The sequence below is a fragment of the Lemur catta genome, chromosome X (assembly GCF_020740605.2).
Source record: "Lemur catta isolate mLemCat1 chromosome X, mLemCat1.pri, whole genome shotgun sequence".
Taxonomy (NCBI): domain Eukaryota; kingdom Metazoa; phylum Chordata; class Mammalia; order Primates; family Lemuridae; genus Lemur; species Lemur catta.
In genome coordinates, this window is record NC_059155.1 from 51,073,655 (window position 1) to 51,217,833 (window position 144,179).

At 38.5% G+C, this 144,179-nt stretch overlaps 1 protein-coding gene and 1 non-coding gene across 4 annotated transcripts; one reads left to right on the forward strand and one right to left on the reverse strand.

Moving 5' to 3' along the window:
- Window positions 1-24,404: 24,404 nt before the first annotated feature.
- HEPH (hephaestin) lies at window positions 24,405-96,984 on the reverse strand. Of its 3 annotated transcripts, XM_045538109.1 has the most exons (21): window positions 96,769-96,984; window positions 90,170-90,371; window positions 89,207-89,451; window positions 87,974-88,186; window positions 87,069-87,251; window positions 85,658-85,912; window positions 83,366-83,534; window positions 82,016-82,152; window positions 79,973-80,104; window positions 77,022-77,233; window positions 75,936-76,086; window positions 73,371-73,583; window positions 65,502-65,715; window positions 63,758-63,897; window positions 62,787-62,918; window positions 35,650-35,756; window positions 34,337-34,562; window positions 31,749-31,888; window positions 30,684-30,846; window positions 27,710-27,754; window positions 24,405-25,314 (listed from the first exon to the last, which is right to left on the reverse strand). In XM_045538109.1, the coding sequence occupies exons 2-21, from the start codon at window positions 90,343-90,345 to the stop codon at window positions 25,085-25,087; spliced, it is 3,483 nt and encodes a 1,160-aa protein (XP_045394065.1). In that variant the 5' UTR covers window positions 90,346-90,371; window positions 96,769-96,984; the 3' UTR covers window positions 24,405-25,084. The 3 variants fall into 3 exon arrangements, with proteins under 3 accessions (XP_045394065.1, XP_045394067.1, XP_045394066.1); XM_045538111.1 differs by lacking the exon at window positions 77,022-77,233 and having other exon boundaries at window positions 80,085-80,104; XM_045538110.1 differs by lacking the exon at window positions 73,371-73,583.
- A 4,577-nt stretch (window positions 96,985-101,561) lies between these two features.
- LOC123628964 lies at window positions 101,562-101,663 on the forward strand. The gene has a single exon (XR_006731840.1). It is a non-coding gene; the product is annotated as a U6 spliceosomal RNA (small nuclear RNA).
- Window positions 101,664-144,179: the final 42,516 nt, after the last annotated feature.

Genomic DNA, 144,179 nt, shown 5'->3' on the forward strand with positions numbered 1-144,179 from the left:
ACACATATAACTAGCACTTTAAGGACAAAAATCAAATCCTTCTCCCGTTTTAGCTTATTCACACTGCCGCCCTCCCAACACACACACAGACACACACATACACATTTTGGAGGAAGCCTGGTGCTATGATTCCTCAACTCATGTCTTAGGTTTCTGTGGTTGTGACAGCTCTGGACCCAGCAAATTTGCTAGAGTCTTCATCCCCACAAATAGGTCTCCACTGTTCTTTTGTGGGGATTTAAATCAGTGTCTTTTTGATCTTTAAAATAGTCTTTCCTAAGGTTTCTTTCATTTTTATTTACCTTGTACTCTTGCCTCTTTTTTTTCCTTCCTGGTTCCTGGTCTTCTAAAGCTCAAAAGTCAGTGACTATATTCCCAGGACCAAATCAGAGCTCAGAGCTTTGATCTTTGGGATGACAGTGAAGTTCCTGAGGTCTGGGAGGCAGAAGAGCACTGAGGACCTGAAGTTCTCACTGAGGCCTGGCCCTAGGGCAGCTCAGGGACCATTTGGTGCTTTCTTGGTTTAGAGAAAACCAATTAATCTCTCGAGCCCTCACTGCCAGTTTCACATGCTTCTCAGCATGAAATGGAACTGCTTTCTCCATTGCTTTCTGGTGGAACAGGGAAAATGAGACTCTTGGAGCTCAGGTGTGAGCATCATGAGTTGTTTTTAAGTCTCCCCTTATGTTCATAATGGGCCACTTGGGCTGATACCCACTCCCTCATAGTAGGTCAGGTTTGGAAGAGAAAACTGCTCAGGTGAGTAGAGCAACTGGTGCCTTTGTTTGAAAGCAGCTTATATAGTCCAGAATGTCGGGTGTGACTTAATTTGTAAAAACAAGACTGGAGACAGGGCACCGTTATCCTGGGTTAAGAATGCTGGAACCCACTACATGTATGGGTGCTGTACTTTACATTTTGCACTTTGCTTTCACAGGCCATTATTTCATTGGATTTTTACAGAGACTCTGATGTGGGCAAGGCAGGGATTATCATCCCCAGTTTGCAGATGAGGAAACTGAGGCCCAGTGACAGAAAGTGATTGGCCTTAAATTACTCAGTGATGCAGGGATGAATAGCAAGGCAAGGATGCCTTCAGGATCTCTTTAATATCTTGAAATCTTCATTTATGGAAGACAGTGTTTTAGGGTAGGAGTATTTTGGTTTTCCTGACATATCTTTTCAGAAAACAACTCTTTTTGGAATGAAAAGGGGTAGATAGATAGACAAAAAAAGGCCTTATGCCTGCATGTGAATGAAGTAATGTCCTTACCCACCATACAGATTGCATCCTCTCCTTTTCCCTCCTGTTCCTTCCTCTCCCTACTGCCAGCTTGGTCCTTTCTATGCCAGGTATTACAGCAGTGAGAAACAAAGAGACTTTCCATTAAGCACTATCTCACAAGAAGTCAGAAAGTGAAAAGGGTTACAAGGCTAGACAGGACTCTTTCTTCCTGTCCATCTTATCTTTTTTCACTCCTCAAGTGTGAAAGAGGGGATAAAGGCTGGAGCCAGTAGGACTGTCCATCCTACTTGTCCCACCTCCCTTTCTCCTTTGTGCAGTTTAAGAGTTTCTGATCTTAGTTTGGGTGACTTGAGGGTTTACCTTTATTTAAATGTGGAGGGGGCAATTCTCTTGTCTTTAAAAGATTATAAATTATTTGAGTGAAACTGTCAATAATAACACTTTGGTGCTTTACAGTTTAAAAAGGCTCATTCATACATTATACCTATTATAAAAATAAGGAAACTCAGGCCCATACAATAGTGACTTACCCAAAGCAGTTCATATTTGAGAAAGACAGCCTGTCCCACACAACCACTCTGCCCAACTGTGGATCCCATGACTGAGAGTAGAGGCCAGGGAAGGGCAGGTAGAGCAGAAATACTCTTGGCTATGGCAGAGGGAAAGGCAGGGGTAATAAAGGACCCTCTTGAGTTATTTCTCTTCACTAGACACTGCCTAAATGATCTTTAAAAGATCAATAATGAACATAGGGAAGAGATTAAGAGATTGGTTAAGACAGCCCATTCCCACCACTAGGAAAAGCAGCTGCCCTATAGTCTATTGAGTACTACCGAGGCAGCAGTGTAGTCTTCCATGAAAAATTAACACATGATTTCGTCTGAGTCTTAGTCCAACTGGGACAAGATGAAGAGTTTTTGAGGATTTTTATTTATTTTTTTTTAGCTTTTCTCTCCAACTCTTACTCCCTACAGCCTATAAGGTTTCTTCTGCCTTCTTCCAGGTTCTACTAGGCTCACTGCACTCCCTGGATCAGCTGGAGGGTCCTGTGCATGTTTGAAGAGCAATGGTCCTAAGTTGCAGCATAGGGCAGAGCAAGCAATTTCCCTTGGGATTTCCATGCATGTTTGAAGAGCAATGGTCCTAAGTTGCAGCATAGGGCAGAGCAAGCAATTTCCCTTGGGATTTCCTAGGCCTTATCCTGTATTTGAGGTGATACAACTCTCCACCCCAACAGGGAAAAGGGCTAAAGTTTGCCCTCTTGGAACCTTACGGAATATTTCTGAGCCAAGGTAACCTTTCCTCCAGGGCCTGGGATTCCCAAACTACCTCCCAACAGTCCCCCAAAGACATCCCCCAATCCATGTAGGGGTGGCTGAGAGTAGAAAAGAAAGATGTCTTGCTACGTCTTTCTATTGACATGTCAGTTGAATCCCAGCTCTCCCACCATCCCTTTCCCTTTGATTCTTTCTAAAGAGTCTTTTTGCATTTAGCCCACACCTATACATCTCATGGCCAGAGAAAAACAAGCTCCTTACAAGCTGTATTCTTCTTTATTATCTCAGGATCTTTCTGAAGCATGTATAGCTAGTTCCTGTCCCACAAGTACTTGGTGGTTAATTATGTACATTAGGCAGAATTCACTTCATCACCAGGTCCTAGGCCTGACAATAGAGTGAGCTCTACAGCAAGATTGCTGCTACTAGTATTTTATTAAATGCATCTTTGGGGGTAGTCACATCTGCAAACACTGATTAAGAGCCCCTAGGGCAACCCATTGATCAAGGTGCTAAAAGCACCTGGGAAAAAGCAAAAAGGTCCCTTTGTACTGGACTGGGGATTAGAAGCAATTGAATTAAAAGACTACCAAGCAGCCTGGCCTCACACAGGTATTACCAAATATGTGTGAGCCAAGGTTTTAGGTTTTAGCCTTTAGGCTCTCTGTTCTTTTTTTTTCCCCCTGGGACAGTTTATTCTTATCTCATTTATCTTATTAATCATGTCTGCACCATCTGGTAGGGGAAGAACTAGTACCCAAACAAAGGATGATTCAGCCTGAACACACTCCAGATGTCCAAAGGTCTCCATGTGCCTGGCAGTGGTTCAAGCCCAAGTCTAAAACTGCTGCTCTGTGGGAAAGATAGTGATTGCAACACAATAATAATAACAATAATATGATAAAATGACCCAGTCACACCTCTTCACTGTGCCTGCTCATGGCATGAACATTGTGTCACCATCCCAAGCCATACCCAGAATCACGTTGGTTCCAACTTTCTCAAGTTTAACAATTGGAGTTGGCAATTGGAAGAGGCCAATGAAGTTTTGTTTTGCTTTGCTTTTTAAAGTACTTTGGGTAGAGGTGAAGTGAAGGATGCTTTCCTTTTTTATAATTACTGTTTGTCCATGGCAAATGTCATATTCAAGTGTTTGCACCAGGACAGTTTTTTCAAAGATTTCCTTTTCATTGCTTTTAAAGCGAGGGCATCTTTGTTTGAGCACTGTACCTTTATGTATATTTTCTACTTGGAGGATATTGGTCAGTGGAAGCACAAAGTACACTTGATAGAAACATTTTCAATATACTCCTCAGCCTAGAAAATACTTGAGTTGTCCATATTTGAACTAGCAAACAAAGTTGTTGTTTATAAGGGAGGGGAAGTGTTTGCTGGGAATGAGTTGAGTTTTTTGGTTCACTATCTTCCTCTCCATGCACCTGGACTTGGATTTTAACAGGGAGGAGTCTGGGAGAGCAACTTTCTCCTCCAGGGTTCTCAGATCGAGGCTAGATAAGGGGATCAAATCTATAACACCCCCTCCCCAACACACAGCCCTGCCACACTGAGATAATAATCCCTCCTGTCCCCCTCCTGCTTTCCCTCTCTGCTTCACTACTTAGGTCTTTAGTGTTTTACATTGAATGTCGGTACATTTTAATTATCTGTTTTTCCTCATAAATGGGTTATTTATAGGTATTTTGTTAAATCTTGAGCCATATGCATGTGTGGATACTACAAGGGCTGTGTTTGGTTTATGATGCTCTGCAAACATTTCATATTAGCCAATAAACAGGAATATATACAAATACTTTGTTTATTTCTCTGCTTTCAGAGAACTAGGGTTCCTCATTTGGCTGGTGTATCTTTACTCAGTGAGTACAGCAAGGAAATGTGTTTCTGATCATTGTATGTAGCACCAGGGATGATCACAGTCACTGACTTGACACCCAGGAGATCTGGGTTATAGTCTAAGCTCTCTTTCTATTTTTTAAATTGTTTATTTCTACATACTTTATTTCAAATTACTAAGGGGGTACAAATGTTTTAGGTTACATGCATCACTTTTGTAATACTTGAGTCCCAGCTATATATTTAGATTCTCATCTAGGCTGCAGATCTACTAGAAACTGTTGTGTTCTGAACTAATACTTCTAGACAGGGTCCCATGGCCCCAGGAAGACTGTGCATATGTCTTCTGAGGTCTGAAAAATCTGTAGAAGTTTGTAAATGTTTGTGAGTGCTTTCATTTTCATCATAATTTAAAAAAATACAAGCATATTCAAGCTAGACCATCTGGATGATTACCTACTAAGAGCACTCACTGCCTTGCCAATTCAGGGTCTTTATTCATGTTTTACAATCTCATTGGATTGGATTAAAGGCACCACCTAAAGAGAAACCATTGCGAATGCTGTGCTTTACTATAATTTTATTTAATAGCTGGGGATATCAAGTTTCTTTCCATTTGTTTTACAGCTTTTTTTTTTTAATTTCAGCATTTTATGGGGGTACAAAAGTTTACGTTACGTATATTGCCTTGTCCCCCCTCCCCCCCAAATCAGAGCTTCAAGTGTGTCCATCCCCTAGACGATGCACATCACACTCGTTATGTATACACCCATACACCCTCCACCCAACATCTGCCCGACACCCAATTAATGTTATTCCTAAATGTGCTCTTAGGTGATGATCAGTGAAACCGATTTGATGGTGAGTACATGTGGTGCTTATTTTTCCATTCTTGGGATACTTCGCTTAGTAGAATGGGTTCCAACTCTTTTCAGGAAAATACAAGAGGTGCTATATCACCATTGTTTCTTATAGCTGAGTAGTACTCCATGGTATACATATACCACATTTTATTAATCCACTCATGTATTGATGGGCACTTGGGTTGTTTCCATATCTTTGCAACTGTGAATTGTGCTGCTATGAACATTCGAGTGCAGATGTCTTTTTTATTTTTATTTTTATTATTTTTTTATTTCAGTATATTACGGTGGTACAAATGTTTAGGTTACATATATTCCCCTTGCCCCACCCAAGTCAGAGCTTCAAGCGTGTCCATCCCCAGATGGTGCTCACCCCACTGATTAGGTGTGTATATACTCATCCCCCTTCCCCCTCTCATCTGCCCAACACCCAATGAATGTTACTACTATATGTTGACTTAACACTTAAGTGTTGATCCATTAATACCAATTTGATGGTGAGTACATGTGGTGCTTATTTTTCCATTCTTGGCATACCTCACTTAGTAGAATGGGCTCCAGCTGTATCCAGGGTAAGATAAGAGGTGCTAGATCACCATAGTTTTTTGTGGCTGAGCAGAACTCCATGGTATACATATGCCACAATTTATTAATCCACTCATGGACTGATGGGCACTTGAGTTGTTTCCACATCTTTGCAATTGTGAATTGTGCTGCTATAAACATTCGAGTGCAGCTATCTTTTTTATAGAATGTCTTTTTGTCCTTTGGGTAGATGCCCAGTAATGGAATTGCTAGGTCAAATGGCAGTACTAGTATCTCTTTGAGGTATGTCCACAGAAGTTGTACTAGTTTGCAGTCCCACCAGCAGTGTATGAGTACTCCTATCACTCCACATCCATGCCAGCATTTATTGTTTTGGGACTTTTGATAAAGGTTATTCTCTCTAAAGTTAAGTGATAATCTCATTGTGGTTTTGATTTGCATTTCCCTGATGATTAGAGATGTTGAGCATTTTTTCATATGTTTGTTGGCCATTATTCTGTCTTCTTTTGAAAAGTTTCTGTTCATGTCCTTTGCCCACTTTTTGATAGGGTTGTTTGATTTTTTTCTTGCTGATTTTCCTGAGTTCTACATAGATTCTAGTTATTAGCCCTTTATCAGATGTGTAGCATGCAAATATTTTTCTCCCATTCTGTAGGTTGTCTGTTTGCTCTCGTGATAGTTTCCTTGGCTATGCAGAAGTTTTTTTAATTTGATCAGGTCCCATTTATTTATTTTTGTTGTTGCTGTGATTGCCTTTGGGGTCTTCTTGATAAATTCTTTGCTAGACCATTATCTATAAGAGTTTTTCAAACATTTTCTTCTAGAATTCTTATAGTTTTATGCCTTAGGTTTAAGTCTGTTATCCACCGTGAGTTGATTTTTGTGAGAGGTGAAAGGTGCAGACAGATCCTGTTTCAGTCTTCCACATGTGGCTACCCAGTTTTCCCAGCACCACTTATTGAATAAGGATCCTTTTCCCCAGTGTACTTTTTTCTCTGCTTTGTCAAAGATTAGATGGCTATATGAGGATGGTTTTATATCTGGGTTCTCAGTTCTGTTCCATTGGTCTATGTCTCTGTTCTTGTGCCAGTACCATGCTGTCTTAGTTACTATAGCCTTGTAGTATAGCTTGAAGTCTGATAAATTGATGTCTCCCAATTTGTTCTTTTGCTTAAGATTGCTTTTGCTATACAGGGTCTTCTCTACTTCCATATGGATCATAGAATTATTTTTTCTAGATCTGTGAAAAATGATGTTGGTATTTTAATAGGGATTGCATTGAATCTGTAGATCACTTTGGGTAGTATAGACATTTTAACAATGTTTATTCTACTGACCCATGAGCATGGTATAGTTTTCCACCTGTTTACATCCTCTGCTATTTCTTTCCTCAGTGTTTCATAGCTCTCCCTGTAGAGGTCTTTCACCTCCTTAGTTAAATGTATTCCTAGGTATTTTATTTTCTTTGTTGCTATTGTGAAGGATACTGAGTCTTTGGTTTGATTCTCAGTTTGACTGTTGTTGTATAGGAATGCTACTGATTTCTGTACATTGATTTTGTAACCTGAGACTTTGCTGAATTTGTTTATCAATTCCAGTAATCTCGTGGCAGAATCTTTGGGGTTTTCTAAATATAAGATCATATCATCAGGAAAGATAACACCACTTATTGGCAAAGATGTGAAGAAATGAGAAGCCTCATACATTGCTGGTAGGATTGTACCATGGTACAGCTACTTTTGAAAATAATCTGGCAGTTTCTCTAAAAGTGAAAGCTAAAGTTACCATATGATCCAATAATTCCACTCTTAGCTATATACCCAAGATAATTAAAAACATATGTGTATGTATATATATAATACCTCTATACAAATATTCATAGAAACATTATTTATAGTATTCAAAAAATGGAAATGTCCATCAGCTGGTGAATGGATAAACAAGTGTGGCATATACATATAATGGAATACTATTCAGCAATGAAAAAGATTGAACTTCTAACACGTTGTACACCATAGGTAAATATAAAAGTGTGCTAGGTGAAAGAAGTCAGATACAAGAGATCACATATTGTTTGATTCCATTTACATAAAATATGTGTAAAAAGCAAGCTAATAGAGATAGAAGGTAGATTAGTGTTTGCCTGGGCATGAGAAAAGGGATTAAATGTTAATCAGCATGAGGGATCTTATTTAGAGGATTAAAATGTTCTAAAATTGAGTTATGGTGACAGCTGCAGCACTCAATGAAGTTAATAAAAATAATTAATTTGTACACTTGCAATGGATGTATTTTGTAATATGTAATATATACCTCAGTAAAGTTGTTTTTAAAAATATTCAATTATCACTGATCTCTGAGTAGACTGTCTCTGGCTTACCAATTAATTACTTTCTAAACACCTGCGTTACCAAGGATGATTCCATAAACAATCTCTCTCTCTCTCTCTCTCTCTCTCTCTCTCTCTCTCTCTCTCTCTCTCTCTCTCTCTCTCTCTCTCTCACACACACACACACACACACACACACACACACACACACCACTCAGTTACTCAGTTCAGGACAAAATAAAGAAACAGGTCCAGAGTCCCATCAAATTCCTTTCTTTTTGAGCTCTGTACATTCTACATAGCCTAGAGGGAAGAGGGAGAAAAAGCATGTAGGAGGAACTTAGAGGGGAAGACTTAGGAGGTATTACTCAGATGAAAGAAAAAAGGGCAGAGGAAACCACTATAGCCTTAGGGAAGGGAATAGGAAAAGAGATATTGGAAATTACCATTACAAGCTACAAAATGGCTTACTGAGGGAGCTACCACACAATGGAGGAGGAATGACTAGTAATCTTACCAGGAGGTAAGAGGCCAGGGCTTGTGGTGTATCTGTCCTGCCTCTGTTTCAGAAAAGGCCTTCTTTTAAGCCCTACTGGGCCTTGAATTTTCACCTGATAAAATTATGAATGCTGGTACAGTGGAGGAGATTGATTGAATCCTCTAATTTACTGATAATAATGAAGACACAGGAAGGGTTAGTACATGGGCCACCCTTGTGTGTTTTGGAGTTGACATCAGTACATACCTGTGTCAGTCGCAGTGCAGTGAACTCCCACTCTGTACCCAAGAAGGACACAAAGAAACCAGATCTCTGTGAACAGGTAGGTCAAAGCAGCCAACAAATCATCAAGCTGTCAAATAGGGGATTCTTAGGTGATTGTCAATAACCTTTTTCTTAGGGACTAGGAACACTTACATATTTCTGGGCTGGTATGACACTACTTTATGTTCCTATTGTAATTGGCAAGTTTTCGTGTACCCACCAGTTAGCCTTTTAAGGCCTCAGAAATTGCACATAAGTGCCAGGGGTTCAGATGCTGCATTCCTGAACAAAATGGATCCCCACTGAGGGCAGCTGCCCAGTCACATGGCTATCACCCACAAAGCCTTTTTTTCCTTGTGGTTTCTACTGACAGCAAATTATTTTCCTTAACAGCTTTTTTCAAGAAATAGTGCAGTGAAAGAGAAGGGGAATAAAAATTAATATTTAGTGATTATCTCTCATATGCTTTCCCACTTCTATATTTGGTCTTATTCAGTTCTCACACTGTTCCTAGGTCATAGGTGCTCTTTATAATCTTCATTTTACAGAAGAAACTGAGGTTCACACAGGTTTAGTGATTTTCTTACAGTTATACAGCAATAAGTTATGTGCTGAAATTCCAGCCCAATTCTGTCTGACTCTGAGGCCCAAGCACTTTCCACTATGCACGGCTGCCTCTCTAAGGCCTCAAAAAAAGGAATGTTTATTCTACTGAGTCCTTCATAGTGCCCAGCTTGGAAGGCTACATCAGAGAGTCTCTGTAGTAGTTTCCAAGCATCACATACTAGTGTAAAAATATCATCAGCTGATGATATACTAATTCTCACATGGTATTAGTGACCATATTGATTATGCTGTCTCCTTGGCTTCAATGATATGATTGAACGAGAATATAAGTGTTCTTACTTATAAGTGGGACCTAAGCCATGGGTATGCATGGTCATACAGAATAGTAGAATGGAAATTTGAAACTTAGAAAAGGGGAGGTTGTGGGGAGGTGAGGGGTAAAAAATTATTGGCTACAATGTATATTATTTGGGTGAGAGGTACACTACAAGCCCATACTTCACCACTATAAAATTCATCCATGTGACAAAACCCATTTGTGCCCCTAAATCTATTAAAATAAATTTTAAAAAGAGAAGGAGCATGTTGGAGACCTGAGTTATTTTGCCTCTATCATTCTCTAGCTGAAGCAAGACTCTTGTCTTTGCTGGGCCTCAGTTTTCCCTTGGTGCACAATGGAGATTAGGCTTTATGATCTCTAGGAGCCTTTCCAAGACTGTGCAATGAATGAAGCCTACTTTTGCTGTAGACCCACTCTTGGTGGAAGAGGAAATCACAAAGAAGAGGAGGACAGAGAAGACAACCAGAAATGGTGACTAGAAAACAAGCATGTGAATAGTAAGGGCTATAATCTTTTTTAATATATAGACTTTATTGATAATTTTTATTCCCTTTTAGAATCATCTCTTTTTAATCCTGACATTTTAATAAAATTTGATTCAATTTGCCTTTAGGAATTATTTTCAGATTCTGAAGCTGCATCTAAGAAGGTGAGCTTCCCATAAGTAGGGGCCAAGAAAAAAACAGATTGTGGTGGACTTTTCTGATCATGTATACTGTCTATAAAACCAGATCTCAAGGTTAGTAGTAAATTAGTAACAATATTAAACAATATTAAATTATTGAGGAGAACTCTGGTATCACCAGAGATTAAATATGCAGATACAAGACACTCATTGAACACTAGGAAGATTCATAGCAAATAGGACATATCTGAGACACATTGTCATCAACCTGGCCAAAGTCAAAATGAGGAAGAAAATTCTACAAGCTCCAAGATGAAAGCAACAAGTAAATTACAAAGGAAAAACCATCAGGATAATAGCAGACTTCTCAGCAGAGACTTTACAAGCCATAAGGCATTGGGGTCCCATTTTTAATCTTCTTAAACAAAACAACTGCCAGCCAAGAATTTTGTATCCTTCAAAAGTAATTTTCCTAAATGATGGAGAAATAAAGGCTTTTCAAGACAATCAAACACAAAGGGAATTTATTACTCCTAGACCTGTCCTACAAGAAATGCTCAAAAGTGCATTATGTATGCAACAGCACAATAGATACCCACCAGTGTAAAAACACTCAAAAGTGACAGTTCACAGCTCTTATAAAACAATAGCACAAGATGGTAAACAAAACAATAAAGTGTCATCCAAAATAATGAACAAAACAGTATCCCACATATCAATACTAACACTCAACCTGAAAGGTCTGAATGTCCCACTCAAAAGACATAGACTGGTTGAATGGATGAAATAGCACAACCCAACCATCTGCTGTCTTCAGGAAACACATCTAAACCACAAAGGCTCACACAGACTCAAAGTTAATGGATGAAAAAAATATTCCACACAAATGGAAACCAAAAGCAAGCAGGTGCAGCCATTCTGATATCAGCTAAAATAGACTTTAAATTGATAATGGTAAAAAAATACAAAGATGGTCCTTTTATAATGGTAAAGGGAGCAATTCAACAAGAAGTCATGATAATACTAAATATATATGCACCTAACACAGTAGTTCTCAGTTTCATAAAGCAAATTCTTCTAGACGTAAGCAATGAAATAAACAGTAGCATTGTAATTTCTGGGAATCTCAACATCCCACTGACAGAACTAGACATCAAAGCAGAGAATTAATAAAGAAACACCAGACCTAAACAAGGACTCTAGAATAAATGGATCAAACAGACATTTATAGAACATTCTACCCCAAAAACTACTGAATATACATTTTTTCTCATCAACATATGGGACATTTTCTAAGATTGCTTATATCTTTGGCCACAACACAAGTCTTAGCAAATTAAAAAAATCAAAATCATAACATATATATTCTCAGACCACAGTAGAATAAAGCTAGAAATTAATTCCAAGAGAAACATTAAAAACTACAGAAAGTCATGGAAATTAAACAACCTGCTGCTGAATGATCCCTGGGTCAATGATGAAATTAAGATGAAAATCAAAAGACTCCTTGAACTGAATGACAAAGAGAACACAAGGTTTCAAAATCTATGGGATACAGCAAAAGCAGTCATAAGGAGAAAATTCAAAGCTTTAAATATATACATCAAAAAGACAGAAAGATCACAAATTAACAACCTAATGTCTCATCTGAAGGAACTAGAAAAAGAAGAACAAACCAAACCCAAAGCCAGCAGAAGAAAAAAATAAGAAAGAACTAAACAAAGTGGAAACAAAGAAAAAGCAATACCAAAGATCAATGAAACAAAAAGTTGATTCTCTGCAAACATAAACAAAATCAATAGACCATTAGCCAGATTAACCAGAAATAGAAAAGACTCAAATAACCACAATCAGAAATGAAAAAGGAGTCATTACAACTGAAACCACATAAATACAAAATATCATTCATGAATACTACTAAAACCTCTACACAAACAAACTAGAGAACCTAGAGGAAATGGACAAATTGCTAGAAACATACAACCTCCCAAGCCTGAAACAGGAAGAAATAGAAATCCTGAACAGATCAACAATGAGCACGAAGATTGAAGCAGTAAGAAAAAAATCTCCTAACAAAGAAAAGCCCTGCACAGCCAAATTCTACAAGACCTACAAAGAAGAACTGGTACCTATCCTACAGAAATTATTCCATAACATCTAGAAGTAGGGAATCTTCCTTAACTCATTCTATGAAGCCAGTATCTCCCTGATACCAAAGCTAGAAATGGACACACAAAAAAGAAAACTACAGACCAATATCCCTTATGGGCATACATGCGAAAATCCTCAACAATATACTAGCAAATCAAATAGCACATCAAAAAGATAATCCACCATGATGAAGTGAGTTTCATCCCAGGGATGCAAGGATGGTTTAACATACACAAATGAATAAATGTGATTCACTGCATAAACAAAAACAAAGACCCTATGATCATATCACTAGATGAAGAAAAAACATTCAATAAAGTCTAGCACACTTCCATAATAAAAAACCCTTAACAAACTAGGCACAGAAAGAACATACTTCAAAATAATAAAAGCCACATATGACAAATCCACAGACAACATCATACTGGATGGGGAAAATTTGAAAGCATTTCCCCCAAGAACTGGAACAAGACAAGGGTCCCACTGTCACCACTTATATTCAACATAGTATTGGAAGTCCTAGCCAGAGCAATTGGGCAAGAGAAAGAAATGAGGGGCATCCAAGTCAGGAAAGAGGAGGTCAAATACAGGAATCAATAGCATTCACAAAGAAAATAAAATACCTAGGAATATGCTTAACCAAGGAGGTGAAATATCTCTACAAGGAGAGGCACAAAACACTGATGAAAGAAATCACAGATGACACAAAAAAATGGAAAAAAAACAACCCTTGCTAATGGATTGGTAGAATCAACATTGTTAAAATGCCCATACTTCCCAAAGTGATTTACAGATTCAATGCAATCCCCATCAAAATACCATGTCATATTTCACACATCTAGTGAAAAAAAAAATCCTAAGCTTCATCTGGAACCAAAAAAGAGCCCTATTTCAGCAAAAAGAACAAATCTGGAAGAATCACATTACCTGGCTTCAAATTATTCCACAAGTCTGTAGTAACCAAAAAAAAAAAACATGGTACTGGTATAAAAGTAGAGACATAGACCAATGGAACAGAATAGAGAACCCAGAAATAAAACTATTTACCTACAACAAACTGATCTTCACGAAAGCAGACAACAATATACATTGGGGAAACGAATAAATAGTGCCGGAAAAATTGTATAGCCACATGCAGAAGAATCAAATAGGACCACTATCTCTCACCATATACAAAAATTAATTCAAGATAGATAAAAGACTTAAATTTAATGCATGAAATCTTAAAATTCTAGAAGAAAATAGGAAAAACTCTTGTAGATGTTGGCCTAGGAAAAGACTTTCTGACTAAGACCCAAAAGACAAATACAGCAACAACAAAAATAAATAAATGAGACTTAATTAAATTAAAAAGCTTCTGAACAATGAAGGAAACAGTAAACAGATTGAACAGACAACCTACAGAATGGAAGAAAATATTTGCAAACTATACATCTAACAAAGGTATAATATCCAGAATCTACAAAGAATTCATGCAAATCAGCAAAAAAGAAAAGAAAAACAAACAATTCCATCAAAAAGTAGGCAAAAGACATGAAAAGAATTTTTTCAAAAGAAGATAGACAAATGGCCAACAAACACATAAAAAAATGCTCAGCATCACCAATCATCAGAGAAATGCAAATTAAGAATACAATGAGATACCACTTATCCCTATCATAATGACCATCATTAAAAAGTCAAAAAACAATGGTATGGATGCAGGGAGAAAGGTACATTAATACACTGTTGGTGGGACTGCAAATTAGTACAACTTCTATGAAAAACAGTATTGATACTCCTCAATAAAATAAATGTAGACCAACCATTTGACCCAGGAATCCCACTACTGGGTATCTACCCAATGAAATGTCACTTTATCAAAGAGACACCTGCACTTGAATGTTTATTGCAGCACAATTCACAATTGCAAAGATGTGGAATCAACCTTAGTGCCCATCAATTCATGAGTGGATAAAGAAAATGTGCTTTATATTACACACACACACACACACACACACACACACACACACACACACACACATATACACACCATGGAGTACTATTCAGCCACAAAAAAGAATGAAATAATGTCATTCGCACATGACCCTAAGTGAAATACCTCAGGAATGGAAAACCAAACACCATAGGTTCTGACTAAGTGGGAGCTAATCAATGGGTAAATTTGGGCACAAAGCAATGTAAAGCACAATAGAAAGCAAAAAAGAAGTAGGGTTAGAGTGGAGGTCTGGGATAAAAATTTAACTACTGATTACAATGAACACTATTCTGGTGACAGGCACACCAAAAGCTCCGACTTAAGCATTATACAAGGTATCCATATAACAAAAACACTTGTATCCCCTTAATTAATATTTTGGAATGAAAAAAACACCATCATAATGTTCAGCAATATTGTATTGAACAATATAATATTGTATTTAATAACAATAACAATATTATATTGAACAGCATATATGGAGAAAGTTTAGAACACCTGAGTTTGTTTAGAGACTCTTTTTCCATGAAGCCTCGGTCGCCAGTCACTAATTAATCTCTTATTTATTCTACCTCCCCAGCATCTTGTATTGGATGTGTTTCTAATTCACATTAATTGAACCTTCCTAGCTCTAGTCAAAAAATCCTGTATCAGTGATTCTTAACCTTGGCTTTATACTAGAATTTTCTGGGGCATTTTGAAAATACTGAACCCTAGACCTGACCCCTAGAGATTCTGATTTAACTGTCTGGAGTGCAGCCTGGACATAGGAGAGTTTAAAAAAATCTCCCCAGGTGAATCTAATGAGTAGCCAGGGCGAAGAACCTCTTCCCTACAGGAAACTTTTCCTTCTTACTAATGGCCTTTTTTTTTTATCATGGCCACAGGTAATCTATTTGCTCTTGTAAAAGTCCCTTAAACATCCTCCAACTGTTTGTTTCCTGCCTCCCCATCTGCAGGCAGAAGCCAAGAGATGAGCCTCCATAGGTTTTCCTTCTCTTAACCCTTGGCTTCTGAGAGTGAAATCTGCATTCTTCTTAATCTGTATTAAATGGTTTGTTACAAATTATTCCAATTATAGGATCAGGTATAAACTTAATCTCAAATGCAGATGACTTCTAATATATGCCAGCTTCCTGGGCAGAGTCCACAGGCTATCAAATCAAGCTATATCCAAACTTACCTCATAAAAACCAATTATAGGCTTTAGGTTCCAGACCAAATTGGAGTAGATGCACTTCTCTATTCCCCCTGCTAAGTGCAGCTAACATTCCTGAGTATTATATATAAAACAAATATGAGAAGGCCCTAAAAGATAGAGATAAGGTAGACTATTCAGGGGGCATGGAACCTGATGAACAACACGTGAGTTCCCTGGGTTTTCTTTTTGCCTCATGCATCTCAGATTGGGTGGGAGAAAAGCCAACAACACAGCAATGCTAACAAGTATAGACCAAAAATCCCCAAAGAAAAGCCTGCATTCCCCAGCCAAAAAGAAAGGAAAAGGGCAATCTAGCAAGACAGAAACCTTTTTTTAGACAGCAACTGCCCTACTCTCAGACAAACACTATGGAAAAACCATGGCTCCATCCCCATCCTTGTCAGTAAAAGCAGCATGGAAAGCCAAGGCTTCCACCCTTGCCCTGCTTTAATGAGGTGTCCCTTCCCCTTCTGTCATGGTGGTATCAGAGATAGACCAAATGAGTACTGGGGACCTTTATTACTACCCTGTGATAACAAGTATACCTCTATGGTAACAGTGGAGAGCTCTTGGGAGTCTGGGATTCCATTTCTACCCAGTGGTGACAGGGCACTCCTCCCACTCCCCACCCCCCAGTGTCAGTGGAGGCTGAATGAGCCCCAGAATATTCATTACCCTCCAGAAGTAACAAGGCATCTTCCCACACAAAGATGTCAGTGGAGACCACATGGGCAGCAGAAATAATGTGCTTCTTTTCCTTCTAGCCATGGTGGCATTATTAGAAGCCTAGTGAAGAGCTGAAACTCTCACTTTTGCCCAACAGTTAGAAGGCACTCCTCACCTCTGGGCTGTCAAGGAAGGTTGAATAGGAGATTGGATTTCAATCCCCCACCTGGCAGTAATGATAGGGTGACTCCCCTCCCACCCCTTAGTCCACTGCAGAGTCCCAAAAGGAAAGGTCAGATCCCCCTTCCCTGTGGATGCCTCCAGGTGATAGCTAAATTTTCTCTCTTGGCAGTGGCAGGTAGGGAAAATGAAGGTGAGAATGAAGGACTAGGCAGAACAAGGACTGCACATCAGTCATCTCTGACCCTCTCTCTGGGAGGCTGTCCAACCATAATGACTGGGCTCTGGAGTCCCGCAGATCTCCTGGGACTCACTGGACCCCTATGGCTCCTGCAGTCTGAGTTCGAGTTGGGAAATGTCTATATGAAGATAAGCAAGATGTATCCTGAGGAGTTGAGGCCCCCCCAGGGAGGACAAAGGAGCCTGGTGGGCAGAGACACAATATAGCACCTGCTGACTGGCTTGGGTCTGTGAGGCAGGAGGCACCGCAACGGAGCTGGGAGCCTGGTGCCCTGTCCTCAAGAGGCTCTTCACTCACTGGCTGCAGCAGTCTCTGGGCTGGTGTCAGCAGGTCTCTCTGGCAGCTCGAGAGCCCACCAGCAGCCCTAGATGCAAAGGAGTGAAATTTTTACTGCTCCACCTACCCTTCTTGCTGGTCTCCAAGCCTCTTGGGGCTTAATCCCTGCTGATGCCTTTTTCCTGCCAGTTCTGCTCTGCAATCTCTTCCCATGGAGTCTCCTGTAGCTTAGGCACCCTTCCTTCCAACCCTCATTCAATCTATGTTTATCTGTCTGTTTTTTTCTCTTTCATCCACAATTTCTCCTTGCAGAGACACTCTGGTTGGTGATGTTTCTTGTCCTCCATCTTTTCTGGGGCACCCATAATTTTCATTAGAGTTTATTCTTGACGTTGTATAGTCTACATGTTTTGACAAATGTATAATCACGTACATCCATGATATATTATCATACAGAATAGTTTTAATGAGATAACAATTCTCTGTGCTATGCCTATTAATCTTTCCATTCTCACCAACCCCTTGCAACCTCTGATCTTTTCATTAACTCCACAGTTTTGCCTTTTGCAGAATGTCATATAGTTGGAATCATATAGTGTATGGCTTTTTCAGATGGGCTTCTTTCACTTAGTAATAGCATTTAAGGTTCTTCCATGGTTTTTCATGGCTTGATAGCTGGTCTCTTTTTAGTACTGAGAAATATCACTCTTCCTGGATATACCCACAGTTCATTTCCCCATTCACCCACTGAAAGACTTTTTGGTTGTCTCCAGGCTTGGGAATTTATGAATAATGCTGCTATAAACATCGGTATGCAAGTTTTTGTGTGGAAATAAATTTTCAACTGATCTGGATAAATACCAAAAAGCACGATTGCTAGATCATATGGTAAGTGTATGTTTCATTTTCTTAAGAAACTTCCAAACTGTTTTACAAAGTGGCTGAGCTGGGTTGGTACCAACTTGTCCTAAAGCGTATCTGGGCCCTGAGCCCTTAGAGTTTGCAGTCTCCTGGAGTGGCTATGATCATTGTCCAAGTCCATGTTTTGGTTATGCCATGGGGGTGGTGTTGAAAGATGTGTCATGTGTGGGTGGGAGTGGGATGCCACCAATACTGATGATCTATTGGCACACACAGACACAACTTACCAATTAAATACTGAAGTACATCCAGTATGGGTGGTAAACAGGCACTGTCTTGAGCTTATCCAAGTGTCCTCCTGAGGCTTCCCCACAATCAGGAGTCAATTGGTTAATACCTGGCCTGGCAGTGATCCTCCAAGACCCTGCACAGCCTCTAGCCAGCACCTTGTTAAGTATTTTTGACATCATTCAACATGTAACATCGTATTCAATGTTGTATTGCCTTTGCTCCTTTGTCAAAGATGTTCATATTTATGTGGGTCTATTTATGGCCTCTATATTGTGCTTCATTGATCTATTTGTCTAGTCTTTCACCAATATCACACTGCCTTGATTACTGTAGCTTTATAGGAAGTCTTGAAGCCAGGTAGTATCAGTTCTCCAGCTATATTCTTTTCCTTTAATATTGTTTTGGCTATTCTGTATCTTTTGCTTCTCCATATAAACTTTAAAGTCAGTTTGTTGATATCCACAACCTAACTCAATGTAATTTTGATTGGAATTGCATTAAATCTATATATAAACTTGGAAGAACAGACATCTTGACAATATTGAGTATTCCCATCTATCTCTTTATTTATTTAGTAGTTCTTTGATTTCTTTCATCAGAGTTTTGTAGTTTTCCTCATATATATCTTGTACATATTTTGATTGATTTAAACCTGAGTATTTCATTTTGTGGGGTGCTAATGTTAACAGTAATGTGCTTTTAATTTTATATTTCACTTGTGCATTGCCAGTTTATAGGGATGTGGCTACTTTTTTCTATATTAATCTTACATCCTGCAACCCTGATATAATTGCTCATTAGTTCTAGGTTTTTTTTTTTTTTTTGGTCTATTCTTTCAGATTTTCCACATAGACAATCATTTCATCTGTGAACAAAGAGTTTTATTTCTTCCTCCACAATCTGTATAACCTTTATTTCATTTTTGTCTTATTGCATTAGCTAGGACTTACAGTATGATGTTAAAAAGGAGTGGCGAGAGGATACATCTTGCCTTGTTCCTGACCTTAGTGGGAGGGTATCTATTTTCTCAGCATTGTGATGTTAGCTATAGGTTTTTATAGATTTTCTTTATCAGGTTAAGGATGTTTCTCTCTATTCCTAAATTGCTGGGAGTCGGTTTTTTTTATCATGAGTGAGTATTGTAATTTTTCAAATGCTGTTTCTGCATTTATTTATATGATCATGTGATTTTCTTCTTAGCCCATTGATGTGATGAATTACATTAATTGGTTTTCAAATGTTGAATGAGCTTTGCATACCTGGAATAAATTCCACTTGGTCAGGGTGTATAATACTTTTTGTATGTTGTTAGATTGATTTGGCAGTATTTTGTTGAGGATTTTGCATCTATGTTCATGAGAGATAGTGAATGGTGGGTAGTTGTACTGGTTTTGGTACTAGGGTAATGCTGGCCACATAGAATAAGTTAAGAAGTATTCCCTCTTCTGAAAGAGATGGAGAATTTGTATAATTTCTTCCTTAAATGTTTGACAGAATTCACCAGAAAATTCATCTGGGCCTAGTGCTTTCTCTTATAGAATGCCATTAATTATTGATTCAATTTCTTTGATATAGGCCTATTCAAATTGTCTATTTTTCCTTGTGTGAATTTTAGATGTGTCTTTCAAAGAATTGGTACATTTCATCTAGGTTATCAAATTTATGGGCATAGAATTGTTTACAATATTCATTAACTATCATTTCAATGCCTTTAGAAACTGCAGTGATATCCCTTCTTTAATTTTTAATATTAGTAATTTGCATCTTCTCTTTTAGACTGGCTATTGATCTTTTTGAAAAACTTATTTTTGGTTTTGTTGATTTTCTCTATTTCATTGATGTATGCTTTAATTTTTATATTTATTTTCTTTTGCTTACTGTTGATTTAGCTGGCTCTTCTTTTTCTAGTTTGTTAAAGTGGAAGCTTAGTTTATTAATTTTAAACCTTTCTTCTTTTTTTTTAAAGCCAGTCAAATTTGGTGGTGGAGTATATATCAACTATAGTGACCCTAATGTCAGTAAGTTCTGATAACTCACTACTATCATACCAACCCTTTTCTTCTTTTATAAAAGATGCTTTCAATGCTATAAATTTTTTCTGAACACTGCTTTTGCTGCATCTCACCAAACAATACATTTAGATTCAGCACTTATTAGAAGTAATACATTGTAATGGAAACAGCACTCATCAGTGCCAGAAGACCTCAATTTAAGTCCCACCTTGGCTTTGTGTCCCAAGAGGCTTTGTGTCTCTTTGAGTCTCAGTTTCCTCATCCATAAGAATGAAATTTATTAGTAGTTACATAACAGTTCAAAGCAGTGGATTGTAAATGATAAGTGAATACTAACCATTTTAAAACAGTTTAGATCACTGTGAATGGAATAGTCATGAGGATTTCTGGAGGGAACAAGGCTTGATCTTTTCAAATAAAAGCATTTTAGTTCTAAAAATATTCTCTTTAGCACTGCTGTGGCTGCATCTCACAAGTTTTAGTATGCTGTATTTTACTTTTCAATTAGTTCCATGTATTTTTAAATTTTCCTTGAGACTTCTTTGACCCATGGATTTAGAAATGTATTTTTTTAATTTATGATTGTTAAAGATTATCCTTCTCTCTTTCTTGTTACTGATATCTAGTTTGGCTCCATTATGGTTGGAGAACACACACTCTATGATTTCAATTCTTTTAAATTTGCTGATGTTTGTTTTATGGTCCAGGATATGATCTATCTTGATAAATGTTCTATGGTTGTTTGAAAACATGTGTATTCTGCTGTTATTGGTGGAGTGTTTTATATATGTAAGTTAGGTCCCATTGATTGACTATATTGTGCAGATCTTATATATACTCTTTCCCCCTTATTTTTTCTTTTTCTGTTTCTTTTCTTTTTTTCTGATATTCCAGGACTTTTTCCTTTATCATCATTTCTGTTTGAAGGATTTTCTTTTAGCCATTCTTTAAGGGTAGATCTGAGAGTAAAAAAAAATTATCTTAGATTTCCTGAGTCTGAGAATATCTGTATGTCTTCTTCATTCTTGGTGGATAGTTTCACTGGATATAGAATTTGTGATTCACAATCCTTTACTTTCGGCACTTAAAAAATGTCATGTCACTTCCTTCTTCCAGGGCTTTATATAGATACCCACTGTCATTCTGTCATTCAAATTGATGTTCCCATGTAGGTAACATGTTGGGGGGGGTTGGTTGTTTTCAATTTTTTTTTCTGTCTTTACTTTTCAGAATTCAAATATGCTGTGTCTGAGTATAGATTTATTTAGGTTCATCTTATTTGGGGATTACTCAGCTTCTTGAATCTGTAGGCTTATACATTTTCCAAGTTTGGGAAGTTTTCAACCATTATTTCTTCAAATATTCTCAGTTGCACCCTCTTTCTCCTCTTCTGAGCCTCTTAGACTCTGTTCATTCAGCCTATGTTCCCTGTTGTTTGGATTCAGTAAATTCTACTGATGTGGCCTCAAGTTCACTAATTCCATCTTCTCTTACCTCTACTGTTGACCTCACCGAGTGAAATTTTTAGTTCAGTTATATTTTCCATTTCCATACTTTTTTATACTTTCCTTTTTTCTTTTTTTTTTAAACTTCTATGACTTTGTTGAGATTTTTATTTTCTCATTTGTTTCAAGAACATTTATAATTGTTTGTGGAAGCATTTTTATGATGGCTGCTGATTTGAAATATTTTTCAGGGAATTCCAACATTTGATTTATCCTGGCATTTGTGTCTGTTGATTGCCTTTTCTCACTCAAGTTGTAATTTTCCTTATTCTTGGTATGATGGAACTCTGGGGCATATTTAATTAATCTATTTTAGCAGGTAGTCACCCTGTTTAGGTTTGGCACACAGATCCTGGCATAATTTTGTGCTCCAATGATGACATAATTTTCAGAGACTTTGATGTGCTGTTTTGTTTTGTTTCTCTGGCGTCACCAAGGCTCCTTTTGATCCATGCCATAGCCAGTTGGTGACTCTGGATAGGGAAAGGTATTCTCCAGCTTGAAGGAACAAAGAGTGCTTCCTGGGTTAGACAGCTTGCTGTGCTGAAGTTCCTCTTGGCAGGTGCTATCTGGCATCTTGTTGGGAGTGGGGGCGGGGAGGCTAACTAGCAGAAATGAAGAGCAGTTGCACTGGCCACTTAGTATCATCAAGGCTCCTTCTCAATCTTCCTTTCCAGCACTGTCAGACCCACATGGAGTTGTCACTAGGACTCCCCTGTCATCTTGGGATGCCTTTTGCTAAGCTGGGTGATGCTGGGCATGAGTCACCTTCTGTTTCTGGGTGGAGGGTCGTAAGATGCCAAGTTGCTGTGTTGCTCTTCCAGTCCTGTGTCCCTAGCCAATCTGCCTTACTCTTTCTACCTTTTAGAGTACTTCTATTGTTTCTTTCATGATTTCTGGGGAGAGACAGGGAGACACAAGTCTATGACATTTTGTCCAAACTAAAAGACTAATTTATATTCTCAAAACATCACTTTTCTATGTGAAGAATAAATTTTAGGGGCCAGAGAGAATGTGAGGAAAGTAAGCAGGAGGCTACTACAGTAGTCCAGATAACAAATGCTTGTGTTTTAAACTGAAGTGATAGCAATGGAGATGGAAACAAATGAATGGATTAAAGATATTTGGAGGTAAAACAAACAAGACTCACTCACGTGTTGGCACTAGGAATTTCTGGCTTAAACAATTGAATAGATGGCTGTGCCACTTAACTGTCAAAATATCTCCTTATATTCCCACATGAAGCAAACCTACCACAAAAATACATCCTTTTCTTAAATATGCAGGTATTGAACTTTCATTCCTTGATCTGGAGGCAGGATTTCACACTAAGAAGAAATTCATCCCATCCTATCTACCACTCCTAGTCTGTCAGATTCATAACTGGAACTAAGCTAAGGACCTTCTGGTTGCATATAAATTATAACCATTAATTGATTGGAGTCATTAAAGTCATTAAATTGGTTTTCATGAGCCTCCATATTAACTGTAGGCCTAAAGGGCTCTGCTGATATTAAATGCATTGATTCTGCAATGGCTTAAATACTAACCTTTGGATAAACTAGAAATCTAAACACCTCCTCTACCCTCACTGTGTTTCTGAGATTTCTAGTAAAACTCTCCAGAAAGCCACTGACCATGGTAAAACAGATGAATGATAGGCTCTGGCTTGTATTTCCTCCTCCAATGTTCAACATTATATGGTAACTAAATACTACCTCTGTGGGTTTCTACATTTTATCAGAAAGGGTTGCTAACTAGGCAGACAGGGTGCTGGGCAGACAGAAAAGTTGGAATCAATACAGATGAGAAAAATGGAAATTAGTGGATTTTTCCATGACATAGGAGAATGAAACAGGTGTTTGGAGTCAAATAGATGAATACTTAAATCCCTGGTCAACTTCTAGCTGAGTGGTCTTGGATAAAATTACTTAATGTCTATGAGCCTTTGTTTACTCAAATGTAAACTGGGATATCACTCTAATAGAAATGAGTTAAGTCAAATGCAGTCAGGAATTAGAATGCTTTGTAAAGTGTAAAACACTATGTACTTCAGTTATCATCTTTACCTTCCTTGTTTCTCCACTTGTCAAGTGGTACAGTATTGTGGAGACTGCAGTGGGGGTGGATCTTCTTACCCCGTACCCAATCTATCACTTGTTTACACTTTCTGACCGAGGTTTCACAGAGGCTCAGACTTGCAGGTCACAAAGGAATACTGCTATATGTACCCAAGAGAATAGCTCTGTCTTATAAAGAGGTTTCCAAAGTTGCAAGTAGACTTTTCATATCCCCACTACCAAAAAAGGACCACAAGCTATATGCCCACCTCTCCTTGCCCAGTAGACAGGTTTGAGTCTTTTCTCAGATTTCTATTTCCCTTTGGCAACTTTTCTTAGCAATCAGAAAATTTTTGTCACCTATGGGATAGCTCCTTTTCTAGTATGGTACCCATCTCTCCGACTTTGAGGCTTCCTCTGGGACAGTTTCCTCATCTCCAAACCACAAACTTGCAGGCTCCAAAAAGGAGAGACAGATCCAAACTATACTTTCCCACTGTCCAGCCTCAAGTGCTTTCTGTTTTAATCACAGTAACACCTCCCAGAAGCCACAGGTACCAACAAAGTCACGAAATTCGGTCTTTTTGTGTTCTAACAAGTACTTTAATAGACAGATTTTGCTGCCTAAAACATGGAAAGGCCACTCAATATTCCCTTTAGTGCCACTGTGTAGTAACTTGGAGGACTGGCTCTCTGAGGAGCTTCTGGCCCCAGAGGTTGTAGGTGCCCATCCACCACTTCCCCAAAGTAGTTCACTGCCAAGGAGAGTCAATATTCAATTTGAATTCCCAATTCCAACCCTACCCCCAATTTCCCATCATGATTATGTTCTTAGTCCTTTGTTTAGCTCACTTGGCTTCAGTTCAAAGTGAACTTGCCTGGAAAGCAGTGGAAACCTAATCAATGAAGTTTTTTTCTTAGTATTTACTTTGTGAGAAGGATCAGTTCCTAGGAATTTTCAGACCTTCCAAGTGTAAGATGGTGATATAATCTAGCCATTGAAATTTGAAATGTAGGATACTAGGGTACTCACTTAGCCCCAGGTGCCCAAGTGGAATAAAGAAACTGAAGAAAAAGTAAAACCATATAATTTCCATGTAAATAAATAAATGAAGAAATACCCAGATGAGTTTGATTTCTTTCTCTGCCTCTCCACTACTCATACCCTTTTGACAGTGGGGTTAGATGCTAGTCCATGGCCTGCTGGGAGTACATTTCAGATGTGCTTCCTGAGGATATCCTCAGGTTCCAGCTGTTACTGCTTGAGAGACAGAAGCTTGAAGCTGTCATCCAGGATGGACCTCCTATTGCGTCGTAGCTTCCTTTGCCGATGCTGGTACCAAGCTACACCACCAAGAGCCACAGCAATGAGCAGGAGGATGACACCCGTGGCAAGCAAAACAGAAGTCAGCATCTCAACATTCTTTATGGGGATCTGCATGCCCAGCATCCTCACATTGCCTTCTCTAATATCTCTGGGGATCACTGTTGAAATGGAAAAAAAGGAAAATGGGCATCCTGGGATAGGGAACCTTCTAAAGGGTTGCCTTTTTCAGTCATCTCCCAGAGAAAAAATCCCATTCAAATAAGACAGCACACCTGTCCCTATCTTTCAAACAACCCTCTAATGAAGACAGATTCAGAGGTTACAGAGAATCAGAGAAACATGATGCTACAGCTGCAAAGGTCCTTGAGAATCAATGTGGTTCCAGTCCACCCATGGAAAGAGCTATGACTCAGAGTGGGAAGGCCCTTGATATATTTCTTCAAATATCTAAAGGCCTAGATGTAGAAAAAAAGGAAGAATCGGACTTGGTCTGTATGGTTTCAGAGGGTAGAATTGAAAACAATAAGGAAAACTCCAGAAAGAAGTTTGACTCAGTCATCCAGCTTATCAATGTTAATTTTAACCACTATATCATGACAACAATCTGACACTGTGCTGTACAGTCTCTCATATCTTTGGGTCATATTAACACTGATGTCACATAGATCTTTCCAGGTGAAATATCTGGTTGTGTTAGTTTCTGGCACATAAACTTTTGATGGTTCCCAACTAATCTACAGAGTAAAGCTCACACTCTGAAGTGAGACATTCCAATACTCATAATCAGGGTCTAGGCTACCTTTCTAGTCTTATCTATTATTCTTCAGCCATATCAACTTATTCTTTGTTCTCTAAAACAGGTGATCCTCTTTCAAGCTTCTAAGCCTTTGCTCATGTTACTCCTTTTGCCTGAACACACTCTTCCTTCTCCTTATCTTTTAGCCTCAGCATAAATGTTACATGTCTCTGCTAAGTTTTCTTCAGCTTAGTTGGGCAATTTAACGGTCCTTTCCTCTATGTTTCCAAAGTGCTGTACTTTGTACTCTCACAATTTACTTACTGTGTGACCTTGGGCCAAGTGACCTAATCTCTTACTCCCCATCTAATCTCAGTTTCCTATTTTATAAAATGGGGATAATAATCATACCTAGCACAGAGGCTTATTGTCAGATTTAAGTGAGTTAATACTTATAAAATATTCAGCATAGCACCTAGAAGACAGCAAGCACATAATGTTAGCTGTTACTATTGTTTGCCCATTTTGTGCAACACATAGCATCCAGCTTTGCAATTATTGTTTTGGTGTCTCATTTCATTTTTAGACACTAGAAAGTAGCAACTATGTCTTACTTGTTTTGGTAACTGTGATACTTGACAACTGATGAATGTATAACCAGATGAATGAATGTTCTAACAGAACTAAGAAAAGGTGGAATGTAATGAGTTCAAACAGAAGCTGGAAAACATCCTGGTTCTGAGTTTACATTCTACCGCTTATTCCTTTTGTGACCTTGGACAAATCACTTTCCATCTCTCAGTTTCTTGTGTAGAAAATTATTGAGTTTTGTTAGACCAACAGTTTTGAGGGTATTTTCCCCACTGTGGAAACTTTTTAACAAATGAGAGCTTATGAGGAATGTATGCATGTACACAAAATATATGTGTACCTATAGAAATATACACACAAAGCATGTATGTGTGAATATATGTGTGTGTATATGTATACATGTATATGTATACATACACACACACACACACACACACACACACACACACATATATATAAAATAATTGAGCTGCTTGGGTTGCAGGAAACATGGCCTGAAGCTTCATCCATTCAACTTCACCTTACCTCTCCCCATCCCCTCAAGGACATACCTTGGACCCCTGCTTAACAGTTCATTAGTTACTTACATCATTAGGACTTCTCCAAACATAGCTGAAAAACCTCCAGACTAAACTGATGATCTCTAATATCCCATTTAGCTCTCATAAATTTCTGAATCTTTCCTAGTCCAGTTATAAATGTGATGGAGAATAAAAACACTATTTGGAACTAGGCTGGATAAGATAATAATCACTATTTTCTTGAAAGGAAAAAATGGCTGGTTCAACTGTGTGATATCCCATAGATGAAAGAGAAAGAGGCAAGAATAAAAATAGCTATTGAAGACCGTCTGGTATTTGTTCTAGTCTCACACTGTCCCTGTGGGAAATCCATGTCTGTGCTACAACCCTTTGATGCCCAACCCAGCAGGACCTAGGGTATTCCTTTCCCTTATACATTAGGTGAGAGGCTAAGACAGCAGCCTCCACCTGAGGATGAGACTGTTTTCCCCAACTCAGGAGGTTGGGGTTGGGAGCCAGAGAGAATAAACCTGCTAAGGAAAGCTGAACCTTGATTCCCTGGCTTCTAAAGTCTTACAGAAATCTCAGATTCTTTCTGCTAGTATGGTGATGCTCACATTTCAGTCATGTGAGTCCCATCTGCTAGAGGTACCCTCCCCCCACACACCACATCTAACTACCCAGTCTGTGCATCATTCTACCTACCTTTTTCAACCTCTTTGGTGATGGTGGTAATAGTGCTTAAGTATTCTAGGAGGAAAAAAGACAAGAGGTTAGTTAGCCCTTTTATTCTTCCTGCCAATCTGTGGGTTCCCTGTGGGAGGTCAGCATTGGTTGGAGAAATTTCTCTGTGATATAGTAAACAAAATGAAGGTGGAATCAACTACTTTATGATCAAAGTCAGTATTGGTATGTTCATTTGATTTTTAGCAGTGACATAATGTATGGGCAAGAGCACAGGCTTAGGAGTCCAACATTTAAGTCACCCTTCTGCAATTATTTATATATTTCTTGGCACTTCTTCTCCATCCTCCCTTCAGGAAGCCTCTGCTCCTTGTTGAATGTACTCCTTGTCAAATGTACCTAGCTATGCATTCAACCTCTTTTCAGAAACACTTCTTTTTCTCCTTCTTTCAATGAAACTGATCTCTTCCGAGGACTGTGCTTAATTTCACCCTCTTACAACTGCTTTGAGAGAATTGTTCCTCCTTTTTTTGTAAAGAGCTATTTTGAGGCTTTATATTATTTGGCTAGAAAAATCACAACCACTTTTTGTTACTGTTACCGAGCAGATCCCTTCATTCATGGAAGTCTTTGAACCTGGCACAGTCTTCCTCTTCCTCAATTCCCACCATGGGTGTTGATTCATCTAATACTCAAGCCTCACAGTTTCTGGACCTCTTAACTCCAATGACTTTCATGTCTACTCCAATTTTATCAACTATTCCCATGGTCACATTGGACTTATTATCCAGAATCGTTCCATCTCAGAAATCTAAAATCTAACAACCTTCTATCCTTTCAGTGCCTTAATACTCTTTATTTCAAAGTCCTGTTATTCCCCCCTTCATGATACCTCTAGATTTTGAACTTTTTCACTTTTTCCCAACTTACTAGCTTCATCCTATCTTTTCTGCCATTCCTGGCCAGGTTAGGCTCCAGAGTCTATCACTTCAACTACTAACTTACCAAGAGTGCCGCAATCATCTACTGAAACCCTAGTAACTTTACTATCCCTGTATTTTGTCTGGTATGCTGAATGCTGATGGAGAAAAATCACACAATTTGAAAGATTAATACTCTTTGTGTCCAACTTCAACTAAGTCCTCAATGCTGCCTGGTAATAATTAACTTTTTCCCACCCCCCCCCAGAGTGGCTATTTCAAACTTTTGCCTACTTTCCTTAAGCCTATCACCTTCCTGTAACTCTCAGCACATGACTCTGTCTGCCCTATCACAGAGGAAACAGTGACCATAAGGCTAAAATTCTTTGTCTGTCAAGCTCTTGCCTGCAAACCTACACATTGATCCTAATTTTTTCAGTCTTCTCTCTTCTTATGATAGAAGGATGACTTTCCTCCAGTCTTTCACTAATCTTTCATCTTAGCTCTGACTCTTACCCCCTGCTGCCTCATCAGGAACCTTGTTCTAACAATTAGCCATTTCCTCCCTATCAATCTACAACTCTTCTTTATTGTTGGACTGTTAGCAAATATGGGGTTAAAGCAATATGAAATTAGACCACAATGAGGTATAAATAAACAAAAAGGCAAATTTGTAAGATTTGTGGGCTGCCTCATTGTCATAGAGAGATATGAGCTATCCTTGCTCATGGAAATACCCTATGAGATGGTCTTATATATTGGATGGCCTATAATTGGGATGATCCCTCATACAATATGAAGACAACCTGTTGTCTTGGATCTATAACACCCTGATGACACATCAATTGATTATTTGACTTTTATTCTAAAGACTGACAGAACACAACAAAGAATTCTGTACAACTATCTGGGTGCTAGGAAATAGTACTTGAATAGTAGAAACCACATTCTAGCAGTATGTGTTGCCAGAGAAGAAATCTGTTTAATGATATAGGAAATCATAATGTACAATCATTTGTCTCCTTCCTTAAAGGTAAACAGCAGAGTTGTATTCGCTCCCTTGGTTTTCTGAATCTGTTTGAATGGTCAAAGACATTTTCCCACTCTTTCTTCCTATTGATGGAGTGCCAATGGCTGACAACCCCAGAATATCCACTTCAATAACACCCATTAAATGGTAGCAGTATGACATAGGAAATGCACAGGAGGAAGAAAAAAACAAGCTTTATTCCTGAGGGCTCCAGGAGACTCTGTAGAGCTTCTTGTAAGGGAGATAATTCTGGGGGCTGGATTCAGTTGAAGAGGCTTAAGAAGTGAGACATTTAATGCTTTAATGACTCAAGGACAAAAAAGCCAACACAGCCTACACTTCTACATTCTTAGTGAAGGACAAAGAGTTATTGGTAAAGAAACAGCACCAGCTATTCCCTCTTCATATAAAAAATGTAATGAAAAAAATTTGTACACCCTTGGTAGCAACTCTGAAGGCCAATATGTCTTTCTAGCCTTAGATGGAGTTATTCTCAGGACAGAAAGAACTGTCTTTCACGATCCTCACAAAACAAATCAATTAAGGGGTGATTGTTAGAAGTATCTTTTTGTCTTTAGAAAGAGACTCATTAGCAATATTCCTTGAAATAGTGCTTCTAATGTACTCTAAATAATACATTTATATATATATATGTGTGTGTATATATATATAAATTAGTGCAGGTTTGCTTCCTTTGAAATTTATATTATATATATTTACATATATATTTATGTATATATATATAAAATTTCAAAGGAAGCAAATCTGCACTAAGCATTGATGCATAGAGCCCAATCAGTTTCAGGCTGGGTCAACAAAGTGAACTCAACAAGTATCAGAGTAATTAGGAAGGGACAGTTGTCAGGGGGGCAGTGGAAACTGAGAAATATTGGTTGGGGGAATACTTATAGGGGGACCGTGCTCTGTCTTAAGACCTGGTTCTTCTGGGATCAGAAGAGATACAAGAGGTTTCTTGTTATTACCTTGTTCCTATAGGCTAGATAAAGTGTTAGAAGATGATCCATCTTGGGGAGTTAGGCTTTACCTGTTTGGGACAAAACAGTAAAGAGCGTCTCCATGCCAGCATGAACATGGTCAGTCACATGACAGTGCATCAGCCATGTCCCAGGGTTGCTGGCCACCATCTCCACAACCTCAAAGGTCCCTGGGAACAGATCCACCACATCTGCTCGGTAGCTCTCTCCATTCTGCAAGAGAAATTAGGAGTGGAAGAGAAGAAGTGAATGGTATAGAGCTTGTAGGAACTAAAAGTTTGTGATGTCTACATCAAGGATATAGGACTCCAAGATTCCTAGACCAAAGAGCGGCTTTAAAATTCCACTTTATCCATCTCCCCTATGAACCAACCCACACAAACTAAATCAACAGGAGACTAAGACTGATTCTCTCCTCCTTTTTCTTAAAGTGTCCCAAAGTAAAAGACATTTCAAATTCTGTAGATGGCTCAAAACTAGTATCTCCATACTTTCCTGCAGGCTATAATCTGGGGAATTTGGCTTAAGCCTTGACCCCTAGGAATGAGCCACATATTTCCTTTAGAAATGCATTCAAATTACGTTCTCTTCCTTTATCAGCACTTCTAGATATCTATGTCTATTTCAATGCCTCCATATCTGCCCCCTTTTCCTAGGACTAAATCTCAAGCTATCTCTCTATAGATGGATAGATAGATAAGATAGATAGATAGATATTTCTATGTATACTCAATTCCTGAATTGAATTTCTTCTTATAATGGATTAAAGACTTTCAGAGATTCTGAGAAGCCACTCTGAAATTCCTTGCTCTTAGGATTAATCATCATTGAGTCTCAAGTTGTTGACCTGATTATATTGGTTCCTTCAATCTTCTTACCCCACAAATGAGCCAATTCTTCTCTTCCATATTAGGAGGAAAAACTAAGCCCTAGAGAGAATTGACTGATCCTAGGATATAAAACCAGACCAGAATTCCCCACTAATGCTCCATGTACTAGACCTCTGCTCTTTTAACTGATTATTATCTCATTTCTTGCTATCCCCCTCTTTCTCAATGGCTGTCAAGGCACCCCTGTAATCACCCTTGAGGGACTCAGCCCTTTTTCCATCTCACCCGATAGAGGAAGCTCTCTGCATGAAAGTGGACAGTGTGTAGGTCAATATCTTGGCCCAGGGCCAGCATGTACCAGGCCACTCGTTCTCCTTGATACATGGTAAGACCCCTGAGGTTGGCATAGAGCTTCCCATTGATGGCTGTAAAAGAAGAAGAAGTCTCTTACACCTTTCCTTTTGACTCCCAATCACCACTGTCCAGATCTAGTCCCATCATCTATGATAGCAATAGGTTTCTAACTTGTCTCAAGTTTATTGATCTGGCCCCTTCCAGTATATCTTCCACATTGATGTTATCAGAATGATCTCTCTAAATAACTATCCTACCATGTCATTCTGCTGCTTAAAATATTTTAATAGCTCCCTCCTGCCCAATAGAGTAGGTCCATGTCTCCTTAGCTCAGCTAACAAGGTCCTTCAAAATATAGCTCCAAATCACCTTCCCAGAGACATCTCACACTAGTCAACATATCTACTCCAATTAGGGTGATTTCTTCACCATTCCCTATATGGTCCACACATGTTCTTTGTGTCTTTCTTTATGTTTATACGCTTCCCTCCCAGTAATCCTGCCTCCTTTTATCCATCTTTTCAAAGCCAAGTTAAATATGTTACCTTCTCCAAGATTTTCCTGATTTCCTATCTCCTCTCCATACCACTCATTCCTTGCATCCCCTTCTATCTCTGTATTCCCCCAGTACTATTTGCATGACTCATTGGAACTCACCAGAAACTGTTTTCTACATTTACCTATCTTTTAATGTATGAAAGCTCACATCCCCAACTAGACTATAGGTTATTAGTAAGCAGGAAACAAATGTATATACTACAGTACTATAGCTTCCTGGTATTTTTTTTAGAACACCTGTCAGACATCTGAGCCTACAATAAATGTTTAAAAGATTTGTCATATTAGTAGAATTAATAATAACATTAATGCATGGGCCTCATGATCTATTTTTTCCTGAGCCACATTCTATGTTCCAAGGACACCAGACTACTCATTGCCATATCAATTCACACTGTTAGGACTTTGCCCAGGACAATTTCCACCTGCTTCTTGTGTTCTCACAGAGGAAAGGTAATTTCCACTTTACTCCTTAAGAGGGGAAACAATCACTTATAGTCTGTCTCTATGTGTACCCCCACCAAATTATGAATTTAAGAGAAGAAACTAAACATGATCAACTCATTCTTTTCTGGATCTTCTCTCTCTCTGATCAATCCAACCACTGAAAGGTGTGAAAACTGATCCATTATTTCATTGTAAGATTCTGCCTCTGTCAAGGGGGAGAGCTATTATTCATCTATGTCAATGACAAGGTGATACATGGCAAGAAGAGTATTAGCAAGCTCATTTAGTTGCAGAACTGAATTCAGTTTTTCAATTAGCCTTCTCTGTAATAAAGCTCACATTTGATCTTAAGTATCTCTCTTTCTAATTGATCCAGGAATCTTAAAGGGAAGTGAGGGATATTATTTATTTATCCCCTCGAATCCCAACATTATTTATATCTCCAGTGCTAGCATTTCAGAAATGCTCAACAAATACCTGCTAGATGGATAGGAAGATGGATTGATACCTGAAGAGTTTAGATAAATAGACATATAAACAAACAGATGAATGTGGGCATTAGTCAAACCCCTGCATTAACAGGACCTAACTCTGCCCTCATTCCCTTTTTGTCCTGAGCCATTTCTCCAATTTGACGAGAGCTAAAAAGTTCACCTTGTAAAGTTTGAATTATCTGTTCTAATGTGAGTCATTCATCTCTCCATAAAGGAGAAAGAGCTAAAATCTGTGGGACAATGAAATACTACTTTTGAGTTCTGTTAGAGTCACCATCAAAGCTACACTTCATCCTCAGATCAAAGAAATCTTGGGCTAAAAGGGATGGTGAGAGATCGCTTCGTACATTCTACTGCACCAAATCTCTCTCTTTCTCTTGTTTTTGAAAAGCTACAGCTACAGAGATCATAGATCTCTAGAGCAAAGGAAGGCTTGATGCATAATTTCCCTCCAAAATCTATTCAAGCATCAAAAAATTCTCTCTTGCACGTCACATAAATCTAGTATGCTACTCTCTGAGGCTCTCTCCCCCAATTCCTCAATCTGTAAATTGAACCTTTGTATTAAAAACAGAATAAAAGATAAGCTATCTTCATCTTTCTATATAGGAATCCAGTGAGAAAGCAGATCCCAAATCCTGAGTGGGAAAAAAAAAATAACATATGATATTGGGAGACTAATATGACTAGGTACATTAAGGGTCATAAATGTCCATCTTGCCTTTTCTAATACATTAAAATTTGCAGTGTTACCACAGCAACTTTATTACATCAGCTTCCTGCTTTCTAGGGAACTGATCTAACTTGGACCATATATCCGCTTTGTGTGTGCATGTATGTGTGTGTATGTATGTGTTTGTGTGTATAAACTAATAGTAAAGATTTCTTCCAATTTGTCCTCATTCCATCTTCCCATCTTTTCTTGAATTATGCTCCCTTAGGTAGTAATGGGCCTATTAAATATCGCCATGCAACCAGCAGGGACTTCATTGGAAGAGGAGCAGATTCATTTCTACAGACCATGCATTTTATTGCTCTCCAAGAAGGTTTCATCCTGTAGGTTAACACGGCTTCGCTCCTGGGGCCCATGGGTTGCCACATTTTCCTCCAGATACCAAGACTGGTTCTCATCAAAGATCAAAAATAACAATGCAAATTCCCGGTCCATGTCTCTCCGTCTTCCATGGGGCTCCAGGATTCCCTTTCGGCAGATGGCTAAGGGCCCCACCAGGCCACTATACATGTCCTGAAGAAGGGAGGAAGTGGCAGAGAAAGAAAGATATGGGGTTGGTACTAGGTAGCAGCTCTCTGCAGGGAGCCAGGCTCTTATACAAGCCCATTGTGCCCCTCATCATTTCATAATTTCTCATATTTACAAGTACCCCACTATGTTATCTGAATTTAGTCTCATAACCATCTTTAGACTTTGGTAGGATATGTTATCTAACCTATGCCTTAGCTAGGCTGAACTACCCATTGATCTCCAAATCAACTAAGCACTTCCACAACCCAGTGTCATACTGTTTTCTCTGCCTGCAATGCCCTCCCCTTTACCATATCCTTTATCTGATATCATACTGTTATACAGCTTTCAAGGCCCAGAGTACATATATCTTCTATTGTGATGCCTTTTCCAGTTTCCCTCTTCCTCAACTAGACCACGCTTTTTGAAGGTGGAAATTTTTTTTTATGTTTTCTTCATTTAAGCACATTATAGGAGCACAAATGTTTAGGTTATACATATTTCCCTTGCCCCACCCGAGTCAGAGCTTTAAGCATGTCCATTTCCCAGATGGTGTGCACTGCACCCATTAGGTGTACATATACCCTTCCCCCCTCCTCCTCTTGAAGGTGGGAAATGTTATCTTACATCTGTATCATCTAAAGCACCAAGTAACATACCTAAAATGTAGTAGACACTCAATAAATGATTGCTGATGGCTGGCTGTAGATGGGTGGCTAGATAAATAGATAGATTTACTTTCCAGATGAGTAAACACAGGCAAAATGACTTGTCTGAAGTCACTCCAAAGGCATGCTAGAACGAAATTTGGGACTAGAACCCCAATCTCAAGACAACAAACCCTAGTTTTTTTTTAGTGAGAGCATATTGCTTTACAGTATGCAAAAAGAAGAGACAAGGAAGAAAATCATCAGGACAAATATCCAGTGCTACCCATTCCCTTCATCTTTCCATTTGAGGAATTTTCTCCAAACCTTAGGCTCTAGTATCTCAGGGGTGGGCTTATTACTACATCTAGTTAATAGCTTCTTTTTGCCAGGCAGTTTGCCCATTTCTGAGACTCAACTCCAAGAGCAAACTTTGTCTTTACCTTGATTGGATCCACTGCAGAATAATAGATCCAGGAAACACAAGCAGAGTCATTAGGACCAGGGCCAGATCTCTCTGGTATGTTCCATTGATAAGTGAGCACTTCACCTAGGAAAGGTAACAGGAGACCTCCAGCTGGACCAGGTCAGAAATTTCTCTCAACTCCCAGGTGTCCCCCAAAGGGCTGTTGTGGATAGGTCCCAGCACTTTTATAATCTTTCACCGTCATTCCTATAACAGTCTACATTTTATTTTTGTGGTTTTGCTCTTCTCCCTCCTAACCTCAACCTCTCAACCATTCTCTTCTTCTCTCCCAATCCTTAAAGGCTCAGGTCTAATCCTCCAGTAAGGCAGCCCTGCTATTGTTTTCTCTACTTTTAATGTCCTCTTTTTTGGCTCTATTTTGGTCTATTTTTCTTGCTGCTGCCTTCTAAATGCAGTTGTTTCCACAAAGCCATGTCTTGTTTTCTTCCTCTCTCTTTTCATACTCTCTCCATGAATACTTTCAGTCACTTTCTGATGTAAATTATGATCTATGCATTAATGACTTTTAAATATTTAGCTCTAGCCAAACATCTTTTGTTACTAAGCTCCAATCCCATATTTTCAACTAGATACTAGGCATCTTTTAAAGATTGACCTGGCAACACCCCAAAAGCTTAAAGTGTTATGAATTCCCCTTCCTCCTTTGAAAAACAATGCTGTTTCTTAATCTGTGTTCCCAGTATCTAGAAATAACATTATCACTCTCCTACTTACCCAGTCTCAAAATTTTAGTCTTCTTTGCCTCCTCACCTTCATATATTCAACATCCAACCAAATGACAAGTCTTATTGATTCTACTTCTATAATATAGTTTATAGCCATCCTCTCCTCCTCCTAAATCCCATTACTCCTGTCCTAGTTTAGACCCTTTATTCTCAACTGGGCTATTACAAAACCTCCTAACATGTGTCTCTGCTTCTAGCCTTGCCCTCTCCAATCTACCTTTCAATTGATGTTGTATTAATCTTTTTTTATATCAACTTGATTGAGATATAATTCACATACCACACAATTCACCCATTTAAAGTATATAATTCAGTGTTTTAGTATGTTCACAGAATTTGTAACCACAATCCATTTTAAAATATCTTGTCACCACCAATAAAAACCCCTTTACCCTTCTCACTCCCTAATCCACCTACCCACAGCAAGGTAATCTCTAATCTACTTTCTGTCTCTACAGATTTGCTCATTCTGAACATTTCATAAAAATTGAATTATACAGTACATTTTCTTTTGTGACTGGATTATTTCATTTAGCATAATGTTTTCATGGTCCATCCATATCATAGCATGTATCAGTACTGAATTGCTTTTTATTGCCAAACAATATTCCATTTTATGAATATATTAGCACTATAATATTTTAGTCATTCATTCTTCAGTTGATGGACATTTGGGTCATTTCCACATTTTGGCCATTATGAATAATGCCGCTATCAACATCTGTGTCCAAGTTTTTGTGTGGATATATGTTTTCCTTTATCTTGGATATATACCTAGGAGTGGAATTCCTGATTTATATGGTAATTCTGTTTAACCATTCCAGGAATTGCCAAACTTCTTTCCAAAGCAACTGTATCAGTTTGTATTCTCATCAGCAACACTATGAGGGTTCCAATGTCTCAACATCCTCATGAAAACTAGTTATTGTCTACATTTTTATTTATTTATTTCAAGATATTATGAGGGTACAAATGTTTTGGTTACATTCTATGTCTTTGCCTCACCCAAGTGAGATTTAGAGGCTTGCCCTTCCCCTCTACTATGCACACCGTGTCCATTAGTTGTGAGTTTACCCCCTCCAATCCCCTAATCCCAGGAGAATATTACTACTGTGTGAGCACCATAGTGTTGATCAGTTAGTACCAATTTGATGACGAGTACATGTGGAGGCTATTCCTTCAATCTTGTGATACCTCACTGCGGATAATGGGCCCAAGCTCAATCCAGGAAAATATAAGAGGTGCTAGATCACTGTCGTTTCTTATAATTGAGTAATATTCCGTCATATACATATGCCAAATTTTAGTAATCCACTCATGGATTGATGGGCACTCGGGTTGTTTCCACATCCTTGAAATAGCGAATTGTGCTGCCATAAACATTTGGGTGCAGATGTCTTTATTAAAGAATGTCTTTTGCTCTTTTGGGTAGATGCCTAATAGTGCTATTGCTGAATCAAACGGTATTTCTATTTTTAACTCTTTGAGGTACCTCCAAATTCTTTTCCACAGAGGTTGCACCAGTTTGCAGTCCCACCAGCAGTGAAGAGTGTTTCCATCTCTCCACATCCTCGCCAGCATTTGTTGTTTTGGGATTTTTTGATAGAGGCCAATCTCACTGGGGTTAGGTGATATCTCATTGTGGTTTCGATTTGCATTTCCCTAATGATTAGAGATGTTGAGCTTTTTTAAATATGTTTGCTGGCCATTATTCTGTCTTCTTTTGAAAAGTTTCTGTTCATTTCTTTTGCCCATTTATTGAAAACTAGTTATTGTCTGCTTTTTAAAAAAATTTATTTTAGTTATCCTAGCAAGTGAGAAGTGTTATCTCATTGCAGTTTTGATTTACATTTCTCTGATGGCTAATGATGTTGAGCATCTTCTCTTATGCTTATTGGTCATTTTTAGTATTTTCTTAGGAGAAATATTTATTGAGATACTTTGCCCATTTTTAACTGAGTTATATTTTTGACAGTAAAACTGTCAAATAACAATGACATTGAGCTATAGTTCCTTACATATTCTGGATACACAAGTCCCTTATCAGATATATGATTACCAAGTTTTTTCACATTCTGTGTGTTGTCCTTTCACGTTCTTTATGGTGTCCATTGAAGTACTAAAGTTTTTAATTTTGAAGTAGCTCAATTTACTTATTTTTTATTTGGTCAACTGTGTTTTTGATGTTGAATCTAAGAAACCATTGCTTAATCCAAAGTTATGAAGATTTACTCCTTTGTTATGTTCTAAGAGTTTTACAGTCTTAGCTTTCACATTTAGGCCTTGCTCTATTGGAGTTTATTTTTCTATATGTTGTGAGGTAGCAGTCTAATTCCAGTGTTTTGAAATATGGTTATCCAGTTGCCCCAGCCTCATTTGTTGAAAATATTATTCTTTCTCCACTGAATGGTCTTGGCATCCTGGTTGAAAATCAATTGACCATAAATGTGAGCATTTATTTCTGGACTCTCAAGTCTATTCCATTGATTTATGTCTATCCTTATACCAATACCACACAGTCTTCATTATACTGTGCTTTGTAGTAAGTTTAGAAAATACTAAGTCTGAGTTCTCCAAATTTGTTTTTCTCTTTTTAATTATTTTGGCTATGCCATATTAACTCTTCCAAACCTTTCTTTGCCCATGTCATTCTTCTGTTCAAAAATTTTGATGACTTCCTAATATTTAAAGAATAAACTCCAAACACTTCCCCCAAGCATGTAAGTCCTTCCTAACTCAGCCCTGAGCTACCTTTTCAACCATGTCTCTTACTCTTCCTATTTCTGTAAAACATACACTGACAGAGAGATAGGATTGAGATGGCTGACTAGATACAGGTAGTATGTGCCTCCTCCAGAAGAGGAATCAGAATAGTAAGCAGATTCTCACATTTTTAAACAGATCATCTAGGACAGAATACTGAGATTCACCAGGGAAGTGATAGGAAGCACCAAAGTGGGTAAGGAGAGGGTTCACAGAAACTTGCCCAACTGGGGACTGGCTCACAGCTGGGAGAAGTTCCTGGACAGAGGCAAATAGTAAGAAATCCCAAGGGCTCCACTCACTGAGATGGGCTTTTATGATCTTGGCTACAAGAGAACCCCCTGACCCACAAAGGTCTCAAGCCTAATATGAGAAGCTGCTTCGATACTGCACAGAGATGTTTTTGCAGAAAGGGAACTCACATAGAATCCCACAGGCATCTGAGCCTAGAGCAGCTTGAGCCAGGTGCCATTCTGAAAGCCTAGAAACTGGGGAACTGTAGACACACTTGCAGCCACTGTGTGGCACTGAGGAAGGATAGAGGAGCCCAGGCACTCCAATGCATCTCTGGGAAGGACCACACTGCCCTGATGTGGTGTACTGTTGATGCTAAAACATGAATGGACAACATTTTCCACACTATCTTGCCCATGCTGCCTGCCTCGGTAGGGCCCCAGCCTTTCCAGTTTCAAGCCCAAGGTACCATTTTGAGAGTTTGACACTGGGTGGTGTGCTCCTCCTAAAGACTAAGTTTGGGCTTGATATGGCTGCAGCCCCTGCCTGCCTGGGAAGGGACAGGGAAATCAGGCTTTCCAGCAAACATCTGGGACAGTGTCCAGCATCCTGCAGCCAGTTGCTGTGGGACCAAGTCTCAAGAAAACCGTGCTCCTCACAGTTTCTTGCCAGTGCAGCCACCTGAGAAGGACCCCACCCTTTCTAGTCAGAGACCCAGGGCACGATTTTGGGAGTTTGAAGCCTGGCACCATCCCATCCTTGGGATGAATTTGGGCTGATGCAGCCATAACCCCACCCAGCTGATGAGGGACAGGGAGCCCAAGCTCTCTACCTACTCCCAGGAAAATTCTGACTTCCCAGCTACAAGCTGCAGTGAGACTTAGATATGAGCAGATGGCACTCCATCCAGCATCTTTTCCATGCTGTTGGCCTAGAAGTGGCCTCATACTTTCTGATCACACATCTAAGACACCATTTGGGGAGTTTAGATCTGGGCAGCACCCCATTCTCAGGCTGATGCAACTGAAGCCCCACACAGCTGAAGAGGAGCAGGGCAGCCTACCCTCTCTTATACACACCTAGGACAATTTCTACCACCCTGTTATAGGGACCTGTGAAACAGATGTGAGCAGACAGCACTCCCCACAGTTTCATTCCCATGCAACTTACTTAAAAGGGGCCCTGCCCTATTTGATTGCAAGCCCACACCTAGCAACATTTGGAGAGTTCAACACTAGGCCATGCCCTGCCCTTGGGCTGAATTCAAGGTAATGTGACTGTAGCTGCCACCTGGCCAGGAAGAGACAGGAAGACCAACTTATCCTATGCACACTTAGAAAAATACCCTCTACCCTGTTACAGGCAGCTGTGGGACTAGGGAGAAGAGAACCTGCCCACACACTTCATAATCTGTTCCAAATACTAGCTTCTGAGCAAGCCACTTGAAGACCCAAGAAATGTCTCCCTAGGAAAAACTAACACTGCTGCCAGTATAAGTGCTCTGAGGCCTAAAATCAGGCATATCCAGCCCACTGCTTCCACCACTGGGGTCCAAAGACTGTTTCAGCTGCTTCTCAAGTCCCCAGCAAAACTTCACCACAGCCTCAACAAATAACCATTCCCTAAGCCACCAAGGAAATCACAGATGCCACTGATCCTGTGTACTGCCCAAGAAGTCACACTACTACAAGCACCCAGAATCAAAGCCAAAGTTTCCTACTCAACCAACAATATATATACACCTTCAGGAAAATATTCTTCCCTTTGAAAACAATTCCAAAAAATTAGAATAGGCAATCACTATATCAAATGTGCAGATATCAAAGGAAGGACACAGGAAATGTGAAAAAGCAAGAAAATATGATACCACCAAAGGATCACAACAATTCCCCAGCAATGCATCCCAATCAAAATGAATTCCTCGCTGGGTGCAGTGGCTCATGCCTGTAATCCTAGCACTCTGGGAGGCTGAGGTGGGAGAATCGCTTGAGGTCAGGAGTTCGAGACCAGCCTGAGCAAGAGCAAGACCCTTTCTCTACTAAAAATAAAATGAAATCAGCTGGGCAACTATAAATCTATAGAAAAAATTAGCCAGGCTTGGTGGCGAGCACATGTAGTCCCAGCTACTTAGGAGACTGAGGCAGGAAGATCATGGGAGCCTAGGAGTTTGAAGTTGCTTTGAGCTAGGCTGATGCCATGGCACTCTAGCCTGGGCAACAGAGCAAGACTCTGTCTCCAAAAAGAAAAGGAATTCCTCATAATGCCAGACAAATAATTCCAAATATTAATTCTAAATAAGCTCAATGAGAAAGATTGAAAGCTTCAAGAATAGACTAGATCAAACAGAAGAAAGAATCTCAGAACTTGAAGACAGGTCTTTTGAAATAATCTATTCAGGTAAAAATAAGGAATAAAGATTTAAAAAGAATGAGCAAAGCCTTTGAGATGTCTGGGGCTACATAAAGTGACTGCAGTCACAAATTATTGGTGTTTCTGAGGGTAAAGAGAGATCAAAAAGTTTAGAAGAACTATTTCAGGAAATAATTGATGAAAAATTCCCTGGGCAACCAAGAGATATAAACACTCAGATGCAGAAGGCCAAATCCCAAGGCAAATACATTGCGGAAAAGACTTTACCAGGGCATACCATAACCAGAATGACGAAATTCAAAGTGAAAGAGAGAATTTTAAGGTTAGCAAGAGAGAAGCATATAATCATATATAAAGGAAACTCCATCAGGCTAATAGCAGACGTCTCAGCAGAAACCCTAGAGACCAGAAAAGAATAGGATGGCATTTTCAATGCGCTGAAAAAAAAAGTCAACCAAGAATTTTATATCCTATGAGAATAAGCTTCATAAATGAAGGAGAAATAAAATCTTTCCCAGACAAGCAAGTGCTGAGAGAATTCATCATCACTAGACCAGCCTTACAGAAGATACTCAAAGAAGTCTTAAATATGTAAATGAAAGGTCAATATTTACTATGATGAAAACACACAAAAACATAAAACCCACAGGTCTTATAAAACAATCACAGAAAGGAAGAAGAGAAAGGAATTAAATGGTAACATGCCAGAAGCTCAGCAAATCACAAAGACAAAGACAGAGAAAAAGAAAGAAAGAAACTATAAAACAACTAAAAATCACCTAACAATATGACAAGAACAAAGCTTCCTATATCAATATTAACCTTAAATGTAAATGGATTATATGCTCTACTTAAAAGATACAGATTGGCAGGAAAGATAACAAAAACATGATCCAACTATATGCTGCCCACAAGAAACTCAGCTAACCCATAAAGACACATACAGACTGAAAGTAAAGAAGTGGAAAAAGATATTCCATGCAAATGGAAACCAAAAGTAAGCAGGAGTAGTAACACTTATATCATATAAAACAGTATGTAATCAAAAATGGTAAAAAAGACATAGAAGTTTATTATATAATGATAAAAGGATCAATTTGACAAGAGGATATAATGATCTTAAATATATATGCACCCACCATTAAAGCACCCAGATTCAGAAAACAAATATTATTAGACCTAAAGTAAGAGATAGATAGCAACACAATAATAGTGGGAGACTTCAATACCCCACTCACAGCACTAGACAGATCACCAAGACAGAAAATCAACAAAGAAACATTGGACTTAATTTGGACATTAGACCAAACAGATTTAACAGACATTTACAGAACAGTCAATCCAACAACTACACAGCATAACTCTTTCCAACAACACATGGAACATTCTCCAAGACAGATCACATTTTAGGCCACAAAACAAGTCTTAACAAATTCAAGAAAAGTACAAACAAAATAATATTAAGTATCTTCTCAGAATAAAGCTAGAAAGCAAAATGAAAGAAACTTCAGAAACCATACAAACACATGAAAATTAATCAACATCCTCCTAAATGATCACTAGGTCAAAAAAGAAATAAAAATATAAATTTAATATTTTTTTGGAAATCATTCTACCAATCCATGAGCATGATAGGGCTTTCCATCTGTGCACACCTTCTACAATTTCTTTTCTCAGTGTTTCGTAGTTCTCCCTATAAATATCTCTCACCTCCTTCATTGAATATATTCCTAAATATTTAATTTTCTTTGATGCTATTGTGAAAGGTGTTGCATGTTTGATTTGATTTTTGGCTTCACTGTTATTGGCATATATGAATGCCACTGATTTATGTGCATTAATTTTGTATCCTGAGACTTTACTGAATTTGTTTATCAATTCCAGGAGTCTCTTGGTTGAATCCTTGGGATTTTCTAGGTATAACAGCACATCATCAGCAAAGAGTGAGAGTTTGACCTCTTCTGCCCCCATTCGCACACCCTTAATTCCCTTCTCTTGTCTGATTTCTCTGGCAAGAACTTCCAGCACTATGTTGAATAGAAGTGGAGATAGTGGGGAAACTTGTCTGGTTCCAGTTCTAAGCAGGAATGCTTTCAATTTTTCCCCATTCAATATGATATTGGCTGTGGGTTTTTTATATATGGCCTTAATAATTTTAAGGAATCTATGCCTATTTTATTAAGGGTTTTTATCATACAAGTGTGCTGGATTTCATCAAATGCTTTTTCTGCATCTATTGAGAGAATCATATGGTTTTTGTTCTTGCTTTTATTTACGTAGTGAATTACATTTATAGATTTGTGCATGTTGAGCCAGCCTTGAATCCCTGAGATAAAGCACACCTGGTCATGGTGAATTATTTTTTTGATATGCTGTTGGATTTGGTTTGCTAAAATTTTTTTGAGGATTTTTGCATCTATATTCATAAGGGATGTTGGTCTGTAGTTTTCTTTTTTGTTGTGTCCTTTCCTGGCTTTGGTATCAAGGTGACTTGGCTTCATAGAAAGAGTTAGGGGGGATACTATCCTTCTCAATGTTTTGGAATGATCTCTGAAGTATATGTATGAGTTCTTCTTTGTAGGTTTGGAAAAATTCAGGTGTGAACCCATCTGGTCTGGGACTTTTTTTTGGAACATTCTTTATTGCTGCTCCAATTTCTGTACTTGCTATTAGACTGTTCAAGAATTCTATTTCTTCCTGATTGAGCTTAGGGTGGTTGTGTGTTTCTAAGAATTTGTCCATTTCCTCCACATTTTAGTGTTTTGGGGCATATAGAATTTTACAGTATTCAAACATAATGTTTTGTATTTCCGTGATGTCTGCAGTGACCTCTCATTTTCATTTGTGATTATTAAATTCCTTTACTTTTTAGTTCTTGTCAATATAGAAAGAGGGCTATAAATTTTGTTTATCTTTTTTAAAAAACAGCTTTTGGTTTTATTGATCTTCTGTATAGTTCTTTTATTCTCAATTTCATTTAATTCTGCTCTGATCTACGTTATTTCCTTTCTTCTGCTAGGATTAATTTGTTCTTCCTTGGTACAATCAATATTGTTCAAATGCCCATGCTAGCTAAAGTGATCTACACAATTAATGCAATCCCTATCAAAATTCCACCATCATTCTTTACAGATTTAGAAAAAATAATTCTATGCTTCTCTGGTCTGGAACCAGAGAAGACCTCATGTAGCCAAATCAATCTTAAGCAAAAAGAATAAATTGGGAGGCACCAGTCTGCCAGACTTCAAACTTTACTACAAGTCTATAGTAACCAAAACAGCATGCTATGGCACAAGAACAGAGATACAGACCTTTGGAATAGGATGGAGATCCCAGATATAAACCCATCCTCATATTGTCATCTAATCTTCAACAAAGCAGACAAAAGAATAAATACATTGGGGAAAAGACTATTCAATGAGTGGTGCTGGCTGGGGAAAAGAATCTATTTTTAATAAATGATGCTGGGAAAACTGGATAGCTACATGCAGAAGATTGAAACTGAATCCCCACCTCTCACAAAAATCAATTCAAGATGGATAACGGACTTAAACCTAAGGCATGAAACCTTAAGAGTTCTAGAAGAAGATATTGGGGATACCCTTTCAGACATCAGCCTAGGCAAAGAAGTTTTGAAGAAGACCCCTAAAGCAATCACAGCAGCAACAAAAATAAATAAATGGGATCTGATCAAATTAAAAAACTTCTGCTCAGCCAAGGAAACTATCATTAGAGTGAATAGACAGCCTACAGAATGGGAGAAAATATTTGCTGTCTTCATATCCGATAAACGGGTGATAACAAGAATCTATCTAGAACTTTAAAAAGTCAACAAGAAAAAATCAAACAACCCCATCAATAAATGGGCAAAGGAAATGAACAGAAACTTTTCAAAAGAAGACAGAATAATGGCCAGCAAACATGTAAAAAAATGCTCAACATCTCTAATCATTAGAGAAATGCAAATCTTAACCACAATGAGATATCACCTAACCCCAGTGAGATTGGCCTCTATCAAAAAATCCCAAAACAACAAATGCTGGTGAGGATGTGGAGAGATGGGAACACTCTTACACTGCTGGTGGGACTGCAATCTGGTGCAACCTCTGTGGAAAAGAATTTGGAGGTACCTCAAAGAGTTAAAAATAGAAATACCGTTTGATTCAGCAATAGCACTATTAGGCATCTACCCAAAAGAGCAAAAGACATTCTTTAATAAAGACATCTGCACCCAAATGTTTATGGCAGCACAATTCACTATTTCAAGGATGTGGAAACAACCCAAGTGCCTGTCAATCCATGAGTGGATTATTAAAATTTGGTATATGTATACAATGGAATATTACTCAATTATAAGAAACGACAGTGATCTAGCACCTCTTATATTTTCCTGGATTGAGCTTGAGCCCATTATCCGCAGTGGGGTATCACAAGATTGGAGGAATAGCCTCCACATGTACTCGCCATCAAATTGGTACTAACTGATCAACACTATGGTGCTCACACAGTAGTAATATTCTCCAGGGATTAGGGGGTTGGGGGGGGTAAATTCACAACTAATGGTCACAGACATGATGGGCATTGTAGAGGGGAAGGGCATGCCTCTAAACCTCACTTGAGTGAGGCAAAGTCATAAAATGTAACCGGAAGATATTTGCACTTCAGTGTTTATTGCAGCATTAGTCACAATGGCTAAATTATGGAATCAACTTAAGGGTTTATCAAGGGACGAATGGATAAAGAAAAAGTGGTATATGTACACAATGGAATATTATTTAGCCATGAAAAAAGAAGGAAATTTTTCATTTGCAGAAACATGGATGGAACTGGAGAACATTATTTTACATGAAATAAACCAGGCACAGAAAGACAAATATTGCATTTTCACACTGAGATATGGGTCCTAAAAAAATTGATCTCATGGAGGTAGTGAATAGAATAGTAGCTACTAGAGGTTGGTAAGGGTGGTGGGAAGGTGTAATGAAGAGGTGCTGGTTAATGGGTAATACTGTTAAACAGAAGGAAAAAGTTCTAGTATTCAATAGTGCAATAAGGCAACTATAGTTAAAAATAATTTATTATATTTCAAAATAGCTAGAAGTTTTCAAATGTTCCCAACATAAAGCAATGATAAATATTTCAGGTGAATCATATCCCAATTACCCTGATTTGATCATTCTATGTTATATGTTTGTATCAAAATATAACATGTACTCCATGAATATGTACAGTTATTATGTATCAATAATAAATAAATAAATAAATAAAATAAATGGTGCTGGGAAAACTGGATAACCTCATGTAGAAGATTGAAACTGTATCCCCACCTCTCACCTCTCACAAAAATCAACTTACTTATGTTGGATAACAGACTTAAAACTAAGGTGTGAAACCTTAAGAATTCTGGAAAAAAATGTTCAGAAGACTCTTTTAGACATTGGCCTAGGTAAAGAACATATGAAGAAGACCCCTGCAAAGCAATCACAGAAGCAACCAAAATACACAAATGGGACCTGATCAAATTTAAAAGCTTCTGCATAGCCAAGGAAACTGTCATTAGAGTGAATAGACAACCTACAGAATGAGAGAAAATGTTTGCTTTCTACACAGCCGATAAAGGGCTGATAACAAGAATCTATATAGGACTTAAGAAAATCAGTAAGAAAAAATCAAACAACTCCATCAATAAATGGGCAAAGGACATGAACAGATACTTTTCCAGAGAAGACAGAATAATGGCCAGCAAACATAAAAAAGTGCTCAACATCTCTAATCATTAGGGAAATGCAAATCAAAACCATAGGGAGATATCACCTAATTCCAGTGAGAATGGCCTCTATCAAAAGTCCCAAAATAACAAATGCTGGTGTGGATGTGGAAAGATTGGAACCCTCTTACACTGCTGGTGGGACTGCAAATTAGTACAACCCCTGTGGAAAGTAATTTGGAGCTACCTCAAAGAGCTAAAAATAGAACTACCATTTGATCCAGCAATCCCACTACTAGGCATCTATCCAAAGGAAAGAAAAACATTCTACAATAAAGACATCTGCACTCAAATGTTTATGGCAGCACAATTCACAATTGCAAAGATGTGGAAACAACCCAAGTGCCCATCAATTCATGAGTGGATTAATGAAATGTGGTATATATAGATACCACAGAATGCTACTCAGCTACAAAAAAAATGGTCATCTAGCACCTCTTATATTATCCTGGATAGAGATTGAGCCCATCTTTCGAGGTGAAGTATCACAAGGATGGAAAAACATGGACCACATGTACTCACCATCAAATTGGTACTAACTGATCAACACTAAGGTGTTCACATGGTAGTAATACTCATTGGGTGCCAGTCAGGTAGCGGGGCGGGGTGGGGGCAGTAAACCCATAGCTAATGGAAATGGGGCACACTGTATGGGGGAAGGACATGCATGTTAGCCCTGGCTTCGGCAAGGCAAACGCATTTCATATAACCAAAATGTTTGTACCCCCATAATATCCTGAATTAAAAAAAAAATTTGCACTCAAAATCTTTGAGGAAATACTACAATTGGAAAGCTTCCATGGCCTTTGGGACACCTCTATTCTTTAAAGAGAATGAACCAGAAGTGCCTATATGAATATGCTTCAGAACGAAATATATAGACCTCAACCTGAATTCAGTACAGTAAAGGAAGAGATAATGGTAAAGAAGAGAGAAAGTGCCCAGGATTTTAACTATAGTCTGCAGTATGTGACCTTCCTATTGCCAAATATCTGGAGATCATTCTGCCAGTTCCCACTGACTAACATCATCAGGCCAGAGGATTCTGCATGGAGAAATCCAGTGAGGGCTACATTTGTATCAACAAAATCCAGCATTCTCACTGAGAAATATTTATTTACTTAAGGTTTATTTTTTAAGAGACTTTCTAGAGTTGAATGTATAAACTTTAAAAAGTACTTAAAATATATGAATCACTGCTATAATGCTTTATTTATGGTACCTTCTTTGATTTGCAGAGCTATATGACGTGAACACTAGCATTATTTTGATTGTAAAGACATAGAGATCATAAAAACAAAGATGTTAACTGATCTTGTCTCAATTCACATGCTGGATAGGGGCAGTGTGAAGACTTAAACTTGGGTTGGCTGGATACAAAGAGAGTACCATTAGAATTATGCTACAATAACAGCTATGCTTTCAAATAATTTATACCTAGATTTAATTTGTTTTTATTACTTGTCATTTAATGTTTTTTGTATTTTAGAATGTCATTTTGTAGTAAGCAGTTTCTATATTGGTGTAAAATTTTCTATAGACCAATATTAAGTATGAATAAAGCTTCAGAGATCTTAATAAATTGTAATACACCCATGTAAGGGTGGGGAACCTGTGACCTTGTAGGTCCTTAAGTGAGGTCTTTTGAGCGAATCCAAATTTTACAGAATAATTTTTTTTATTAGATGCTGTGCCCCAGAGAAAGATGAAGCTTTTCTTGCCACCTTTGGTGTTTATAAAAGAGCAATATTGAAATCAGAAGGCCTCAGTTTCCCCACCCCTGACTGGCAGAAGGATTCATTTGCTGTCATTTTAGGAACAAAAATATAATGGCATCTACCAAGGAAATTATTGGGACATATTACTTTGTCCCTGACCTGTGAAATATGAAACACTTTTTGTGATAAAATAGTGTAGCATAGAAGGTAAGTTATTATTAATTTCAGGCTAAATGCTTATCTCTTACTAATGACTAGGTTAGGTGCAACTGTTAGTAATGAAGTGGGATCTATGAAAGATATTAGAATGCAAGAGACTAAGATACATGGAATCTAGAAAATATGAAACCTTATGTAATGTATATAATCAAATAACAGGAAAATGTATTGTGAGCTTGGGATTTATGCTAGTACCTAATGAAACCGGAGGAAATAACACAAAATACATTTTGTCCTGATAACTTTTTTCTAATATCCATAATTATAATATTACCTTTCCCTCCAATGTGTTCCTAACTTCAAGAGAAAATGCAATCTCACCACAACCATCAGACCCCAGACAGACATTTCAGTAGAGATAACAATTACTAGCTCCATTAAGTGGATCATAAACCTATATTTAAATAAAAATATTTTATTCCAGAAGCAAAAAACAAAAAAAGAATAGAAGCCAAATGAGAATCAAAGTACCGCTTTTTTAACAGCTGAGCCAGCGTCCACTAATCCCTATTGTAGAACCCTGATAACAGAAAAGTTGAAAAACAAAGTTTAAACTTAAAGGAATAAGCAAGGCTTTCTCTTCCCAGCCACATTAAACTAAGATGGCTAGATCTGCAGTATAGGCCCTGTCCTGACTCACAAATCCTGCTCACTCAGCTGCAGGCACAGGTCAACTTAACACATGGAAGTAGGCAGTGAAATAGGGAGTGGTGAAGTAAGAGAAACAGTAACCCTTCCCACTACTAAGACACTGCCCAGCAAACATCTTAGGTTCTGACTAATCAGATTAACATCCCCCTTGTGAGGAACTGGTAAGGAAGGAGGTGGAAGGCAGAAGTGTGGAGATAGTAATGGAGTAGTAGTACCTATATTCCCACTGCTCTTGAAAAAGGTAGAAGCTTGGGTCTATTTCAGGAATTTTTATTTTGTTCTACTGATTTTTTTTATAGTACTATGTTTCTTTAATTATTGTACTCTTATAAAATGTTATTTGGTTGTGCTAATCTTCTTTCATTAATCTTTTAAAAAAATATTCTTGGCTCTTCTTGCCCAGGTATTCTTTATTTTTCCAGATGAACTTTATATACAATCATTTCATTTCAGTACAAAAATATCCAATTATAATTTCAATTAGAAGTCCTTTAAATCTATAAATCATTTAGGGTAGATTACCTCCTCTTAAATAATGGTATATTCCAAAGTGTCATTATCAGCTCAATGTTATTGTCACTCTACACACAATCTTACAAAGTGATTATATATATTAATCATGATTTCAACTATCATCTGTTGTAGCTACCAGTGATTGTTAAAGCTCTATATCTATCCCAGATGTCTCTTCCAAGCTAAATACCCATATTTTGAACTGACTATAATCTTCTATCCTTATGGCTCTCTTATTTCCACCTGGATGTCTTGCAGATACTTCACACTCAAGACATTTAAAAATAAACTTAATATTTCCCCCTCTAAATAAAAAGCAAAAAACTGCCCTCTGCTTCCTACATTTCTTATCTTCTTTGTGAGTGGCATGATCATCCAGGTGCTTAATCCAAAAACTTGCTCATGAACCTTGACTCTACCATCTCTATAATACCTTCAACATCTATTCAATCATCAGATTCTATTGATTCTACCCTAACGTCTCTCAAATCCATCTAATTCTCTCCATACTCATTTCCTACCACCTTTATTAAAGGCATTATCATCACTTAAATAGATCATAACAACTTTTTAACTGGTTTCACTATTTCCAATGTATCTCTTCTCTCCTTTTTGGTCATTGATTGATAATTTTAATACCTGGATCATCGTCTTCCATCCCACTCAGGTTCCCTCTATTCTTCTGAGTGACTACAAGGTGAATGTGGATTATTAATCCAACATTCTGGCCTATCAGTCCTTACTGAGATCTCCTTAACTAAAATATCCTCCTCTTCCACTTTACTTTGGCCTTTCCACATCCTCAACCTTCTCATTACCTGAAATTGCTCTGCCTAAGTCTTAAAATTAAACCACATTCACTGTTTCCATTCCCACATCTCCCAATTACTTTTTAATACATTACAATATTGCTTTCCCTACCAATTTATCAGAGCCATCAGCCACTCCCCTATTGCTATATCCCATGGGCAATTTTCTGTTCTTATTTTAACCTCTCTGAAGCAGCTGAAACTTTTGACTACTTCATCCTTAAAATGCCATTGTTTTTAACAACTGTAATACTATGTTCTCTTGGTTTTCCCCTTACTATCTTGCTCAACTTTTCTCAGGCCCACTTTTCAATCAGTTCCTCCCTTAAAAATTGGTCTTCCTTCTTCAAAAGCACAGGTAACAAAAGCAAACACACACACACACACATACACAAATGGAGTTATATCAAACTAAAAATCTTTTACACAGCAAAGAAAACAATTATCAGAGTGAAAGATAACCTAGAGAATGGGAGAAAATGTTTTTAAACTACTCATGTGACAGGAGATTAATAGCCAGAATATACAAGGAACTGAAGCCATTCAATAGCAAAAAGAAGCAATCCAATGAAAACATGGGCAAATGATCTGAACAGACATTTCTCAAAAGACATAAACATGGTCAACAAATATATATTTAAAATGCTAACATCACTAATTATCAAGGAAATGCAAGTAAAAACACACAGTGAGGTACCGTCTCATTCTAGTTAGGATGGCTATTATTATCAAAAAGACAAAAAATAACAGATGCTGGCAAGGAAGTAGAGAAAAGGGAACTAATACACTGTTGGTGGGAATGCAAACTACTATAGCCCCTATGGAGAACTGTATGGAGGTCCCTCAATAAACTACAAATAGAACTATCTATCGTATGAACCGTAAGTCCCACTGGTCATTTATCCAAAGGAAAGAAAATCATTATATGGGAGAGACATTTGCACCTCCGTGCTTACTGCAGCACTACTCACAATAGCCAACATATGAAGTCAACCTAGGTGTTCAACAACAGATAAAAGGATAAAGAAAATATAGTATAGATGGAGAAAAAAAATGGCAGACTATAGGTGGCCTGCCAGCTCACTCCTCCCCAGGGAAGGAGGTGAAGAGTACAGACAGCTGCCTATGTATGGATCGCTTGCTCCAAAGGCAGTGTTGTGAATTCACACAGAAGAAACATGGGACACTCGGTGTGGGAAAAAAGGTGATGGGGAAATACAAATACAAAGATCAGAAAACAATAGAGAACAGAGCGCAGGAAGGCCATGCTGGCCTTGCTGGTGCAGTGCGATCTGACATGCAGGAGGACACCCACCACCTGCATAGACCTTCTACCCGCTCAGATGGGGACAAGCCTGGAGTGGGTGCAGAGCCATTGATCTAGACAACAGGATCTATGGAGAAGAGACAACTGTGGGGGGCCATCCTGAACTCTCAGGTGCACCCTGCCTGGACTACATTGGACTGGGGAGGGACTAGAGTGATTTGCAGCTTCCCTGAGCTGTATCCTGACATTTGGAGCCATGCACTTACCTCCTGGAGCTCAGTGGGACCACTGCACAGAGACTGACGGTAGAGTGGTAGGCGCCAACCTGGGAGGCTCTAGGTGACTGCTTGGGCAGGTCCTGGGACCCTTGTGCCTCAGAAGTAAACTGTAGCCTATTCATCCGAGCCCACCCTCCAGGTCCTAGCCGCCTCTTGCCTGCCTGGCCCTGACTCCACTTTCAACGTCAGGGTGGCCTGCCAGGCTCTGGGTTGGGGGAGGAGAGCATCTGGGGGACCCTTAGTGCCAAAGAAGCAGCCTGCAACCTATTCACCCGAGCCTACCCTCCAGGTCCTAGCCACCTCCTGCCTGCCTGGCCCTGACCCCGCTCTCCAGGTCTGGCTAGTCACCATCTGCAGGGATCTTTGCTTGGAGACCCTGATTGGAAGCTTGGTTTCTGGATCCACCCCTGTCCCAGCTGGGAGCCTCTCATGCTAGGACGCAGCAGACTCCGCCCTGAGAGACCTCCGGCAGCCGCTTCAGTGGGCTCTAGGAGAGGCAAGGAGAGCTGTATCCTCTAGGTGAGTGACCTGAACCTGCAGGACACCTGTGCCTAAGAAGCAGCCTGCAGCCTGTTTATTCCAAGCCTGCCCTCCAGACACCAGACACCTCCAGCCTCCTGGGCCCTAAACCTGCTATCCAGGTTGGGTTGGACCAACCATCTGCACCCTCCTGATCAGCTGGAGAGTCCTTCTACCCACAAGAGTCCAGAGACTGCTGCTGCCAGTGAGTGGGGAACTTTTTGTGGACAGAACAGACAGAACACCAGGTTCCCAGCCCTGCTAAGGCACCTCCCGCCCCACATCCCGGAGCCAGACAGCAGGTGCCATATTGCTTCTCTACCTACCAGGCAGCTTTGTCCTTCCCAGGAGGCTTCAACTACCCAGGTTCCATCTTGCTCATTCCCACATAGACATTTCTCAACTTTGATGCAGATTGCAGGAGCCACAGGGGTCCAGTGGGTCCTGGGGTGTTCTGCATGACTCCAGAGCCCAGACATTCTGGGCAGACTGCCTCCCAGAGAAAGGGTTGTAGAGAATCAGAGGGTGGTCTTTCCTCTACCCAGACTCTTTTTCTCCCCTTTCCCTACCCCTCCTACAGCTGTAGAGAGGGACAATTAAGCTGCCACATGGAGGCTCCTACAGGGAGCAGGGCTCAAACCTTTCCTACTAGAGTCCTGCATCAGACTGAGGGGTGTCTGGACTGTGAGCTCCCTGCCCACCAGCCCTTCCAACTGCTGCTTCCCTGGCAGCCCTTTTAAAGCAAGACAGGCCCCAAGGCAAAGGGACATAGAAACACTGGGGCACCCAGTGGGTGATGTGGGACCAGCATTCTTATTCCTGGCCTGGTCAGGGATTGATCTCTGGGGCCCCACAGGCCAGATCCCATACACCCAGGTCTCAAGTGCAGTGTCCGGTGGCACAGAGGGGATATTTGTGAATTAGTCTTGGGAGGTATGGGTGCCTGCAAAGGCAGATCAGAGGGGAGAGTGCAGTGTGGGTCCTAGCTGCGGTGTGTTAGTAAGACACTGCTCCTCCCAAGGGAGGGCTGTGCTCCTAGCTTAGGCTGGGATCCCGGACAGGGAACCTCCCTGCCTGCACAACAGTCATGGCAGAGCTCCGCTGACTTGAGGTATGGCCAGAAGGCAGAGGCCTGAGAAAAACGGAGACATAGGGGAGGGTTGAAAGGAGTGAGGCCTGCTCTAAACTGTCAGATTGCAGGTCTCAGATGGCCCAGCCTCAACATGAAGACTTTTTGGTTGAATGGAGTCACTTCAGTTCCTCCCAGGCAGATTTACCCAGAGGCAGGGAATGGACCTTTGACCCCTGCATATCCCTTGCAAGGATTTGTGGAGTTTGAGGGCAGGCTCACCCAACCTAACCCTGCCCAGCCTCATTCCCCCACATGCCTCTGCTATAGTGGAGAATAAAGGACTCAACTGGAAGTTCCAGGACCCCAACCACCACCTGATGCATTAGAGGGCTTCTCATGAGGAACTAGAGCCAGTCACAGGATCCAAAAACAACACTGCAGCTTGTTCCCTCCTGAAAACACCACCAACAAGGAGGTCAATGTGCACACCGTAACAGCAATTACTGACCCAGTCATACAGCAGGTATTTGATTCTCACCCACAGGCAACTCCTACTGACTCAGAAATTAAACTGGGAATGTCCTGGCATGGGTGGGGCAAATGCATTTCATGTAAACAAAATGTTTGTACCCCCATAGTATCCTGAATTAAAAAAAAAAAAAACCGGGCACGTCATTATCTAAACAAAAGAAAATTCAAAAGTAAAAAGCTACAGCTGTACCAGATGAGAAATAATCAGTGAAAGAACTCTGGAAGTATGAAGAATCAGAGAGAAAGGTCAACCCCAAAAGGAAACACCAGCTCCCTGGCAACTAATACCATCCAAAACCAGAATATTGAAATGACAGATGAAGAATTTCAAACATGGATTGTAAGGAAGCTGAATGAAATGCAAGATAAAATAGAAACCCAACTCAAAGTAACCATAAAAACAATATAGGAAATGAAAGAAAAAATCACTAAAGAAATTTAATTATTAAAGAAAAATCAAACAGAATTTCTGGGAATGAAAAATTCGTTCAAGGAATTACAAAACACAGTGGATAGCCTTAAGAGCAGGTTAGATCAGGCAGAAGAAAGAAGCTCAGAGCTTGAAGACAGCACCTTTCAATTAAACAAGTCAGTCACAGAGATAGAGCACAGAAATAAGAGGTCTATAAGAAATATTGGATTATACAAAGAGGTCTAACATAAGTATCATGAACATCCCTGAGGCTGAAGAAGAAAATACACAAGGGTTGGATGATTTATTTGAGAGAATAATTGAGGAAAATTTCCCTGGTCTTGCTAGAAATCTAGATATACAGATACAAGAATCTCAAAGGATTCCTTGGAGATTCATTGCAAAGAGGCAAACAACATGACATACAGTCATCAGACTGGCCAAAATAAACACAAAAGAGGTATTCTATTCCATGAAACAAAAGCATCCGGTGACTTAAAAAGGAAAACCCATTAGACTAACTGCAAACTTCTCAACTGAGACCTTACAATCCAGAAGAGATTGGGGCCCCATTTTTAGTCTTCTTAAACAGAATAATAGCCACTGGCCTAGAATGCTGTATCCTGCAAAACTAAGTTTCACATATGAGGAGGAAATAAAGTCTTTCTCAGACAAGCAAACACTGAGGAAATTTATCAAGACAAGACCTGCCCTGCAGGAAGTACTCAGAACTGCATTATTCATGGATCAACAGAATAAGCACTCACCAATGTAAAATCACCCAAAAGCTAAAGGTTAAAGGGCAGATACCACAATGGCTCAAGAGATAAAGCCACAAAGTTCAACTTAACAGGATAAACAGAAATCCACCCCACTTATCAATTCTTTCAATAAACTGTCCACTGAAGAGACATGGGCTGGTCAAATGGATAAATATACAAAGGCTAAGTGCCTGCTATCTTCAGGAAACACATCTAACCCACAAGGATTCATGCAGACAAAAGGTGTATGTATGTAAATAATATTCCACTCAAATGGAAATCAAAAGAAACCTGGTATAGCAGTTCTCATATCAGATTTCTTAGTCTTCAAATCAACAAAAGTAATGAAGGACAAAGATAGACAGCAGCTCCATAATTGCTGGTGACATCAATACACCACTGACAGAACTGGACAGATCCTCCAAATATAAAAAAATCAAAAAAACAATGGACTTAAACAGAACTCTAGAACAATTGGGCCTAACATATTTATAGAACATTATACCCCAAAACCACCAAAAATACAGTCTTCTCATCATCTCATGGGACATTTTTTAAGATGGATCACATCCTAGGCCACAAAATATGTCTCAACAAATTTTAAAAAACATAGATAACAGAGATTATACCACACAACTTCTCAGACCACAGTGGTATAAAATTAGTAATAAACTCCAACAGAAATACTCATCTCTACACAAAGTCATGGAAACTAAAGAACCTACTGCCAAATGAGAGGTCAAGTAGTAAATTAAGATGGAAATCAACAGATTCTTTGAAATAAATAATAATTGGGACAAAAATATATCAAAATCTTTGGGATACAGCTAAAACAGTCCTGAGAGGAAAATTCACAGCCATAAATGCCTACATCCAAAAAACAGAAAGATCACAAATCAACAACAATGAATTGTCTCAAAGAACTGGAAGAGGAGGAGCAAACTGATCCCAAACTCAGGAGAAGAAAATAAATAACCAAGAGCAGAGCAGAACTAAATGAAATCTATAAAAAAGAATTATACAGAAGATCAAAGAAACAAAAAGTTGGTCTTTGAAAAGATGAACAAAATTGTCAGACCTATTGCTAGGTTAATTAAGAGCAGAAAAGAAAGGACTCTAGTAAGCTTAACCAGAAATGAAAACTTACAGCTCATACCAGAGAAATGCAAAATATCATCTCTGAACACTATATAAATCTCTATGCACATAAACTTGAAAACATGGAGGAAATGGACAAATTCTTAGAAATATAAACCCTCCCTAGGCTCAATCAGGAAGAAATAGAATTCCTGAACAGACCAATATCAAGTACCAAAATTAATGCAATAGTAAAAAAAAAAAAAAAAATACTTCTTTAAAAAAAAAATCCTGGACGAGATTATTTCATGCCCACATTCTACCAGACCTACAAAGAAGAACTAGTGCCGATCCTGCAGAAATTATTCTACCACATTGAGAAGGAAGGAATCCTCCTTAACATGTTTTATGAAGCCAACATCACTCTGATACCAAAGCTAGGAAAGGACTCACGAAAAAGAAAAGTACAGACCAATGTTCCTTATGAATACAGATGCAAAAATTCTCAATAAAATCCTAGCAAATCAAATTCAACTGTTCATCAAAAAAATAATCCATCATGACCAAGTGGGCTTCATCCGAGGAGATGCAGCGCTGGTTCAACATATGCAAATCTATAAATGTAATTCACCACTTAAATAGTAGTAAAAACAAAGACCACATGATACTATCAATAGATGCAGAAAAAGTATTTAACAAAATTCAACACCCTTTTATGATAAGAACGCCTAACAAAATAGGCATAGATGGGACTTACCTCAAAATGATAAATGCTATATATAGCAAACCCACAGTCAGCATGATACTGAACGAGAAAAAATTGAAAGCATTCCTGCTTAGAACTGGTACCAGACAAGGTTGCCCTCTATCACCACTTCTATTCAATATAGTGCTTGAAGTCCTAGCCAGAGCCATCAGACAAGAAAAGGAAATCAAGGGCATCCAAATGGGGGCACAAGATGTCAAACTATCACTCTTTGCTGATGATATTATCTTATATCTAAAAAACCCCAAAAATTCTGCCAAGAGACTACTGGGATAGATAAATAAGTTCACCAAAGTCTCAGGTTACAAAATCAATTTACACAAATTAGTAGCATTCATATAAACTAACAATAGTCAATATGAGAACTGACTCAAAGACTCAATCTCTTTCACAATAGCAACAAAGAAAATAAAATACCTAGGAATATATTTAACTAAGGAGGTGAAGGATCTCTACAGGCAGAATGATGAAACACTGAGGAAGGAAATAGCAGAGGAGGCAAACAGATGGAAAATCATACCATGCTCTTGGATTGGCAGAATCAACATTGTTAAAATGTCTATACTACTCAAAGTGATCTACAGATTCAATGCAATCCTTATTAAAATACCAATATCATTTTTTGCAGATCTAGAAAAAATAATTCTATGCTTCGTATGGAAATAGAGAAGACCCCGTATAGCTAAGGCAACCTTAAGCAAAAAGAACAAACTGGGAGGCATCAATTTACCAGAAGACAAGCTATATTACAAGGCTATAGTAACCAAAACAGCATTGTACTAGCACAAGAACAGAGACATAGACCAATGTAACAGGACTGAAAACCCAGAGATAAAACCGTCCTCATATGGTCATCTAATCTTTGACATGGCAGACAAAAACATTCATTGGGACAGAATCCCTTCAGTAAATGGTGCTGGGAAAATTAGATAGCTACATTTAGAAGACTGAAAGAGGATACAGACCTCTCACCTCTCACAAAAATCAACTCACAGTGGATAACAGACTTAAACCTAAAGCATGATACCATAAGAATTCTAGAAGAAAATGTTGGAAAAACTCTTATAGACATCAGTCTAGGTAAAGGATTTATAAAGAAGATCCCAAAGGCTATCACAGCATCAAGAAAAATAAATAAATGGGACCTGATAAAAATAAAAAGCTTCTTCAAAGCCAAAGAAACTCTCACTAGAGCAAACAGACAATCTACAGTATGGGAGAAAATATCCGCATGTTACACATCTGATACAGGGCTAATAACTAGAATCTATATAGAACTCAGGAAAATCAGAAAGAAAAAAATAAAACAACCCCATTAGGAAGTGGGCAAAGGACATGAACAGAAACTTTTCAAAAGAAGACAGACTAATGACTAAGAAACATATGAAAAAATTCTCAACATCTCTAATCATCAGGGAAATGCAAATCAAAACAACAATGAAATATCACCTAACTCCAGTGAGAATGGCTGTAATCAAAAAGTCCCAAAACAATAAATATTGGCATGGATGTGGAGAGATAGGAACACTCATACACTTCTGGTGGGACTGCAAACTAGTACAACCTCTATGGAAAGTTATAGGGAGATACCTCAAAGAGCTACAAGTAGAACTACCATTTGATCCCACTACTGGGTATCTACCCAAAGGAAAAAAAGGCATTCTATAAAAAAAGACACCTGTACTAGAATGTTCATAGCAGCACAATTCACAATTGTAAAGATGTGGAAACAATCCAGGTGCCCATCAATACATGAGTAGTTTAACAAAATGTGGTATATGTATACCATGGAGTACTATTCAACAATAAAGAAAAATGATGAACTACCTATTGTATTATCCTGAATGGATCTAGAGCCCATTCTTCTAAGTGAAGTATCACAAGAATGGAAAAAAAAAACACCACATGTACTCACCCTTAAGTTTGTACTATTTGATCAACACTAATGTGCACATATGGGAAGTACCATTAAGAGGGTGTTGGGCAGGTTGGAGCGGGGGGGGGGGGTGTAAATCCACACCTAATGGATGTGATGTGTGCTGTCTGGGGTATGGGCATGCTTGTTTGGTAGTGCAAAGGAAATTTATGTTTGTACCCCCATAATACTCTGAAATTAAAAAAAATGGATTAGGCTTAAAAAAAAAGAAAATGTGTTATATATACACCATGGAATACTATTCAGCCATAAAAAAGAATGAAATCCCTGTCATTCACAGCAACATGGATGGAACTAGAGGACATTATATAAAGTGCAATAAACCAGGAGCAAAAAGGTAAACACTACATGTTTTCACTCATATGTAGAAGCTAAAAAGAAGGTTGATCTCATAGAAGTAAAAAGCATAATAGAGGATACTAGAGGCTTGGAAGGGCGGGGGGAAGAGAGGGACAGAGACAGATTTGTTAAAGAACACAAAATGACAGCTAGATAGGAGGAATAAGTTCTAGTGTTCTATACCAGAAGTCCCCAATCTTTTTGGCACCAGAGACCTGTTTCATGGAAGACAATTTTTTCATGGACTGGGAAGGGGGGATAGTTTGGGGATAATTCAAGTACATTACATTTACTGTACAGTCAAACCCTCTCTGCTAATGATAATCTTTATTTGTAACCACTCCCCAGCACTAGGATCAGCACCTCAGCTCCACCTCAGATCATCAGGCATTAGATTATCATAAGGAGCACACAAACTAGATCCGTCACATGTGCAGTTTATAGTGGGGTTCATGCTCCTATGAGAATCTAATGCTGCTGCTGATCTGACAGGAGGTGGAGCTTGTGCGGTGATGTGAGCCATGGAGAGCAGCTGTAAATACAGATGAAGTTTCACTCGCTGGCTTGCTCCTCACCTCCTGCTGTTCTTCCTGGTTCCTAACAGGCCATGGACCAGTACCAGTCCATGGTCCAGGTGTTGGGGACCATTGTCCCATACCACATAGGATGACAATAGTTAACGATAATGTATTACATAGTTTCAAATAGCTAGAAGGAAGATATTAAATGTTCCCAGTGCAAAGAAACAAATGTTTGAGATGATGGATATACTAATTACCCTGATCTGGTCACTGTACATTCCATGTATCAAAACGTCACCATGTATAATAATTTTTGTCAATTAAAAAAATAAAATAAACTCTAAAAAAAATTGGTCTTCTTCAGGGTCTCATCTTAGGACTCTTACTGTCTCATTTAATATACTTTTCTGGGGTGAATGTGTTCATTCCTATGTTTTTAATTACTACCTGTGGATGCTTCCCACATCTATTCCTTCAGAGTATACCTTTCTCCTGAGCTCCAGATATTTATGTCTAAGAGATACCTGTATTTGGTCATCTTAGAGACATCCCAAATCCAACAACTTCAAAAGTGAACTTATCATCATCCAATCCTCCCATTTCAAGTCAGCTTCCTCCTATGTTCCCTATCTTGATAAACATTATCACTATTTACCTGCTTGTCCAAGCTAAAAATCTGGATATTATTAAAGAATTTTCCTGCAAAAACATGGGTGTCATTCAAGAATCCTTATCTCTCTCACCTTCAATATCCAATTAATCACCAAATCCTATTTATGTTACCTCATTGATCTTTTTAGAATCATCCCTTTTCCTCTACTTCAACTTTCATCTCTCTTACCACTGGGCCTTTACGCGTTGCATTGCCTGCATCTAGAATTTTTTTTCCCTGCATTTCTTCTACACTACCCTTCATCCACATGCCTCCTTCTCATCCTTTAGGTCAGTTGTTCTCAAAGTGTAGTTCCTGAACTAGCAGCATGAGCAACACCTGGATACCTGTTTGAACTAACAAATTCTTGAGCCCTATCATAGACCTACTGAATCAGAGACTTTGGGGGTTGATCCCAGCAACCTGTATTTTAGAAAGCCTTCTGGGTGATCCCAATGCATGCTAAGATTTTAAAACTACTTTACTAAATTGATTTAGGTCTCAGCTGAGATATCTCCTAATCTGGAAAACCATTCTTGATGTTAGATTAGGTACCCTCTTCTACACCTTTCTATCACACTATAAGAAGTCCTATTTAAAACATATCACACTGCATTGGAATTTCCAATTTACTTGTCTGTATCAGAATAGCACAAGTTCCTTAAGGGTAGGAACAAGTATTCGCCACTGCATGTATAGCTTCTAAAGTTGTCTGTGTCAACCAATAGGCCTCCAGTAAGTATTTATTCAATGAATAAATTAATTAATAGAAGAGAATATGGTCACTCTACATTTAGTATTAGGAGCTTAGTATGTGAGTGGGGTTAGAATTAAGTTTGTACTAAGGAGACAAGAACTTTATCTGTGCCAGGGGTTAATGATCAGTCTGGGGTCTGGGCCAGATCACTCTCTATCAAGATTATGTGCTCAGACCATAACCAAGGGTATACTCTTAGACATCTGACACAGGAATATTAGCCAAGACTAAGCCACAGCGTATTCTGGGAATGAGAGAATGAGTATTTCATAGAGACAAACTCAGGCTATAGCTTAGTTTTATAGCAAACTATAGCTTTGTTTGCTAATATTCCTGTTTCAGGTTTCTAAGAATATACTTTTTTAAGAAGCAAGCCAGAAGACTGAAGCAGAGGTACTGCATATCCTTCATCCTTTTACTAAGCGTCCCCACTCACCAGGCTCAGCAGCCAGTGGCCAGCCAGTACCAGATTCTAGCACACCATGGGCATGCACAGAGTAAGGGCGGCTGGCATTATTCTTGAACACCACAGTCAGGATATCACCAACTTCTCCTCTGATAAGTGGACCTAATATAAGCAAAAGAAGTAAAAGTCTCATTAGTGGAAGAGTGAAACAGGAGGCATTAAAGAAAGGGACATACATGGCAGCCCCATAGTATTAGGAGTTTCCCCTGAGAAAGGACCCTATGAAGACTAAAAGTCATGGCTAGCTCCACTTTTAGATTCAGACCTTAAAGTGACACTGCTACCCACAGGATGAAAGTAGTTCAATAACAGGATTATGCCTTCAATTACCCCCACTTTTCCCACCTCAACCTTCTATCTATAATAGCCCAAGGCTGTAGAGAATCAGGGCTCTGTGGAATCATTGATGATAAGGAGAATTTGGCACAGAATACAGAATAGCTGGGATCTCTTCAGGAGCCAGTAAGGCCCTTCTGTTCCAGGATGAGAATGAAGAAATCCATTGGTCCCTACAATGGTGAAAAAAAAATCTACAACAATATCTGAAGGGTATATCTCAGGAAAAACATAAACTACAGCAATAATTGAACTGGGGTGCAGTGGTAAAACTGTTTCCCTGTGTCATTTTTTTTCTACTTTTGCCTGCTCCTAAGTTCTCCTGCCTCTAGTATCTATTAAAATCTATCATGCTCAGAGACCTCCATACTTCAAAGGTATAAAAAAACCTAGAAAAACCTCATTTAAGTTGCAGCAGAATTCATGATTCACTTCTTTCTTTTTCAGTGCTTATTTTCATGGCTGTTTTATAAAATATGACCATAATTCCAGTACATCATAAGATTGAGAATGGGGAATGGGAGGCTTTCCTAATATGACATAGCTGCCCTACGAACAACTCAGGCTGCTAGACAATAGGAGGGAAGGAAGTAGAATTCCCTTACCCAAGATTCCCAAGTGCTGCTCTGGTCCAGTCCTTGGCCGAGGGATCTTGAATGTACCATCAGTGTATTCCCTGAATACAGCTTTCTTGTATCTGGAACCCAGGAGCCCATCCTCATTGCTCAGGAAAATGTGACCATAACTAGAGGAATCCAAGGAGTGGTATCAGTACCCAACCATCAACCCCTCATTTTCAGATATGAGGAAGCTAAGTCAGGGCCACCTTCCTGTTACAGATAAAAGAAGAAGGGGACCTATTCTTTCTAATGTCAGATTGCTCATACATTGGCTGCATAACTACAATTAAAGATGGCAGGGTTCTGTATCTAATTATGTTTCTTGTTTGCCATCATCCAGATAGGAATTTGTTATACAATTAATATGGCAATATCACTGGGCTAAGAATCAGAAGCCCTGGGCTCCAGCTCCAGCCTTAATGATATCTTAGATGGAATTAGTTTGACGAAAGGACAAGGTACAAGGTGGCAGGAAAGTATTAACTTCTGCTGCAGCTGGAGGATAAAGAATAGTGAGCGGTAGGGAGGAAATGAAATGTTACAGATTTCCCCTTATGGGATGCTTTCCAGTTTACAAGCAGATTTATCATTTATTTTATCATTTGACATTCCCAATTGACCCATGAGGTAGGTAGGTAGGTCCCAGAGGTATACTCAGTGGTCCAGAGGTGTCAAGATTTATTAATAGTGACACCCTCAGCCAGAAAGGGAGCCAGGACTTAGATTCAAGCCTGCTGCTCCTTCCCTCCCTCCTCTGTATTCCTGTTCTTTCAACTATACCACATCACTTTAAAGATGACTAAACCCAGGCTCAGAGAGGGGAAGTCACTTTCCCTAACTTCAAGAGCAAGTTAGCAAGAAGACTTCAACCTTCAACAACTAATATAAAGGGCAAGAATTGGCAAAGGACAGTAAAAGCACTGAAAACAAACTAGTGGAAACTGCTAATCTGCACCTCAGTTTCCATTTTCTCCTCCTTCCTCTTTAGGAATAGAATCATCTAAGTTTTGGCTGAGCACATGGTTACCTAACCAGAGATTACATTTCCCAGATTTTTTTGCAGCTAACCATAGCCATATAAGCTCAAGATAATAAGTTATGTGATAAAGTGATGAATACAACTTCCAGGTCATCTCCTTACAGACAACGATGCTTTCCCTGCACTTCTTTCTCCCTTGATAGCTTGGAGTGCCTACAACAGGAATAGGCATCTTGGTCCCAGAGATAAATGTAAGTGTTGAGGGTAACACAGTTCACCTACCAGCCCTGGGCTGCTCATATCTGTACTATTAAGTGAATAAGAAATAAAATTCTATCTTACTTAAACTATGCCATTTTGGAGTTTTTCTGCTACACAGCTTAGTCTGCCTAATGAATGCAATGCCATTTTGTCAAGGGACAGGTGAGTTTGGGGCATTCAGTCCCTTGAGCAAATTTTTTATGAAATTTACATCCCAGGGTAGGTACTTCCAGCTAACTCAAGGAAGAGAGGCAAATATTAAGAGGATGAAGGTGTGGGCAAGGTCTTTTACTTCAGCTCCACATTATACCAATATAGAAGAAACACTGAGCTGGAATTCAGAAGACTTGCATTTTAGTCCCTGCTCCCAGATCTGTTGGTATCATATTAGGCGACCTTAGATAAGTGCCTCCTCATTTCAGGGTTTTAGTATCCTCATCTGTAAAATGATTCTCTGAAAATGGGATCTCTCCTTTTCTGAAGACGTACCTGCCCTTCTCAGACTGGTTGTGCCATTCCAGTTCCCAGCTCCTGTCAGGGCAATAGTCCCACTCCACCTCTTCTGCCATGATGTAGTAGATTCTTGCAGCTTGGTAGCGTTGGCGAAGGGTGGCTTGGCGGCCAGGACACTGGGAGACATTATAAATCGCCTTCATCCCTGCTTCTCGATGGCTGCCTGCTTGACAGTAAATTTCAAATGTCCCTGAGGGAGGATCAGAGAGCAAAACCTGAGTCAGAACACCCCTGGGGCAGTGCCTGGGGGATTTCCTGCCTCTCCCTAGGCATACTGCAGAGAATGGATAGTCTCAGATAAGGCTTTTCTATGCACTAGATAAAAAGAGTATAACAAGTTTATTAAGACTAATGAACACAGATGTTAAGAGCTCCAGCTCCAAAGATGCATTGTTTATAATAATCTACTATACATTTCAAAATAGCTAGAAGAGGAAAATTCGAATGGTTCTAACCTAAAGAAAAGACAGATACTAAAGGTAATGGATATTCCAAGTACACTAATTTGATATTTACAAATTATATGAATGTATCAAATTATCATGTATCCTGAAACTATGTATGTTTACTATACATCAATAAAAATAAAAAATTAAACTCTGTCACTGGAATGATCAACTCCTTCCTGTTTGCCCAGGGCATTTCTAATTTTAGCACTATAAGTACTATTTCCCTGGAAACTCCTCAGTCCTGGGCAAAGTGGTATGGGGTAACCCTATCTGTCACTTATCACTGATATATATAAAACGTCATGACAATTTCTAAACCTGTGTATGTTTCAATGCCCTCATCAGTAAAACGAGGATCATTTTACTCACTTCATTTAGTTGTTTTAGAATTAAACACAATTATGTGTGTACAGTGCTTAGCACAATACATAGTAAATGTTCAGTAAGTGAAGCTATAAATAATAAAGCTGTAATAATTATTCCAAAAAAGGCAGTGACCAGTTGTGTTCCTTTTTTACCAAGTACCAAAGAAATAAAAGTGGGATTAAATGGGTAGTTTTTAAAAAGAAAAAAGAACTTCTTAAATTAAGACTAGAAGAAAACAGGACAAACTCTTCTGGACATTGGCCTAGGCTAATAATTTATGACAAAGACCCTAAAAGCAAATACAACAAAAATAAAAATATATAAATGAGACCTAAACTAAAATGTTTCTGCACACCGAAAGAAATAATCAACAGTGTACATAAACAACTTACAGAATGGGAAAAAGTATTCACAAACTATACATCTGACAAAGCACTAATATCCAGAATTTACAAGGAATTCAAATCAGCAAGAAAAAACAAATAACCCCATTAAAAAGCAGGCAAAAGACTTGAACATTTTTTTAAAAGAAGATATACAAATGGCCAACACATCTACGAAAATGTAAATTATTAATAAAACCACAATGAAATACCACCTTACCCCTGTCAGAATAGCCATTATTAAAAAGTTAAAAAGCAATAGATGTTGGCATGGATGTGGTGAATAGGGAACACTTATACACTGTTGATGGGAATGCAAATTAGTACAACCTCTATGGAAAACAGCATGGAGATTTCTCAAAGAAGTAAAAGTAGATCTATCATTCAATCTAGCAATCCCACTTCTGGGGATCTACCCAAAGGTAAAGAAGTCATTTTATTAAAAAAAAAAGATATCTTCACTATATGTTTATTGTGACACAATTCACAATTGCAAAGATATAAAACCAATAAAGAAAATGTGGTATATATACACACACCATGGAATACTATTCAGCCATTAAAAAGAATGAAATAATGTCTTTTGCAGCAACTTGAATGTAACTGGAGGTCATTATGATAAGTGAAGTAACCCAGAAACAAAACACAAAATAGTGCATGTTCTCACTTATAAGTGGGAGCTAAGCAGTGGGTATGTATGGTCACACAGAGTGGCTTAATGGACACTGGAGACTCAGAAGAGGAGGGGATAGGAGGGGATTCAGGTGACAGGTATATTAAAAGTCTTTCCTTCTCCACTATGCAATTCATCCATGTAACGAAAAACCACTGTACAACTTCTTGATCACAAGGATGCTTACATAAGAGAGCTTTAGAAATGACTTTGCTCATTTCTTTACATTAAAATGTTCAGGTATCTGTCTTGAATGTCTGTACTGTGTAGCTGCCTGGACTAGGTCTCAAGCTCCAGGTGTTTACGCCAAGAACACTCACACTCAAAGAATGTTGATCAAGAGAAGCTAACTTTCTTAGAACACTACTGTCATTGTTCCCTTATCTTTGCTGCCTACTGTCTATCCCAGCACTACAATTCTTTTTCCTAGCTTTCAAAGCCTTATACCAGCTGGCCTCAAACCCAGTCCCACTTCCCACATATTGTCTCAAACTCAACCAGTGCTCCAACTAAATCTACCTCTAACTACTTACCCTCTATCTGGAAGGTACCTGCCCACTCCACCCCCATATATATCTATGAGAGCTCACTCATTATCCAAGACCCAATTCATTGCTTCTTCTCTTCCAGAAAGCCCTCCCTGACTATTCTGGCCCAAATTGACCTCTACATTCTTAGCTTCTCCACTTCTAATGCACTTTACTGAATTGCATCACATGGTTAAGGACTAAGTGTTCTTCTCTTCTAAAATGGTCCCTTCTACTAGTTTATGGACACCTTGAAAGAAGAGGACAACTCCTTTCTTTCCATATCTACTTCCTAACTTTTCTATTTCCCTTACCCCACCACATCTATTCCATCAGTAAATCCTATCAGCAATTCCTTCAAAATTATTTTTTCATTTCTACTGCCACTTCTCTAGTTCAAGACACCAGTATCTCTTACTTGGAAAATTGCAATAGACCCCCCACCTGTCCTTTCTGCTTCTTCAATTATTATCTACACAGGATACAGGATGCTCTTTAACAGATATAATCCAGAGCACATTGCTCCCTTGCTTTAGGTGTTCCACTCATACCCAAAATAAAATTCAAACTCCTTACTATGGTCTACAAGGCCCTACATAATATGACCCTTACCAACCTCTATGACCTCATGTCATGTCAGTCTTCCCCTATCTCATAACACTCCAACCATACACACTTTCTTTCTTTTTTTTTTCTTTTTTATTTCAGCATATTATGGGGGTACAAATGTTTCGGTTACGTATCTTGCCCTTGCCCCACCTGAGTCAGAGCTTCAAGCATGTCCATCCCCCTGACGGTGCACACTACATCGATTACATGTGTATATACCCATACCCTCCTCCATTTGGCCACAAAAAACAATGGTGATATAGCACCTCTTGTATTATCCAGGCTTTCTTTCTGATCCTTGAACAAACCATGCTTGTTCCCACTGTAGGGTATTTGCACCTGCTGGTCCCTCTGCTTAGAATGCTCTGCTCAGAGATTTTCATATAGCTTCTACTTCATTATTTAAATCTCAGTTTAAATGCCACATTCTTAGAGAGACCTTCCTGGAAAACCTTGTCTAAAGTAATACCTCCATTATTTTATCACATTTCTGTATTTTACTTCATTCATGACATGTATCACTATCTGAAATTATCTTATTTATGTGTTTATTGAGGCTATCCAGAGAGCAAAGAACATGTCTGTCTTGTTTACCTCGCTACCTGTCTTTGTACCTAAAAGATGAGCAATAAATACATGTTGAGTAAATTGATGTGCATTTGAAGGGATGGTTGTATACACTGTCCAAAAGTCATGGCTCAAGGTCTGGTGTGAAGAAAGTCTGATGATCACCTGAGGGAACAGGAATAAGTAGAAGACATTCTGAGAGAGTCATGTGAACTTGGGCTAGTCACATTACTTGAATTTTCTCATAAAGACACTATTGTCCAAGCCACTTCTTTTTCAACATGACCTCTTTGACCAATCCTTTGCTTTCTCTTTATTATAGATTCTCCTCTCCTTCCTACCTCTTAAATGTTGATTTCCGCCTTAAATTTTCTTTCCTATCACTCTACATGGTTATGGACTTGAACTATGAGAACACCTAAATATCTCTTTCTCTCTAGCCTGGGCTTCTCCTCCAAGGTTTATATTTCTACCCACAACTACCTACCATGAACTCCCCGCCAGCTGGATTTCACCAGGAACTTAAAATGCCCCCAGATGAATACTTTTTTATCCAAACCTTACCATCCTGCCCCTGCTTCTGTATTTGCTTTTTTGGTTGATGGCACCACCATCCACCTAACATACAAGCTGGAAACCTCAGGCATCTTTTCTTTTTGCTCAGCCCCTCAGCAACATCCTGTCACTTCTCTCCCAAATATCTTTTAACTCTGTCCTTCTCTCTATTCCCACTGCTTCCACTCATTGGCAGTCTCTTATAATCTCTTTCAAGAAGCTTCTGCTGTGCCTTCCTGGTTTTGGTTCCTTTTGACTCAGGGCCATTATCCATACTATCCTGTAGTAAACTTACAAAAATGAAAATCACATCTTGTCACTCATCATCTTAATAAAAGAAACAAAATCTTTTCTGGCTTCTTATGACCTAGAAGATAAAGTCCTAACTCCTTAGCAAGGCCTTTCCTCTTTTCCTAACTGGGTCATTAGTCATTTCCTATGTCCCTTAAACACTACATCTCGGTGTTCCTTAACAAGGGTACAATTAGCAATTTGAGTGAGATTATCCTTTGTTACGTAGGACTGTCCTACATATTGCAGAAAAGTTTTAGCATCTTTGATTCCTACCCTCTAAATGTCAGTATCATCCTTTCCACGGTCCCGGTCATTGTGACAACTAAAGTTCACAGGCCTATCTCCCTTTCACATGAACCGTGGCTGCCTCATTGACCCTTACATTCCCCAACACCTAAACCAACAAGTGGAAGAGACCAGGTATCTACTATGTTTTGAGAAAATGTAATAGGAAAAGAAAATTTTAAAAAATGAGGAAGAAAAAAGAAGAAAAACAGAGGAATACAAGGAGAGAGGAAAGAAAAAGTACAGAAATAAGGAAAAGGAAAAAGAAGAAAATAAAATGAGAGAAAGGTAAAGGAAAAAGAAATAAATATTAAAAAGAAAATGGATAAAAGAAGATAAAGAAAAGAAATAGAAAGGAGGGAGGGGGATGGAGAGAAGGGAAGAAAAAAGGAGGGAAAGACAAAAAAGAAAGAAAATAAGGAAAGGAGAAAAGAGAGAGAAGCGAACAAAAAGAAATCAGGTAAAATAAGAAATGGAATATAAGAGAGAGAAAAGGAACTGAAGGAGGAAATGACAAGAAAGGAAAGATAAAGAGCAATATGGGAAACAAATGGATGGAAGAAAAAGAATGAAGGAAGGAAGGAAAGAAGAGAAGCAAGAATAAAGATGAGAGGTATAAAAAGGGAAAGAAAAAAGGAAAAAAGAATGAAAGAGGAAGGGGGAAAAATAAAAGAAGGGAGGAAAAAGGACTGGGAAGAAAAAGAGAAGGTGGCAAAGGGGGGAAAAGAGGACAATGATAAAGAGCTCCATGAGCAAAAGAGAGGAAAAAACCCTAATAAGGGGCCAGGGAAGTAATACATATTTGTCTTTCCACCTAACATGAATTAGGTGGAAAATAACATGTTACAAGCTTTAGCCTTTTTATCTGCCACTTTCCCTGGCTAGTAAAGTTCTAATACCAGTAGTGCTATTGGAAGAGCTGAGGCATATTATGCAGGGTGACATTTTAAAATATGTCATTTTCTGTTATATATAATACAGGACTATTAAAATTTAGAGCAAAGAAAAAAAGAGGTGACGGTTAAAACATTACCAAGAGACCTACACAACTCAAACTCTTAACATTTTGCTGAATTTTTTCTGGGAATTTTTTCCATTTTTTTAAAACATAATTAATTATAAGTATTCAACACTTAGCACACTGAATCTCCACGGTGATGTTTTCAAACCATCTGCAGAGCTGCTTGAGCACATATGTATATTTACTATTGCCCATCACTACCCCTCTCTCCAGAATTCCAAAGCCAGATTCTGGTCCTGACTCTTCCATTAACTCAGGTACCTTTGCTCTGTCTTTTGAGAGGTGGTCACATTGATTTCTCTCAATCTTAATCAGAGAGCAAGTCCCCAGGGACAGAATGTAGAGTTTAGATTCAAGAAATCATCTAGGAATAAGAATCAATAGAATTGATAGAGAAGGGGCAAAAGGGAGAAGTGAAAAAATAGAGCCAATATTTCTAACTGACCTAATCATTTTCCCTCTCCTGGTCTCTGTCCCTTCCCTCCATTAGTAAAACAAGTGAATTGAGATTATCTCAAAGGAACTCTACCAGTTTCAATGTTCTATGACTCAGATCTCTTCAGAAAAAGGAAAGAATTTTTAAAGGTCTGGAAATGCAAAGGTAATGAAGGGTTTGTGCTTTTGCTAGTAAGAAAACTCGGGAATCTTCACCAAGGGTAACCTTTGAAGCCTTTACTTTTATAAACCTATTCTCCTCCTTTCTCTCCAGACTACACATCAGAATGTTTTTAAGTCATCCACTGTCACCCTACTTGAGCCTTAGTATGGCACAAAAATAATTTCATTCATCCAAAGTAAGAGTGAGTCCTGGGGAGGCATATAGACCTTGCTGGCGAGTCTGGCAGGTTTTGCAGGAAAAAGATTAAATCTGGGATTTTGCTTTGGGGCTAAGGCTACAGAGTAGGGTCTTTCTTATTCAGAAATTCCCAACATCACATAGAAAGAACTTGTTCCTCTTGTTTCTTTCAGCTCCATTAACTGATGTTTGTGATTTGCTAACAACAACTCTCCCTGACCAAGAAAGTATCCTGGGTAGATGGGCAGAAATGAGGACCTAAAGAAACCTAGGGAGACCCCAGCTTTATGTCCACTAATTGTAAAACTCAGGAATAGGCTGAAATTATTAAATTATCAAAAAGGTGTTTTAAGGATTTTCCCCCAAATATGAATGGAATTTACAAACCAAGATAATAGTTTAGTAGGAACTGCATGGAACTGACAGATTTTTCTTACAAACACTATTGCCACCTACTGGCTGGAAAAAGAATACACCTTAGGGACCGAAGAAAAAATAACGCATTATGAAATGCCAGAAATAGATGGCATTTGAAGAAGTATTCTACCAAATATCTTGCAAGGGTGGGGAACCTGCAGCCCTCTAATTTCAAGATTCTTCTTTTCTAAGCACCTAAGGAGGGAAGAAAAGCTTTCATCTTTCTCTGCTGCTCTCCTTTTAATAAAAGAATTTGTTCACAAAATTTGGGTTCAGTCAAAAGGCTGCACTTAAAGACCTAGAAGGCCACATTTCGCCTTAAGGCCATAGGTTCCCCACCCCACTATGACCAATGTTACAGAGCAAGTTAATGAAATCCTGGACCAGGGCTCCTGTGTTCTGATTCCTGGACTGAAACTGTGATAGCAACACACACACCTGTGTGCACACGCACACATACCAGAAGAGAGTTTGCAGAAATCTTTGCAGAATATCAGAGTTGAGAGTGCTCATAAGTCCATCCCATCAACCTCCCTCCCAGTATAAGGAATGTATCTATAAAATCTCTATGTGGTCAAGGGGCTATGTGGCCAAGTCTACCCTCTGCCACATAAAAACTGCCCTGAAGCTGAGCAGCATCCCTACTTCTCTCCTGTTGTTTCAGAAAAGAGCTTCCTCAGTCTTTTGCTCACTCTATTCTGCTTCCATGAGGAGAAAATCCAAATAAATAGAACATGGAGAGCACATTGAAGAGGGAAAAGAAAAGAGTGTTTTGAAAACTTCCCCAGCACTCTCAACATGCCTCTTCTTTTCTCTTTACCAGCCCTCCCTCTTCCCCACCCCATACCCAGCCCCATACCCAAGGAAGCCTCTGAGCCTAGGGCCAGCTGCTAAGGTACTTACCAAGGTTGTCGGGCTGCATGATGGCCATGACAAAGGTGTGAGGAAAGAGCATGGCTGCACTCTTCCTCATGCCCTGAAGCTGCACAGTGTTGCCCTCGAACATGACCCCATGCACATCAGTCTCTGTACCTAGGCTGAGCAGGTGCCAGGCCACCGTGTCACCCTTGCACATGTCCAGCCTGGGCAGGTTAGAGAACAGAAACCCATTAATGGCTGGAAAACAAAAACACAAGACAAGATGGGGAGATGAGACCAGACTACTCAGGCACCAGCCAGCAGCATGGCATCAGCACTGTACTATGGTTGTACAAAACTTGAACCTGTTGAGTCATCCTCAACTCCGCTGCCTTCTTCTTTAAACCACTTTAGTTCTACTTGTGAAGATCTGTGTCTTTAGGATGAGGGCTCAACTGGCCTTTCTGGCCTCACCACCTACCCCTCCCCTCCTCTACCATGCTGCATATCCTGACAACACTGAACTACTCTCCACTACCATAACATCTCCCTACCCACCAATCTCCACACACATACACACACATACCAATGTCTCCTATCCCCACTCTCTTGAAACTCTTCTCCCTTGGTTTCTGTGGCACTACACTTTCTGGTTCTCTTATAACCTTTCTGATTGTTCCTTCATCTTATTCTCATTTTCCACCCATCCATAAAGTGTTGGGGTTCCCTAAAGTTCCATCCTCAGCTCTCAATCTGTCTCCTCTTCTTCATCTTCACTGATACTGCCTTGGTTCTTGCCTGAACTGTAATAGCCTCCTCCCTGGTACCCCTACCTACAGTTTGTCCTCCCACCTGCTTTCACACACACACACACCATTGTCCTATGAGCTCTGTCTCTGCATCCCGAAGGCTTTAAACATAGTATATGCTTAGAAAACATCCATTGACTTTTCATATACTGTTTGCTCTTCCTGGAATAAACTTCCCTTCTAGTCTCTCTATGGCAACCTCCTACTCATCCATCGTGTCCCAGCTCAAATATCACCTCTTCTGTGAAGCAGAGTTATTGCCTCCTCTTTGATTTCCATGAACTTTTACCTTAGAAATTCTACAATATCACTTACCACAGAGTCTAATGATTTACTTAGAAATCTTATTTCCTGCACTAGGTTGAGCTAGCAGGAAGCATATCATTTTTTTTCTGTATCTATATGACTGCCTGAACACCTAACACATTACCTGATATCAATTAGATGCTCAGTAAAATTTAAACTGAAGTGAACCTGGTTCACAAGACTGTCTTACTATTTTTCCAAATAATGGAACTAACTGGTGATGGGAACGAAGAGATGGAGCCAAAATACAACACACTCATTCTTGTCCTCCTCCCACTTTCCACAGTCTCCCCTCCCTTCCCCCAAATACAGGGAGACCTGTTTGATGTTGACCTCTTTTCAATGCCCTCACATCCACTGGAATCAACTTTAATGAGTCACCCAGTTTGATAAGCTCCTGGAATACTGATGCAAACATTGCTAAGCCCTGATTCTGCTTCCCCTGTCTAATGTCTTGGTTGCAAACCTATTCAGTCTTCAAGCCCTAGCTCAAGCACTCCCTTCTTCCAAGAATCTTTTAATTTGATTGCTCCTCATCAATTTTCTCCTCTTTTGAACTCTTATGTCTCTTAAAAGCTGCTCCACACAATTCGGTACTTAATTATAATCTATCTTGGATTATTCTATAATTATTTTCATGGGTGCTATTAGTCTCATCTCATTGCAAATTGCTGGGAGCTCCTTGCAAACAGGGACCATGTCTTCCCCTTCATTCACCTACCACCCATCCACCAATTCATCTGGTAGTTCCCTAATTCAATAAACACTATGTATTAGACAGTGTAGAGGATACAGAGATAAACAACATAACAATACTCATCTTTAAAGAGACTATACTGTATCAGAAGTCAAAAGCCATATAATAACTATAGTATTGAGAAGTTTATGGATCTTTCTATTAAAATGGTCTGAGCAAAATGCAATGGCAGTTCAGAAGAGGGTGTCATCACCCTGAGTATGGATGACAAAGAGATGGTCACATGAAGGAGGTCTGAGTGGGACCTCAGAGAATGGGCAGAATTTCCACAGCCTGAAGACAAAGATGTAAGGAGTGACATTTCAAGTGAAGGGCATAGCATTGCAAAAGCATGAAATCAGCAAAGTATAAGATATGTTCATGGAGAGAAAAATATCCCCATTTGGCTGGAATTTGAGGTTGGGGATCAAGGGTGGTAGGAGCAAGGGGAGAGGAAAATAAGTCTGGAAAAGTATCACGCAGTTTATTCTTCATACTCTCTAGTAAATCGACTCGTACACAGTTCTTCTCTCAAAGTACTGTCTTCCAGTGCCCCCTGTAGTGTAACACAGGACACAGCAAAAGAAGGTACTAAGTATAAGATCAATTGTCTTAGGTTGAACTCCTCAGTCTAGCTTGTATCTTGGACAGAGCTGACCAATGAAATTAGTGTTTTCAGGATTGGTCATGATTATGGTTAGGGTTAGATTTTACTTGGGACTTCTCAGTTGTAGCCCAGGGAAAAAGTATTCCCCATACCATGCATCCGATTGGAGTCTTGGAAGCCCTTGACATCTTCTGAGAGCAGTCGGAAATCCAACATAGCGGCCGCTTGATTGGCATTGCTGTACCAGCTTTTGTTCTCATCCAACACAGTGAAGAGGAGAAAAAATTCTTTATCCACCCCTTTCTGCAGGCCCAGTGGAAGAAAGTAGGAGGAGGAATAACAATGGTTTAAACAGTTGTAGACCGTGTAGCTGTAGATCCAAGGATCTCTGGTTCTTTCTCATTTCCTTTTCCAGACTCAGAGCCAAGCCCATACCTCCTGCCCAAAGTTTCCATTGTCACTAGGCAGTTTTTCCTCAGGTAACCACAAATTACAGATGGAAGAAAGAGTTCAGAATAAAATGGCAAAACTGGAGGGGAGGAATTTATGAAAGAGGGTATGGAAAAAGCACAGAGTGAGGGCTGTAAGAGGTACAGAATTTGATAGGAGAGAGCCTGGACTCATTCAGGGAGAAGAGTAGAGGAAGGTGGCCAGGAGAGTAGGGGAGGGCTCTAGAGGGAAATTAGAAAATAAAAGTAATAATACTAATAATTATTATTATTATAGGTAACATTTACTGAGTGCTTACTGTGTGCCAAACACTGTGCTAAGCACTTTATATGGATTATTTAAATTAATCTTCACAGAAACCCAAGGTACCTTCTTACATTGTAAACTCTTTTTTCACAGATGAGAAAACCAAGTCAAAAAGAGGTTAAGTAGCCTTGCCCAAGGTTACACAGCTAGAAATGGTGGATTGAGTACAAGAGTAGGCAAGCAAATACAAGGGTTAGGGGCCACTGAGGTGAGAAGAAAAGAAAAGAAAGAAGAGAAAGAAAGAAAGAAGGGGAGAGAGAGAAGGAAGGAAGGAAGGAAGATAGATGATGATGGGAGGATATGAAATAGAAAGTAATAGAGGTTAAGAAAGATGTGTATGGTCACCAACTATTAATTTCTGATGCAACAGCTTGATTATTTTTTCTTCTATTCCCTCACCCAGTTCCATGCTTAATTCCCACCCAGCAACACAGCTTCATCCTCCTCTCAGTAGGCTTCCCAGCTAGACACCCTGGCACTACCTGCTTGCCGTCTGCACCCAAAGCACCAGCCTTGCACACCAGCAGGGGGCCCACCAGGCCAGAATTTGTATCTCTTATGGGATCCGTGGCAGAAAAGTACATCCAGGTGAGACAAGCAGGATCCTGAGCAGTGGGACCAGCATGAGGAGGGACTGTCCAGAGGTATGTTACTTTCTCAAAGGGCTTGGCCACCAAGCCAGGGTGGGATGATCCTGTCGAGAAAACATGAAACTCATTACTTACATTAACTAGAGTGAGGACTATCAGCTCTAAACAGTGGGGTAAAGATTATAAACTAGAAAGGCATTTAGGAGCACCAGCAGCAACATGAAATGTTGAATATTGTAGAGAACACTGGTCTAGGAGTCAAGAGACCAGAATTTGGTTTCTGGTTTTTCCATTGCTTGCTATATAAACTGGGGCAGTTTAACCTTCTCTGTTTCAATTTTCCAAAATCATAGGATCACAGGACTAAAAGGAATGTTAAGATTTATTTGGAATACCCCTCACTTAAAAAATACATTGATCTGCTCTTATTTCCCCACCTCTGCTTAAAACTCTCCAGTGATGATAAATTTGCTACCTGCCATTACAATCTACTTCATCTTTCAGCAGCTATGATTGTTGAGTACTTTTTCCTTTCTATATGTATGAATGTATGTATGGGTGCATATAGGTTATATATGTCTATGTGTATGTATATGAAAAAACACTAAGGCTATATAATTTCTAAAATGGATGCAGGACATGGTCAAGCAATGCACAGAAATATATTTTCTTTTTAATTTTCAAGCCATCAGTAAACAAAGAAATGCAAATAAAAATATCTAGATAACTTTTATCTATTAAATTAGCCAAGATTTTATAAATTATAATAATCAATGACGCTGAAGAGTGGTTCCAACGGCATCTACCCCTCTCACTCACCTATAAAAATGGTAAGTATAAATGAGAATAACCCTTTTGGAAATAATGTTGACAAAATTTATCAAAAGCTATTTATTTTAAAAGTTCATGTCCACAAATAAAGATATGTACTAAATATTGAAAAGAATGTTCAACCTAAAGTAATCAAACAAATGCAAATCAAAACAACAGTGAGTTTTACTGATCTTATTCTTTCCTTACAAGACTATCATTTTGATAAGATCAAAAAGACTGCCCCAGTGCCGGTGAGGTTGTGAGAAAAAGGGTCCTCAATGATTCCAAAACCAAATTGATAACACTACAAATCTCTCCTGAGAGCAATTTGAATGTAGGTACCAAAAATTTTAATGTGTGTACCCTCTAACAGAGTAATTCCTTATCTTTTTTTTTTTTTAATAGAGATGGGATCTGGCACCATTGCCCAGGCTGGAGTACAGTGGCGCAATCACAACTCACTGCAACCTCACACTCTTGGGCTCAGGTGATTCTCCTCCCTCAGCTTCCTGAGTAGCTGGGACTATAGGCATGTACCACAATGACTGGCTAATTTTTCTTATATTTTATAGAGATGCAGGTCTCACTCTGTTGCCCAGGCTGGTCTCAAACTCCTGGCCTCAAGTGATCCTCCCACCTCAGCCTCCCAAGGTTCTGGGATTACAGGTTTGGGCCACCGTGCCCAGCCAATTCCAAATCTTAAAAATATATTGTGAAGAAATAATCACAAAAGTGTGCAAAGAAGCATATACAAGGATATATTTTGTAATATAGCTTAAAACAAAGGGGAGTATAATTTGGGATGGTTTTAACCTGTCTTTTCTATTCTATTCTTTTCTATTCCTAACTCCTTAAAGTTTCAAACATACAGAAAACTTTAAAGAATAGTACAATGATCATCCTACCATCCAGAGTCTATTGTTAACATTTTTCCATCTTTAATTTATCTACATCTGTGTATGTATATCTATACACACACCCATTTTTGTTTGTTTGCTTTTGTTGAATCATTTGGAAGTAAAATGCAAACATCGTGACATTTTACTGCCAAATATATCAGCAAGCATCTCCTATGTTACTATAAATACCGTTATGACTAAGAAAATTCCCATCATCATCTAATATCCAGTCTATATAAAACATCTTCTAATTATCTTCAAAATGTCTCATAAAGCTGTTTTTTATCACCAGAGTCGGTTAAGGTTTGTAGGTTGCATTTGGTTGTTATGTCTCTAATCCCCTCCACCATGATTTCTTGAAGAGACTAGACCAGTTGCCTTGTAGAATGTTCTTTTATTTAGGATTTGTCTGCAAGTTTGCCCTTTATGCTTTCAGTATTTTTTTATATTTTTGGCTTGGAATTAACATGTGTTAATAGTCTCAGAGAAAACAAGAATGAATTACTCAATAATTCCACTTCTGGGATTCTTTCCTGAGATAATAATCTGAAATGTGAACTAGGATGTATGCATTCATTCATTGCAACCTGATTTACAATATTCAAAAATACTGAAAAAACTCACATGTCCAAACAATAGAGGATAAAGTAAATAAACTATGGCAAATCCATGTGATAGAGTATTATATATTCATTAAAATGTTTGTAAGATTATAATGACATGGGAAAACAAACACAATAGAATGGTGAGAATAATAGGATGCAAAACTGTACAAACCATATGATCTCATATCTATCTATACTTTATAAGCACAGAAAAACATTAATAGGTATATCAAAATGTACATGGCAATTTATCTGTGAATGATATTTATTTTGTAATTTTCTGTATTTCAAAATTCCATAATATACATAGTTTATAATTAGAATATATTTAAATATATTTAAAAGAGTTTTCTCTTATTATTGAGCCCAGCTCTGCTTTGCTATTATTTCACTCATTCATTCAACAATGTCCACATGTGGCAACTACTTCTACCTCCTTCTCCCTCCCCATCCCTCATTTATTTGTCCTCTAGAGACACCTGCTACCACCTGGAACCCACATTTGTTAGGAACCCTGCTGGCTCACCATCATTGTACACAGTGCCCTCATAATCTTTCTTATAAAAGACCCCATGGGGCTGCATGCTGAATGGCTGGGAGGCACGGTTGTAGAAGACCACCTGGATAGTGTCACCCACCTCTGCCCGGATCACTGGCCCTGGAAAAAGGGAAGGAGAGTCAATGAGAATGAAGATAGAGATGAACAGGGAGGAAGGAAATAGAAGAGGGAGAGAGGGAAAAAAGGAAGTGAAAAAGATAGAAAACTTTTCTTTACAATAAAAAGAATAATACCTTACAAATACATTTCAATTTATAGTTATAAAAAGGACCATAAAATCCATTATCTCATTTTGACCATCAAACATCATTCTAAGGTATACAGGGCTGGGGTTATTATTCCTAGTTTACAGATGAGGAAACTTCAGCTCAAAGAGCTACAATTTATCTACCCAAATTTAAATGGCTTATTAGCTGCAGAACCAGGACCTGACGCCATGACTTTCTCTCACTCTACTCACTGTCAGGTCCAATCCCATGTCCCCTAACTTTATTGTCCCAGATCCCATAGATGCATCTCCTACTGGGACCCACCTAAGATCTGAGCTCACCTCAATCTGAAACTAATTCTGAGCAAAGAAAATTATTATATCCTCTATCCAGGCCTTAGACTAGGCAATCTAGCCACAAACAACAATTCCTGGATATTTCTATGCTTCACTACCCACCACTTCTAACCTAGTTTGAGATACCTTTGATGCCAAACAAAAGTACCAAGACTGAGCATTTAAGCTGGTTCTAACCCTAGGTCAGAGTTTCTAGCTTGGTTTCCTACTCAATTTCCATATCTAATGCTCACCTCTGCTCAAAGACTAGAGACCCATATGGAATCTAGGCCAATGATAACTCCTTCATAATCACCACCATCCCTCTTTCCTAAGGTGGTTTTCTCCTACTAATATCTTTCTATCCAGCTGATATAGGTCCTATTGTCCATTTTCAGATCTAGAATCAACTGACACATACCTATCCCCAGAATATGGTCCATTATGTTACTTTCATTTCCAAATCTTTTTTCCCATCTCATCTATTTTATTTCCTGGTTCCACCATGTTGCTAAAACACATGTAACCTTGCTATACTCTTTTTTTAAATTTCAGCATATTATAGGGGCATAAAAGTTTAGGTTATGTATATTGCCCTTCCTCCCCACCCAAATCAGAGCTTCAAGCATGTCCATCCCCTAGACGGTGCGCACCACACCCATTATGTATGTTTACACCCATCCCCTCCCCTCCACATCTGCCCAACACCCAATTAATGTTCTTCCTAAATGTGCTCTTAGGTGATGATCAGTGAAACCGATTTGATGGTGAGTACAAGTGGTGCTTATTTTTCCATTCTTGGGATACCTCACTTAGTAGAATGGGTTCCAGCTCTATCCAGGAAAATACAAGAGGTGCTAGTACTCCATGGTATATACATATACCACATTTTATTAATCCACTCATATATTAATGGGCACTTGGGTTGTTTCCACATCTTTTGCTACACTCTTTTAATGCTGTGCTTTAGACCTTCTGGATACTGTCTCCAAGGTCAAACTTTAAGTCTGGCTCTGCTTAGCTCACCATAGCAACCATGTCTGTATGTCATTCCAATCTGCTCCTGGCTCCAGAGTGTCAAGAACCTGGGAAGTCTTGCTTCCTTATATAGTCCTTCAAGAATACTCCTAGAGAAGCAATTTTAGAAGTATGAACTGTACAACAATGGTATTGGAAGATGTTCACCAAAAAAAAAGGTTCAACGGGGATTCATGATGAATAAAAATAAATCCAAGGCTCTCAGAAGCCCTACAGCAAAGAAACACTATTTGACTATTTTTAATCTAATGTTTTTCAAACACATTCAGACCCATAACTTTTTTTTCACAAAACACTTATCTCTTGGGACTCACTTTGAAGATGCTGTTCTACAGTGTGCCCCTAAGCCATGTCTAGGCTCCAATTTCTAAGTCCTCCTCATTCTTCTGGCTCTAATCAATGAATTTTGTAAGTTAAAGATTCCTCACCCAGGATTCCAAGATGCTTATCTTCTTCCAGCTGCACCTTCTCTTGGAATGTCTCATCTTGGAAGGCTTCATATCGGACTTTCCAGTAAGTGCCTCCAATTCGGCTGGAACTCTTCTGGAAGAACTTATCTGAGTCACTGGCATATAAGGAGGCAAATATCATATGATTTTATTGGTTATCAAGTAGACTCCCATATCACCCTCAGTCTCATCAAGTTATGGATCTTTATGGTCAGGAAGGACCTCAGAGATCACCCTGGTTAACTCTCATCAGTGAAAATACATCCTTTGTTGACACTACTAGTAAGTGATATACAGCTTCTGCTTGAGCCTTTCCAAAGGCAGGGAACTCAATTTTCAGAGGAGCCAATTGCTATTACTGTTGAATAGCTTTAATTATTGAAGTTCTTCTTTATAGTATGCTGTAATATTCTTGCTTGAAATTTCCAGACACTGGGACCAGTTCTGCCCTCCAGAATTATACAGTGTACATCTGTCCTTAAACATCCTTAGGTATTAATGATCCTAATGAAAGCCCACTAAGTTAACAAGCCCAGTTGGAGATTCTAGAAGCTATGCTGGGACTCAAGAGTCAACTTTTCTAAGTTTTCTGTAGATTCATTCCATTATGTCCTGCTGCAAGGATAAACATAATGAGTGCCCTAGTATCTTCCCCTCTCCTAGTCATTTACTAATGGCCTCTTCTGTAAAAGACCCAGCATCACTGATAGCCCAGTGAGTTAGTATAACTTAAGACCTAGCAAATGAGCAGGGCACTAACCTCCTGCTCTATCCTGTCCACATCTGGGTCACGGATGAGGCAGGAGAACTTGGAGAAATTCCTTCTAAAGGATGAGCATGGAATAGCCACAGGGCAGGTTGCTTCTATTCTTCCTACATTTCTCAGAGTGGTTTTTCTTTCAGAGTGGTTTTTAATACCCCTGCTCAAATGCTTCGTTCAAACTATGGAAAAGAAAGGAAGGAACAAGGATGTAAATGGGTAAAATGAAGAAAAGCTTGAGAAAAGCCAGTTCAACTGATGCAAGAACTGGTCCCATCTGGGATTTCCTTTCTGCACGTGGCCAGTAATTATAGTAGGACCAACCAACCTCAAACTCTGCCTAGACACTTTGCTGGGGATATGACAAACCCTACAAAAAGCTTTGCTACTTATAGTTCCACAAGAGCAAGCCCTCTAAGGGGCCACACGAACTTGGCTAACAGTTGTCATGTAACCCCAGCCAGAAAATGATTCAGACCCCCAAGTGAGGTGAGAGATTTCTGAGAGAGAGATAATAGGTGTTTGGGGCTGGGCCCAGGACTAGGGATAGGGAGTCCACTGCCTCTTACCTGCCCGGTTCTCTCAAACTCTTCCCAGTACTCCCATCATGTCCCATCGGGCCATAGTCCCATTGAATCTCATGGGCCTCAATGAAGTACTGCCGAATTTTGCCTGTGAGCAGGTCCACAGAAGGGGCCGTGGAGCAAGACGTGACTTTGTAGAGTGCCTGCATGCCATCTGAAGGAACAAAATAATGGCTGGCCCCATTCTTCCCAATAGGATTTCTACCCAGAGGACTCACCTTCCTCCTTCTAGTGTTTCCTCCTCCCACTCTCCACTAGTCCTTTTATTCCTGCCATGAAATTGGCTACTTTCTCTCACTCCTAAAGAGCCTGACTGGGAAAGACAGGGAATTCAAGTGGGAATTCAAGTACCTCCACCTGTTCATCACTGACTGGTTTACCAGATCCTAATTCCTTCCGTTGCAAAAGGCTTAGCAGTACCACAGAGAATGAAGACAGGAGACCTGATTTCAAGCCCAAGCTTCACCACTACCTTTAGGACCTTAGGCAAGTTACTTCCTCAGAGTGAGCTTCCTTCTTTTGTAAATGGGGAGAATAGGAAAGTCCACTTCATGGGGCTGGTAGGAGTATCAAATTAAAGATGAGTAGATTATTTAGAAACTGGGAAGGTCCCAAAATAATGGAAAATCTTCTATCAATGAAGATAAAGTTTCAGACTTCTGACTGTCAGGAAAATGTAGATTCTAAGTAATGTCTTCAAATGTGGAAGATACTACATTGAGGCATAATGACAATAGATGAGTGTTTTATATTTGTTTTGCAACTTACAGAGGTCATTCAGCTACATTATCTCATTAGAGTCCCACAACACCACAGGGAGATTCAAAATTTATAAATTAGAAATCTGAGGTATGAAGGAAGAGGAGGGAACATGTATTATATCATATGCCAGGCCCCGTGTTGGGTGCTTTACATGTGTTATTTCTATCAATCTTCACAACCATTGCATGAAATAGACTTTTAATGTTCTCTTTTGTAGTTGAAGAAAACTAAGTATCAGAGAGGTTAAGTTGCCCAAGATCACACAAGTAGTCAGCAGTGGATTTGACTTAAGCTCCCATCTTTAAACTACAGATAAGTGATCATTTTCTTCTCTTATATCCACTATCTTGGTCACATCATCCCCCTAGTCTCTAAGATTCAAAATCACATTATCTCTTTAAATCCTCATTAGAATTTTATGAAGTAGGCATTACTATTGCTATCATCAGATGAGGAAACAGAGACTCAGAGAAAAATGACATGACTTACCAAAGGTGACTAAGCAAGTGGTGGAACCAGGATTTGAATCCAGGCTTGTCTGGCTCTAATGTCCATGCTTGTTCCACTATCATGCTACATCCCTGACCCTAATCCATATTCATACTCACTTACCCGGAACCTTGGTGGCCAAGGACAGACCCTGGATGATGGAGCATAAGTAACTGTCCCCTATTAGGTCAAACCTAACATACAAGACTCATTGTCCCGCCAGTCTATAACTCCTCACCCATTGAAATCTACTTACACGTATATATCATTTTTCTTACACCCTTCTACATACATCAAATAATTCTACAAAGTGAGAGCTAAAGAGGATTTTAAAGACTATCTAGACCAACTCCCTGTTTTATAGATGTGGCAAATGAGGCCTAGAAATGGGAAGGGACTTGCCTAAAGTCATTATAATGAGTTTTTCACAAAGCTGAGACCACAACTCAAACCATCCAGTCACTTATCTAGTGCTCTTTCCTTTGCTTCATATGTTCCCTCTCCCCTCTGCTGCTCCTCAATGCATTGCTCTGCAATGCCATTACTTTAACTTTTTTCCCTCTGAAAAAAAAACCTTCTACTCCTACTGCTGTTGAATTCCAACTAGAGTGTCACTACTTACCCACAATACTCGATGATCTCCTGCAGAAACCATACTCTCCTTTAACTAATCTCTCCTTCACTCCTTGTTCAATAAGATGAAAATACCTCCAGATCTTAATTCCTTAGAATTCTGAGCAAAAAAAAAGGCAGCTTAAAAGTTTACCTATTCATCTCTAGGCCATCTTATGTTTGAAATGGGAAGATTAAACCCAGAGAGACACACTTAAGGTTACCCAGCAAGTTGATGGCAGAGCCAGGAAAGAACTTGGGCCCCCAACTTCTAGTCTAGTGTTTCATCCTTTATACCAAGATTCCTCACCTGGAAAACCTATATTATGGCTCTAGGCCAGAAGTCCAGGCTCCTGGTGACCATTATTGACACCTCTCTCCTACACCCCAAAAATCAGAAAAGTTGGACCTCACCTTGAAAGTGACTGTTCACTTGACAGCTAATTAACCAGGTGCCCAGCTCCTGGGGCACCATCTCAGCAGTCACAAAGGTGGCTGGAAAGATGTGAGCCACATCAGTGCGGTGTCCACGTGTAGTCAGTATTTGTCCATGGAAAAAAGCTGTGTGGACATCCACTTCATTGCCCATGCCAAACAAGTGCCAGGCCACACGCTTCTGTGAACACATGTTCAGCTCTGGTAAATTCCCAAAGACAAAGCCATTGATTGCTGCAAAAGAAAACCCAAAGAAAATATCAGGGTTAGGAAAGTGCATCACAAAGGGAGAAGCCTTACCATTGGACAACAATAACAGGTAACATTTAGATGAGGCTTAAAGGAGCACACTGTGCTGACCCATATGCATTATCTCATTTAAATCTCACAAACAGCCCTGGGAAATAGGCAGATATCATCAGTGTCATTAAAAAAAACAATGAGAAAACTAATGCTCAGAGAGGTGAAGTTACTTCTCTCCCAAGTCCACAGAACTATTAAGTAGTTAAAGCCAATATTCCAAACCAATAATCTGAGGAAGCTCTTTAACGAATGAGGTTACTTTGTAGGCTATTCTTTCCTTTTAGGCAGGTTTCTTCTGAAATTTCCACAGGACAATTGTCAAATTAGCTGAAATAATTAATGTAGGTATTATAATCAGTTGGTATAAAACTCAAGGGAAATTTGAGCTGTCGAAGCCATCCTTTACATCTTACCTCTGAATGTTCACCTCCCCTTGGGACAGTGTGGCTTTGAGCCCACCCTGTCACCAAAGGTAAATAAATCACTTCCTTAATTAAACAAAAACAAAATCAACTTGTTTCTATTCCCAAAATTAGTTCTCCACTAATGCCTCAGGGCCTCCACTCATGCCTTTAGTTTGTTTTTAATTTAATTAATATGGTCAATTCCATAATGGATATAAGCCCAGAGTAGGCTGGGGGATATAAACAAGGTAGCTTGAAAGCAATGATTTTTCTTCACAAAGTGGATAATTCTTCCAACTTACCTCCTTTTTAAAACAAAGCAGTGTTAATTAATTATATCAGTGGACAACCCTCACCAAAGTGATTGAACATATAATGTATAACTCTGGAGTCATCTGCTGTGCTACTCCATATTATGAGATAGGATAGCCTAATGACAAGAGCACGACCTACATAGTTAGAGAGATCAAGGTTGGAATTTTACCTGTGCCATTTATCTGCTGCATTGTGTTAGGAGCCTCAGTTTCCTCACAGGTAAAACAGGGAAAAGCCATCTACTACTCCTGGTCCTTATAAATATTAAAAAGGACCAGGTATGTGAAAGCACTCGCCAAATAGTAGGCCCAGTGGAGACCCTCCATCAGTGTTCACTGTCACAATGTGGCCAACTCCTCCCAGCTCACCATGCATCCTGTTGCTCTCTTGAAAGGCCTCATCTTCTTTGTCCACTGAGGCAGGATCTGAGCAGTAAGTGGCAATGTTTTCATCAAGATGCCAGCTAAGGTTCTCATCTATCACACTGAAGAGCAGAAAGAAATCATGGTCCACATCCTGCCGCTGAGGAGGAGAGTTCCCATTGAGGGCTCCTAGGGCAAGGAAGAAAGGTGTTCTTGAGAACCTCCCTTCCTTAGCAACAGTAAGCTGAAAGGGGTACTCATAAGAAAGGAATAGGAAGAGAAGGGGCTTTAAGAACCCGTCAGCAACAGAAAAGCAGATATAGCCTTCTGGTGCTAATTTCTATTTCCAAACCCCCTAGATAAAATAATCAATTCAGTTAAACCTAGGACTTAAAGGTGGGACACACAGGATCCAGAATAATTCCCTTCCACCACCACTGCCTATGTATTCAATCCAGGGCCTAAACCTGACCACATTTCTGCAACACCCTGGTGGCCTGACTATTCCTTGAACATATTCTATTCCTAACTAAGTCCTCAATCCTCCCCAAACCCTTATGGCCACACTTTCCATCTTGTCCATACCTAAACTCATACCACACACCTTACTTCAATGTGGCCTGACTCCCATCGTGACTAATTTGAGATTTAAAGGTGAAATAATAAAAAAAAAGAAAGAAGAAATATTGTTTTGTTTTTTTTTCAGGTTGTTTTTAGGAAAAAAGTAATGAAACAGAAAAAAAAAAGTAGTGGAAAAGGAGTTTGGTAAGGTTTATTCCTGCTAACAAAGAAGGGTGCTGAATTAACACTCCTTGGGCTGCTTCCCGATATGTAGGTGGTTCAATCAACCACATCACTGCTTCCCCAGATATCCAAAACTGCATCTCATAGCTCATTCTTAGGGCCTGTACCTCTTTTACAGGTGATAAGGGGTCCAATCAGGCCAGTTGCAATGTCTCGTGGAGCATCTACATGAGAATGGTAGATCCAGGTGAGGCACGCTGGGTCAGCATTGGTAGGTGCATGGCCTTCTGGAATGGTCCAGTTGTAGATATGGCTGCCCCCCGGGGGAACAGAGTCATCAGCTTTCAGCTGTCCAGAGGATCCATCTGGGTATAGGGAGCCTAGAAAATGAAATTGCACATGCCCAGTCCTAGAATGAGTGAGAGGGAGCATGGCAGATATAGAATCCAAGAGAGGGGTAATATATGGGACATCTAGGCCCAGTCTCGTAAAATGTAGTGTTCTAAGGTCCAGCACAACATTCCTCACAACCTGAGAACACAAATTCAGCAAATATTTAGCCAAAAACAAACAAACAAACAAACAAAAACCCAGTCCTCACATCAACCATAAGTGAAGATAGGTTGCAGCCACAGGGAAAGAGCTGAGACCAGGGAAAGTGTTGCTTGGCCTGATCTGGTAGTACCCTAGTGCAAAGCTGGTAGCATAGAAGCAAGGGAGAAGACAGAATTCCCTTCCTTCAAGCACTTGCTTTGGAAAACAAAAAGCAGAAAATCAGAATTGCAGTCTAAAGTCAACTTAATGATTAGTTGATCTACTTCCCCCATTGTATGAAAGAAAAAACTGAGGAAAAGTAACTTGTCCAGTGAAGGTCATACAGGGAGTTAGTGGCCAAGCTAGAATCTTCTGACTTCCCTCTCTATTCTCCTCACTCACTGTCGTCAGTATTATAGACCATTGGGCCAGGGATAATGGGAGTTACACATAAATAAGCTGAACTCCCTCTTAGGAAAAAATATGGAACTTTCTGAAGACTGTGACATTAGAATAAACAATCCCTTCCATTCACTGCACTCTCTTTTCTTTTCAAAGCATATTAAAATATCCTATGGAAATGTCATTCAAGTAGTTCCTTGTGATAAAAGTCAGATTGTATCTTCACATTCCTGATAAGGAATCTGAGGCCCAGAGAGAGGCAATGACTTGCCCAAGTCATGCAGTATATGAATAGCAGAAGTAATACCAGGACCCAGCCATGTTTACTCTAAGCAGAGTCTTTGTCACCTCAGATCAATAAAGAAGAAAAGACAATCCTTGCTCCCAGCTCTTCTCTCTCAGATACAGTAAAGGAAACATGATATTTGTTGGGAATTGGAGAAAGAAGAAGTAGAATGGCTTACCTTCAGAGTCTTTCTCATAGAAAACACCATGGGGGTGGATGGTATAGGGACGAGTGGCAAAATTCTTCAGGTGGATAAGGATGACATCCCCCACCTCAGCCTGCAACACTGGCCCCAGGAAGCCCAACCACGCAGGCTGGGCCACTTCATCATTGTATGAGTCATCCCTGTATTCTTTATAGATGGTCTTCTTGTAGCTTCTCCCTATTCGGTTCTTGTCAGACTTTAGGAAGCTGGAAGCCACTCTGGGAAAGACAAAAAGAGAGCGTCACAATTTTGCTACCCTCTTCAAACCTCTGGAAGTTTCTTTTCCAGAGGAGGTTTACCAAAAGTATCCTTTTTTTAAGACAAAACAAGAAATGGGATTGTACTAATCAAAACATGAAATCTTTAGGTTTAACTGTTAGAAAATGAGAAGCATAAGAAATTGCTAATATTTGAACATTTTTAATCTACAAAAAATAAAGGCAATTTCACATGGTGCAACGCAATATATAGTAATGGGAAGACAACCAATTGTGGACTCTTTTTAAGTGGTCAACTCCCCATTGATGTGGCCTGACTTAGCATTGTCCTGCTATATATGAGAGGCCTTAGAGCATAGTGGTTATGACCATAAGCTCTACAGTCAGGCCCCTTGGATTAAATGCTGACTCTGCCACTTCCAAATTTGTGGCATATTGAACAAGTTACTTAACTTCTCTGTGTACAATTTCCCCATCTGAAAAATGGAGATAATCATAGTTCCTAACTCAGACAGTTGTTATTGGTGATGAAAAGAATTAAAATACATAAAGAGCTTAGGACAGAGCCTGACAAATAGTAAAAGCTCAATAAATGTTGACTATTATTTCAAAATATTAGGAATAATTTCATTATCCCCTCAAGGACAATTTTAATACAAGGACTCTGTGACTCTAACACTAGATAGATTGATTAAACCTAACTAGAGATTAAACCTACGTGTCATTGTCCAGAGGCTGGTTTGTGATGACATTCCTTCCCTTGGGAGCATAATTCCATTGCACATCCCGGATGCCCAGGTAGTAAACTCGAGTGGTACCATCAGTCACTTGGGGCCACATGGATTGCATGAATAGGAGAGGCCAGAGGAGGTGGCCTGGTTCCATGGCCCACATTACTCCGGGAAACAGGCAAATGAAAGCTGATGGTGTGGAAGAAAGAGAACAAAGGGGTTTTGCATGTGTCTGGAAAATTGAAAAGGCAAGAGCCACATAAGTAACTGAGAAAGCAAATCCCAATTAGTTCAGTTTCTTTAACTTACCTGATTCCTTTCAGTTCAACAAGTGTTAAATGATCTCTGTACAACAGACTTTGGAGGGCAAAGTTAAAAAGTCAGCTGTGCTGATAATTGTACATCACTTCCTCCAGAAGAGAAATCTAGATCCAGTTCCTCCAGCAGTGTAGAAGGAAGAATGTGCTCTGGCCCAAGAATCAGGAAATGGACACCAGAAGCCTAATTGGGCCGCTGACTCACTCTGTGCCTAAATCAAGTCACTAATTCTCCCTTTGCCTCTATTTTTCCATAGGCAAAAAGGGAAGACTCATTTTTGCTACTTCCCACCCTTTATAAATTGTATTTTCAAACAAATGAGAATAAACAAAAGACATTTACTAGAATATTAATAAACCCAAAATGCAAATAGCCAAAATGTCCATGAATACTCAAATGAATGAGTAAATTTTATTTTATTCATATAATGTAATTCTATATTGCAATAATAATGAACAAGCTACAACTACACAGAATATGGGTGCCTCTCACAAATGTAATGTTGCAGAAAGAAACCAGACACAAAAGAGTACATACTGTATGATTTCATTTATGTAAAAGTACAAAATTAGCCAAGGTAATCTATGCTCTCAGAAGTAAGGATAATGTTTGCCCTTGAAGTAGGGCTCAGTGACTGGGAAGAGAAGAGGAGGAAGACTTCTAGGTGATGTTTTGTTTCTTTCTTTTTTTTTTTTTTTCTTTTTTGAGACAGAGTCTCACTCTGTTGCCCGGGCTAGAGTGAGTGTCGTGGCATCATCCTAGCTCACAGCAACCTCAAACTCCTGGACTCAAGCAATCCTCCTGCCTCAGCCTCCCAAGTAGCTGGGACTACAGGCATGCGCCACCATGCCCGGCTAATTTTTTCTATATATATTTTTAGCTGTCCATATAATTTTTTTCTATTTTTAGTAGAGACGAGGTCTTGCTCTTGCTCAGACTGGTCTCGAACTCCTGAGGTCAAACAATCCGCCCGCCTTGGCCTCCCAGAGTGCTAGGATTACAGGCGTGAGCCACCACGCCCGGCTAGTTTCTTGATCTACATGCTGGTTATGTAAGTGTATTCAGTTTGTGAAAATACATTGAGCTATAAATTTAGAATTTGTGCTTTTCTAAATGTGCATTATATTTCAAAAGTTAAAAGTGAAATAAAAACAAATGAGAATATTAGAGGGAAATATTTTGAACTTCTCAGAAGAAATGTTCTCTGATTCCTAAAGCTATGTACAAACTCATTTCACAGGTCTAATCCTGAGTCAGAAGCAGACCCAAGACCTTAGCCTCTCATTTCAGTACATAAGCCAGGAGGTTAGACTTCATGGGGCTGGGATGAAACAGTCATGCCACACACAGCTACAGTCAAACCCAGAAACACAGACTATATCATATAAACACACATATGCATATTCTTGCATACACATGCACCCACAGTCTTACCTAAAAGCAGAGATGTACACACTTTCATTTGCACATAGAACCACTCCATCACACAGAGCCTTAGTCACTTTCAGAATAATATTAATAAATTTATATTTATTGTGTGTGCCTGGTGCATCCATTCTAAGTGTTTTACATAGATTAAATCATTTAATCCTCACAACCACCCTATGAAGTAGATGCCATTTTTATCCCCATATTACAGTGGAGAAACTGCAGAACAGACGTGTAAAGTAATTTACCCAAGGCCATTTAGTTAACAATTGGTAGAGCTGGGATTTGAGCCCAGGAAGTATAGCTCCAGCATCTATGATCTTAATCACTGTGCTATACTACCTTCTACAAAAACATATTTGCCTCTTCACATGTATATACACAGACAACATGCATATGCCCATAGCTACGGCCATATTTAGGAAAAAACACATACACTCTGAAACATGAAATTACATATGGTTATGATCACTTTAAAAGCAAACATACATGCTCAGATAGGCAGAGATATACCTAATGGATTACATTTATGATGATCATGATAGCTACCATTCATTGAGAGATTACTACATACTAAACACCATGTTCAGTGGTGTTTAGTGAATTATATAAATTATTTCACTAAATCTTCAACCCAAGCACACGAAATAGGCACTATTAATCAAAAATAGAGAATCAAACTATGTACACATTCACATATAGACAGGAAATCCTCAGATATTTACACCAACTAGGCTCAGATATTTACCCTGATTAAGAAACAGACCAATAAACTTCCTTACAAACTCTCAGGCCCTTCCATACACAGAAGTGACTCAAATGTTAATCCTCACTTTCCATATTACATTTGGCAGAAAGCCCTTGATGTAAGGAAGGACCTGTTTCTGTGTTCTTGTTTCCAAAACCTGGCTCTCCAACTGACTGGTTGTATAGCCCTGGGTATTATTTAACCACTCTGAACCGAACTACTCTGAACTTGTTTTCTTAAGTGGGTATGATAATATTAGGCTTGGAGAAATAAATCAGAAAGTTTACATTAAAGAGTCCCAGTATAATCAGTGTTTGGAACATAACAAACAGTAACTTTTAGTTTCTTTTCTCTTCCTTCTCCCTCCTCACTACAGTTTATTAATTTATTTTTATAGTCTCCCAAACACCATACTTTCTATATTTCTAGTCAAAGGGAAAACTTAAATACCAACTGCACCAAAAAGGCCAGTGTTTGGAACATAACAAACAGTAACTTTTAGTTTCTTTTCTCTTCCTTCTCCCTCCTCGCTACAGTTTATTAATTTATTTTTATAGTCTCCCAAACACCATACTTTCTATATTTCTAGTCAAAGGGAAAACTTAAATCCCAACTGCACCAAAAAGGCCAGCTCTAGCCTCTCCATATCACTGTCCTCTGAAGAACTGCTTATTCTCTATAGCACCCAATTAGATTATGTCAGACTTTGTATTATTGTTATCTTTCTGTCTAATGAGCTTCCTTGTGAACTGTATTTATTTCCTGGATTGGACTATAGACTCTTTGAAAGGATATCATGTCTTAGGGGTCTCTGTGTATCTATTACCAGATGTGGTGATGAGAGTCTGGCAGGTGGGCCATAACAGATACTGTTAAAGTGTCATAAAGAGGCACAAGCATACATTTTCCCACCTGTTGGCTCTAGTTCAAGTTCTGCCACTGATTCAGAGTGACTTTAGGAAAGTTTATTCACGTTAGTGAGCCTTAGTTTCCTCATCTGTAAACTAATGGACTTTATAGTTCTTGCCATTTGGGGTCACAGAAGTTTGATAATCTAATGAAATGCACAAGTGCAGAACTACGAAATGCGGTATATAAAGAGCTCTCAAAGAGTCCTTCCTGTTCTCACATGCTGCCAATATGCATATTCACTGATGAATCACAGGTATAATCATATGCACCTACATACAATACTATATATGGTCACACAAATAGCCATCCATGTCTTGGAACCCTCAGCAGGGAGGGAGTGTCCTTGGTTCATTTCAAGTGTGAATGCAACATAAACTTCTTTCAAGCTTCCTTCTCAGGTGTCAGCAAGGCAGTTGTACCTTGAACTCATCTATCTAGATAAAAAATTGTCCCAGGTAAAAGTTCCACAATTAGAGAAGCACATGGTAAACCTGGAAATGTTCCTGGGAGAGATTAGAACAGGCCTTCAGTATACAATGAGCAAGTATTCAAAGGTGGTGACCAATGGCCCAAAGGGCCTTAGACTATAGAATATGGGAGGTGGGAGAAGATACCTAGTATTCTCCTAGCAGAAAAGCAATTACCAATGTGTTTTTCCTATCCACCATCTTATTTAATTCTCAAGATCTTGAGAGATAAGGATTGTTTTCTCCATTTTGCATCCACGGCACAGGCTTTGGAATTAGGCTACCTAAATGAATCTTGGATTCAGTTTTCCTAGCTGTGTAACTTGGAAAACTTCTTCATTTCTCTAGCTTTAGTATCTCCATCTTTAAAATGGAACTAATACTATTAGCTACCTTACAGGGTTGTTGTGAGGATTAAATAAATTCAGATCTATAAGTGCATAAAATACAAATGCGTGCTTAAGTGCACAAGTGATCAAAAAGTATTAGTGGCTATAATTATTGCAGATGAGAAAATGGATTAGAAATGAAACATCTCAGGGTCATAAACATTTTCCATTTTATGTATAGCCACAAACATATATAACACTCATAAGTTTCCATATACAGTGACACAGACTATGTATACAGACATATGTACATGGGTATGAGAATGCACACATCCCAGGCTGAGATTATTCTCTCATTGGAAGCAACATGGTATAATGTAAAGGACCAGAACTTTTGAGTCAGACAAATTTAGGTTTGAGTGCTGCATTAAGCTGTGCTTAAATGAAATAAATTTACATAGCATCTGGGGACTTAGTAGCACTTGATAAACATTAGTTTTCCTGCCTTCTAATTACTGACCTCCTTTCTTTCCTCTTCAAAGCTGAATTTGTGATTGCTATTGCTGTTGTTATTGCTGAATTTGATTTTAGCATACACCATAAGAGCAGAAGAAAAGGAGAATCCATGAGATTTCTTTATAACCACTTGGATATTTCATGGTAAAGTAGAAAGAGTTCAGGCACCAGAAAAAATATATTCTAGCTCTGGATTCATCATTTATTGGTTATATGACTTTAAACAAGTCACCTAAATTCATGAGCCTCAGTTTCCTCATCTCTTAAATGGGGATTATCTCTGAGCCCCTCATTAGTTTATTGTGATCAAATGAGATGAAAGATGTCAAAGCCCTGTGTAAATGTTTTGCTTGGGCAAGGATATTTTTTTCTCAGCTGAGCCCACAGAGAAGAGCAAGACTGAAAAGGAAATGTAAAGAGAAATGTAGGGAAAAGAAAAGGGAATGTAAAGGAGAAATAAAATAGGTAAGATGAGAAAGAATCCTGGGGAAAAGTAAAAAGGAAACTTTTTAAAAAGTAAAAAGGAAGGCAGAAGGAAAAGACAGTAAAAGGAGGGAAAAAAAGAAAATTTCTGGACTACTTGGAATTAGATGGTTCAGTTAATGTACACTGAGACCTTTCTCCACCCTGGAGAGAAGGTTGGCCAGCATTAAGTCAAGCCTCCCCTGCCTTTACCTTACTTTCCTGTCTTCCCAATGTCACCTGGACCTGGTCACCATCATTGATGACAATTTGCATCGTTGTTTCTGCTAGAATTTGCAAGTAGTACATTTAAGGTGGCAATGCTATTTTCTCTCCCTCCATCTTCCTTCTGAGTTAGGCTACATTGGACTAGACAGGCTCATACTAGACAAAGGATTACTCAATGCAATAAAGGAATGCTGAGCTATCCTTTGGGCCCTGTCTCCAATCTCTCAGCAGCTTTCCTAATAGAACCCTCCATCGAGATTCACCTTTTGGTCCTCTGCTTTATTGACTCTGTGATACAAAACATACTGGTGTGAAGTTAAAGACCTTGATTCAAATCGTATCTCTTGCCTGTAATAGTTGTATGGCCTTTCAATAAATCATTTCGCCTGAGCCTCAGTTTTCTCATCCAAAAAAATGGGGATGATATTTATTTCACAGGATCATTTTGAGGCACAAACAAAATAATGGATGTTTGAGCCCCTAGCAAAGGGCTTGCTTGGCGTATAATAGATGATCAGTAATGAAAAAATGAATGCATTATAGATTCACATATCCACAAAACCTTTAGAAACCATCTTTTCCACCACCCTGATGTGATATACAGAAAACTGAGACGAGAGAGGTGCAGGGGTTTGCTCAAAGTCAGGCGGCCGTTTACTGGCAAAGCCGGAATTTGAACCCATGTTTTCTAAAGGATCCCTGCTATTTAGATACAGAGTGAAAAAAATAACTCAGATGTTTAGCTTGATTCAGCTAGCATTTATTGGCTTTCTCTATACCAATCTAGTCTCAAAATATGAAACCAAACATGGCTGTTTGTAAGTGTTTGAGCCTCCCATTTATGTAGTCCTCAGATCCATTACCTCAATAAACTCCTCAACCTGTGAAACAGAAGATGAGCAAGCTGTTCCAACAGGAAATGAGCTATTCTCCATGACTCTGGGATTGGCCCTGAAATAATCAAGCCACTGTGGCCCTGAGCATTTTGGGGAGAGAAACAAAAGGAGGCTATTGTTTCCTTTAACTTTCCTGCACCCCAGCCAAACTTGCTTTAACTTTTTGGCCACTGGCTTTCTCTCCCAGTGTCCAGGACTACCCTAAACCCAGCTGAATAAAGTTTTTTTTTTACACAGGAAGGCATGTGAGGTAGGTTTGAAAAAAGAGGAAAGAAAGCTTACCTTTGCTAGAGAAAACCCTTCCATATTCATGTCAGAGGCCCATTGATGCTGAACTGCAGACCCCCGCCTGAGCTTTCCAGCCCTGCTCAGTCAGTATCCTGGATTACAGGGCCTTTCTCATAAATTAAGTCCGGAACTCAAATTTGGTGGGGGTTGGGTGAGTGGGGGAAGGGTAAGCGCCCTCTTTTCCAGAAACTAAACTACAGGAATGTCTTGTTCCTTCCAGGACCTGGTTTGGTACAAAACCCGGGACGGTTCTTTGACCATATCCGGGTGTTTTCTAAATCCTGGTTAGGATCTCAGGAGGAATTACAACGGGGTGGGTTTCACTTCTGTTATCGCAGCTTGCTAGTTGGTCTGTGCTGAGATCCGGAGGAGAATGCACTGTCAATGTGGCCAAGCAAAGCTCACAGGCAGATTCCAACAGCCCCATTTAAGAAATGGGGCCCTTTGCAAGAATTACTAGAAGTAGGAAGAGCTTTCATCGCCACCAACTCTTTCCCTTCTTTCTCTGAAGTACAATGATCAGCCCTGCCTGTTTTTCGTAGGTCATGGCTGCTTGGTGATAGATAAAAAATAAAACTGGCAATAAAGCAAACAGCTTTTTTTCCTACATGCTAGCCAGGCCCCATGTTAACCACTTTACATGCATTCTATCATTTAAGTCTCACAACTATCCTCTGAGATGGATACTGTAATTCTCTCTATTTTATAACTAAGGAAAAAAGGGCTCTGAGAGGGGTGGTAACTTGTTTAAGGCCACACAGGAAGTAAAAGAGGGGAGAATTGTGCTGGGTCTGTCTAGACTTTTAGCCACAAAACTACCACACTGTTCTGCTTAGGAGAGAAACCCAGAGAGCCCTTTTGAGGTCTGGGAAGGGACTTCACAATTATTGAGTTCCTACTGTCCACCAGTCAGTGCTAGATTTTTTAAATATAAATTAACTCTGCCTCTGTAACTTCTAGCAGATTCTACAGTAAAACCCTGGGCCTGTATTAACATTTTCCATCTGAAGAAACAGGATGCAGCTAGAAGATGGTCTATATTAACACAGGTCAACAGCCTAAAATCTAAGAAGACACAGAAGAATAGGAAATACAAAAAAAAAAAAAAAAAAAAAGCAAAATGGGCCCTAAAAATACAGGGAGAAATCGGCATCTGGATTTTTTTTTTTTAAAGCCAGAGGTCATCCCTGTTCCTGCTGTAAAGAGAGGGTAGTGAAAAGTCACTGACCTGAGTCAAGTGACCTAGGTTCCCTCTCCAATTGCTCTGGCAGTAATTGGCTGTGTGGCTTTGGCTCAGGCCCTTCCTTTCTCTGGGCCTCTCTAGATTTGTAAATGAGGACCTTGAACTAGATGTGGGACCTCTCATCTCTGTAAATTTACATATCTAGAACCCATGAAGAAAGTACATTCTACAAATTAAGGGTAGATGAGAAAGAGGTTTTAAAGACACAAGTATAAGGGAAGAACAGTTGCAGAGTAATTAATAGTGATAAGGCTGAGAAAGCTATGCCTCTTTGAAAAGGACTGTATCTACCCACCAGACCCAGATATAGGAAGAGAACAGGTTTGATGGCAGTTCTAACGCCTGGTATCCTTACTTTGCGACGAGGAGATCTTGGCTAGGAGTGGATGCTGTTCTCCAGGCAGGCTCGACACATTTTTCTCTCCTTGATTTAAAGCATCTGGAGCACAGTCCAGGGAAGAGAACTTTCAGAAGACTGAGCTGGTGGGGCAAAGTCTAGGTCATAAACAATGAGAGGTTCTTTAGGGTGCTCAGACACTTAGGAGCTGCCCCACAGACTACAGCCCAGGCCAAGCCAAGTAGAAGCACCAGTAAGGAGAAAGGAGGAGCCACCAGCCTTGGCTCCCTCAGAAATGGTCAGTGGTCAAAGAAAGATAGATCAGACCATGGCAACTCCTGGGGAAATCTGCCTGGCACAGATGTGAACCTTGAAGCTAGAGAAGGAAGGTGGGGACCAAACCCATTAAACTGGGATCCAAGTCCAGGCTCTAAGTCATTTATGACAGGGAGGGGAAGAGATAAGGCCTCTGCTCTGACTCAGGAAAGACAACAAGAAACAGGTCATTATGGACTCATGTGAGTCAACATAGTGAAGACTACAGGAGGCCAGCTAGGCCATGTTTCCAGGCTTGTATTATTTATTCACCAATTTCACTAAGAGGATACACATTCACCACCTCTTCATCAAATCCTGGGCACATGTCTGGTGCCTTCTCCCAGGGGTCACTTGGAAAACATTTTAAAGTTGATGCCTATAGACTAGGATTGGCAAATTTTTTTTCTGTAAAGGGCCAGTTAGTAAATATTTTATTTGCAGAACATACAGTTTCTGTCTGTCATAACTACTCAAATCTGCCATTGTAACTTACAAGGTCTATCTATATTCAAATAAAAATTAATTTACGGCCAGGCACGGTGGCTCACGCCTGTAATCCTAGCACTCTGGGAGGCTGAGGCGGGCGGATCATTTGAGCTCAGGAGTTCGAGACCAGCCTGAGCAAGAGCGAAACCCCGTCTCTACTAAAAAAAAAAAAAAAAAAAAAGATAGAAAGAAATTAGCTGGACAGCTAAAAATATATATGAAAAATGAGCTGGGCATGGTGGCACATGCCTGTAGTCCCAGCTACTTGGGAGGCTGAGGCAGGAGGATTGCTTGAGCCCAGGAGTTTGAGGTTGCTGTGAATTAGGCTGACGCCACTGCACTCTAGCCCAGGCAACAGAGTGAGACTCTGTCTCAAAAAAAAAATTAATTTACACAAACAAGCAACAGGTCAGATTATAGACCTTTTTTGTAATATAGACATTTTTAAATATAGTATCATTATTAAGAGTGTGGAAACTGGAATCAGACACCACGGATTGAAATCCTACCTCTGCCATTTCCTGATTCTGTGACTACAGTAATTTTATCCTTCTAAACCTCAGATTTCACCTCTATAAAATGGGGTTAATAAAACTACCTATTTCATAAGGCTGTTATGAAGACTTAAGGTTATAAAAATAACTATTTAGCATGGTCACTGGAACATGGTAAAGATAACAAGAGAGTCATTTTTTTAATTTTAATGAAAAATCTAAACTATTGTTTTCTTATTCTTACAAGTTGTATTAATTCATGGCAAAAAAGAAGAATGTTTCAAGAGTTCTGGCTTTACATTCTAGTTATGCTACTAAAGAGCACCTAATGATCCTGAACACATCTTTTTGCCTTTCTGGGACTCAATTTCTTCACCTGTAACTTGGAAAATATTGTCTAGGTTTGCCCTTTTCAAAAATTAATTTTGACAGCAGAACCCTTCCCCTGAACAGTATCCTAGTAAACACCTACTATCTAGGGAAGATGAAAATAGAGCTGTTCTAGATAAGGCTGGGAAGGAGACAGGAAATAGGCAAGGCTGAAGGTACCCAGGGAACTGTGAATTGGACATGCCTACCCTCACAGAAAATGTGGTTAATGCTGGAGCACAAACAAGAACCTCTAGGGCACTAAAAACAAGTTTGAGAAGCACAAAACCAGAATGTCCTTAATGGGGCTTCAAGTCTTAAGTTCTGTCACTAACCCATTCTTTCATTCATTCATTTAGTCAAACAATATTTCCAGGTTAACCGAGTATTCACCATCACAAGGGCATGGCCCTGTGATGGCTAAAAGGATGAGAGAATCCCAGGGACCCTCATATTAGGGGCAACATCGTCTAGTATGAGATGTATGGGATTTGGAGTCAGGAAGAACAGAGTTTGCATCCTGGCTGGCTCCTTCTGAGCTGTGTGACCTTGGGCAAGTCACTTAACCTCTCTGAGCCTCTGATCTGGTTCCTCATCTGTAAAATGGAAACAATAATACTTCTACGATTGGAATATTGTGAGGATTAAATAAGCTGGCATTTGTGTGAACCCTTCAACAGTAATCAGCATGTTGGGGACCTTCAATAAGTGTTCTTTTCCTTCCCATCTTCCCTGCAGTAGAATTTTGTGGCAGTATCAGACACCTGATGAAAATAAAAAGCCAGGGACAGTGCCCTGGCATAGCCGATCTAACTGATTTATCTCAGGATCTTCTGAAGAGTTTGCCCTTAGCCATTTTTATAAAGAAGGGCTCTAGGAAACAGTGGAGGGGTGAAGGGAAGAAGGGGATGTCTCCCTGAGACCACACTTCTGAAGCCACAGCCCTCCCTTTTCACTCCCCAGACTGCCACTTCTGATCAGCAGACTCCCTCATACTTTGGAAAGGTTACTCTGCATTGCTGTGATGTGTGACTATCCTGGGCTCACTCTGGGGACACTGGGGTTAGTATGTGACTAACCGTCATTCTACTCTCTATCTCTATGAGATCAATTGGTTTTAATATTTAGCTCCCACATATGAGTGAGAACATGTGAGATTTGTCTTTCTGGGCTTGGCTTATTTCACTTAACATAATGTATCCAATTCCATCCATGTTGTTGCAAATGGCAGGATTTCATTCTTTTTGTGGTGATATAATATTACATTGTATATGTGTGCCACAATTTCTTTACCCATTTATTTGTTGACGGACACTTAGGCTGATTACAAATCCTGGCTATTGTGCCTAATGCTGAAATAACCATGGAAGTGCAGATATCTTTTTTGATATACTAAATTCCCTTCTTTTGAATATATACCCAGCAATGGGATTGCTAGGTATGACTCTACTCTTGTCCCCCATAATCTGCTCTTCAAATAACAGCCAAAGCTATTTTTCCCCAAAACACAAATGTGATTGTAAATCCTCTTTGCTTAAAATAGTCCAGTAGTGTTTGCCTTATTGACTGAAATTGGAATAATAGATTAGTATTGCCCCTGGGTCAGGATGACATTCATACTAATGAAATATTCCTTTTTTTGTGCATGTGTGAGTGCACATATGGAAATATCTCAGAGATGTTTCATTAAGTAAAAAGCAAGGTGCAGAAGTGAGCAAATTGTGATTGATTATATGTATATAGATAATATAGGTAGATATCTTCTTATACATATCCTTATATGGATGGATAAAGAATTTTTCTTCTGGAAATGTCATAAAATGTTCTTAATAGTGGTTTCCCTTGGGGAAAGTGACCTGGTTCGCGGGGGAGCATGACTTTCATTTTTCATTTTGAACTGTTTGGATGTTCAAACCTCATTCATTAGTTACTTTATTTTTTTAAAAAGGAAAGGTTAGCTGGAAAGTATGAACTCACTTTTGTTTTCTTCTTTGTATTTCTACTCATGAGAAAGAAACTCATAACTGTTATATTAAGAAAATTAATGGCTTGTCATTTCACTGGGGTAAAGATCAAACTCCTTAACATGGCCTGTAAGGCCCTTTGTGGCCCGCCCCCTCCTAATCTTTCTAGCTCACTTCTTCTGCCCTTCCTCATCTCACACTCTAGCTCCACCTATGCCAGAGTTCTGTCAGTTCATCAGATTCCAAGGTGCTACATGCCCTCTCTTCCCTCCAAAACTTATTTTATGTTTGAGCCATCTGGCTCAAACACTTTTCCCCCTATTCTTCAATCCACTTACCTTTTGGGTCTCAATTTGGGTCTCTTCGTCTAAGAGGTCTTTTCTGGCTTTCTGTTGCTTCTCGATAGGGTGCTCCTATAATGTGCTGTTAAGTCACCCTGTACATCTAACCACAATTTATTGAAATTGCTTGTTTAACTGCTTCTCTACACAGCTAACAATGGAAGCTCTGTGAGGTCAGGGATTATATCTTTCTTGCCCCTACTGTAGTCTCAGGTCCTAGCACAGTCCTGGATACAGAGTTGGTGCTCAATAAATATTTGCTGGATGAATGAATTCATGAATAATGAGCGAAAGAATGAATAAGACAGGTTTCATGGTCAACAAGATCTTATTAGGAAAAAAAAAGCTGCATTTATGATCTTCACATCTGAAATGACTTAGATGGGCTTTTCCAGTTTTAAGGTTGGTTTGATTGTACCTGACAGTTTCACTGTTTGACCAGCAAGTCTGTTTCCAAAAGGTCTGTGTGCATGTCACTGACAGACACTGTGCTGTTCCAATTGAGCCATTATAACTGGCCCAGCCCTATTCCTCTAAGCCTCTAAGCCTCAAATTCTCTTTGGCCACCTTGGGTTAGAAGAATAGTAAGCAAAAAGAGGCTTCAGATGGCATTGAGGATATTTGCTTTCAGATTAGGTTACTTCACAAAGCTCTTACAGGGGTTGAATTTACCTGTTTTATATTTTTTATTATTTATTTCAGGATATTATGAGGGTACAAACATTTTGGTTACATTTTATGTCTTTGCCTCACCCAAGTGAGATTTAGAGGCATGCCCTTCCCCTCTACAATGATCACCATGTCTGTAACCATTAGTTGTGAGTTTACCCCTGCCCAACCCCCTAATCCCTGGAGAATATTACTACCATGTGAGCACCATAGTGTTGATCAGTTAGTGCCAATTTGGCAGCCAGTACATGTAGAGGCTATTCCTCCAATCTTGTGATACCTCACTGCAGATAATGGGCTCAAGCTCAATCCAGGAAAATATAAGAGGTGCTAGATCACTGTCATTTCTTATAATTGAGTAATATTCCATTGTATACATATACCAAATTTTAATAATCCACTCATGAATTGATGGGCAATTGGGTTGTTTCCACATCCTTGCAATAGTTAATTGTGCTGCCATAAACATTTGGGTGCAGATGTCTTTATTATAGAATGTCTTTTGCTCTTTTAGGTAGATGCCTAATAGTGCTATTTCTGGATCGAACAGTATTTCTATTTTTAGCTCTTTGAGGTATCTCCAAATTCTTTTCCACAGAGGTTGCACCAATTTGCAGTCCCACCAGCAGTGTAAGAGTGTTTCCGTCTCTTCACATCCTCACCAGCATTTGTTATTTTGGGATTTTTTTGATAGAGGCCAATATCACTGGGGTTAGGTGATATCTCATTGTGGTTTTGATTTGCATTTCTCTAATGATTAGAGATGTTGAGAATTTTTTTAATATGCTTGCTGGCCATTATTCTGTCTTCTTTTGAAAAGTTTCTGTTCATTTCCTTTGCCCATTTATTGATGGGGTTGTTTGATTTTTTCTTGTTGATTTTTTTAAGTTGTAGATAGCTTCTTGTTATCATCCCTTTATCGGATGTGTAGAGAGCAAATATTTTCTCCCATTCTGTAGGCTGTCTGTTTGCTCTAATGATAGTTTCCTTGGCTGTGCAGAAGTTTTTTAATTTGATCAGGTCCCATTTATTTATTTTTGTTGCTGTGGTGATTGCTTTAGGGGTCTTCTTCAAAACTTCTTTGCCTAGGCTGATGTCTGAAAGGGTATTCCCAACATCTTCTTCTAGAATTCTTAAGGTTTCATGCCTTAGGTTTAAGTCTGTTATCCATCTTGAATTGATTTTTGTGAGAGGTGAGAGGTAGGGATCCAGTTTCAATCTTCTGCATGTAGCTATCCAGTTTTCACAGCACAATTTATTGAAAAGAGATTCTTTTCCCTAGTGTATATTTTTGTCTGCTTTGTCAAAGATTAGATTACCAAATGTGGATGGTTTCATCTCTGGATTCTCAGTCCTGTTCCAAAGGTCTATGTCTCTATTCTTCTGCCAGTACCATGCTGTTTTAGTTACTATAGCCTTGTAATACAACTTGAAGTCTGGTAGACTGATACCTCCCTGTTTGTTATTTTTAATTAAGATTGCTTTGGCTATACGAGGTCTTCTCTGGTTCCATAGAAAGTATAGAATTATTTTTTCTAGATCTGTAAAGAATGATGATGTGTACCAAAATTTCTTTATCCATTCATTTGTTTATGGACACTTAAGTTGATTCCAAATCTTGGCTATCATGAATAGTGCTGCAATAACCATGTGAGTGCAGATATCTTTTTGATACACTGAATTCCCTTCTTTGGGATATATACCTTGTAGTGGGATTGCTGGGTCATATGTTATTTCTATTTTCAGGTTTTAAAGAACCTCCATATTGTTCTCCACAGTGGTTGCACAAATTCACATTCCCACCAACAGTGTCTGAGCGTTCCCCTTTCTCCACATCCTTGCCAGCATTTGTTACTGCCTGTCTTTCTGATAAAAGCCATTTTAACTGGGGTGAGATGATATCTCATTGTAGTTTTGATTTGCATTTCTCTAATGACTAATGATGTTGACCATTTTTTCATATACCTATTGTCCATTTGTATGTCTTCTTTTGAGAAATGTTTATTCAAACATTTTTTAATCAGATTATTTGATTTGTTTCCTATCAAGTTGTTGAAGCTCCTTATATATTTTAGTTATTAATCCCTTGTCAGATAGGTAGTTTGCAAATATTTTCTACCATTTTGTGGGTTGTCTCTTAACTTTTTTGATTGTTTCCCTTGGTGTGCAAAAGGTTTTTAGCTTGATGTGATCCCTTTTGTCCAATTTTGCTTTGGTTGCCTATCCTTTGAGGGTATTACTCAAAAAGTCTTTGCCCAGACCAATGTCCTGAAGTGTTTCCACCAATATTTTCTTTTAGTAGTTTCATAGTTGTAGGTCTTAGATTTAAGTGTTTAATCCATTTTTATTTTATTTTTGTATATGGCAAGAGATAAAGGTCTAGTTTCATTCCTCTGCATGTGGATATCTGGTATTCCCAGCACCATTTATTAAAGAGACTGTCTTTTCTCCACTGTATATTCTTCACAACTTTGTCAAAGATAATTTCACTGTAGATGTGTGGATTTATTTCTGGGTTCTCTATTCTGTCCCATTGGTCTATATGTCTGTTTTTATGCCAGTATTATGCTGTTTTGGTTACTACAGCTCTGTTGTATAATTTGAAGTCAGGTAATCTGATTTTTCCAGTCTTGTTCTTTTTGCTCAGGATGGCTTTGGCTATTCTGGGTCTTTTGTGGTTCTATCTAAATTGTAGGATTATTTTTTTCTATTTCTGAGAAGAATGTCGTTGGTATTCTGATGAGGATTGCATAGTATCTGTAGATAGTTTTGGGTAGTATGGACATTTTAACAATATTGATCTTCCAATCCATGAGATGGAATATTTCTCCATTTTTTTATGCCCTCTTCAATTTCTTTCATCAATGTTTTATAGTTTTCATTATAGAGATCTTTCACTTCTTTGGTTAAGTTTATTCATAGATATTTTATTTTATTTGTAGCTATTATAAGTACGATTACTTTCTTGGTTTCTTTTTCAGATTGTTTACTGTTGGTGTATAGAAATGCTACTGATTTTTACATATTGATTTTGTATTCTGCAACTTTACTGAATTTGTTTATCAATTCAGTAAAGTTTTTCTGTGAAATCTTTAGTTTTCTCTAGATATAAGATTATATCCTCTGCAATCAAGGATAATTTGACTTCTTCCTTTCCAATTTCTTTCTTTAGTCCGATTGCTCTAGCTAGCACTTCCAATACTATGCTGAATAACAGTGGTGCGAGTGGGCAACCTTGTCTTGTTCCAGATCTTAAAGGAAAGGCTTTCAGTTTTTCCTCAATTCAATATGATACTAGCTGTGAATCTGTCATATATGGCTTTTATCATGTTTTGCTAAGTTCCTTCTATACCTAGTTTTTTGAGAGTTTTTATCATGAAGGATGTTGAATTTTATCAAATACTTTTTCAGCATCAATTGAAATGAACATATGGTTTTGTGTTTCCTTCTGTTGATATGATGCATCACATTGAATGATTTGCATATGTTGAACCATCCTTTGCATCCCTGGCATGAATCCCACTTGATCATGATGGATAATCTTTTTAATGTGTGTTGAATTCAGTTTGCTAGTATTTTGTTGATGATTTTTGCATCCATGTTTATCAGGAATATTGGCCTATGGTTTTCTTTTTCTGTTGTGTCTTTTTCTGGTTTTGGTATCAGGGTGATATAGGCCTTGTAGAATGAGTTTGGGAGCATTCCCCCTTCCTTGATTTTTTGGTATAGTTTAAGTAAGATTGGTATTAGTTCTTTGAATGTTTGGTAGAATTGAGCAGTAATGCCATCAGGTCCTGGGCTTTTCTTTGATGGGAGATTTTTTTTATTACTGCCTCTATCTTGTTACTTGTTATTGGTTTATTCAGGTTTTAGATTTCTTTCTGGTTCAATCTTGGTAAGTTGTATGTGTGTAGGAATTTATCCATTTCTTCTAGGTTTTCTAATTTATTGGCATACAGTTGCTCATAGTAGTCTCTTATTACTAAGTATTTAATTTTTGTTACTATTGTAAATGTGATTGTTTTCTTAATTTCCTTTTTAAATTGTTCATTACTAATATATATAACCATTACTGGTTTTTATGTTTATTTTGTATCCTGCAACATTACTGAATTTATCAGTTCTAAAAGTTTTTTTATGGAGTCTTTAGAGTTTCCTATATATAAAATCATGTCATTAGCAAAGAGACAATTTTACTTCATCCTTTCTTATTAGGATATCTTTTAGTTCTTTTTCTTGCCTAATTGCTCTGTCTAGGACTTCTAATGCTATGTTGAAAAGAAGTGGTGAGAGTGGACATCCTTATCTTGTCCCTGATCTTAGGGGAAAAACTTTCAACATTTCACCACTGAGAATGATTTTATCTATGGGTTTGCCACATATGGTCTTTACTGTGTTGATGTAAATTCTCTCTATACCTAATCTTCTGAGTATTTTTATCATGAAAAGGTGTTGGATTTTGTCAAATGCTTTCTCTGGATCTATTGAGATGGTCATATGATTTTTAGCCTTCATTTTGTTGATGTGGTATATCACATTTATTGATTAGCATATGTTGAACCATCCTTACATCTAAGGGTTAAATCTCATTTGATTATGGTGAATAATTCATTTAATGTGTTCTTGAATTTAGTTTGCTAATATTTTGTTGATCACTTCTGCATCTATGTTTATCAGGAGTATTGGCCTATAATTTTCTTTCCTTGTAGTGTCTTTGTCTGGTTTTGGTCAGAGTAATGCTAGCCTTGTAAAGTGAGTTTGGAAGTATTCCCTCTACTTTGATTTTGTGGCAGAGTTTGAGAAGAATTGGTATTAGTTCTTCTTTAAATGTTTAGTAGACTTCAGCAGTGAAGCTGTCCAGTCCTGGGCTTTTCTTTCGTGGGAGACATTTTATTACTGATTCAATCTCCTTACTCATTATTAGTCTGTTCGGATTTTTCTGTTTCTTCATGATTCAGTCCTGGTAGTTTGTATGTGTTTAAGAATTTATCTATTTTTGTCTAGGTAAGCTAAATAATATTGTGAAAATGTACATACTAGTCAAAATGTTCTGCAGATTAAATGCAATCTCTATCAAAATTCCAATGTCATTTTTTTTACAGAAATGGGAAAAACAATCCTCAGATGTGTATGGAACCACAGAAAACACTGAATAACCAAAATATCCTTGAGCAAAAAGAACAAAGCTGAATGTATCACACTCCTTGATTTCAAAACATATTATTAAGTGATTGTAATCAAAACAGCATAGTACTTACATAAAAATAGACACATCAACCAATGGCATAGACCAGAAAACCCAGTAATAAACCCATTCATTTACTGTCAACTGATTTGAACAAAGATGCCAAGAACACACAGTGGGGAAAGGACAGTCTCTTTAATAAATGGTTCTGGAAAAACAATATCCACATCCAGAAGAATAAATTGGACTCTTATCATACACCACATACAAAAATCAACTCAGAATGGATTCATACAAAAATCAACTCAGAATGGATTAAAGCCTTAAATTTAAGATGCAAAACTGTAAAACTACTGAAGAAAACATGGGCAAAATCTCCACAACATTTGTCTGGGAAATAATTCTTTGTATATGACCCCAAAAACACAGGCAATAAAAACAAAAATAGACAAATGATATGGCATCAAACTAAAAAGCTTCTGCACAGCAAAAGAAACAATTAATAAAGTGAATAGACAACCTACAGAATGGGAGAAAATATTTGCAAAGCATGTATCATACAAATGGTTAATACTCAAAATATATAACAAACAGCTCAATAGCAAGAAATATAATCTGATTAAAACATGGGCAAAGGACCTGAGCAGAATTTTCCCAAAAGAAGACATACAAGTGACCAATAGGCACATGAAAAAAATTCTCAACATCACTATCATTAAAGAAATGCAAATTAAAACCACAATGAGATATTATCTCACATTTGTTACAATGGCTTTTAGCAAAATGATGAAAGGTAAGTGCTGGAAAGGATACAGAGAAAAGGAAATTCTTATACACTGTTGGTGAGAATATTAATTAGTACAGACATTATGGAAAATGATGTGATGTTTCCTCAAACAAATAAAAATAAAACTACCATATGACCCAGTAATCCTACTTCTGGCTATATATCCAAAGGAAATGAAATCAATATGTCAAAGGGACATCTGCACTCCCACATTCATTGCAGCATTATTCACAATAGCAAAGATACGGAAACAATCTAAGTGTCCATCAGTGGATGAATGGATAAAGAAAATGTGATATATATGTATAATTAAATATTACATAGCCTTTAAAAAGGGGAAAATCATGTCATTTGCATGAACATGGGTGAATATGTAAGACGTTATACTGAGTGAAATAAGCTAGGCAGAGAAAGATAAATATGGCATGATCTCACTTATATATGGAATCTAATGAAGCGGAACTCATAGAAGTAGTGAGGAGAATGATGGTTCCCAAACACTGGGAGGAGGGGAGAGGAAATGAGGTGTTGTTGATCAAAAGGTACAAAGTTTCAGATAGATAGGAAGAATAGGTTTTGAGATGTATTGAATAGTATGGTGACTATAGTCAATAATAATGTTATTGTGAGTTTTAAAACAACTAAGAGTAAATTTCAAATGTCTCATCATAAAAAATCATAGGTAAGGACTATGATGGATACATTAATTGGCTTGATTTAATCATGCTACATTTTATGCATATATCAAAATATTGCATGGTACCCCAGAAATGTATATGATTTATCAATCAAAATTTTTAAATAAATAAAACCTAAAAATATTAAAATTATATGTTACATATATGTGTATGTATATGTATGTATGCGTGTGTATATATAGAGAGAGAGAAAGAAAGAGAGACAGACAGACAGATATATAAAATCATTCTCTCCATTAAGAACCCACACTATCCGTGGCAGGCATGATCTATGAGTACTTACTGCTCCTTACGACCAACCCTTCCCCAAAGGATCCCTTTCCTAATACTTGGGCTAATACTTGGTATCTAGCCCTCAGAAGACAAGAAAGTGTCCCTTTTATCTCTAATCAAACCTATGAAGTGATTAAGTGTTAAGGCTCTGGAGACAGCCAACCTGGAATTCAATCTTTCACTTATACTTCAATTTTCTGCCACTTCCTAGGTGCGGACATTAGGAAGTTATTTAAACCTCATTGTGCTTCAGTTCCCTAATCTATAAAATGGAGATAACAGTAGTACCCACCTCAGAAGGTTGTGAAGATTACATGAATAATATATGGTAGGCATGTAAAAGAACTCCTAGCACATAGAAGCTTCTCAATAAAGGTCATCTGGCATTATCTGGGAAGTCTGAATAACTTTGACCAGCAGTTCTGACTGCTATGTTTTAGTCAAAGGAAGCCATAATTTCTACTCTTCTGATTCATTTCAGTTTTTACAAGAAATCTTTAGGATACTTTTCATTCTTAGGCAATGGTCAGATATAAAAATAATGTCAGGCAAAAGAACATTATAGATGCCAAAAAGCAATGTCAGTTTATACCCAGAGCCTAGTTTAGGAGGATAAACATGTTTGCCCACCATCCCCATCTCACTTAAAATGTTCTTCTCCTCAATTTCCACTAATCTAAATCCTTCCCATCCTTCAAGGACAAGTTGAAGTCCCACCTTCTTCAGAAAGTCTTCCCTGACTCCAGCCTTCATGAACTGCTTTATCCTCCAAATTCATAGAGCATTTTTTACTAATGCCAAGTAGCATAGCTTTTAGTCCAATAACATTTCATAAGTAATTCAGTTTGGGAGTTTTGTCTTAGATGTGAGGGTGATCTAGCTATCTACCACCTCCCTAATCACCAGAACTGAGGTACGTAACTCACATAAATGTTTACCTTTTCTTCCTTAGTACCCCTGTTGGTAGAAAGAAGAACAGTGGTCATTGCATACATACAGAAGTCTGATTTCTAAGCCCAATGTGAATGAGAATATATGAATATTATTTAAAAACAGGATTACTGGGATCTCTTAAAATCTGGCATAATGTTTAAAGAGGGTAAATATCTGTTGGATGGATGGACCAAGGAATAGTAATGCTGGCACACAATACAAAACATATAAAGTAGATCCACTCAAATCTAATGGTCTAATGAATGCTTAAATTAAAATGGCTATGACGGCAAAAGACATGGTTTTAGGGAATGCAAAGACTTTGTCTCAGTTTTTTAAAACAAAACTTTTTACTAGATATATCTTGATCAAGAGAGAAGTTTTTGATGGATACAGTGAAATTTCTAGAAGTGGGGCTGAGCCCCTTTTATGTAGTATTTTTGACCAACAAGGGAACTTTCTAGAAAGAAGAGTCCTGTTATGTGATCTGAAATATGAAGGGTAATCAGTGTAAAATACAAAATCAAAATTCACATCATTCATAGAAATGACTTAGTACTAAGCAAAACATTCCATTCCATTAGTAGGCTAGAGAGAAAAACAGTGATGTAATACTTAAATACATGTAACCATGACTTGAATTTTTATACTAGTTTCCTTTCAAGTCCACTGTAAATTCATACGCCCCCTGTAAATTTTCCTTTCAGAGCTGTCAGGCATAAAAAAAATTCAAAGAAAAAGGTTTTAAACTCTGAGCATCCTAAATAAGTAATTTCTATGAGATAATGTGTTTAAAGGGCTTTGTATATTTAAAAGTGGGAACTTAGAGGAATTCTGTTAAAATTCTTCCACTGCTCACCATCCCCAGTCACCTATATTACCATTCTATAGCCATGGTTATGACCACAACTTAGTGCCTGATTACATAGTTCTATGTCTGAAATGCATTAACAAATAAAAATAAAAATAAAAATGACCAAGATTACCTCTTTTTGTGTGTCCATAGTTCTCCTACTTAAAAAAAAATATTTTCTTCCTTCTCCATCTGTCTTCTCTCCTTTTTCTCATTCATTCCTCTCTCCTACTAATTTCATTTCCTTGCACTACTCTCTACCCACTTTTTCTCTTCTTTTTCTTCTCTGATCCATCATTTCTAACTCACATTTTCTCTTTCTTCTTCAACTTTGTATGTTATCTCACTCCCTTCTCTATCATCTCTCATCACTCTCTCCTTTTTCTATTCCTAGTTTCTGCATATGTCTCTGCCTCTGTTTCTCTATATCTCTGTTGACCTCTCTCTTTCTTTATTTGTCATTGACTTTCTCTTTAACACAACTCCAACTGAGCTCAAATATCTCTAATGCTAGGCTACTCACTGTATACTACGATCTCCCAACCTTTCTAAAATAGAACTTTTCATCAGTTTGTAGTGTTTAATGGCAATCTCCATTCCTCATAGAGCTACATGCTCTTATTTATGGTGATTTTTAAAGGATTTCTCCCTAAAAAATTAATTTTGTATTTTTGCAAAATTGGTGACACTAAAGGAATTACTCTGGATGTCACAATAGGTGGGCAGGAAATAGCTGCCCAGGATGAACCAAGTCATCAAGGAATATTGCTTCAAAAGACTGCGCAAACACTAAGAAATTACGATCCTGTGCATTTTCTACTTCATTTCTCTTCTCTGTGACATGACACTATAGTGGGAAGTCAGGAGGCCTGGATTTAGTCCTGGCTTTGGCACTATTTTCTTCTCTTTATGACTTTAGAACTTTCATTTAATAGTAATATAGCCTTGCAATCCTCATCTGCTAAATAAGGAATAAAAAATCTTGACCACCAGATCCACATCCTAGAGTCTCTCAAGATCAAATGAGATAATTTGAATATGAAAGTGTTATTATAATGCACAAGACTTTTATATAGAGGTTCAGGTTCTTCTGAACTCTGATAACTCACTCAGCTGAGAAAGGATATAGGATCCTTACCTAAAAGCTTAAGTTTCACCATCATAAAGAGTGAAAGGATTTGGAGATGGAGCCAATGTTGAACTGTAAGCTGAACATATTTTCAAGCCTTAATCCACACCCAAAGATGGAATGCTGAAATTCTTTCTGATGACTTTGCCTTTGATGGATTGATTGTGGTTGACAAATGCTTCCTTAAACAGTTATTAGAAAGTAAATAAGCCTTTGGTCTTTTTTCTTCCTTTCCCCTAATGTGTGTTAACATCATCATCATTAAAAAGTAACAATTAAACACTTTGTTCTTCCTGGTACTATGTCAAGCCTGGTACAGATGTAAGTGCCCTCTGATCATTTACAATCTAAGACAAACAACAAAAATGAGTTTTAAAAAATAATATATTGGCCGGGCGCAGTGGCTCATGCCTGTAATCCTAGCACTTGGGAGGCCGAGGTGGGAGGATCGTTTGAGCTCAAGAGTTCGAGACCAGCCTGAGCAAGAGCAAGGCCCCGTCTCTACTAAAAAAAAAAAAAAAAAAGAAATTATATGGACAACTAAAAAATATATATAGAAAAAACTAGCCGGGCATGGTGGCGCATGCCTGTAGTCCCAGCTACTGGGGAGGCTTAGTCAGTAGGATTGCTTGAGCCCAGCAGTTTGAGGTTACTGTGAGCTAGGCTGACGCCACAGCACTCTAGCCCAGGCAACAGAGTGAGACTCTGTCTCAAATAAATAAATAAATAAATAAAATAAAAAATATTGACATTTGAAGATATTAAGTAATGTAGATGAGGCAAAATGGATTAGTGTAAAGGCTAAGAGTTCAGATGCCTAGTTTCTAGTCCTGATGCCATTTCTGATTTGTTGTACAATTTAGAGCAAGTCTTATTATCTTTTTGAGCCTTGGTCTTCTCTCTTTAAAATTAAAGAGTGAGGCTAGGTTATGTAAGAGCCTCTTCTGCTCTGGAGTTCTATGAGTTAATGACAAGATGAGACATTTTAGTTGAACTGTTTTTTGGTTTTCCTTTCAGGTCTTGATGCCTACCAATTATAAAGGTAAAACGGAACAATTTTTCCTAGAAAATAGTGAATATAACTTCCTGTTCTGCCAAGATGGAATAACCTATTCCTCCTAGGCCCTCCCATTTACAACTAAAAAATCCTCAACATAACAACAAAAAAACCATAGGAAGACTCTGAAATGTTGGAACAAAGAAGACAGGCTACCTAGGGACCTCAGGACTTGAGGAACAACAAGGCAGTGAGTTCTCTGCGTTTACTTATTGCCCCCCGTACATATATCATACACAAGACACGCCAAAATCCTTCTACTTAGAACTATCAATAGGCAGACTAAAAAAAGCTCCAAGAAAAGTCTGTTTCCTATATCCAAAGGCCTGAGAAAAGAATGGCCTAACAACAGAAAGTCTTTCTGGAAATTCCTATCCCACTATAGCCAAACACTGATGGAAAAAACACAGCCACACTTCTAGCTGATATTCAAACTCAATGCACTCCCCCAATTCCTGCCCCAAAGAAGCAAGTGACATTAGTGAAGCCAAACAGGGAGCTAGCTAATCTTCTATCTTCCACCTGACAGAGGCAGAGGAACTTGGATTCCCCCCAACAGTGCTCTAGTGCTGTCAGTAGGGGCCAGCAGGGAGCTGATCTTCCATTCCTGCCTGAAAGAAGCAGTCAGTGGTCTGATTGCCACAGCAAGGTAGTGTCAATATCACCCAGTATCAAGGAGGCAGAATGAGACAGGGGAAGTTAAGTAACAGTAAACAAGCTGAAAATTAGATTAGAGAACAATTCCATCTACAATAGCATTTTAAAAATCCCTTAGGAATTAATTTAACAAAAGAAGTACAAAACTTACACGTTGAAAGAATAAAATTTTGTTTAAAAAATTAACCAATACTTCAATAAACAGAAAGACATCCCATGCTCAGGGATCACGATCCTTAATATTTTAAGATGATAATATTACCCAGAGTTGACCTACAGATTTATCTTAGTCCATATGTGCTACTATAACAAAATACCTAAGACTGGATAATTTATAAAGAACAGAAATTTATTTCTCACAGTTCTGGAAGCTGGGAGTCCAAGATCAAGGCACCAACAGGTTTGATATCTAGTGACAGACTGTTCCCCACTTCCAAGATGGTGCTTTATTACTGCACCGCTATTACTCCAGAGGGGAGGAATTCTGTGTCTTCTCGTGAATGGATAGAAGGGGAAAAATGGGACGAGATGCCCCCAGTCAAGCCTTTTTTTATTTTATATATATATATATATACACACACACACACACACACACACACACACACACACACACACACACACACACATCTCCGGTTGATTTTTGGCTGGGTGCCAAGAAATTTCAACAGGAGAAAGAAATGTCTTCACAATGAAGGTTGCTGGGATAACTGGATATTCACACGCAAAAGAAATAATATGAACCCCTACCTTATACCATGTACAAAAATTAACACAAAATGAATCAAAGACCTAAAGATATAAACTAAAATTATAACACCTGCAAAAGAAAATATAGGTTTAAATATTCATGACTTTGGGTCAGTCAGATATTTCTTAAATATGACAATAAAAGCACAAGAGACAAAAGAAAAAAAATAGATAAATTGGACTTCATCAAAACTAAAACATTCTGTGCTTCAAAGGACACCATCAAGAAAGTGAAATGACAACCCACAGAATGGAAGAAAATTTTTACATATTTGACATTTGAAGATCTGAAAAGAGACTTGTATCTAGAATATATAAAGAACTATTACAACTCAATAATAAAAAGACAAAAATAATGCAGTTGAAATGTAAGCAAAGGACATGAATGGACATTTCTCCATAGAATATATACAAATGACATTACATACATTAGTATGCAAATCAAAACTACAATGCCATGAGATATTACTTTACACCCACTGGCATGACTATAAATAAATGAAACATAACAAATGTTGGGAAGCATTTGGAGAAATTGGAACCCTCATACATTGCTGGTGGAAATGCAAAATGGTGCAGCCACTGTGAAAAATAGTTCAGGAGTTATTGGAATAGTTAAAGATAGAGTTATCATATAACCTAAAAATTTCACTAATAGGTATTTACCCAAAAATGGAGAAAACATATGTCCACATAAAAATTTTTGTGTGAATATTTACAGAAGCATTATTATTAATAGCGAAAAGGTAGAAGATACTCAAATATCTTTTACTTGATGAATGAATAAACAAAAGGAGGTATACTCACACAATGGAATATTCATGCACTATATTCGTACAATGAAGAGCTATACAACAATGAAAACAAACAAAATATAACTACTTCCAACAATATAAAAATTCTTAATAACTTATGTTAAGCCAAATAAACCAGACACAGAAGTACACGCATTTTTATTAATCTATTTATATAAAATACAAAAACAGGCAAAATAATGCATGGTGTTAGAAGTAAGGATAGTAGTTACCCTACAGGGCAGTAGTTATTATAAGGGCACACAAGGAGGACTTCTGGGGTTCTGGAAATGCTGGAAACATTCTGTTTCTTGATATGGTGGCAGTTATACACATGTTTGCTTTGTGAAAATTTATTGAGCTTCACACTTATGATGCACACCATGCATTTTTCTGAAGGTATATGTCAATACATTATTTTGTTACAAACAACCAAAAACAAAAGAATAAGTGTTTTCTCGGTCCAAAAAAACAAACTCTGATCCTCCAAAGTAAGTAACACAGGAAATTCCACTTAGGTCAGTATCTGACATCTCCCCAGTCTGGCCTACTCTCAGAACATCTGATTTTAGTTGGTTTGTCAATTGTATTATTAGTCATATTGAATTGAGTCCTCTGGATACAACTCCCCTAAAGATTCCATAGTACTTTTTTCCAAGTAACTTACATATTTCCTGGCTTTATAATAGTTAAATGTGGTATATGTATACCAGGGAGTTCTACTCAGCCACAAAAAACAATGGTGATATAGCACCTCTTATATTATCCTGGATAGAGCTGGAATCCATTCTCCTAAATGTACTATCACAAGAATGAAAAATAAGCGCCATGTGTACTCACCATCAAATTGTTATTAACTGATCAACACTTAAATGCACATATAGTAATAACATTCATTGGGTGTCGGGCAGATGGGAGTAGAAAGAAGGGGATAGCTATATACACACTTAATGGGTGCGGTGTGCACCATCTGGGGGATGGACACACTTGAAGCTTTGACTCGGGTGGGGCAAAGGCAATATACATAACCTAAACATTTGTACCCCAGCAATATGCTGAAATAAAAAAAATAAAATATATATATAATAGCTATTGAGGTTGGATTAGGGAAAATATGAAGCTAGAAGTTGTTTGACTTCCTGTGGAGCTCCAATTTAATCTTGAGTCACCCTTGGAGTTTCCATTCCACATTGAAGAGAACTCAGTCTTCTAGGTTAGGAACTCAGGCTTTGGAGTCAAAAAGATCTAGAGTAGAATCTGCTGAAATTGCTGTGATCTTGGCCTAAACATTCTTTCTGAGCCTCAAAATTCTCACTTAGAAAGTGAAAATAGGGGAGTAAAGTCAACAAGATGGTAATATAGGAGTTTTCTGTGTTGTCCTCTCACAGAAATACCAATTTAAACAACCATCCATATATGAAAATACCTTCACAAGAGATAAGGAGTGACACGTGGGTGGAGCACAGAACTAAGAATGGATGTGTTGAAGAGATAGGGAGGATAGTTTCACATTACCCATTTCACCCTTCCCCCAAGCCCATGCAGCACACTGCAGAGAGAGATACACTCCCCATGGGGGAAGAAGAGGAAACTGAACACCCAACTTCACCATGGATGCCAGCACCAGGAAGGCAAGCCACAGAGAACTGCAGCACCAGGTCAGCCCCCACAACCACAGGCTCCAGACCTACCTCAGTGCCAGGCCAGCTTCTGTGGACCCAGACTCTAGGCTGGCCCCCATGGATCCAGGCTCCAGGCCCACCCCAGATCCAGGCCAGCCCCCATAGTTCTAAGGTCCAGGACAGCCTCTGCAGACCCAGGCTCCAGACTGAACCTAGCACAAGGCAGGTACCCATGGCTCCAGGTAATAGGTTGACAGTGTGGATCCAGGACCCAGTTCTACCCCTGTGGACCCATGTATAAGGCCAGTTGCTGTGCTGTGGAATCAGGCCCCAGTCCTTCCCCTGTGGACCCAGACACCAGGCTTACCCACTACTGACACAGGTACCAGACATCCTCAAGATTCCAGCAGGAAGCCCTCTTGTGGACTCCACCAACCAGCCCACACATAATGTCTGGATAGGCTGACTAGTAAAGTTATTTCCCTGCCACAGCCAGTCTATAGAAACTGGAAAAAGTGCCTATTTTCTCAAATGTGCAGACAATACTACAAAGATCACAAAAATCAGGGAATATGACACTGCCAAAGGAACAAAGTAAAGCACTAGTAATGAACCCTAAAGAAATGGAGATCTATGAACCTCTTGACAAAGAATTCAAAATAATCATCTTAAGAAGCTAAATGAGATACAAGACAACACAGATAGAAAGTTAATAAAATCAGGAAACCACTCGATAGAAAAATAAAAAGTTCAACAGAGATATAAAAACCATAAAAATGCAAACAGAAATTTTGTACCTAAAGAACACAATGACTGAAATAAAAAGTTCCTTAAAGAACTTCAATAGAAGACTCAATTAAGCAGAAAAAACAATCAGAGATCAAAGATAGGTCATTTTAAATTACTCAGAGGGACAAAAAGTAAAAGCTATTTTATTTTATTTATTTTTGTTTTTGTTGACAGACTCTTGCTCTGTCACCCCAGGTAGAATGCAGTGGTGTCATCATAACTCACTGTAACTTCCAACTCCTGGGCTCAAGTGATCCTCCTGTATCAGCCTCCCAAGAAGCTGGGATTACAGGTGTATACCACAACATCTGGATAATTTTTCTATTTTTTGTAGATATAGGGAGGGTCTCACTCTTGCTCAGGCTGGTCTTGAACTCCTGAGCTTATGCAATCTTCCCACCTCAGCCTCCCAGTGTGCTAGGATCACAGGCATGAGCCACTGCACCTGGACATAAAAAGGATTTTAAAAGAGTGAATAAGACCTACAGGACCTATGGGACACTATCAAGTGAACCTTTTTACACATTATGTGTGTCACAGAAGAAAAAGAGAAAGAGAAAGTGGCAGAAAAATTATTGAAACAGGTAAGGACAAAAAACTTCCCAAACTTGTAGAGGGAAATGTACATCCAGATTCATAAGGCCAAAATAATTCTAAATAGATTAAATATAAAGAGATCTTCACAAAGACATTATAATTAAATTCTTAAAAGTTAAGACAAAGAGAGAATCTTGAAAGCAGTAAAGGAAAAGTGACTTAACCACATACAAGGAAACATCCATAAGATTATCAGTGAATTTCTCAGTAGAAACCTGGTATTCCAGAAGGGAATGGAATAATATATTCAAATTTATGGAAGAAAAAAAACACTACCAAGTAAGAATACTATATTTAGCAAAGACATCCTTCAGACGTGAAGGAGAAAGAGAGATTTATGAGACAAATAAAAGCAGGAGTTTACCACCACCAGACCTGTTTTTACAAGAAATGCTAAAGGGAGTGCTGTAAGTTGAAACAAAAGAACCCTAACTAAAAACATAAACACATATGAAAGTATAAAACTCACTTAAGATAACAATATAGATAAATTGAGAATAATACTGTAAGAGTGGTACATAAATCACATTTAATTCTATTGCAATACTTAAAAGACAAAAGTATTAAATTAAATTATTAATAGCTACAATAATTTAATAGATTTACTATATAAAGATGTAAATTACAACATCAACAAGATCAGATGTTGAAAGAGAAAACGGTATAGAGTTTTTGCACACAGTTGAAGTTAAGTTGTTATCAGTTTAAAATACACTGTTATAATTATAAGATGTTTTATGTAAGCCTCATGGTAACTTCAGAGCAAAAACCTGTAGTGGATACATAAAAGTAAAGAGAAAAACCAGGCCGGGCGCGGTGGCTCACACCTGTAATCCTAGCACTCTGGGAGGCCGAGGCGGGTGGATCGCTCGAGGTCAGGAGTTCAAGACCAGCCTGAGCAAGAGCGAGACCCCATCTCTACTAAAAATAGAAATAAATTATCTGGCCAACTAAAAATATATATATAGAAAAAAAATTAGCCAAGCATGGTGGTGCGTGCCTGTAGTCCCAGCTACTCAGGAGGCTGAGGCAGTAGGATCGCTTAAGCCCAGGAGTTTGAGGTTGCTGTGAGCTAGGCTGACGCCACAGCACTCACTCTAGCCCAGGCAACAGAGTGAGACTCTGTCTCCAAAAAAAAAAAAAAAAAAAAAAAAGAGAGAGAAAAACCAAAGCATACTGCTGCAAAAAAAAAAAAAATCATCAAATCACAAAGGAAGACAAAAAGAAAAAGCAAAACAAAGGATTAAAAGAACTACAAAACTATCAGAAAACAATTCTTAAAATGACAATAGTAAAACTTTATATAAGAATAATTATTTTAAATATAAATGGATTAAATTTTCCAATATAAACATAGGAGTGACTGAATGGATTAAAAAGCAACATCCAACTATTTGCTGCCTATAAGACTTGCTTTAGCCTTAAGGACACACATAACCTGATAGTGAAGGGATGGAAAAATATATTTCAGGCTAAGCATAATCAAAACATCGCAGAGGTGGCTATACTTACATCAAATAAAATAGACATTAGTCAAATACTGTCACAAGAGACAAAGAAGCCCATTATATTGTTGAGCCTAAGAAATATTGATTTATAGAAATGCCCCATATATTTTTAGAGACAGATATGATTTCAGAAGTCTTGCAAACCTTTGCCCTAAAGGAAAATGTAAACATGTTAGTCCACATATCAAAAGCTGCCTCACCTCAGGAGGGCGTCTCAATGGTCAGTAGCAGCTGCTTTCCAAGGCAATGCAGCAATCCAGGCCTATGGCTCTCACCTGTTTTGAAAGACAAAGCAGGTAGGTCTTGCTTAGAGCCACAGGATGCCGGAGCTGATCAACAAAGACAGGCCACCTGAGATGAGAGCCGATCATAAGATATGCTGCCCAAGCTGGGCCCAGACTGAAGCATGCAGTTAAAGTAAATAGCATAAGAGACAGCTCATGCTTGACTTCTAAAATCTCTATTCTAATAATACACAATAACCAGAGGCATGATGTCTCTGTTTTTGCTAAAGTAATAGCCTTATCATAAAACTTAGAAGTTTGCCCTAAGAAGATTTTATAACTCATTGTTCACCTAGATAGAGTTAGTTGAAGGATCTGTAGTAGCCTTTTAGAAGACTTTAACCCTAAACCAAACTACCTATCATTATGTAAATCCCGTTTCCCTTGGCAGTCGAGAACCTGTATCTGTCCTATAAGTGTCTGTGTAAAACTTCAGTCTGGGTTACATTTCCATGGGAAGAGATGTAATCTTCTGGGCACCCTGCTATGTCTATCTTCATAAATTTTTACTTTATAAACTATATCTTTGGCTCTGTGTATTATTTTTATTTCTGTTTCCTACTATTTTTTCATCCTTTGCGACAAACCCTGTCTGTGGGACCTGAACTTTTGCAGGGAGCATAGCTAACTCCCCACATTATATAATGATAAAAGGGTAAACTAATCAAGAGGATACAAGCAATTGTAAATATATATGCACTCAACATCAGATACCTAAATATGTAAAGCAAATATTAACAGAACTGAAGAAATAAATAGACAGCAACATATATAGTAGGAGACTTCTATACCCTACTTTCAACAATACAGAAAATCAATAGGGAAACAATGGACTTGAATACTACAGACCAAATGGACATAACAGACATATATAAAACATTCCTTCCAAAAGCAGCAGATCATACATTCTTTTCCAGTGCACACAGAACATTTTCCAAGATAGAGCATATGTTAAACCACAAAGCAAGTATTTTCCCTGACCACAATGAGACTAAAAATCAGTAAAAGAAGGAAAATGGAAAATTTTCAAATATGTAGAAACTAAACAATCTACTTCTGAATAATCAGGAGGTAAAAAAGAAATCAAAAGAGAATAAAAAATACATTGAGACAAATGAAAATTATAACACAACGTACTAAAATTTATGAGATGCCGCAAAAGCAGTTTTAAAAAGAGAAGTTTATAGCATTAAACAACTACATTAAGGAAAAAAAAGAAATATTTCAAATAAACAACTTAACTTTATATCTCAAGGAACAACAACCACAAAAGAACAAACTAAGCCCAAAGTTAGAATGAAGAAAATAAGAAAGCTCATGGCAGAAATAAATGGAATAGAGACTAGAAAAACAATAGCAATTAAATAAAACTGAGTTGGGTTTTTTTTAAGAAAAATAAAATTGAAAAACCTTTATCTAGACTAAGAAAAAATATAAAATATTCAAATAAAATCAGAAATTAAAGTGCATATATTAGAACTGATACCATAGAAATATAAACAATCATAAGAGACTACTATAAGCAATTATATGCCAACAAATTGGATGACCTAGAAGAAATGGATAAATTCCTAGACACATACAACCTACCAAGACTTAATCATGAAGAAATAGAAAATCTGAGATCAGTAATGAGTAAGGAGATTTAAACAGTAATCAAAAACTTACCGTCAAAGTAAAGCCCAATACCCGATGGCTTCACTCTGTGAATTCTAACAAACACTTAAAGAAAAATTAATGCCAATCTTTCTCAAAGTCTTCCAAATTATTTAAGAGGAGAAAATACTTTGAAACTCACTTTACAAGGCCAGCATTCCCTGATACTATAGCCAGACAAGGACACTACAAGAAAAGAAAATTCCAGTACAATATAACTGATAAATATAGATGAAAAATCCTTAATAAAATATTTTTTCTTAATAAAATATTAGCAAACCAAATTCAATAGCACATTAAAAGAATCATTTACTGTGATGAAGTGGGATTTATCCCAGGGATATAAGGGTGGTTCAACATATGCAAGTCAATAAATGTGATACACCATATTAAAAGAATGAATGATGAAACTCACATGATCATCTCAATAGATGCAGAAAATCATTTGACAAAAATCGATATCATTTCATGATTAAAAACTCTCAACAATTAGGTACACAAGTAAAATATTTCAACATAATAAAGGAATTTATATGAGAAAAGCGAACATCATAGTCAATAATGAAAATCTCAAAATTTTCTTCTAGGATCAGGGAATAGACAAGGATGGCCATTCTTGCTAGTTTTAATCAATATATCAATAGTACTGGAAGTTCTAGCCAGAGAAATTAGGCAAGAAGAAGAAATAAAAAGTGTCTAAATCAGAAAAAAGTAAAATTATCTGTTTGCATAAGACATGATTTTATATATAGAAAACCCTAGAGATGTCACCAAAAATCTATTAGAACTGATAAAAAAATTCAATGAAGTTGCAGGATACAAAGTCAAAGTACAAAAATCAGTTGCATTTCTATGCACAATGAACTATCCAAAAAAAATAAGAATATGATCACATTACAATAGCATCAAAATCAATAAAATATTTAGAAATTTAACCAAAAAGATGAAAGATCTGTACACTGAAAACTACAAAATATTGATGAAAAGTTGTAGAAGACATAAATAAATGGAAACATATTTCCATGTTCATTGATTGGAAAAATTAACGTTTTCAAAATATCCATACTACTCAAAGCAGTCTACAGGTGTGGTGTAATTCCTATCAATATTCTAATGGCATTTTCAAAGAAAGAGAAAAAAATCCTAAAATTTATATGGAACCACAAAAGACCCAGAATAACCAAAGTGATCTTGATCAAGTAGAACAAAGCTGGAAGAATTATACTTCCAGATTTTAAAAATATATTACCAAGCTATAGTAATCAAAACTGTGGTGCTAACATAAAAATAGGCATATAGACCCATAGAACAGAATAGAAAGCCCAGAAATAAATTCACACATTTATGCTAATTGGTCTTTGACAAAGCTGTCAAAATTACACAAAGGAGAAAAGATAGTTTCATCAATAAATGATACAGGGAAAATTGTGTATCCACATACAGAAAAATCAAATTGGACCCTTATCTTATACCATGTATAAAAAAATCAACTCAAAATGGATTAAAGACTTAAACATAAGACCTGAAAATATAAACCTACTAGAAGAAAACATAAGAGAAAACTTCTTGACATTGGTCTTGGCAATGATATTTTAGATATGATTCCAAAAACATAGGCAACAAAAGGAATAATAGATATGTGGAATTACATCAGACTAAAAACCTTATGTACATCAAAGGAAAAAATCAACAGAGTGAAGAGACAATCTACAGAATTGGAAAAAATATTTGTAAACTGTATATGTGATAAGCAGATGATATCAAAAAAGTTAAGGAACTCAACTCAATAGCAAGGAAACAAATAACAAAAGCCCTAACTCCAGTATTACTCAATTCATCCATGTAACAAAAACACTTTTACTCTATTAATATTTTGAAATTTAAAAAATATTGGCAGAGGACTGAAATAGACATTTATCAAAAGAAAACTTACAAATGGCCAACAGGTATATAAAAAAATTCTCAACATCACTAATCATCAGGGAAATATAAAGTAAAACGACAATGATACATCACCTCACAACTGTTAGAATGGTTATTATCAAAAAGACAAAATATAACAAAAGTTAGTGAGGGTGCAGTAAAAATGGAACCCTTGTACACTATTGGTGGGAATGTAAATTATTAAAGCCATTATGGAAAACAGTATGGAGGTTCCTCAAAAAAATAAAAATATAACTACTATATAATTTAGCAATCCCATTTCTGGGTATATATCCAAAGGTAATGAAATCTGGATCTCAAAGACATATCTACATGATGACGTTCATCGGAGCATTATTCACAATAGCCAAGATATGGAATCAGCCTAGGTGTCCATTGATAAATAAATGGACAAACAAAATATGGTGTATGTTAGGCAGGAATCAAATCTGCAGGTGGCAGATACAGGGCAGGAGAGTGGTTCCTGGGGCAGAGAAGGAGGAGACCAATTAGGGTAAGGGACTGCAGGAAAACACAGAACACCTGAAAATCATATATATCAATCATCTGGTAACATCCCACACCCCCATAACCTACCCCTGACCAGGCAAATAAAAAGAAACCACCTGGGAGTCCTTAACATCTTTCTCCACTTGTGGATATTGACCCATTCCTCTCTCTGGAACATATTTTCACTTTGTATAGCTTCCTTCTTTCTTTTCTACAATTGTGTAGCTTTTTTCTTTCTTCCTTCTTTTTTTTTATGATGAAAACTGTGTGGAATTGCTTCCTATCTGTGTTCACTCTATCACACCAGCCCTGCTTGCAATTCTTCTAATCAAGGAGCCAAAGAATCAGGACAACATTTCTCTTTCAAAAACAAATCTTGACATTTTGGTACTGAAACCTGGGAGAAATATTTACGTCTCTCTCTCACTGTTTTCACTTCCTTCTTTCGGCTTCCATGCCCCCGCCCCTCATCATTTTCATCTCTGCCACAACTTCCCAGGCCAGCCAAACTCCTACCCCGCCTGTGCACCCACTTTCTCACTTGGAGTCTGCTAGGTCAGAAGACATCATAAATTACTCAGCCTTTAATGCTTGCCTCAAGCTTTTCACCTCTTTATTGTTTAGATCCTGGCACCAAGGAGGGGCAATCCATCCCGGCATTGCACTTCATCTCCCAGTCAGCCCCCGATACTTGTCACAAACTCCAAAAGCCAAAGGGGGCCTCAGACTCCACAAGTGGAACTTTAAACCTGGCCTTTAAGGTCTTTGATAACTAAGACATGAGGGAAAGGAAGCAGAGTTGACAGCATCCCTCAGAGCAGAATGAAGTTTTTCAAATGGTGGTTACTGCAATAGGAGAGATTTTTCAGAGATGAAGATACCTTGGAGGCTCAGGCAATAAGACACTAGGACCATGCTTTTTTCCAGGAACTGAGCCCTGCCTCTGCTACAATTCTGGGTCCCTGGAATAAGAAATGCCCCAGAGAGTGGAGCTCACTGAGACTGTGCACTCTCTACAAAAGGGAGGGGAACTGAATTGGAAGCCCCACCCTCCCACCCCGGAGCTGGCATCCTTTACACCCATGAACCCTTTAGGACTACTTCAGCCTGATAGTCCTGGCTTTGAAACAAGTTCAACTTCATCATACTGGGATGGCTGAGCCTTGCGTAACTCTCTCTCTGTTACAAGTAAGCAAATTAACTTTTATTAACATTAGAGCCAATCACTCTGCTCTTCCTGAATTTTCAGGACCTATGTTTCCCTCTCTTTCCTATCTCCGTCATTGGAGTGGGAGGTAAAATACAACCCCCCTGTCCACTCTACCAATTCCCTGCTTGCTGAGAGATCAGATCTCTGCTCATTCCTTTTTGTGTTTCACACTGGGAAAATAAAATGGTTAAGTTAGTATGCCTAACTCCTTTAACACAATTTTGTATGTGATCAAGTTGGTTATAATTAAAAAGGGAAACTCTGTTTTGAGGAAATATTTAGAGCCCTTAGAAGAACCAGGTCTCCCAGGCCCCCACTCTCAGTCAATGGGCTGCCTATTCTTTATGGAGAGTGATTTGTTTAAAGGCTGAAGGAGTGGTGGATCGCCATTGGGAATTGAAAGATGCCCACAGTCATGCTCTCCACCCTGGAATTAGGAACATGTGGGTCAGACATGGGCTTTATCAAATGAGACCTAAGGGTAAAAGGGGGGCATGTATTTTGTAAGGGCAGGCCTCCAGCTCCCGGATAAAGCTCTCTTAAATGTTTCATTGGAGCTCTGCAGGTCCTCTGTAAGGTAAGATGACAGAGTCTATATGTCTGGCTACTTACTTCATCACTTAAGCAACAACTCCTTCCTTTTCTTCTCTCTCAGGTTTGGACCACAGATATGCTGGAAGGTATCAGATTATGGGGAAGACCTAAGAGTCCCTGTCCTTTCTGTTTCAGAAACTTTGCTCACCAGGATAAGGTACTGGAGTCTGACCAGTCCACCTGTCAGACTTCTATTGCTCTCCTTCATTATCTCTGTTATTGTTTAAGCTGGCAACCTGGTTTCTTTACTCCCAATTCCATGGGGCAAATAGGGCAGTCCTTAAACATTTCTTTGACTATGTTGGGTGACCAAAAGAGCGGTCCCAGGAACCCCTTTGGCTAAGCCAGTGATCAGCCCTTGCTTTGTGGAAGCTGGTCAAGATCCAGGCAGAACAGGAAACAGTGTGGGCCAGGTATCATGGGGAGGCAAAGGAAAAGGTTTGGCACCCAACCATTGAGTGGCCTCAAAGGCAAAGGAATGAGGGTAGGTGGGGACAGCAGCATGTCCACCAAGGGCAACCCTGTGCTGCCTCTGGCCCCCCGACATCCACCATGTGGTCTCGGATGCAAAGGTTTCACTGGGGCCCTCAGAGCTCTGACAGTGAGAAACAGTATGCGGTGTTGCCGCGGTAAACTGGGACACCTGAATGGGAAGCCGGCTGATGCACCGGGCTGGGGATTCCTGGCTGGTGGGTTGGCGGTGACTACTGCCAAGCAACTTGACCTGACAGACATGGGGATTCCTAGTCCACCAGGTAGCCTACCCTCTCTGCTCCCCTGTCTCTCTTCTTTTCCCATAGAATGGGGCACAGCCTAACTAAGCAAGCTCCACGGGACAAGGAGCCTCGGTTCCCACCAACTCTCCTCTGGAATGCCTATTAAAAAAACTGAAAGACCCTTGGAATTGACAGCCTCTGGAAAAAGAAATTATTTAATAATATTTTTCTGCAATACAGCCTGGCCCCAGTACCAGCTGCCAGAGAATCCTGGCCTGAGAACAGGAATCTTAACCCAAATACCATCTTACAATTAGACCTTTTTTTTTAGACGGAAAGAGAAATGGTCAGAAATTCCTTATATTCAAGCTTTTATATATCAAATACCTGAGAGATAAACTCCAATATTTCAAATCCTGTGTGGAAAGGTGTCAGTTCATGGGGGACAGGAAAAAGTCTGGGAGCCTCTTCAGCTCTGGACAAGTCTCAAACTTTAGAAAAGAAATCAGGTAAAGAAGAGAGGACTGGCCAACTCCTCTCTACCCCTCTCTCCCTGATTCCTTTACCAACATGGACCCTAACTTGGCAAAGGAAGTGCTAGTGATTAACACCCATTTCATTAATCTTTTTCTAAAATCCTTAGGAAATTTCAGAAGTTAACATCAGAACTCGAAATAGGTATCACTCAACTATTGTCAGTGGCCTCCACTGTCTACAACAACCAGGATCCGGAAATAACACGGAGGGACTGTCAAAAGGCTAAATTGTTGGGAGTGGCTATTGCTGTGCAGGCTCACCCAGCTACTCAGGAGCCCAAGAGGTGGTGGCAAAACCTGTTAATGGTGTGGTACTTAATAATTATATTGCCCTGGATTATATCTTAACAAAACAAGGAGATATGTGTATTAACAAAACTTGTTACCCTTACATTAATAATGTGTAATAGTGGGAACAAATGTAAAACAACTATCTGAATAAGCCAAATGGCTATCAAGCCTAACCTGGTTGTTGCCACTCTTGGGGCCAATAGTCTCAATCTTCCTACTCCTTCTATTTGGTCCCTGCATTTTCAATTTGCTTAAGTTTGTCTTCTAGGCTCCAACAATGCCATGTGAAACTTATGTTGACCTGAGGATTCCACCCTATCCTGTGACAAGAGACCTCACGACCTGTGCAACCAAAACCTCTGAAGCCACTTGACTTCACCACACATGTCTTCCACCTATAGCCTTTTTTATTACAGAGACCATGGAACCCGAGAAATACATCATCCCTGTTCAGCTTGAAGCAGTTATAGAAGATGGACCTTCAGACCCAAGCCCTAAAGTTTTTCAGGCTCCATATCTTTCAGGGCAAATGTTAGACATGGATCAAATCTGCAGGTGGCAGATACAGGGCAGGGGGGCAGTTCCCAGGGGTTAAGAAGTGGGGCAAATTAGGGGAAGGGACTGTAGGAAAAGACAGAACACATGACAATCATGTATATCAATCATCTGGTAACATCTCACACCTTCTCATAAGCCCTGCCCCAGACCAGTTCAATAAAAGGAAACCACCTGGGAGTCCTTAACGTCTTATTCCACTCATGGAGACTGACCCATTCCTCTCTCTGGAAGGTACTTTCACTTTGTATAGCTTCCTTCTGTCTTTTCTAGAATTGTTTAGCTTTCTTCTTTCTTCATTTTTTACAATGAAAGCTGTTTGCGTGGAGTTGCTTTCTATCTGTGTTAACTCCATTGCACTGGTCCTGCTTGCAATTCGTTGAAGCAAAGAGCCAAAGAACCAGGACATTTCTCTTTCAAACACCAACTCTGACAGTATATATCTATAGACATATGTAAATATAGATATATACACAACAAAATATTATGTAGACTTATAAAAGAAGGAAATTCTGTCATTTGTGACAATATGGATAAACCTGGAGGATATTATGCTAAGTAAAATAAGCTAGACACAGAAAGACAAATACCTCTTGATCTTGCTTGCTTATATGAGGAATATAAAAAAGGTGAGCTCATAGAAACACAGTGAAAGGGTGCTTGCCAGGGCTTGGTGGTGAGGGAAATGAGATTTTGGGCAAAGGGTACAAATTTTCAGTTATGCAAGATGAAAGAGTTTTGGAGATCTAATATATACAGCATGGTGACTAAAGTTAATAATACTGTATTGTATACTTGAAATTTGCTAAGAGAGTAGATCTTAAATGTTATACCACAAAAATGGTAACTGTGTGAGGTGATGGATATGTTCATTAGCTTGATTGTGGTAATTTCACAATGTAAAAGTATAATAGCTATACTTTAAATATTAATATATACAACTTTTATTAATCATACCTCGATAAAGCTGGAAAAATGTTATCTAATACCAATATTCCTTCCTTCTATATTTGTAACTCCCCTTAAAATACTACTCCCATTACCTTCAATATATTTATCCATTTGTTTAAGCAAGTTTAAGAATTGCTAACCCATAGCATAGCAAAAAGCAAACCTACTAGTGTTAAATATTTTTAAGCTTTTAAGATAAAAATTATATGCAATGAAATGTACATTTCATTTTTGAATAAGCCTTTGAATTATTTTCCCTTGTTGATTTTGTTCTGTGTTTGGCAGAACTAGAGCGATTGCAGGATTCAAAGTTATGAGATAGAATGAAATGTTTGGTGTAACATTTTTGTGTAGGTATGAAAACTTAATTCTAACTACAGCATAGTTGCAAATATAACCTGAGTTTCTCTAAATATGTGATAACTTTTTCATTACTAGAAAAAAATGACCAAATTTTACACTTAAGAGTTGTACATTTCATTGCATGTAAATTTTAACATACTACAAACAGATTAAAAGGGTCTACACTACCATGCCCAAAACAGGCCAATTCTACAATCTTGTCCAATCAATTGCTACAGATCACTCCAGGATCTTGACATCAGGCACCATTCTTCAAGATGAGCTAAGTGACCCAGTGACACCCACCCAGCTAGATTTTTCCAGTATTGACAGCCTTGCATTCTACTTAATTCAACTCCATAATATTCCAGGCTCTCTTTGTTGGGTTGAGTGGTATTTCCCATAAATTTACATCTGTCCAGAATCTACAAATATGATCTTACTTGAAAATACAATCAATGCAGATGTAATCAAATTAAGATGAGGTCATACTGTAATAGAGTAGACTCTAAACCAGTAACTGGTGCCTTTATAAGAAGAGGGAAATTTGGTGCACAGACACACAGAGAAGAACACAATGTGAAGCCAGAGGTAAACATTAAAGAGATGATGCATCAACAAGCCAAGGAATACCAAGAATTGCCAGCAATCACCAGAAGCTAGAAGAGACAAAGAAAGATTATGCCCTAGAGCTTTCAGAGAGGGCATGGCCCTGCTGACACTTGATTTCAGACTTCTATCCTCCAGAACTGTGAAGAATATGTTATTTTAAATCAGCAGTTTGTAGAACTTTGTTACAGCATTCCTAGAAAACTAATATACTCTCTCTTCTCAATAGTCAACAGTATTGCAAAGAAGTTTTACTGGCTGCCCTTGGTAATCTCAGTATTGACAATATTGCACTTTTAGACAATGAATAATTAGTGAATTTTTTTGCATTGGAAAACCCAGTGTGTGTGTGAGTGTGTGTGTGCGTGTGTGTGTGTATGTGAGTTAGAGAGAGAGAGAGAGAAAGAGAGTGTGTGTGTTGCGTGGCTCTCAACTCAATCACTGCTATGGAAAAAACTTCCAGAGACATAATTAAGTCCCTGAGAAAAATCAAACTATTCTTTATTATTACTATCCTTTGAAAATATTATGGGGGTACAAATGGTTTTGATTACATGGATCAATTTTTTTATACTTGAGTCAGGGTTATAAGTGTGCCTATCACCCAGACAATGTTCATTATACCAGCTAGGTAAGTTTTTGCTCATCCCCTACTCCCCCAGCTTCCCTGCTTAATTTCCACTGAGTTTTACTTTCCTGTGTGCACATATGTGCACATTGGTTAGTTCCAATTTAATAGTGAGCATATTTGGTGTTTGTTTTTCCATTTTTTACATACTTCCCTTAGGATAATGGTCTCTGGTTCCACACAAATTGTTACAAAAGGCCTTAATTCATCCTTCTTTATGGCTGAGTAGTATACCATAGTATACATATACCACATTTTGTTAATCCACTCATGAATTGATGGGCACTTGGGTTGATTCCACAACGTTGCAATTGTGAATTGTGCTGCAATAAATGTTTAAGTGCAGATGTTTTTGTTTTTGTTTTTGTTTTTTTGGTAAAATGACTTATTTTCCATTGGGTAGATACCCAGTATTGGGATTGCTGGATCAAATGGTCTACTTTTAGTTCTTTGAGGAATCTCCATACTGTTTCCCACAGAGGTTGTACTAATTTGCAGTCCCACCAACAGTTCATAAGTGTTCCTTTCTCTCTGAATCCATGCCAGCATCTATTGTTTTTGGACTTCTTAATAAAAGCCATACTAACTGGAGTAAGATGATATCTCACTGTGGTTTTAATTTGCATTTCCCTAATATTTACTGATGTTGAACATTTTTTCATATGTATATTAGCCATTTGTCTATCTTCTTTTGCAAAGATTCTGTTCAAGTCTTTTGCCCACTCTTTAATGGAGTTGTTTGTTTCTTACCAATTTGCCTCAATTCTTTGTGGATTCTGGTTATTAACCCTTTGTATTCACTTGTGAATATTTTCTCCCATTCTGTAGCTTATCTATATGCTTTTTTATTATTTCTTTCTCTGTGCAGAAGCATTCTAATTTGATGAAGTCCCATTTATTTATTTTTGTTATGGCTGTGATTGCCATTGGGGTCTTTTTCATAAATTCTTTGCTTAGGCTGATATCTAGAAGAGTTTTCCAACATTTTCTTCTATAATTCTTAAAGTTTCGTGCCTTACAGTTAAGTCTTTTTATCCATCTTGAATTAATTTTTGTGAGTAGTGAGAGATATGGATCCCCTTTCATTTTTCTGCATGTGGCTATTTAATTCTCCCAGCACAATTTATTGAATAAGGCTTTTTCACAAGTGTATATTGTTGTCTATTTTGTCAAAGATCAGTTGGCTATATATGGATGGTTTTATATTGGGGTTCTCTGTTCTGTTCCATTGGTCTATGTCTCTATCTTTGTACCAATGCTATGCTCTTTTGCATACTATAGCCTTGTATTATAGTACAGTTTGAAGTCTGGTAATGTGATGGCTCCAGATTTGTTCTGTTATCTTAACATTGCTTTGGCTATTTGAGCTCTTTTCTGGTTCCAAAAGAAACTTAGAATTATTTTTCTAGGTCTGTGAAACATGACCTTGGTATAATGATGGGAATTGCATTGAATCTGTAAATAACTTCAGGTAGTACGGACATTTCAACAATGCTGGTTCTACCAATCCATTTCTTTGAGTCATTTGCAATTTCATTCCTCAGTGTTTCATAGTTCTCTTTGTAGGCATCTTTCACCTCCTTGGTTAATTTATTCCTAGGTATTTTATTTTCTTTGTGGCTATTATGAATAACATTGAGACTTTGATTTGAATCTCAGCTAGACTGTTATTGGCATATAGGAATACTATTGATTTGTGTACATTGATTTTGTAACCTTAGACATTGCTGAATTTATTTGCCAATTCCAGGAGTTTATTGGTGAAGTCTATGAGGATTTATAGATATAAGATTATATCATCAGCAAAAAGAAATAGTTTGACCTCCTCTTTCCCAATCTACATACCCTTCACCAATCTACATACCCTTCATTTCTTTCTCTTCCCTGATTTCTCTGGATAGGACTTCCAGAACTATCTTGAATAGAAGTGATGACAGTGGACACCCTTGTCTTATTCCAGTACTTAGGGGAAATGATTTTAACTTTTGCCTATTCAGAATGCTGTTGGCTGTGGGTTTGTCATATATGGCTTTTATAATTTTCAGATGTGTTCCTTCCATGTCTAGTTTGTTGAGGGTTTTTCTCATGAAAGATTGCTGAATTTTGTCAAATGAATTTTCTGCATCTATTGAGATGATCACATGGTCTGATTTTGCTTCTTTTTACGTGGTGAATCACATTTATTGATTTATGTATGTTGAATGATCCTTACATCCTTTGGTCATGGTGGATTGTTTTGTTTTGTTTTGTTTTTTGATAAGTGGTTGAATTTGGTTTCCTAGTACCTTATTAAGGATTTTTGCATCTATATTCATAAGGATATTGGCTTTTAGTTTTGTTATTGTTGTTATATCATTTTTGGCTTTTATATCAAGGTGATACCAGCTTCATAGAATGAGTTGGGGAGGATTCCCTCCTTCTCAATGTCAGGGAATAACTTCTGGAGTATGGGTACCACCTCCATTTGTAGGTCTGGTGAAATTTGGCTGTAAATCCATCTGGTCTGAGGATTTTTTGTTGGAAGATTTTTTATTACTACTTCAATCTCATTGCTCATTATTGGTCTGTTCAGGAGTTCTATTTCTTCCTGTTTGAGTCTTGGGAGGTTGTGTGTTTCCAGGAATTTGTCCATTTCCTCATGTTTTTGAGTTTATGTGCAGAGAAATTTTCATAGTATTCACAGATGATATTTTGTATTTCTGTGGTATCAGTTGTAATAGCTTTTTTTAAATTTCTGATTGAGCCTATTTCAGTCCTTTCTCTTCTATTCTTGGTTAATCTAGCAAGAGATCTATCAATTTTGTTTATTTTTGAAAGAACTAACTTTTTGTTTCATTGATACTTTTATTGTTTTTTTTTTTTATTTCCAATTATATTTAGTTCTACTCTGACCATAGTTATTTCTTTTCTTCTGCTATCTTTGGATTTGGTTTGCTCTTCTTTTTCCAGTTCTTTGGGACATGTCATTAGATTATTGATTTGTTGAATTTCCCCTTAGGACTGGTTTTGCTGAATCATATAATTTGATCACTTGTGCCCCCTTTGTCATTCAGTTTAGGAATTTTTTTATTTTCGTCTTAATTTCATTACTGACCCAATAATCATTTTTTAATGTCCATGACTTTGTATAGAATTGAGTGTTGCTCTTGAAGTTGATTTCCAGTTTTATGCCAGTGTGGTCATACAAGATACATGACATGATCTCTATTTTTTTGAATTTTTTGAGACATGTTTTATGGCCTAAGATATGATCAATCTTGGGGAATCTTCCATGTGCTGATGAAAAGAATGTATATTCAGTAGTTTTGGAGCAAAATTTCCAGTAAATGTCTGTTAGGCCCATTTGCTCTAGAGTCCTATTTAGGTACAGAGTTTCCTTATTTATTTTCTACTTGGATGATCTGTCCAATTCTGTGGTGTGTTGAGATCATTAGCAATTGTAATATTGGCATTTATCTCTTAGACCTAGTAGGGTTTGCTTTATGAATCTGGGTCTCCTGTGTTAGACACATAAGTATTTAGAATTGTTATGTCTTCTTATTGAATTGCTCCCTCTACCTTTGTATAATGACCATCTTTGTCTTTCTTTACTATTGTTGATTTAAAGTCAATTTTATCTGATATGAGAATGGCTACACCTGCTTTCTTTTGATTTCCATTTGCATGGAATATTTTTCCATCCTTTCACCTTTAGTCTGTATGAGTTTTGTTTCCTGGAGATAGCACATACTTGGATTGTATTTTTTTCATCCATTCATCCAGCCTACATCTCTTGAGTGAGGCACTCAATCCATTCATGTTGACTGAAAGACTCGATATGTGGGATTCTGTTCTGTTCATCCTGGTGAATAGTACCTTATTGCTTTGTTTTACCTCTTGTGCTCTTGTTTTATGTTAGCTCTCACCTTTAGCTTTTGTCTGCAGTTTACACTGGTGGGTGTCTATTGTGCTGATCCGTGTATAATATGGTTCTGAGCATTTCCTGCAGGGCAGGTCTGATCTTGATAGATTCCCTCAGTGTTTGCTTGTATGGAAAAGTCTTTATTTCTCCTGCATATATGAAACTTCATTTTTCATGATACAAAATTCTAGGCTGGCAGCTGTTCTGTTTACAAAGACTGGAGATGGGAGCCGAATACCTTCTGGCTTGTAAGGTCTCTGTTGAGAAGTCTGCAGTTAGCCTGATGCGTTTTCCTTTGTAAGGTGCTTAATGTTTTTGCCTCATGGCTCACAGGATTTATTCTTTCGTGATGATTTTGGCCAGTCTGATGGCTATTTGTCTTGGTGATTACTTCATTGCAATGAATCTCCCAGGTGTTCGTTGAGATTCTTATAGCTCGATATCTAAATCTCTAACAAGACCAGAGTAGTTTTCCCCAATTATTCCCTCAACTAGCTTTCCCAGCCCTTGTGTGTTTTCTTCTTCACCCTCAGGTATGCCTATGATTCTTATATTCGGCCATTTTACACAATCCCATATTTCTTGTAGGCTTTGTTTATTCCTCCTAATTCTCTGTTCTTTATTTTTGACTGATTTAATTTGAAGGAGTTGTATTTAAGCACTGAGATTCTTTCTTCTGTCTGGACTAGTCTATTCTTAAAACTTTCCACTATGTTTTGTATTTCCTTAAGTGAATTTTTCCTTTCCAGAAGTTCTACTTGTTTTCTTTTTTAATATGTTAACCTCCTTAGTGAAATTTTCATTTATTTCCTTAATTGTTTTGGGGGTTTCTTTGACTTGTTTTTCTATTTTTCTCTTGGATTTCATTGAGCTTACTTACAATATATATTTGAAATTACTTATCTCTCATTTCAATATTTTCATTTTGGTCAGTATCCATTTCTAGAGAGCTGGTATTTCCTCTCAGGTGTGTTCTTTTGCTCTGATTTTTCATACTTTTGGAGTTCTTTTGCTGATTCCTTCTCATCTGTTGCAGCTGTCACTTCTTATATTTGGATGTTCTTTTGCCTAGATGGGGATTCCCCCCCCCCATTTATAAAGGAGTATCTGTAGCATATGTTACATAAAAACCTTTGGCTTTGCTTGTGAAGTCTTTGATGGCAATCTATGTTCTAGTTGGATGCCTTGGTTATACATATTCTTAGTGTGGTGGTATTCTCAGATGCTAGTTGTTTGTATGCTTTAGCAGTGGTGAGCTATGTGTCTGGGAATATTCCCTGTCTCTCTTTCATGAGGGAGGACAGAGATCTTTGAAATCCTTTCTCTTTCTTCAGCTCTGTGGTCTTCTTAACAATGTGAATTGTATTGGCATGCCTGATTTAATCTCTGAGACAGTAGGGGTGCTTATGGGCAAGAATCAACCACACCCCATTTGATTGAGTTAGTAAATGCTGTAAACAGCTGTGCAAATTAACCTCCCTGTCAGTAGGTGATGCTTGGCATCAGAAGGAACAAGCTGAATTTGTTTTGGGGATGTTTGACCAGATCTAGTCCTCAGGAGAAGCACTTAAATGCCCGAGGTGGTGTGTGGGGCCCTGGAACTTCCAGGTGAGTCCTTAATCTCCACCACAGCAGAGGTAGATGGGGGAGGGGAGCTGGGTGGGGCTCATTTGGGTGAGCTTGCCCTCAGGCTCTACTAAAGCTAGCAAGGTAGCTGTTTCAGCAGGGATCAAAGGTCTGCTCCTAGCTTCTGTGGAAAACCACCAGGGAGGGCCTGAAGTGGCCACACCCAGCCATAAAATCTGCTTGTGGAAATGGGGCCATCTGAGATTCACAATCTGGCTGTCAGAAGTGAGTTTTGCTCTTATGGCCTCTACTCTGCTCCACAGTGTCCCTCTGGCACCTGCCAGCAGGCAGAAATTCAAACTAGCTGAACTCCCCCACAATGGCATTGTTAGCTGGGAATTCCCTGTCCAGGATTCCACCCTGGGCTGAGAGCATGGCCTTCCTGTGGGGTGAGGGGTGCTCAGCAAGGGCACTATGGCTGGGACCCACATTGCACTCTATTTTCAGTTCTGTCCATGTGGCCTCCCTCCCTTACTGAGATTAGTTCACAAATCTCCCCTCCATGCCCCCAAGCAACATAATTGAGTCCTTGGGGTACAGGATATCGTCTGTGTCCCTGTCCCCAGATCCCTGAAGATCACTCCCTGACAATTTTAGGGAGAAGTATGCTGGTCCAAATTGTCTATGGGGTGCTAAAGCAGATTTGATGTCCCTCTGCTTCAGGGTATGCCATGCTCTGATGGAGCAGCCAGGCAAGCTGCACTGGTGAGGGCCGGTGAGCAGGTAGTTCACAATCTGAGATCCCCTTAGTTCTCTGAAGGTCTTTAAGAGGAAAGGTTTGAGCCCCCTCTCTCTGTGAAAGCCTTCGTGTAGTGTGTGCACCAACAGGGGAAGGGCAGCAGCTCCTGAGACCCCTGGCTCAGTCATCCCACTTAGCAGCCATGGGTGGGGGAGGGGAAGGAGAAGTAAAGACTCTGGATTGAAGAAAGCTAGCACTATAGTCATCTCCTTCCTTCTCTCCAGAAAGCAGCCCACATGGAATATCCAGGCTCTGGGGTCATGCAGATTCCCCAGGACACACTGTCAACCCCAGTGGCTCCCACAGTCTGGGCCAGAGTTGGGAAATATTTGTGTGGGAATTATCAAGACAAAAACTGAGGGGCTGAAGCTGTGTGGGGATGACAAAGACACACAGTGGGTGGAGAAGAAATATGGTGCCTGTCTCAGCTCACATCTGTGGTGACAAGAAGCACCCCAAGGGGGCTGGAAGCCTGGGGCTTTGTCTTCAAGAACCTCCCAGTTCACTGGCAGCAGCAGATTTTCAGCTCATGAGGGCAGAAAGGCACTCTAGCAGCTCAGGAGCCTGCTGACTGCCAGAAATGTGAGGGAAGGAGAAAAAAACTGCTCCACTTACACTTTCTGCTGGACTCCAAGCCTCTTGGAGTTGATGATCTCTGCCAATATCTGGCTCCTTCCTGTTCTGCTCTGCAGCTTATTCCCATGGAATCTCTTGTAGGTTCTGGCACCTTTCCCTCGGAATTATACGTGATCTATGATTCTTAGTTTGATTTTTTTCTTTTTCATCTGAAACTTTTCCTTCTTTCTGATACAATCTGGCATCTGGTGTCTGGTCAGCCACCTGCGAAAATTCAAACTATTCTAAAAATGATTCTTAATCATTGCAAATGATCAATTCTATAAAGTGTTCCACAAATACTTATGGACTGAATTTGCATTGCTTTGTTATTTATTGCTTTTAAAAACTCAAGGAAACATGAGTGTTATAGGACGAAATTGGAATTATCCAGCCCATTATGAACCAAAGCTAAGAGTTAAGTCATCTTGTTCCTCATCCTCCAATTTCAAGTCCTGCTCCAACTTAATTCAGGGACAAAGGAATGGACCTGGAGATGCCTGGAGCACCACTGTAGTAGATGAGCTGACATATGTCCAATTAAGGGACTCAATGGTGACCAAGTCAATTAAGATGCTGATATAAAAATTTAAATGTCTGTACTACCCAAAGTGATCTACAGATTCAATGCAATCCCTATTAAAACACCAACATCATTTTTTTGCAGATCTAGAAAAAATAATTTTACAATTCATATAGAACCAGAGAAGACCCCATATAGCCAAAGCAACCTTAAACAAAAAGAATAAATTGGGAGACATCAATTTATCAGACTTCAAGCTATACTACAAGGACATGCAAATTGTACCTAAGTTTAGCACCTAAACCTAAAGCCTATGTGAATCCACAGTAATAATGAGTACAAGTTTATCTTCTTTATAGGTAATAGAACTGGAGACAAGAGAGAATCAGACATTCTTCCACCTATCTAGGGAGATCTACATAATTTATGCTTCCTTCATTCTCTTTTTCTCTTCTAACATTCTCCTTATTTTATATAAGACATAGATTTCCTGAGCCTCACATGAATGTAATTGCTTTGTTCCATAAGCACCCTCGGCCCCTCCCACCTTTCTTTCTTCTCTCTGAATATCTTTTAAATGCTAAATGTTCCAACTTCCCATTTGGAAAAATACCTTGTCTGAGGTTCATATTTTTCCTAGGTGTGTCCTCAAAATTTTGGCTTAATAAACTTCAATTTAAAGACTCCTATAGACATTGGCCTAGGCAAAGAATTTATGAAGAAGACCCCAAAGGCAATCACAGCAACAACAAAAATAAATAAATTGGACCTGATTAAATTAAAAAGCTTCTGCACAGCCAAAGAAGCTGTCACAAGAGTAAACAGACAACCTACAGAATGGGAAAAAATTTTCACATGCTACACATCCGATAAATGGCTGATAACTAGAAGCTATTTAGAACTCAGGAAAATCAGCAAGAAAAAAATCAAACAACCCTATCAAAAAGTGGTCAAAGGACATGAACAGAAATTTTTCAGAAGAAGACAGAAGAATGGTCAACAAACATATGAAAAAATGCTCACCATCTCTAATCATCAGGGAAATGCAAATGAAAACCACAATGAGATATCACTTAACTCCAGTGAGAATGGCCTTTATCAAAAAGTCCCAAAACAATAAATGTTGACACGGATGCGGAGAGACAGGAACACTCATACACTTCTTGTGGGACTGCAAACTAGTGCAACCTCTGTGGAACGCAATATGGAAATACCTTAAACAGATACAAGTAGACTTACCATTTGATCCAGGAATCCCATTATTGGACATCTACTCAAAAGAACAAAAGACATTCTATAAAAAAGACATCAGCACCTGAATGTTTATAGCAGCACAATTCACAATTGCAAAAATGTGAAAACAACCCAAGTGCCCATCAATACATGAGTGGATTAATAAAACGTGGTATGTATATATATATATATACATATATATAATATATATATATTATATATATATATATTATATATATATATAATATATATATACAGACACACACACACCATGGAGTATTACTCAGCTATAAGAAATAATAGGGATATAGAATCTCTTATGTTCTCCTGGATAGAGCTGGAACCCATTCTACTAAGTGAAGTATCTCAAGAATGGAAAAATAAGCACCACATGTACTCACCATCCAGTTGGTTTCACTGATCATCACCTAAGAGCTCATTCAGGAATAACATTAATCAGGTGTTGGGCAGATGTGGGGGGGGAGGGGATGGGTGTATACATGCATAAAGAGTGCAATGTGCGCCATCTAGGGGATAGACACGTTTGAAGCTCTTACTTGGGGGTGGGGGGGCAAGGGCAATATACGTAACCTAAACTTTTGTACCCCCACAATATGCTGAAATAAGAATAAAAAAAGACATTTATATACAGCCCTCCATGAATTTGAAAGAGAGAATAAAGGTCTCTTTATTACTTGAACCTAATGGGAATAAAATGCAACCTTCAGTATTTACCTGAAAAAAAAAAGAATAATTTTCTTTTCCTGCTCTGAGTATCAATAACAAGTAGTTCTAGATTACATTATTTAGAAGTTTCCTTCAACCCCAATCCAGATAATATAGAAATTAGAATCTCATTTTTGAGTCAATATTTTACAGGACTCATTATAGCTCAGGAGTCTGAAGACAGACTACTTATTGCCCTACAGTCCCTGCTGCCCATGATACTGACCTTAAACAGAAGCTATTTAGGTCCTATCCATGCGCTGCCCTTGACAACGGATCAGTGGTCCAAAGTATGTGCTCAGTCTGTCCAACAGAAGCCCAGAGCAGCTGCTTTCATGAAAGGACCATTGGGGAGAGAATAAGTAAAGCTAGGCAATGTGGACAAAGGAGGGAAGGACTGAAGCCTCTCCCTGGGCCTAACCTCTTCTTAAGTCTGTTTTTTTGAACTATGTTTGTCTTCTAGTTATTACTCTCTGCCTCATTTCCACCACTCTGCAGAAAATTCTTCCCAATAGGGATAACGCTGATATCCAGCAATGGTCCCTTATAACACTAAGAATCCAGCTGGGTCTCCCATTCCCCCAGGAGGCCATTTGGACAAGTGATCTTCTGTTCTTCACTTCAATATTAGCACCTTAAGAGCAGTTATTAATCTCTTTGAACAAACCCCCTTCCCTACTTTGTTAAAATAATAACAATAGCAGCAATAACAATAATATTATCTAACATGTACTAAATACTTTGCATGTCCCAGGTGCAGTTCCAAGCACTTTACATACAATACCTAATCAATGCTCAGTGCTGAAATTATGGTATGGTCATCCAGCCAACAATATTTACTGAGGATCTACTTACTAAGGCACAATTCTGAGCGGGAATAAATTAAAAATACATGCTACCTATTATCAAAAAGCCTCTAATCATAGCGGCAGACAGCATGTGCTCCTGGAAGCTTACCTGTGGAGGAGCGGTGCATATGAGCTGTGCATGCTTAGTTCCTTTTCAAATTCATCTTACTGTGGGCTTGTCTTTCTCCTCCTGAGGGAAGTGGGTATGGGAGTGGGGAGAGAGCAGTGGAAGTTCCTCTCCCTGGAAATGTGAAACAGGGACTATAAAAGTGTCTCTCATCACAGTCCGCTCACTGCATCCTGTTTTAAATATCTTGTCTTTATTAGTCTGGCCCCACCTGCTATTCTTGCTATTCTCGTCTTGTCTCCTGCCACTGCCTTGCTTGTACCCGGCCAGGTTTTCTTGTTGTTGCTGAGCATAGCCATGCCCTGCATAATTCCATGCTTTCCTATTTGACATCTCCTCTACCTAGATGACTTTTCTGGTCATTGTGTGGTAAACTCTTACTTATTCCTCAAGAACAACTTCATATGTCTCTTCCTTTCAGGAAGGGTGTATGTCCTATTCCAGAATATCTTCTCTTTAGGTTATACCTTCTTATGCTGTGTTTTCAGTGTCTCCCACAGTATGTGGGTTTAGGGCATAATGAGATCTCATTCAAGGTTTTTGAATGAATTTCATGTTTTGAATAAAATTCATGAATGGATTTCTCTGTTTACTATCTTCCTCTTCAGAAAAGGAATTATGTCTTATTCATCTTTTTAGCCCCAGCACCATCTCCATGGCTGATATATAGAATGTTCTCCATGAACTTTTCCTGAAAGAATATGTAAGTTAATGACTTAAGCAATTCTGTCAAAACAGATTATGTTATTGGAGAGATCCATATAACTCTACCTGGATTTTATTGTCTATTAGTTCTTACTCTTCAAGGAGAACTTTTGATATGTAAATCCAGAGCTCTTCTTGTGGCCAAAAAGGTCCTAAACTATTCTGCCTCCTGACACTTCTGTGATCTGATTACCACTCTTTTCTAGCTCTTTCTCTATTTTATTTTTATTTTATAGTGTTATAACTGCACACCTAACATTATACTAATGGTGTGTTTGCTGTGTTATATATTGGTTTATTTTCTTTTTGCCTAAATAAACTATAAACCTCAAAAAAAAGCCTCCAATCCAATGATGTGCAGTAAAATAGCCACTAGTCACACGTGCTATTGAGCACTAGAAATATGATAAATGCAATGGAGAAACTGAATTTTAATACTATTTAATTTTAAGTTAAATTTAGAAAGCTACATGTGGCTTCTGGCTACTTTACTGAACATCATAGTTCTAGTCCGGGAGTTGGCAAACCTTTTATATAGAGAGCCAGAAAGTAAATATTTAGGTTTCACAGGCCACATAAAGTTTCTGTTACATAATCTTCTTCGTTATTTTGTTACAACAAAGAAGGTACAGAAAGAATGGTGTTCAAACCTTACCTCTTTTTTATTAGTTTTGTATTTTTGAAAATATAAAAACCATTTTTGCCTCAAGAGCTGTATATGGCAGACTCTTGCTCTGGTCCATTAGGGGTGATAAAAAATATATATATACACAAATACCCAATAAGGAGAAAGAACTGGCCTACTTCAGAAACAGTGAATTTAAAAATCTTTTGTTCTTGTTGTTTTATTTTTATTGTTTTAATTTTAATTTTTTATTTCAGAATATTAAGGGGTATAAATGTTTTGGTTATTCAAATTGCTTTTGTACCATTTAAGTCAAAATTATAAGTGTACCTATCCCTCAGATAGTGTACATTATATACATTAGGTGTGAATGTGCCCATCCCCTCCTCCCCCCTCCCACCTGCTTGGTTTCCAGCAAATGTTATTTCCATACATGCACATAAGTGTTGATCGATTAGTCCCAATTTAATGCTGAGTACATGTGTTATTTTTCTATTCTTGTGATATTTTGCTTAGAAGAATGGTCTCCAGCTTCATCCAGGATAATACAATAGATATTAGTTCATTTTTTTAATGTCTGAGTAGTACTCCATGGTATACATATACAACATTTTGAGGAAGGAAATAGCATAGGACATAAACAGATGGAAAAATATACCATGCTCATGGGTCGGTAGAATCAACACTGCTAAAATGTCTATACTAGCTAAAGTGATCTACAGATTCAATGCAATCCCTATTAAAATACCAACTTCATTTTTTGCAGATCTAGAAAAAATAATTCTACACTTTGTATGGAACCAGAGAAGACCCCGTATTGCCAGAGCAACCTTAAGTGGAAAGAACAAATTGGGAGGCATCAATTTACAGACTTCAAGCTATACTACAAGGCTATAGGAACCAAAACACCATGGTACTGGCAAAAGAATGAAGACATAGATCAATGGATCAGAACAGAGAACCAAGATATAAAACCATCCTCATATTGCCATCGGATCTTTGACAAAGCAGACAAAAACATACACTGGGGAAAAGAACCCCTATTCAATAAAAGGTGATGGGAAAATTGGATAGTCACATGT

Excerpts from the sequence above, each read along its gene's own strand:
- HEPH (XM_045538109.1), bottom strand. The coding sequence starts at position 90,345 with ATGTGGGCCATGGAACCAGGCCACCTCCTCTGGCCTCTCCTATTCATG. Across the intron at positions 80,105-82,015 it reads TAAGCATCTTGGAATCCTGG|GGCCAGTGATCCGGGCAGAG; the intron begins GTGAGGAATCTT and ends CCCTTTTTCCAG. Across the intron at positions 35,757-62,786 it reads GCCACTGGCTGCTGAGCCTG|GTGAAGTGCTCACTTATCAA; the intron begins GTGAGTGGGGAC and ends TACCTTTCCTAG.